Source organism: Lepeophtheirus salmonis, chromosome 6, assembly GCF_016086655.4.
Source record: "Lepeophtheirus salmonis chromosome 6, UVic_Lsal_1.4, whole genome shotgun sequence".
Lineage (NCBI taxonomy): Eukaryota > Metazoa > Arthropoda > Copepoda > Siphonostomatoida > Caligidae > Lepeophtheirus > Lepeophtheirus salmonis.
This window is the reverse complement of record NC_052136.2, coordinates 31,046,802-31,190,980: the sequence shown is the minus strand read 5'-3', so window position 1 is coordinate 31,190,980 and position 144,179 is coordinate 31,046,802. Positions and strand designations below refer to the sequence as shown.

The following is a 144,179-nucleotide window of genomic DNA, read 5'->3' as shown; positions in this document are numbered from 1 at the left end:
TTGGAAGACAGTTTTAGACAATTATTTCCCCCCTCTAACGGGAATAAAAAATTATCATACATTTACCTTCATATCTGCTTTTTTTGGAGCTTTACATGTTAAAAAATGGTCCGATAGTACAGTAACTATTCCTATAAAGATATTAAAACATGGAATTCTGTACTCTGATTAGCCATTATCTAGTCCTGAAGAATATATTTTAACAAAAATAAATTAACAAAAGAAAGGATGAAATATCTAATGAAGAATGTCGTTTCTTTGGTTTATTATAATGAAAAAAAAAAACCTTTCTTAAAGTATATAAAAACGAATCGAACTTATCTAACACAAAGTTAGTTAATATTCCTTCTTTTCAGATAACGATTCTGTGTTTTCAATCAATTATATCTTTACCAACAAATTATTTGGTACAAGTTACTTCATATATCTGGTCATTTTCCGTTGATTCATTTTTAAAATTTTAATTTTCTTATTTTCTATTATAGACACATATGTAATGTTGGTATCACGAATACATATTTAGCTACATCTTTTGATTCGGATCGATAACTTCGAGATGTGTTTAAATATCGAGGAATAAAAAAGAATGCTTTTTATATGATAGATGTAATTTGCACAGTAAACATTTGGAAAAAGAGATAAAAAATGTGGACATTGCACACATTGCATAAAAACATTATAAAAACTCGTGCAAGAAATTTATTTTTACAAAATACAAGTAATAATCTCTACAAGGAATTAGAAGATAATTTTTGTTTGTCTTTTTTTTGTTGTCTACCTCTTGTATTTATAATAATTGTTTATGGATAAGAAGCCATTATGAAAGTAAATTTTTATATTTTGTATAATTAATTATCGTTGTTAACAAACCAAATATTGATTTTGTTTTAATATTAAATTTATGAATAATTTTGTTTTAATGTTAATATATTATCTATATTGAGATGTACATAAATAATTTTATTCTGCATTTAAGTCTGTAAAAACATAAAAGTTGGGGAAAATTTGAACTAATAATTGTCATTTCTTACATTCAATTCCATAATATTTAAAATTGTAAATCGAAACCAAACGTGAGAACTATTTACTTTTAAAATAGAGTCGAAATACTTTATAAACTAATTGATAATAGAAAAATAATTATATCTTTCAAGCTAACAGCTAAATCAATTTAATTGGGAATGTAGTATAATGTATAATAATAAATATCGTGTTATTTACACTAAAAGTACATCTTAATCTATAAGACTGATAACTTTTTATTTCCAATTATAAGACTATCTACTTTGAATGTTCCCAATCCTACAGCAATGTGATCCTCCCATTTAATTAATATATACTACAATTATATGATACTATTTTAATTAATAGTCTGGATGTTGTAAGTAAGTAAATTTATATAACAAAAAAGTAAGACATTAAACCATATTAAATATCCATTATTCATTTGTAAGATATGTAGAGAAAAAAAAATCATTTTCTGAGTTTCCAAATTTGATATTAGGCGAAATGCATACCTCATTAGGATCCCGTTATTTAAGTTAAACACAATTCATCAAACATTACAAAAAGAAAAAATTTCAACTATTAATTTATAAATAACCAATGAAACACAAAAATTATTTAAGAATTGAACTCGAAAACCTAAATTATATTTTAGAAGTAAGTAATGGCCATACATAAATACAATAGCATGTTTTGAAAAACTACAGATTATAAATTATATATTTTTTAAATTCAATAGGATTATTTTCAAATCGCGGGTCAAAACACTTTGTTTTATTGGAGTTCTGATATTCTTACAACATTTATCAGCGATAAAATAAGAATATTAGTATGTCATAGTCCTGGAAGAGAGAATAAATACGGATTGCATTAGATATTTTCTTCTTGTATCTCAGGAAATTATTTTAAGTCAAAATCATAGGATCCTGGTAGATACAGTCGTATGCAAATATTATTAGTTTAAATAATTAAGGCTACTTGAAAACTAATGTTATTCAAGTGGACACTCCTTGAGTACTTGTCAAAAGCTGAATAGAATTCAGCAGAAGTGGGGAAAAGTCCTTATAATGTCAGTCCAAGTCTTTGAATATTTTGATCATAATTTTTCAGAAAACATTTCAAGTCCATAATTATACTATGAGGTCAATAGAGTTGAGGCTTTTTGTGAGTTCCGTATAGGTTAGCTTTTGAGTCGGCAGTCTTAGTTAGCTATAGATTCCATGTCAAGACTAGAGTCTTTAACTGTGAGATCAAGTTGTGTTGCAAGTCTTCAAAATATGGACTCAAGTCCAACCAGAGAACCGAGTGCCCCTCTGGTATTTAATTAATTCACAACATAATGAAAAGACACAAATTAACAAGATTAAACCATGGATTTGAGTTTTGGTCGAGATGGATTTTTTTTCTTGTTATTAGTTCTGAAGCTTTTTTTAATTCCTCTCACTTACAGAAGCGCCGCATATTAAATATGGGAGTACCAACTACCATAGCTTAATTTTTATTTAATGGTATATTTTAATAATAATTAACCTCGAATATCGGGTCGTACAATAGAATAATTGAAATATTTTTTAATAAAAATTGTAAAGCAATAAACAACGATTATTAAAAATGTCCTTTAGACATGTTCCATTTTTTTTTTTTTTTCAAACCTTTTAATATCTAACTTTTTCCTGTTCTCCTTCTTCTATAGAAACTAAATATACTAGTCATCAAGATTTTGGACTGCAGCTATGCCTGCTATATGGGCCTTGAAAATTTGTTGTTGGGGGCTCTAAAAAAAGGATAAAAAAAGGTTAAAAGAACGTGATTATTTGTATTCTTTTGACTATAGCTTCCCAATGGCTTATCGTATAGCGTTGATATGGGTATCAAATTAAAGCCAATAAACCCTGCTTATTGCATGTGAATTTTTTTTTGTATGCATATACGTCAAGATAATCATAACTTAGGAGAATACATAAAAAGACAGCGGGAAAAATAGAAAAATTATAAAAAACAAGCAATTTTTTTAGTATTTGGGGTATAATTTACCCATGGGCACAAATAAAGGTTGCATAACATATTTATACAAATTAAACATATCAATGCTATACTAAAACCCATTGCGAAGCTATAGACAAAAGAAGACAAATAATCACGTTTTTTAGCTTTTTTTAAAGCCACCAAAAATAAATATTCAAGGGTCATGCGAGAGGCATAGCCGGGGTTCAAAATCCAAATGACTGGTAATAATTTTGTTTTGATAGACCTTGGAGAATGGAAAAAAGTTAAATATGAAAAGGTTTCAAAAAAAGTTAAAATTTGAACAGGTCTACTGTCCTTGGTTTATTTTTAGAGAAAAAAATCATATTATATTTATTGTGCCCATCACACATATCATAAATGTACTTTGAAAACGACTTCTCTTCTGGGCAATAAAGTTCCCTTGTAATAGTTAAGGCACTGCCATTTATGTCCTTTCTCCACCATTCTTTTATTCATCCCATTTATTTTTCTTTTGAAGGGGGATATTATTTTTCTATTTACGTATGTATGTCAGAAAAGTTTGGGTAAAATTAATTTACTGTTATCAATTCTAAAAATAGAATAAATTAAACGTTTGACAATATCTTATTTATTTTTTAAATGAATTATTCAAGATAGGACCAAAACTTTGTAAATCTACAAGGAAAATATATGGATACTCAATATAAATTTAGGTTAATTTGACAATAAATTAAAGGTTCGGCAACTTCTATTTTTGCCTCTAAAAGTGCAAAATGTCAATTTTTCATTGTATTTTCCCCACTGTGTCTAGTTCTATAAAGATTCAAAGTTCAACGGTACACACAATTAATATATACATATAAAATATTTACTAGGGTCGACAATAAGACAAAACTTGCTTATATTATATAGAAGATAACACCCCAGATTAATTTAATAGAAGTACAAGATTAGACCATCATGTAATCTGGCTTGCTAGAACTTTCAATTTGATGTATCGTAGCGACTGCCTGTAAGACAGGCTGATTTTTACCGAACATGCAACCAATCATATTTTATGATGTCACAATTGCTAGAATTTTCAATTTGATTTATCGTACTAACTTCTTGGAAAGGCAGACAGATTTTGACAAAATACGCAATCAATCATGTTCTATAACGTCTCGACGAAAAAACGTTGTGGAAGTCAAACATCAGTCGTACACACGCTATGATATAACCTTGTATTTCTATTAACCTTGGTAACACCCAACACGCCCTTAGTATTAATTTTTGTTTTCATTAGCACACTCACACGTAGTTACTCGTAACTCGTAGATGGCATCTCTCCAGAAGGAACAACTTGAGAAAATAAAAACATTGTTCAGGTTGTCAATCATAACAAAACTCGTAACCTAAATTAAAAAAAGAACCAAACGTATGAATATATGTACTTGAGCTGCCCAGTGAAGAAGAAAATTACTGAAGAATTTGAAGTCTCATGGTAACCGAATCATCTTCTTTTCGGATAATAGGCAATGGACTGTCCATAGATCCCGTACGATCCTGAACGACAGATACCTGACCACAGGGAGAATTAATGCTCTCCACATCTTTAGAACATAGTTATCATGACCCTTATGTACATTGGAGCAACGGCATGTGCCATGCCCTCCCCCCTCTTATCTTCTTTGAGTGGAAGGAGAGGGTGGGTGTTGACAGGTTCTGTGAAATCCTATGGTACCTTGTATAAAATCTGAGGATAATAGTGTCAAGTTCCTCTTTGAAAAAAACACAGTCCCCTCTCACAAGGCCTGCAAGACCCAAAACTTGTTTAAAGATTTAAATATACTATTTCGACATATCCCCACATCTGACTCTCTAACTCTCCGTATATGAATTCTATGGATTATATCTTTTAGAGGGAGTTAGAAAGGAAGATCGCTGCCAATTCAAACAACAGCATCGACTCCTTGAATGCCTCCATCATCAAGTACTGGAACAAAGTACTCCCTGGCTCATCAAATCATATTTAAAAAATTCCTAAGCTTTTATTATTAGCATTTTATTCTAGAGGAGAGAATGTCTAAGGAAGGTTAATAGAAATAGAAGGTTAGACCATCATGTAATCGGGCTTGCTATAATTTTCAATCCAATGTATTGTACCGACTGCTGAACAAGACAGGCAGATTTTGACAAAACACGCAACTACTCATAGACTATGACGTCACTATTGCTAGTATTTTCAATTTAATGCAATTGTACCAATTGTTTGGAAAGAAAAACAGATTTTGACAAAACACGCAACTACTCATATACTATGATGTCAAAATTAAAAATGTGATGAAAATCAAACCTCAGTTGTACACGTCTTATGGTTTAACCTTGTTTCTATTAATTTTGGTCTAAATATTGAGTGAGTTGAGACGAGTGAGTGTGCTCATCCAAAACGGAGAGTAACATCAAGGATATGATGGGCAGCTATTTTCTATTATATTAAAGCAAACATTTATGTTCATCGATACCAAATAACTCTGAACAATGCCGAGTACTTATGCTCGTAATTCATAACTCTACTTGTCTTTTCAAGAAGGACTTACAATTATAACTCTGCAACAAATCCTTAGGGTTACACTCCGTCTTTTATGAGTACACACGAATGTACAAACATGTATCAGGCAACGAAGAAACTTTCTATTCTTATTGGAACTGGAAGGGTAGTAGCAAATAAGATCCCCCGAATATTTCACTGATAGACCACCCTAATCAGGGACTTTGATGGTGAATGCTGAATACCTTGCAGCGGTCCGAATAAAAATAGCTTTCAGTTCTTCCTTTCTGACTGGTTTGACTTCAATAAATATCCCAGCTATTTTACTTTTACAGCTCGAGAGAGCAAACTCCAAGGCACGTGTCTTTGTTGGAACATTACCGACATTTGATGTGACTCGAAATAATAGCAGAGGAATAACAAACTTATCCCATAGTTCAGATATGTTAAGGGAAATAAATTTCTTCATAATGCAAAGTGCAGGGCAGTCAGCAAAAACTTGTATGCCTGTATTAAATAATTTTCAACAATTTTTGCAAGGAGCATTAAAAAATAGACATCCTGTTGAGATTTGAAACTGCGCAGTAAAACTTTTGCATCGATATTTTTCACATTTGAGCTCTTAATTATCTTTTTCCTTGATATCGCTAGGTTTCAAACTTTTAACACCTTGTTACATATTTCTTCAGCATCTTCCTCAAAATTTAATTTAATTCGAAGACATTAAATGCCATGGAATGGCCATTAGATGAAATTATGTGGCATTCGTGAGTGGGTAAAAAAAATTACCACAGTTGAACATTGAGTTGTTGCCTAAATCGTGAATCGAAACAATATTATTTGTTAAAGCCAACCATTCCAATTTTCTGGGTTCTACAAGGTTTTTAAAATAAAATTTTCTACTGCAGTTTTGTCTCACTACGTCAATGGTCAAGGACGATGAAATGACGATGTTCCTTTCCATAAATCCTTTTAATTGCTGCTAAAGAGGGAGGAAATTTCTCCAGATGATTGTTTATGAAATATGTTCCAAGCATAAGCTAAGTGTAACACAGATTTGATGAGATATTGGATCGCCACTCAACGTTTGGATGTCACGTAAGATCAATTAAAACTCTTGGTATATTTTAGGAATTATTCTGGCGAGTAGAGATTGTCCTCCTCCGATGAGAGATTTGGGTCTTTTGATTGAAGGTAAATAAAGTCTATGAAACAATCGATTGTGCCAGCTAGGTTACATTCCGATTGCTTTCTCGGCCAGCTGATACTACATGTGGTCCTACATTGAGCCAAAAAAAAAAATATTTATATATACTTAATTATTACAACACCACCTCACCAATTAAAGGAACATCTAAAAAAACCACGAGTTTTAATATTAAAACAACGAGTTCAATGTACCTCCTGGAGCCCTCATCTGAGCACAAGATCGTTCAATAGGATTTCAAGCATAACTATAAACTACAAATTTTCAACAAAGTTTTAAGTGTAGGCTGATAATAAATTATGATCCTATATTAGCGACTTCTATAATAGCCTAGTGACTTAACCATACTACACAAGTGACAACCAGAATGTTTCTCAAAAGAAGAAAAAAAGCAAGCAGAAAATTAGATGATAACTTAATTTTTATTTTGAAACAAGGTTCTCCTTTTGTTAGAGCATATGCGACGGATACAATCAACACCTTTAGAATAGATGACATAGTTGACGCAAATAATAAAAAAGTTGAACTGGAAAAGAACTTCGGTCTTCGGATTTAAGATCTGGAAAGAATATTTGGTCCTCCAACAATAGGGGTTAAGTTAATAATGGTTGATGGAAAAAGACTGGTAAAAAAGAGGACATATTGAATTTATTTCATGAGTACTTTCAAAATATTATCTAACTGAACGAAAAAAATATTCCCATGTCCAAGGAGACACAAGAGCGCAATCCTTTCAAAAGACAATATTCTAAATTATATTGAGAAGCACGGTTGTCTTCCAAGAGCGTTGACTAAGGGAATATTTTCCTCTATTCAAAAAAAAAAAAAAAAAAAGTAATGGAACGGACCTCAGTCATTGGACATATAAAATTATTGTGAGAGTTTTAGACAAACAAATAAAGCCAGTTTTAAATATGAAGTGCAGACCAGAGCAAAACTTATGTCGGCAATTCAATCAGTAAATGGGCTTAAAATGTAGGATAATGTTATAGCTGTTGATTTTCAAAAGCATTTCACTCTACTAGTTACGTGTTTATCATGAAGACCGGAAATAAAATCTTACCTAAGAAATTTTATAATCCGACCAGGGCTTTACTTTATAATAGAGCTTCAAAAATATCTATGGTTAGTAAATACCGAAAAGGTGCCCGGTTTATTCTTTGCTATTGGTTGCAGCTATTGAAGAATTCAGAAGATTATAAAAGTAAATATGGCGGATTTAGTATTCAACGAAGAACGACGTAGCTTAATGGACAACGTGTTTGGGAGAAATTATTCTCGAGAACTCAATGTCCTTAGGTTCTCATGCCTCTCTTTCTAATTAAGGAAATATATTTAATGTAACTCGACTTAAAAATCAATAGCTTTGTGAGTTGGAGTCATTTAATACTATATGATTTACAAATACTTAATCAGTGCAACTCCATCTGGACAATTAAAGGAAAATTAGAATTTTTCTTAACTTAGTATCCATGATGTTAAAGGTAACGATCCTTTCTCCTAAGGGAAAATATTCTTTTTTTGTGCAAAGAAAAACAGCAAAACACAATCCGCTGATGGCTAGCCTTACAAAAATGGATTCATCCAAATAAGACTTTTCTGAAGCAATTATGGTATGCAGCTTATGAACAATCTTGGAGGATCAGCCTAACAAATCTTTTGCACGTTTTAGAGTGGACACCAGTCACATTTTAAACCTAGCAATTTGAAATCTCCAAGTTGCTGTGGAAAAAAATAATCTTCACAGGGTCTGCTTTATATTTGGATCACCTGTCGCAATGATGGCCGAAACTTCGCTAAAGCTGGTTAATAAAAATACGTTTTTGTCAGCAAAAAAAGAAACGCCATCAGAGAACTGCATCAAATTTGTAGAGTTAGAATGAATAATAAATACAGTCTTCTATTACTAAGACTTAATTAATTTTGCATTTCTTAAGAGTACACTCATGACGTACAGTCTATTTAAGAGTATATTACCAAATGGACTACGTCACTTGATTTTACATCTATAAGGACGTGCACACACAAAAAAAAAGCCTCCATTAGTCAACTTTCAAGTAAATTGAAGATTGTCGTCAAAGTAATTTATAATATTTTGACAATTGAATTAGGCTAGTAAATACTAAAAGAGATTCTTTAAATATTTATTTGACGGCATATATTTTTTCTTTACGAAAATGATTGATGGATTCAAAAGTCACTACAAAAAAATGTTTATTAAAAGGAGACATCTAAAATAGTAATTATTATTCAATAGTCACAGGGCTGGAATCCCTATAGAAAAACACTAAAAGTTTTTTTTTATGTATCTACACATATGTACAAAAATTAAGCGAGTAGAAAAAAACTATTTACACATTCCTAATAAGTACGCCAAGTGCTACTAGAATAGAATAAAGAATTGAAAAGATTTTTTGTTGCCTTGTGTTAATAACTAAGTATTTTTGGAATTTTCATTTTTTTTCTTCATTCAGCGTTCATCATTCAACCATTATTTCCGTTCCGTCCCGCGTTCCAATCATAAGTTAACACCATATGCACTCTACAACAGTCAATCCCAGCTTCCACTTTCATAGTGTCAAGGAGGCCTCATTTGAGAACTAGATTTCAATATTTTTTAACACAATAATTCGGTTAATATTAGGTTTCAAACGAGCAACAAGTGACTAAAATCAGTTCATGCATTTTTGAGATGCTGGACAAAAGGCAATGTTTAACGGATTTGATTCACGCTCAGCACAGCAACAAGGCAAGAAAAACTAGACCGTCGACTAGTCGAGAAACTACAGGAACGACCACTACCTCGCCTACGTAGTCAATGAGGCTCCACTACTCAACCAGACTAAGATCCCAGAATTATCGTGGAGGTTGGGGCCTTAGTCAGACGGGAAGAGGATGCCCCCATATTGGTTCCCGAAAGCCCTGCAAATCAGGGTCCCGGAGTACCGGGTCTTCCCCTGACTGAAGTCTAATTGCACAGAGGATAAATATGTGTTTCAGCAGGACTATACTGCGACCCTCACAACACACGAGAACATAATTTATTATTTTTTGTGGCCAAATTGCATAACATTCACGGCCAAATGATGAGCCTTGGCTCCATGATTCAGAATTATTGAATTGGTCAAGTTCATATGTTCTCTTAAGCGTTCGTCTTTGCTCTACATGCCCTTTCAATCATATAAAAAAATATAGACACATTGATTTCTTGAACTTTTTGAAAGTCCTAATTGATAATAAAAATATATATAAAAAAATAATTTATATTTTGAATATGATTATTTTTTTTAAATTGATGAATATTTGGTATCAGTAATTACTTATAAAGGCTGATTTTAAAACAAATAGCAAGGGAGTCCAAATCAGTTGAAAGGTTACAAAAGAATTTTTACTTTAGCAACTATTAGCTGTATTACCCAGCATTGCCTACAGTTATTAGGCGTTGACAAACATACGAAATTTGCTTAAATAAAATAGAAAATAACCCCCTGAGAAATCTTCAGTGTTGCTCTCAATCTTTCATGTGCATACTCACACGTAGTTACTCAATAACTGGATGTTCACTCCTCAAGAATAATAATAACAGCTTTAGAGAAGAAAAAAATATTAGTTATTTTTATGATGATAATCAATAAATAACTTATTAATTTTACTTAATATTTTGTAGGAACTGTATTCCAAATAAATTAAGAAATATTTAATCTTTCGAATGCTGGAATGTTTTTTATCAATTGTTATTACTTTAAATTTTCATCTTTACTAGAGTAGGTTTGCTCGACGTTGCCCGGGACATTAAGAAATTCTTATTAATTAAGAATTCTTCTGCTTAATATGAAACAAAAAATAAAGACCGTTAAATTAAAAAAAAAATATTCTCATGTAGGTTATAAGAGTTCTCATTAATTTTAATTTCTTAATGCCCCAGGCAACGCGGGGCAATATATTAAATGTGAATGTCTGTGTTTATCCTTCAATCACAGCCTAACAACTGGATGGATTTTCCTGAATTTTTTAACGTACGTTCTTCAGGTTCCGGATTCTGCTAACATTTTTTTGGTTCCTCGGGCCATGGCGGCCTTAAAATAGCCTTTTTTTAGCCATTCGCCAGGACAATTTGAGGGCTGGGGTGTATTTTGGATATTATAAGGGTTCTTTGATGCTCAGGGAGCGGCTGTAGAAGAATTTAACCTGTATCAGGGGACAAACAGCCCGCAACCTGTAGGCGGGAGTGTATTATAAAATATTAAAAGGGTTCCTTGGTGCCTAGAAACAAGGTGGTAGTATAATTTAAACTGCAGTTTGGTCAATATTTTATTCAGTAAAACCTTAGGGTTGGGGTGTATTTTTGATGTTAGAAGGGTTTTTTTGATCTCAGGGGTGGCAGTTGAAGAATTTAACCTAACTCAAGTACCAGAAACCCACAATCCGTGGGGAGAGGGTTATTTTATCATATTAGAAGGGTTCTTGCTGCTTAGAAACTTAGCGGCGGTAGAGTTTAAACTGTATTTTGGTCCAGTGCTTCGCCTCTACAGTCTGAGAGCAAGCGTGTCTTTTGGGATATTAATAGGTTTCCTTGATGCCCAAGGAAACAGTTACTATACTGTGAGTTCGGCGTCCGACCAAGAATTACTTCCTCATCGCGTGAATTTAAGTGCCTATATAATACCTCAGACATTAAGAAATTAATATATTTATAATTATAAATATATTAATAACAATGATAGACACTCATATCTTGTTCTATACATTAAATGTGTTTTATTATGTGTGTGTGTGTCTGTGATTCATATCGAAACCAATGAATTATTTATTTTTTTAAATAAATAATAGATATATTTGTTTGTATTACAGATATAAAGTTAATATGATAAAATATAGTTATTTTATTTAGTCATCACAATTACTAATTAGTGTCCTAATCCTAACAAAATATTCATTACCAGGATCGTTTATTTAAAAACAGAATATATTTATTGGTTTGACCGTAATCCTGGGCACACAGCCATAATCAATCGTTTTTATAAATATGTAAGATAACAGTGTTTATCATTGCCATTAAGTAATATTCAATGCTGGTGTTATTTTATGTTGATATTTTGTTAGAGCAGGTTTACCCGGAGTTGCCCGGGACATGAATGAATTAAAATTCATAAAGAACTCTTCTGTTTAATATTTTTTTTTCTTTTTCCCATTATTTTAATTATATTTTATAATAAAATACAAAAAGTTAAATATAGACAAAATATGTAAATCTAAATAAGTTGTTACAGATCACACATATATCGCGTATAATTTTTTTTTTTTTTAACTACATATAGAAACATTTTTTTAATTTTTTTGAAACAAAACAATCTTAAAAAGAAAACGAAAAAAGGGAGGCAAGAAAAATCAACACAACAACCTATAGTACATAATAACAAATAAAAAAATAACATCTGACAAAATAGTAAAAAATACCTAATTAAAAATACAATCACAACACGCATGATAAAAAGGGAAATTCTTTACCGAGAAGGCTATATTTTAGTGAAGTTTAATGTTTTCATAATTGGACCTTGCAATCCTGTTTTGCAATGGATTTGAATCCAATCCAAATAAAAAGAATTTCACAGGTGAGGAATGCTTAGAATTTGGAACTATAGTCATACACTTTTATGAAAGACTTCTCCAATAATAGCCTACCTTTCATAAGCAGTCTTAGTTTTATCATTGAGAAGGTTCGGAGAACAATAAAAAATATGGATCCATCTTGTTCACAATATGGACAACACACAAGAAGCCTATTTTTACGTAAAAATACGGATCTGTAGGAAGTGCCATACCAATCAATATCTTCCTAAGACATCTTACTTTAGACGCATAAACTTCAATTTAAAAATAAAGGCGCGGTCTCCTTAAGATTAACTAGAATAAAAATTGTGAATGCAAGGAATCTGAATATTTTTATTGAACAGGGACCCATATATCTGTAAAGCGATACGAAGGAGGGGGTCAATCGCTATAAAGCTTGAGAAGAGCCTACAAGCATTTTCCCCTGTTTGGTCATGTATAACTTTTACACGCATTCATTTCCTAATTGTAATAATGAAAAATAACATAGAAGAATTCAAGACTATTACTTGTATGTTGTAAACTGAGCATTCATTATTCATAAGAGTAATGTTTCTAAGTATGTAAATATTTTTGACTATTTCTTCTTTGATGTACGCATGTATTGTACAATGTACATGCGCATTACATATATTTGTACCTAAATGAATAATAGAATAGATCTGACTCTTGAATAAGACAAAAACACAAACACAATGTGGATTAAGTACCAATGGCTTCATACAAAGGAAAAGCCGCATACTTCTTCATACCTGCAATGAATCTAAACATGGATCTTTGCATCTTCGAAATATCTTTGAAAAAATAGAATGTGAGTCTTTCCTTTTTTTCAATGGACCTTTTTTTTAAGCAAAAAACAAAATAATATTTTATATTCTCAAATTCCTTTTTAATAAACCTTTATACATATTCATTTAATGACCTTTTTAGGGCATTTAAAAAAATGTATTCTCAATACATGTAATTAAACAAGTTTTTTCTCATCAAATTTCCCGATATACATCCTATTTTTCTGGCTCACATAATGTATCACCCTCCCTCTAGGACAGGACTTCTCAACCTTTTTTTTTTAGTGATGTACCACTTGTAAAATATATATTTTAGTCAAGTATCCCCTTACCAGACCAAATTATTTTAAGATTCAGTGACAGGGGCGTCCGCTGGATTATATTTTGGAGGGTGGGGGCTTGGTTTTGGATTTTCTTCGGAAAATATATCCAAAAATTAAATTTTTTATGGAAAATTTCAAAAAATTAATTTTACCTCAAAAAAAAAATTCAAAAATCCTTATTACTATTTTTAAAAAAATCAAAAGCTAATACTTATTTTCAAAAAGTGAAACAATAGAGCAAAAAAATTTCAAAAATTAAGTTTTTTGAAAAAAAAATCCAAAATTATTTTTTAGTAAAGCAGGAAACTTCTTTTATTTGGGGGGGGGCTACAGCCCCTCTAGCCTACCTCCTGAGGACGTTATGTACCACTTGTAAAGATCTCAAGTACCCCTGGAGTTCCTCCAAGTACCCCAAGGGGTATGCGTACCCCCATTTGAGAACCACTGCTCTAGGAGATTATAAATTCAATTTTGGCCCAATTTCGTAGAGAGAACATGTGGATAGTATGTAGTTAGACATACCTACGTGCTCATTTTCAAAGTGTTGATGTGTTGCATGTCTAATGCTTATATTTCAAAAGACACATTAATTACAGGAGACTGATTTACTTTGTCTATTCTTATGAAGATAATTCTTCATTTTTGTGTTTGTATAGTTATTGTGAGTACCATTCCAGGGCATAAAATATGGAGAGAAAAAAGGGATTAAACTGTATAGCTTAAGATAGAACGAACAATGTCCTTGGACTGTAGGATTGCGAAGCTATTATTAACATAAATTTTTATGAGAACATTTACTATGTATCTTCAGGTCAGGAAAAGGAGTAAAATAATATTTGGTGAACAAAAGGGCAATTTCTATTTTTATTGATACTGTTATGAGTATTTGGCCTATTTATAAAAGCAAGCATGTGCATTGTGCATTTAACTTTCATCATCTTATCATCATTTTCTTTATTTGTATGTATGTAGAGGCAATATATCTTTTCTAATATCATTAAAAAATATGTGGGATTAGTTGAGTTAAGAGGTTAAATTCGGGGAGGCAGCGTAGATAATGATATAGTCCACCCTCCTTGCCTAAAAAAAATAGTGTTGCAATAAAACTGCTTTTAATAATTATCATTTGGTATTTGTTTCGCCATTTGGTGTAAAGCTTTGGTCTATGCCAAGGTTAATAGAAATACGAAGTTATACCTTTAGGCATCAACGAATAATGTTTGACTTCCACTACGCTTTTAATATTGACGTCATAGTCTATAAGTGGTTGCGTGTTTTGTCAAAATCTGTTTAACTTGCCTACCAGTCGGTAAGATACATTAAATTGAAAACTCTAGCAGTCGCTACGTCATAGACTATGAGTGATTGCGTGTTTTGTCATAATCTACCGATCTTGCCTAGCTTGTTAGTTAGAGTAGATCCCTTTTTTTCTAAGGCAACAGTTGGCATTTTTTTTATGATAAATCATTTTCTGTTAGCTTCCCCGATGATTAAGCAACTTTTTGTCCCTCCTTAAAGGAAATTTACGTTGTAAAGTTTAGTCATATGGGGGAATTCTTGGAGGCCAGATAGTTAGTTAGCAATAGAGATGGGATTTATGTAAGAATACGAGTAGAAACTTGTAGCAAAACTTGTTGTATTACTGATTGATCTTTTTTAATATCAGCTGTCCGTCATTTAATTTTGTTGGGGGGAAATGAATAACTCCTATAAATAGAAGACATCTCTATATTTAAAATAGGATTAGTGTAGGAAAATATTTTAATTATATTAAATTCATATATATTTATTTTATTATATATTTCAAAACAATTTATACCAAAGATAGGAGAGAATGCTTACTTCAGAGGGAGAAGTTAAGGACACATCGACCTATCAAATAATGAATAAAAAAGAAGAAAGAGGACACATTTTTGAAAGAGCGCGATATGATTGAGGGATCTAAATTTATCTTAGTATATAATAAACAGCTCCCTCTTTGGGCATAAATAAAAATAATTTATAAATAAGTTTAATCTTATATTTAAAAAAAAAAAGAATGTACTCAGTACAACGCACTTCTATGTTTTTCACTTGAAGTAGATTTGAATACAGAGCAAGTCCAGAAACATTGTACTCCACTTAATTGAAATTAATAATGAAATATATTTCCATGGCAAAAAATTTCTAATGAAACGAAAAAGTAAATAATTTAACTGTATTTATTCGTAGTTTCTTAAATACGAAACTAAGACTTCCTAATGAGACCATTCAGGAATCTATTCTTGACGTTGTATAGTTTTTTTACCGTGTTATTGGGAAGATTTAAAGAAATAGCTAATTATATAGTTAAGTCTGATTATTAAGATAGCTGTATCTACCTATATTTAGTTTTTAGTTTTGTCAGATATGATCGTAGATATTACAAGTCATTAAGAAATGGGTAATTAATAGCTTCCCCCACAGCTAATACACCTCGTAATTGAGACAATTTAGGAGGGGAATTGTTCTTGCCTTTATTTAGTTTTCTTGAAGTTTATGAGCCATTCATGATTCTGAAGTACTACAAAAGTAATATTTATTTAGTACGGAAAGTTACAAAATCTATGATGAGCATGTCTTTGCATGAAGAAACTTGTGTTAGACAAACTACTTATCTTTTATGGTCTTACATCATACCGGGTGTCTGGAAAGTCCTGACTGATTTCTAACTTCCAACTTCATTAAGATCTACAAGGACTAAAAGTAGAGATACAGAGAAATGTTTTTAATAAAAAAACTTCGCTTGGTTATAATCTATAATATGTTTTTTTAACAATTTGGCCTTTAGTTTCCATAACAGCCACAACACAGGGACGGAAGGAGGATCAGGTGTTCTTGATGTAGGTGGGGTCCATCTTGGCCCAGGCCTTGGTGATACTGGCCTTGAGAGCTTTGGTACTGCTGTGGCGTTTTTTGCAGGCCTGCATCTCAATATGTGCCCAGATGCTGAAATCCAAGGGGTTCAGGTCGGGGGAGGAGGGGGGCCAGAAGTCTTTAGGCCAGAATTCCACATTCTCCTTCAGCTACTTCTGGGTGTTCTTGGCTGTGTGTGCGGGTGCCCCATCCTGCTGGTAACACGCCCTCTTGCCAGGATACTCCTTCCTGATCCATGGGGCCACCTTGGTCTTGAGCACCTTGATGTAGATGCTCCGAGGTGAGCCTGTAGCCCTCTCGGAAGAAGACTGGAGGCATGGCTTTACCATCTGAGTCAACAACTCCAAGTATCATGATTCTGGCTGGGTGCTTGGTCATGGACACATATTTCTCAGATCCCACATAACACATTAAGGCTAATGTAGCGATCATTTTTGCGGTTGAAGACTGGATCCACTGTAAAAGTTTTCTCATCGGAAAAAATGAGAATTATGTCCCTATTGCTTTTCATGTTGTTCAAAACCTTCTTGCATCGGATGTATCTAGCCTCCATATTGGCCATGGACACGGGTGGTACGGACCAAAGACTTGCCCCCAATGTCCTTGACAATGTTGGCAGCAGTAGTCTTACCCATGTTGTTCTTCTTGGCAATTGTTCTGATGCTCAGAAGAGGGTTTATCTTGATCTGGGCCCTGATCTTCTTCTTAGTGGCCTTGGTGGCCTTTAAGACAGGTCTCCTACTTCGAGGCTTGTCTTCAAGGCCTTCCCCTTGTCCAACCTCCTTTTGATCCTGCCAATGGTGCTGGCGGACATGCTGGTGGCCTCAGAGATCTCCTTGTGGCTGATTCCTGCACGAAGCAGAGCAGCTACTTCATGTTTTTTAGCCTCCATGTCAAAAACAATTATGAATTTCGAAATGTTATTGAAACAAAACTTGTTAATCTGAAAACGGTCTTTAACTTTTATTTATGCAACATTTACGTAAACAGTCTCTGAAATCTCGAAAAAAAGCCATCGAAGGTACCGGTCAAGACTTTCGGGACACCTGGTACTTCTTGATATTTTTAACTGATGTATAATCATGTTATATTAAAAGATAAATACTTACATTTACAATTTAAAAAAATCAGACTTCCATTTTATAGTTCGTAAATATTTAATACTTTTTATTGATAGGCTTAATTGCAATTAGCTATGGATGGCTCTCAATCTACTGAAAATTATATCTACATCACAGTTTCCAATTGATGTGCTCCGGTAAATTGAGTCTTGAACACTTGATAAGTCTTGCAAATAATCAAAAGTAAAATTTTCATATAGGAATTCGGTCAATTTCGTATGATAAAATCACTTTTCAGTTTTTGAGTTATATTTTATTTTTCAAATTTGTCACTGAATCTACGTTGATGCTCACTCTTCCTTCGTATTTGGTAAAAAGTATCTAAGGATAAAGGGGGAAAAGGGAAAAATTATCACTTTGTATTTATAAAAGTTTATGTCTCTAGATACTTTTGTACACAAAAAATTAAATCAATGTTTCTTTTCTTTTTGAAACCCGAGGTTTCGAGAAGAAGACACAAAAAAAGAGTGTCGTTTATACTAACCTATCTTAGGATTATTATTTTTTGTGTGTTAGGGAATTGTTCACAGCTTAATCAGAACTTATTTAAGTTCAACCAATTAATATGCAGAGCATATACAGTTGAGTACCTTTAAACAAAATACTGCAATGACAACTCAAATTAATTATATAATGTATATTTAATGAATTGCCGAAAAACATATGAAATTTATATTTTTATTCAAAAAAAGTCGAAAATATCAAAACCAATAAAAAACCAAAAAACCAACTTTTATAATAATATATAAATTTATACATATATTTACTTGAATATTTACCCATTCTTCTTTATAAATTTCAATTAATTTATTTTCATACTTGGGGGATTGGGCGATTTATGATTCACTAATGGAAAAAACACTTAGAAATTCTTGAGGTTTTGGGGAAATAAATATGTTTATTCTAAAGCAATGTAAGGTATAGTTTATTTTTGTAGTTGCTTATAACAAAACCGTATGGCATATGATGATTGTAAATGTAGTATGTAAGAACCACGAAATATCTAGTCGTAATTATCTTATTACGTATATTCTATGAGTAAATAAAGAGTATCTATAATAGGTTCATCAATGATCCAAAAATTTATTGAATAAATCAAGAATTTTATATAATTATGGTTTATATCAGTTAATATTAAAAAAAAACACATTTATTAAAATTAGTAGTTTTCAAAAGAGCAGGAGATTTATACTCGAGACTTGCAACGTACACTTTTTGAAGAATGGACAGTATCAAAGCCTCACAACTCAACTTTGACTGGAAAGGCATTTTATTTTTATTTCGCCTTATACTGGAACTGAAATCGATGAAAATATTCAATAACCTTGACTTGTAGTCAAAAACTTGAGATTCAATTTGAACTTGCAATATAATTATAATTTTTTTACTATGTTTTTCCTTGTTTTTACACTTACAATTATTTCAATTCATCTTGAAAAGTTGACTTTTTTATTTTTAAAAAGTTTGGGAAAAAGTATCATGCAAATACAAATTTATTTTCAAAGGCTTTTTTTTCATCCCCTCTCGTTCTCTTTATCATCTGTCTACTGCTAATATAAACTTTAAGTTTGTCCACCAAATACAAAGGCAGTGTATTATTGTGGCCTTTGTTCCAGGTGTGAAAGTCTAAAAGCCCAAAAAAATACTAATAAAAAAATGTTTAAATTTTAGACTATGATTGAAATTATAATTTTTCTTCTAAGATTTTTCATTTGTTTTTACATTTTACACTTATTGTGACGTGACTGATTAATATCTATGATGACGTCATTAAGCAAAGATTGTTGCTCTATGGGACAGTTTTTGTATCCGATTCAGTCTGGTCCGGATGTTAAAATTTTGGGACCAATACATCCCTATCCATAAATCAACTTCTCAATAGTCATTCCTCTCCTTTTTTTTACCCCACAAATTTAAGCGACTAATTGAGTTGTTTAATTTCACAAAAACCCTCAAACTATTTTGGAGCGTACAAAATTTTTAACTTGTTTCTAAATACATTCACGAAACATTCAATCATGTATTTATATTGATCATTTAGATTAGGACAATTTGTTTTACAACTTTTTTGAATTAGGATAACAACCATCACAGAAAGTTGTGATGTCGTAAAGAAATATCCTACGCAAAATTTAATTTTTAAATAATATCCTCTTAAGGTCGCATATCTAGATCAAAGTTTGAATAGAGGAAACATTTTATATTTATTAAATAAAGATTAATTATAGCTTTATTATTTATTTAATTTTGTTCCTGGCAAGAAAATTGAAATTTTGCATACGTTATTGTGATACTACGTGACAATTTGTCTGCACTAGTCGTTATCATAACTTGAAAAAGTGGAAAGACAAATCGTCCTAAAGAAACCATTATTTTTATTTAAGTTGTTAAACATTTTTTATATATAAGTTTATCTTTTTGACAATTAAAAACATGCTTACATGCCACTTGAACTCAAAGACACCAAAATAACAGGAACGGAGTCAAAGAAACAAAAACTGCCGTGATTGGAGGCTACAGAATCAGAATCATAAAGACTATTCACATTTTCGACTAAAAATGGTAAATTATTGTGTATTTTCTCTTTGCTTTTGTCCATTTATGAGGAGTGCTGAAACAATAAGAGATTTTATCCTTCAAATGCCATCTAGCTGAAACTGATTGCACTTATACATAAAATGTGATCTACACATTACTAAAGCCATTTATTGTGAAAATAATAGAATCATTTTTTCTACACCTTTAGTAGTTTTGATAGGTATCAGTAAAAAAAAATGGCATCGATCAATAAAGTATTTATTTCCACAATGGATGAAAAGGCAGAGGTTCCTTCTTGAGATTACAAACTTCTTGAACCTAGGCAGGTTTTTACCTGAAGACTCAAGTTGGAACTCTAAGAGTTTGGAGGTAAACAAGACTCTTTTCAATGCCGCACTGTAATGAAAAAGTTAATCTGGTTGGCAGATTAACTTTTTGACTTCCACTCCATATACTTATTTTTGTGGAGTGCAGTTGAGGGAAACACCAATATATACTTCTGCAATACATAATCCGAACGGATGTCCAGAATCAAGAGGAATTCCAGAAGGAATTCCAAAGGAGACAGTCATCAAGACCTGCTCCTGTTTCAAAAGACGAGTCTAGGCCGTCAAAGATGGTTATATTGAATAATAATTATAAAAATTTGATTCAGCTTTCATTTGGCATTTTTTTAAATTATATCTGATGATTAGTGTCGGAGAAAATTCATTTATAATACAATTCGTTTTGGATGTTAAATAGAGGGCCTGTCCTGTATCTAGAAACTATGATAACTACAGTCTATTTATAAAAAGGGGCTTCCTTTCTATCTAACATAATCAATTTTCTAATCCAATCAAAACTAAGAAAAAGTCATTTTAACGTTGAAAAAGGTTTGTGAATGTCTATTTCTTTATTTGATATGTAGAAAGGAAGATTAAGCATACTAAAAAAAGATATCAAGATACATATAACCAAGATTTCTATTCTTTATATACTGCTATTATTATAAATCAAGAAAGTTTTGATCCTCTTGGTAAAATTTTGTATACATATTATGTATTTTTATGATATTAAGTTTTAACTCTGCGGTGCTTCTATTTATTTATTTATTCATGGAGAAGGAAATATGAAATTTTTTCTTCTAGATTGCAAATCAAAAAACAAATATTTTTATATTGGTTATGGTCTAATACAGGGATTCAAAAACCTTTTTTTAGTCATGTACCACTTGTAAAATATTTATTTAACCCAAATACCCCCTTACCTGCACAAATCATTTTTAGCTTCAGTGACAGGGGCGTCCGCAGAATTATATTTTGGAGGGGGGCTAGTTTTTGGATTTTATTCAAAAAAATCCAAAATATGACAAAATATTTAATTTTTTTTTCCAAATATCCATAGTTATTCTCAAAAAAATAATTTTTTTAAAAAAAAGCCAAAAATCTTTGTTTATTCACAAAAATTAAGTTTTTTTGATAAGAAATTTCAAAATCTACAGTTCACAAAAACTAAAATTTCAAAAAAAAAAAAATCCAAATTTCAAAAAAAAAAATTCAAACATTAATTTTTCTATTAAAAACAAAAATTCCTTAATTAGGGGGACTACAGCCCCTCCTTTCCACCTCCTGCGGACGCCCCTGAGTTATGAACCACTTTTAAAGTATTATTTCAAAATAGCAAGTACCCCTTGGAGTGCCTCCAAGTACCCCAAGGGGTATGCTTACTCCCATTTGAGAATTATTTGTCTAGTATATATAGAAAGTGGGCCTCAATAATTTTAGCATAATTAAATTATTGGAACTACCTGTAGAGACATTCTTCCTTATGTCAACAATATTGTGAGAGCGTTGTGTCGGAATAAATATTGCAATGTGAACAGCATCCCCCATTACAAATTTTGAGCAGGTTTAGTCTCCCTTTTTACCTGAATTTAACCCTTTTTACCCTGGAATGCAGTGTATGGTTGAGGAAGAGGACAGTTTTCTGGCTCAGCATGGATCCGCATTTTGGAAGATATTGTGCATAGGTCCTCACCTTTACTACATCATGCAACCTTTCCTCCAAAAAGAAACATAAAAAAGGCCCAAAATCATATGGGCCTTAGCCAAATAAGTCAATCGTACCAACTGATATTTATCTATCAAGCACTCCCAGACTATCACTGTCATAATATTCCTTTACCATTTTTAAAATGAATTACGTATTTGTATATATATACATTTCATAATATTAAAAACCTATATAGTATTTTATTTGATATTGTATTACAATATTTCTTCGTAATATTTAATGAAAAACGTAGATTGACATTTTTTTTTACATCATAGGCAAAATATATTCATAAAAATAAAAAGATAATTAATTTATATCTATATATATATGATAAGGCATCAACAAGGAATTGCTTTTATGTTCTTTTGGAAATGGAGTATAAGTAAAGTACCTATTACTCTGTTTATCTATTAAACAGAATATATTATGAAATAGCCACGACGTGTCAAGTCAAAGGGAGGGAATTAACAGCTTACACCAAAATACATAGAGTATTTTTGTGTTTGCAAGGTATGTCAGTGATGAAGCATCTCCGCCAAGTTGTTTTAAACAAAGGCAAGTGCATTGAATAAGATATTGGTCAATTTGAAGACAATATTAAACCTGTAAATACATATTCCAATCCAATACCATAATCTGTGAGGGATTTAATTTTTTCATGCCACTCTAATGCTGGACCACCCTGTACATTTCCTATCTACAAACCTATAATGAATGGACAAAAAGTTTCAAAGCAAGCCCAGATGAAAAAGGAGAGACAATGCAGTTGTGAAGATATGAGATATCCAAGGCTTAATTAATACAAATTGATTATTCCTACACACTCTAATCCAGGTAAAGTAAGATTGATCTCTAAAAGTTCAACAATTGTATACGTTTCATTTTACAGTTAGCTAAGTAATCTATAAAGGTGTATGTTCTTACAATATTTCAAATATTACATTTTCATACTAGAGCCAAGATTATTTTAAAGTAGTTATGAAATACACATACTTAGACGAAGGAGTACTCTACATATACAAAGAACATGTACTCTTTTCCTTCTTTCTTTTCCATTTTTCTATTGGTGTAATAATGATGACATCAAAGAGAAAATTGAATAAAAACATGCTTGTAATGGTTGGCTTAAGTAATTAAAAAAACTTTTTTCATTAATTATTATTTTACTCACATTAATTGAATAGAGTAATCATACAAAAAAATTAACTTTTAAAAAATTAATTACAAAAATGTTGTAAAATTCCCGTTTTGCCTCATGTTACCCCTGTATTTCATAAGTTACTTTTTGAACAGCTTGAAAGGGTTCCTCTAATGGAATACCAAATGGATTTTCGTGAGGGGAATGGCTGCTCCGAAAATAACCCCATCCTCCGGACCCTCATACATGTAGCAACCAAAATGAACAAAAAGGGAAGGGTCTTTTTTCATTTTTCAATGGACATTTGACTCTGTGTCTCACGAGTCACTTATAAAGGCCTGGGAGAGACTGTGGCTCCCTTCTTAACTGTGATGACAATATCTTAAACATGTATATAAAAATGCTATATATCAAACATGTAAATTTTAATGAAGGTATCTTGCAAGGCTATTCTCTGTCAGGATACCTTTTTAATTTCGTCCTTGATTGGTGCCTGGCTAACACAAACTACACATACATAAAAGACTTTAAACCTTATATACTTGGACAGGAAGTAATTATCGAACTTTTATTTGCAGACGTCCTTGTCCTAGTTGTGGAGGGCATGGCAAGCCTTCAATAGATAACAGCCATGTTCTTTGGTTAATGTTGGGAAATTGTCTTGAATGCCAACCTCAAAAACTACAAATTCGCCTATATTGACCAAGACACTAAAGCTGATAAATACTTTGTCGACTTAGGTTCGCAGCTTGTCATAGATATCAAGAAATTAACTCTTATACCCGCTACAGATACCTACAAATATTTGGGTATCCATTTCACTCCGTTAAGCATCAATTTTTCAAACATCTATTACAGGATGAAGGAGGAGATAAGTAACCTTCAGTTGAGCAAAATTTGTTCACAAATATATAGGACTAATTGGTAATCTCCTTCCAAGATTCCTCTAACTTTTGCACGCTACAGATTTAAAGATATCAAAGCACCTTCCTGTTTCCATGACATTGAAAGAGTGGGTGAGGCTGTTCTACGACATGCCAAAGGAGTTCTGCCATTTTAAAGTCTATAATAGGAGAGGGATAAAATACTTTTTGGTTTACAGTGGAACTCTAGCAAACGATGGAGGTCGAGCTCTTCGGGACAGTTCATACAAGCTACTTAATGAAATATGCAAATTTAGTAACAAAACACTATAAATAAGCATACTCAAGTTGAGTGCTTGTCATGCAATTCTACCGACCAAACGCCCCATCTGTATAAAAAGGGTTTTTTATACAAAAATCGATACGCAAGAGTTGTAGTCAAGTCAGCAAGAGCCATTTTAACTCTTATTTCCTGCTGACTAGAAACATGAACCTTAGTAATACAGAATTTTCCTTGTGATACCTATCATGCCCGGGTTGGTGGTAACTAAAGTACAGCGAAATACAAATCTTTCATAATCTGGAGGAGCGGCTAAGAAATTGCAAATATAGCAATAACTGAGCTGTAAATTTTCCCAAAAATCCTTGCAGAGAATATTAAAAAATAAACAAGCCTAAGATATTTGAAATTCGACAATAAATCTTTTTCCATCCTTGATTTTAGATATAGAACTCGTGATAAATCCACTGTCCCATAATTTACCCACCTTTTCTTCAGAGTTGGAGGAAAAATTCAGTCTTAAGAGTCTTAAATATCGATACTCCTTTTGAAAGCAATCGGCTTCTTTAAGCCCTTCAAATAACATCAATTTACCTTTTTATTGTTAATCATTTAAACAGTTTTTTATTCATTTTTCTTGAATTAGTTTAATAAAACTACCATCTGCCTTGTTAATTGGTTTTCCCAATATAATTCCAATATTTGAGTGATATCGTCTACATAGATATCGATGATATGTTTTGATATTGTAAAATCTACTCCCAAACACGAAAAAAAATAATAAATTGTAATTACCTATATCTTTAAGCCCAACAGCGAATAGTATCGAAGCTGAAGGATAACCCTGGTGACAACTATTTCTTTAAATAGTTCCATCAATTTCCAAATCACCTTTTACAATAGTTGACGTACCATTGAATAGAAGAGCTCTAATTGTGTTGAAATATTTTTGGAGGAATTCTAAAAATATATCACTACAATATGGTATCAAAGGCCTTGCAAAAGTCAACTGCAATTATTGGATCAAACTTATTTTGAACAATTTCATAGATTTTATAGTTTTATTGAACACATTTCATTTGTCCTTTTACGTCTTATTTTCGTATCTTAACCAGGTATGGAACAACCCTATCAATGTACCGAGTGAAAATTTTGCCATCAATACCCTCTGGTCCACAATGCTTTCCTTTCTTTCTTTGTTCTACAAGGTTGCATATCAAGGGCCTATTATCTATTAAGTCTAGTCTATCTACAATTCCATGTTACAGTCAACTAGCTTTAATTATTTAAGATATATGTACATTGTGGGGAATTAAATTGGGAACATTTATCCCTATCAACTTTGATACGCATATTCTCATAAACAAAAAAAGTTAAGCAAATAATTCTTTTTGAAAGAGATTAACTGTGGATACAAAAAATTTAACACACAGCATAGTTGAGAAGTGAAAGGTCAGATGATGAGGAGGCCGCCATATTTCGTTTTTCCAAACTCCTGCCAAGTTTTTCTTGCACCTACTTTGGACCTATGAGATTCTGTGAGACATTTCTGAACATCTCAAGAGCCTTTACAGCTGCTCACATAGTCTTAGAATCGATATGTAGCTCCTTAGCGAGGATTCGCATGCCTATCGGTGGTTTTGTTTCAATTTTCGCTAATAAACCGGTTAGGAACTCATCTTTGCGTATTTTGTTGTGGCTACCACTAACAGGCTGCTTCCTTTTAAAGTCTTCTCCACTCTCTTTAAGCTTGTTGATAGTAGCCACAAGCTTCTTGGAGAAAAGAAAGATATGGGAGGGGTAATCAAGGTGATGTTTCCTCTCAACACTGAAATAAGACTAGTGTGAGACAGGCAATGAAAGTTCTTCTCGTTTTTTCACCTTTCAACTTTTGAGTTTCAAGGTAGCTTTCAAACAAGAGTATGATACACTTATCTACAACTTAACTGTGATGTTACATAGAGTTTTTATTAAGAAATCCGTGTATTCACCTTTTACCTATATTTATTAGTGAATAGAAGTCTTTTCATTCATTATAGTATGAGATTATGTTGCATAAATATAAATAAGCATTTTAGGACAAAATTAGTAATGCTGCCCAAAAAACAGTTAAACATTCCGACAATCAAAAAGTCATAAAAACATTCACTCGCTCAATAATATAAAACATAAAAATCAATCCATTGGTCTTCCTACGGGCAATTGTTTTTTAAAGTAGTTCTATATTTGACAATGGCAATAGTATGGTTCCAGGAATCCCCATCCACCCTTGGTATTTTCAATGCAATTTCTTGCCAATAAGGGATTTGTCACTCAAATGAGCAAAATGTATTGCCCGACTTTATGCACTTTTTAGTCTTTGCTTTGTAGGTAAGCGGATAAAATTGTTGCCTTTAAGGTATTAAGGTTTTTCCCCCTCCATATTTAGAAAATCAAATTCAATTAAAAAGACACTTTAGGACCCTCGATCCCACGCATGCAAAGTAGTATTAAAGGATTATCCACAGTCTTTACAGGGAACGTAGTAAACAATACAGTCTGTGGAAATCTGGAATCCAGACGTGCATTTTTTCCTTGTAGAACTCCATACACAAAGAATTCCCTATCCTGTTAGCCCAAGAATCTAACAGTTTCAATTTTCTGCTGAAATTTTGACATATTTTGTACGATATATCAGAATATGATGGCGAAATTATCATCTTCAAGTGCTAGGGCCCTGAATGTAAGTGATGGCATGCAGATTTTGTATGGGAAAACCGATATTTGTCATTATTTAGCATGGAGTTTGTGGTGGGGGTCAAGTCATGAACAGTCATTATATTATCAGTTATTGTTTCTATTTTTAAAACCCTAGGATTTTTTATACTCTTGAAAAAATATGTTTTCAAATTATCAAATGTACATAGATATAATCATCTTTAAGGTAAGACGATGGAGCAAGCTGCATAAGGCTCCAACGTAGTCTATATTAAAACTACACTTTATTATTCCTTTACACGATCATTTTGTATGACATATAGTTATACATAATATAGCTAACATAGTAACAATATTATATCTACTAGTATGAACTACATCAATATATAACAATAGGTTCATAAAATTCTTACGAATGCACCGTAACAAACTCAAAAATAGCAATAAAGAAGAGGATATTATTAAATAAAATCTCTTTATATGTACCATCATACAAATAATTATTATTTTCAATAGCTTTTAAAAACTGACAAGTCTTATTATTTTACTTAACACCATTTTTTATATATTTAAAAGTATCTTATATCAATACATAACCCAAATTAACAGAGCAATATCTTTATTTCAAGATTTAAGTCTTAGAAAAATGAAATATTTCTGGGCACTTAAACAAACACTGGATAACTGGAGGGATTTAATTTTTAGATTAATCAAAGGGGGAAAAAAATAAAATATTTTTTTTTGTCAAAGAGTTTAAATTACTTGAACTTCTTTATATTTATATAAATAACATATAATTTCAACTTGCTTGTAAATATCCTTAAACCTATTTCACATCGTTCACTGATCAGAGTAGTTCTGTTCACACATCTTGGCTCTCCATATTTTTGTTATGATTTATTATTCATGTATGTATACTTATTTCTCTCAAAACATGATTCCACATAAACCATTTTCTATAAAATATTCAACTTAAAATTGAATACAAATGGAGGCCAGGGAAAAAAGGCCTGAAATCCCTGTTTAGAGTTGAAAATGAAGTTTTTCCCATTCGTATATTTTTCTCTAAAATATTCCTCCAATATTTAAAAATAAACATCCCTCCAGCAGGCATGGGGAGGTCTATCCAGAACGATAAAGTAAAGTTTTGATAGTCTGATTGGCTTTGGTCAATCAAGCTATCAAACATTTTACTGCCTTTTTAGCTGAAATGTCCAATTAAGGCCATTAAAAATGAAGAAAAAAAAGTAGATGTTCCATGTATAGCTAGAGTATTCTTCCATTAAACTAAAAACTTGCATTACTTTAAACATGACAATGCTTGAATAATTTTTATTTTCCATAATCAAAGTATCAATCATACAATTTTCTCTACACTCAAATGTATTTTTGGGGCGTCAACATAAAATTAATTAATTGAGAAAATACTAATTATTTTTATCATACCAGACACATTTGAGTCAATTGTAGACTTTGACTTCAAATTTATAGGATGAATTAAGATCTCCAAAAATTTATCAATATTTAAGATTCTTTATTTGATTTTAAAGGACTTCTATTGACCCCCCCATTTAACCTTTCAAATAAAATCTATAAGTATCTTTTTTTTTTTTTATTTGTCGATCAACTTTAAGTGCAATTTGCGGCTTCTCTAAAGGGTCAATCATTTCTTCAAGCTCAAAACTTAGAACTAGATTGTGTTACAGATGTAAAATTTCATTTTTGAGTTTACTAATAAAAGTTTACTTGACATATCAAGTGTATTCCAATCGGATGGAAAAAAAGTTTAAGTTTTCCATTGAATTAACCATAACTAAAGATGGAATTAGTGTAAAGAAAAAACTAAGTATAGTGATTCGAAAAGGAAAAACGGTTGAACGTGTCCTCTTTTTTTTCTTTTTTCATTATTTAATCAGTCATGGGTTATTCCATCTCCTCCTAAAGAAGAATTTATCCCCATCTTTGGTTTTAATTAATTTGTAAATGGACAATAAAATAACTATAAAAGGGCGTGCTTGACTTTATTTTGCCAATAAAATTAACATTGTAAGGATTATTGGGTTTAGATCAAATATGCACCGTTTTGTTAGATAAAATTTTTTCCATTTGGAATGTAATTTCGTAATTCCACGATTGATGAAATCTTCGTCCCTATTGGTAAAACACTCATTTTCACAAGCTTCCCTTAAGGCCAGTTTTGTATTATTCAGAAAACTTTGGAAATGCTTAAAAAGGTCTTTCCAGGTCTGGTCTAATTCGTGTGCAATAGAACCTCCCATCAAAGCTCTCCGAGCTTCTGTCACGTCGTTAAACGATGTATGTGGCCTGGTCTTGTTTTGATTAAATACAACACCTTTCTATTGGCCAATTCTGGCTGCTTCTGGTCGATTATCTGTTTCAATCTGGTAGACAGTATAAATACAAAATGAGTTTTTTTCAAGATGGGAGCAACTAATGGTCGATGATTCCTTTCCAATCCCACCAAATACAAAGCATAACCTTCTTGGGGGTTAATCCCGGCTTGGTAATAGCTTTGAGACGCTTCACCGTGTTTTGACTACGATTTGTGTCTGCTATTGTTGTCTTATGTGATCCAATTTCCATTGTCAGTCACCACTCGCATCAAAAATGGATCCATTTTGTTACGTGTCAGCAAAGAGTCCTAGTCTTCCATTCGACCCAAAAGGTTATTTTGCATCAAATCGTGTGGCACCCATACATACATAGAGCTTCTTTTCAAGACCAGCCTTACAAAAATGGTTCCAAACGGACTTTTGTCGATTTTTACTTAGATTTAGGAACGCTGTAACACACAACTGACTTCACCAAACACAAAACTGTAAATGAACTTTTTTAAATTGCAGGCTAAACCTTTAAGGATAATTTAAGTTTTTTTTATGCACGTGAGATATAGCACATCAAAGACATCTAGCGAAAAACGTTCAGAACTTTTTTCTAATATATGAATTTAAATATAATTAGGATACTTTCCCTACGCTAATGCTATTTTAAGTGTAGAAGTTTCTCCTTTTTATAGCAGTAATTCATTTTCTCCCTCCAAAATCATAGAACAGGGAGTTGATAAGAGCAAGGGTCTTATTTCAGGTGTATCCTGTCTTGCTTCCGCCTTCTCTTTGCGTACTTACAAAAAAACATCTCTACCCATAACATGATGGGGCTCTTCCAACGGGCGTGGAAGTGACACTTTCCCATGAAAATATACAAATCTACCAGTCGGAATAAAAGGGATATCAATGGAACCTTTGATATTACGTGATCAAATTTTAGAATGTTTTGTATAAAATTTACATTATTTAATCACGGAAAGAAAATGTTCATAAAAAAGGTTTTCCAAAAAGTTTACATAACATACATTTTCAAAGTTTTTTTCCAAAAGTAAACTCCTTAGAGAAAAATCGTAGACCGGACCCTGTCTAACCGAGGATCCCTTTTTTTCCATCCGAAGCCTAACTTTAAAAAAGAAAAGTAAATATTTGAGAAAATATATGTAATATATGTTGAGTGCTGGATTCAATTTTGACTCATGATAAATTCATTAACAACCCTGGTCTTAATACGCATAGATAGGGATATGATTTTTATAGGGTGTAAAGAGAATGGAGCAGCAAGACTTATTGTTCAACTGAACTATAAATTGGTAAACATTAGCTGCCTGTTAATTATTTATTTAATTTCATTAGTGCTATGAAACTATATTTAAATATATATATATATATGTTGCTCCTCCCCCTCCCCGTTCTCCTTTTCTAGCTCTGAGTTGCAAAACATTGGGCGGACAGTTGACTTGTATTATTATGGAATATTTAGATAACCAACACAAATTAAGGAAAATTGGCTTATTAGAGATCCTTATAATACAGATTAGCAAAGGGCCACTGGACCCCAGATTTCAACAATTGACCGCCCCTTGAGTTTCCAAATACTTATTTGTACTTGATTTCAACTACAATTTTCAATTTTGATATTAATGTATCCACCATACATTTGTAGAGTTTCCAATTTTTGCATAATATTCACCACTAGTAGAAAATGTCAACCTCTACCTGACATATATATTTATATGATATGTACAAATTGTTGTTATTTTATACAATGAATAAATTATAACTAGAAAATGGTATGACGCACTTTAAATAATTCATAATTCAATTTTGATGACAAATAACATTTGCTTTGATTAGATCTCCATTGTATGCTTGTTATAGTAAATTGGTAACTAATAAATTTATGAGAAAATTTATCAGTTGATAAGTACTTTGTTGTACATTACATCATCAAAATCCCCAAAGTTTCCTTTCTACAATAAATAAGGCATACTAATTGGTCAAAATGAAATGATAGTATATGGTAATAGCTAGTAATTAAAATGGATGTTGTTATAACTGAAGATAAATAGGTTCAAACATCTAGTGGTGTAGATAGTGGAAGGTCTATAATATAATACAGGGTGCGCAAGCTATTTGTGAAGAAAAGTTATTATAGTTATTTTTTTTTTTTCAAACGCAATTTTCTTTGTAACCAGTAATCAGATAAAAAAATAAAGCCAGAATTATGAAAACTTGATGAATTCTGATTTATAATTATTCAATAAAATCACACACAGCCTCAATTCAGTCTCTATATGAGGCTGAAATCCAGGCCATTGCCACAGGGCCCCTTAAGAAATTCTGAAAATCCTTCTTGATCCGTCTGATAAGCTCATCTTTGGTGTTGCAGGGGTTTAGTTTTTCGTTTGATCGCCCCCACAAAAAAAAAATGCATCAGACTCAGATCTGGCGATTTTGAAGGCCAAAAGTCCAGCAAAATGAAGTCTTCTAAATAGTCTTGGAGCCATCTAACCTTGCCTCAAAAACGAAGCATCAAACGTCTAACCTTGCAAACGACGTTTGGAGTTCCAGAGTTCGAGGAATTGTTATGACGTCGCTTCTGGATTGGATTACAAGGAGACGTCTGTCTCATTTCCAAATATTTGGGACAACAAACTCGTTAATTGATTTTTTTTTTCAAGTGGTGAAATGTTTGCTCAAGCCATCTAACAAAAAAAAAAAAAAAAAACAGCTACCTAATTGCCTGCGTTTGCCCAAGAGAGTGCATTAAGTGGCTTGCACACCCTGTATTTTATAGCCTCTGAACCTCAAAGTTAAAAAGAGCAAATAATTTGATTCATATTCATCAAATATCTCTCTTATATCATCGATATGTTAAATTATATGACCTACTTAAATGATTAAAACAGATAAAAAGTTCAAAATATAAAGTCAGACATTTTCCTTTGTTAGTAACAATTATTTTCAGTTGATATCACAGTGGTGTTTCCCATTTTTATGGGATTTCCATGTTAAAATACAAATTTATACTGTAAAAGTAGCTCCAATTTAGTCTTTTTGCAACTCAGTGGGAATGATGTGTTGAGAGGTGTCGTCTTTTATGTAACGTGAACACACTCTTTAGAGTCCAATTTTGTAAAACGAATTTATAAATGTTCGATAAACTCCTATTTATTTGGTTTAAATTCAAGATTTATTTATGAAAATTGTTCATTTTGTTCAAAGGGCTAAGGAGTAATATAATTTTCATACTCCTCCATGAAGTTAGAGCTTTTATGGGCAATAATAATTATAGGAGGTACCCCCCATCACGTTTCATTTTTCACATTGCATACTTCCATACTTATAAAAAAAAGGCAGGAAGAAAAGTGTCCCCGATTTCCCTGGAAACAAATGACGAAAAGTATGTAATTAATTTAAGGTTGTATATTTTAGGTGTATAATATCCTGGCTATTTAAAAAAATCCAGGAACAATATATCCATTCAATGCATTACATGTTGGGATAATTACTTCCAATTTATTTTTTTTTAGTCATTAGATGGATTGACCAATTAATATTATTGACATTGCATAGATTTGCCTTAAATTGCTTCAAAGTAATTCGCTATTTGTTAGGTGATTAATTGGCTTTATATTGGTTTATTTTTAAATTCTTCATTTTAATATATCTATCTAGGTTGACGAAAATACATCACACCTCCTGGTACTAAGGGATTTAATTCATGGCAAAATAACAACACAAAATAAGTCAGAAATTTATAATTATAAAAGAGTATATGAAGAAGTTATTTTGAGCAGAATATTAAAGATAGTCCTTTTCGTGAAATTTCATGCTTGCAAAAAAGTCAATAAAATGACTTATTGGATAAATTGTAATAACTTCATTATTAATGGCCCCAAAGGCTCACGTAAAGAAATGAAGAGAACGGAGATTAGTTCTTCTTTTTTCTAAATAGGAACTCTGTTGCAATAGAACAGGGGTCGGCAACATATGGCACGCGGAGGTATATTCACTCGTACTGGCAAATTAGAACATATTCCTGTAGTTAGTGTATGTCTATTACCATTATTGTTCATAGTGGCACACTCATTGATAAGAAATGTTGAAGTTGGCACTCCCTGTCTCAAAGGTTGCCTTCTCTGCAATAGAACATACAAAAAACTTAGAAAGTATATTATTTGAAAGTGCTATATTGTACAGGGAGCGGGGATGAAATTGTCGCCAAAATATTTTCCTACAAAAAACAACACAAAATATACATTTTTTTAACTTTTTTATTGAAAATCAAAACTATGACGAGCATATAGGTATAGAGTAGCCATTCATTCCATATAATCACCGTTGGCAACAATAACGGCCTCAATACGGCCTCTGAACCGACCGCAGGCTCTTTTGACCATCTCATTGTCCATGTTGCCGAATACCTCCTTAATGGAGTCCATCAGGCTGGCCTTGGCAGGGTGCTGAGTCCTGTTGACACACCCAGGGCCTTTCTCCGGCCACCCCTTAAACCTTCATGGACCTGGTAGAGTCATCCTCAACCATCTTCTTCACCTTGTCGACAAAGTCGGTGTCCCTGACCTTCCTGTCGGCGCCCTTCTCCTTTGGGTCCCTCCTAATGGTGGCATCAACATCCCAGGTGTCCTCTATCTTCTTACGGATACGCTGAACAGTCCGTAAATTCACTCCTAAGGTTGAAGCAACCGTTGAATTGGAGATTTCACCTCCATTATTAACCAATGCCATGACTACGGCGGAGCTCGAAATCTCCTCGTTCCACTTATAGCTCTTTATCTCCTCATATGATGACGGCATGATGCTAACTGAACTACGTATCGTTTGCTGACGAGAATAGCTTTCCTATTTGGTGACTGGTTTTTTATTTGATAATATCGTCTTCAAGTTATCAAGGTTTAAATTAGGCGACAATTTGATCCCCGCTCCCTGTATTATCCTTAAATTTCCTGAATTTAAAATCCCTACCATATATGTTTATATATTAAATAAGGAGTCCACTTTCCTGCAAGAAACAACAAAAAACGTTGGATGTCTTACATGACCAATTACCCTGTCCATGTTTTGATACAAGATTAACTTTTCTATACCTACTAGATTAATACTATTAACTGTTTGATTGATTTATTTCGTAGAATCACCGGACTGTTAAAATCCCGAGAAAAAAGACAAGTGACAATGCTGGGCAGTAATATTTATTCATTTTGTATGTAAATAATGTTGTATACAATGCAGTATAATATTTTGGATATCTGAAGAAGAAATAGCCAGTAGCCAAGTACAATTCGGCTTTGGATATGCATCTATTTATACAAATGAACCTCTTGATATTCGAACTATATTGGATTTTCTTAAGAGGAATTATTTTACTGATGTTGAAGGATCCAATGGGGATGTCATATCTGTCAGTTTGAAAATAAAAGGCATGGCAATTTTTGAAAGTAACAAGAAAAAGCGTTTTAAAATAACAGCAATCAACACGTTCAAGAGAGTTTACCGTAAAAAAGAAAAAGCGTTTTAAAATAACAGCAATCAACACGTTCAAGAGAGTTTACCGTAAAAAACTAAAAGGTTGGATAAGAAAGTTTGTGGAAATCCCCAACGTCTACCCGGAACCCAATCCAGATTATTCTAATGCCGAACAACGGTTCAATTTAAGATATCAAGCGGTTAGATTGCAATACCAGAAATGTTTTCAGTTTTGACATTCAAGGCGAAATTGTACAGGTAAAAGAGTTCCAATCGTAGAGTATATAAAGGGTTTTTCAATAAGAACGCTCACATTTTACGTTGATAGGTTTCGAAAACGACGTCATATTTGTTATTGTTTCTTTGACAGCTGTGCTCAGAAATAATTGTAGTTTCATCATAGAGCAGTAAACATTAAGTTATGAAATAAAATACAAACATACATATATGTGTAGAGAGTTTCAATCATAAAGTTGCTCACATTAATGAAATGCTGTTGTTGTTATCTTTCAAACGAGATATTGCATACATATATCACTTCATAATAAAGAGTAAAAAGAAAGGTTGGAGATTGCAACTTTCAGTAACAACATCATTTGGTAGCCTGCTTATTTTAGAGGGATGTTATTATTTACTTTTTCTTACTCGATGCTCCTTTCATATCATTGCTCAACTTACAACCAATAAGACCACAAAAATATTTTTATCGGCAAAGCAAAGACGCTCTAAAGTAATCCCCTTTATGCTTAGTGTTGTAAATAATATGACCTTGCGTTCTGCTAAAAAAAATTGAGGCTGACAACTGTAATTATGTTTTTGGAGGAGAACTGTTAAACTGGCATAACGTTTCATTAGATTAGCCGCGAGAAGCTTTGAGATTAAGATAATGAACACAAATCTCTCTCCGTATCTTGGAAGGACATCGGCAGGAATTACTCCGTTGTTGATCCTCAATTCTATTTTTACTCTAACAATGACTTACACTTAGGTATAACTCCACAACTAATCCTCAGTGTTCCAATGAGCTAATAGTTACATAAACTTTTAACTGAATACCTTGATCCCAAAAATATAAAAAACTACGAAGAGTTCCATTGATCAATAGGACTCCAGTCAAGATCGCACTAAATTGAGTTGTTCGTTCTAGAATGCTAATTTAGATCGGAATGTTACCTGAATTTCGGCACTGAAGTAATTTGAAATGAATATGAAACTCCAATCAAATCAGATACTCAATCTTGATGATATGGCCGAAACCTTCAATAAAACAAAATCTGTGGTGATACACTTTAGAAAACAGTTCAGTTCAGCGGAGAACTGAAACCTTTCCATACCAAAATTAAATTTGAAGAATTCTACCATTTTAGAACACAACACGGACCTCGGAGATTTTTGGAATTGAAGACCTCTCTAGAATGAATACATTAAAGTAGTAAGTGTAGATAAAAGAGATAAAGTATTGAAGTTAACCTTTCTTTGGGAATATTGCGGTCCAGGATTTCTTCCTTCCATTGAACATTCAATAGCTATTTGTTACTAATTTTATGCACAACTTCCTATTTTTATATTTAAACATGTACACTCAGTTTGTTGACAGTCACATTTGATACTTATTTCGATGTGTGGAAGACTTGAAAATAAATATTGTGAAAAAATATTTGGACATAATATTTTTATTAAAATAAACTAATTGGAATTTAGCTCCTGAGTTTTTATTGGTGCAATTTATGAAGATCAGTTAATTACTTCAATTCCTAATATTTAAAAAAAAAAATTTTTTTATTTGCGCATTCTTTGAATGTTAAAAACTCAATTTATAATAATGCTAGATAAATAAAATAACATCAGATTTGTTGTCACGCAAACATTTTGGATTGGTACAATTTTTTTAAATCCAGTAATTAACCCCGGATTTATTTAGGAAAAACTAACATTGTTAATACCTTTGTGGAATCCCCAATAATTAATTAATTAATCAACAAATCATCCACTATTATAAAATAAGATATGTTGTTTATTAAAATACTATAGTTCTGTTGATTCATTATATAGACAATGTGATATGATTTTCAAAACTGTGTAAATCATCATTTAAATATGTACTATTGCTCATTTATGAAATTGAAACTGTTCTGATATATAATTTATAATGTTTATTCAATAGTCTATTGAAAGATGATAATTCTGTTGTAGCGCTCTATACATCAGTGGTATTGGGAATTTGATCTTGACTACTTTTTTAGAATACTCTATATATACTAATGTGGTCACTTGTTACAATATTAATATTTTTGTACTGGTTTCGTAACCAAAATTAGTATTTCCTTACTTTTTCAACTGAAAAGATAACGGAAAATTGGCATACCTAGTTAGTTAAATATTTATTACTGCTTGCCATACATACATTTGTGCTAATATAGCAGATTCTAAAACCTATTTTACATTAAAATTTTGTTCAATAATATTTTTTTACATTTCATAAATAATAAAAAATATATAAGATATATCAAAGATATATAAGTAGATAAAAAATCGATTTGAAATATACGAATATTTAGTATTTGACACACAGATTCTGAATATTTAATAACAAATTCGTTGTTGTTTTTTTGTTTTTTGTGAAATTTGGTTTTCGTCGATTTTTCATTTTTCGTCTTTTTTTAATTTTCTTTATAGGTTTGAGCCAACTTTTAAATAAAAACAAAAATCACATTAAAATTGAGACAAATTAAAATTCAAAAAATACATGCTAAAAAAGATTGAAGAAATATCTCATCACTAGACGTAAATATTTCAGATGGAACCCAAAGTTTCCAAAGATGCAAAAGTTGTTATTTTTTTTATGATAAAAACATAATTATCTACAAATTTATAAACTTTAGCTTAAAAATACATTGTCAAAAGTATTATTTTTATATAAATAACATCTTTTTTTTTCATTTGTTTTTAAACTAAATAATTATTTTTATGCCAAAAAATTAATTGATTTTAAATTTGGAAGAGTATTTGCGTCAAACAAATATAGTTTATCAGCATACTAATTTGTTTTTATTTCGATTAATGTAAAAATTGCTCAAGAGTGACAAAATATTACAATGAAACTCGTTTTTTATACATAACGCTAGTCATCATATTTTTACTCTTGGATTAATTTGCATCTTTAATTGATTTTTTTAATGAAAATAACCTTATTTGTACGAAATTTTTGCTGTTGTGGTCTAGAAAAAATTATTTTATATACCTACAACTATCAATATGCCTTGATAGCCTAATAAATTTACAAAAATATGTTTCAAGCAACAAATCTTACAAAACTTTTAATATAATAAAAATATTTCAAGGTGTTCTTTTAAAATAATAAAGGGATTTTAATGATTGTGATCAAAAATGAAGATTAAATTATATTTATAAAAAAATGCAATTTTTTGTACTTAGAAAGCATTTTTTACTATCTACAAAAAAATACCTAAATAATTAAAATATTTTATAATTTTGGAAATAACTTTCTAGAAGTTATATTTTATACTTCTGTCTTTTATTTAGATATTTCAAGGCAAAAAGTAACCCTGAATCATGTAGATATTTGAGAAAAAAATATCAAAATAATACTTTATATTCTATTTCTGGATTTTTTTTTAAATCAAATCAAATCCAATTTAATTTTTTTTTTTATTGAATTTTTTTATGTTTTGTACCCTAAGGATTTTTTATTATTCAAAGGTTTGTTGAAACTCTAAGAATGGGGAGGGAATACTCACAAAATTATAATTGATAAGAAGAATCAGCGCATCAAATACAATTGGAATTAGATATAGAAGCTAAAGATGATGAATATCTAAAGCATGACGTCCGTTTAATCTAGCAACATCTGTGATCTTGTCAAATTTTGTGGACTCCCCTCCCAAACCCTCCTGTGGACGTCATTAATATAGGGGTGTTACGAAAATGTCCCTGCAAAAAATTCCCCTTCTTTTATTTAATACAAATAATAAGGTTTTAAAAACTCATTATTGAGTATTTTTAGATTATTTTACTGTAATTTGATTTGAATATCTAGGTACATATATGATGTTTTACCTAATGCCGATCTAAGAGGATTATTTAGTGTGTACTGGTATTATAATAATATTTCTAAGCAAATTTGTGAAATGTGTCCTACAACCACGAAAGAGGATCATGCATAGACCGTGAGATGAATTAAGGGCGAACACATATTTTTAGAGCTCTTTCTGTAGTGATTAAATATGTATTTACATTCATTAAATCAACCCAATTGAAAGCTGAACAGAACCTAAAAACAGTTGAAGAATAACCTTGTAAGCTAAAAAATGGATTGAAAGGAACGCTTATAAGGCTTCCCCATTTTTTTGGAATTGGGATTCTGAAACTGTTGTTGTTATTAATTACACTGTGCAAAAAAATGAAGGTCTTGGAGCGCCCTTAGGCTGAAACCCACACTTAAAATTATTATTTAAGCCGTAAAATCCGAATATGACCATTAAAACTTTCAAAAAATATCGGTTTGGCCTTTAAAGCCTTTTTTAAAAATCAAATCTGTTGAGTATAACTACGATTCTGTACCATATTTTGACATGAAAGACCTATATATGTAAAGAAAAGCTTGATATTTACCGTCTTTGTTTTCGCCGTCTTCATCAGTAACCAAACCAATCCATACCCTATTGTCATAAGTACATGCAGCAAATTGACATAATTATGTTTGAGTGTATGCGCCATCAAAAAATGAATTTTTTATTAAGTGTTGTAAGAAGTTTCATTTTCATAAGATTTTTTTTTAAATTTTTGAAGTATTGCCAGTGTACTTCAGATTTTTAAAAAATCCAATTAGAGGTGATAAGACATTCAAATATTTTATTTTTTACTTTATTTTTAGAATCCACACACTTCAAAATAGTCAAGTGCCAAATTTCAAGAGGTAAGCTCTTTTGCAACTAAAAATATACAAGAAAATAGCGCCACGTAATAAAACATTATAGCGACGATTAAAATTTTTATCCAAAAAGGGACTAAGATAAGTTTCCATGTATATCTCATTAACAACTAAGAATTATGTACTGAAATTTGGCACATATTAGGGTTAGGTTACATGCTCTGCTTGATTTGAAATGGAATGACCAGGAAATTGTACAAGTTTCAATCAAAAAATAAGATAAAGCCCGAAGAACTAAATATTTCATTTATTAAAAGTGTTATGTTTATCTTTTTATAATGTTAATTATTAATTGATTAATGATTAGTATTACCTACCTTTATGGCATATTTGGAAATCCAAGTACTGGCAAATCGTAAACAAATAAGTAACATTGTTAGCCCAAAATTAAATATTTGCATTATTATTTAATAGTTGTTAAAATGACTAGTATTAAAATGAGCGGATGGCTTGCTGATATAAATTAAGAATACTAGGGCATTCTTGACCAATTTGGCACCATAGGAAAGTCAATAACTACCCATACCACGAGTTGGCCCCAAAAAATACGTTTTTAATCGTTTAATTTTTTAATAAGTATTTATATGAATGAAAAATAAATTTGATAAAGATCTGGGACGCGTAAATAAAATTGTTTATAATCAATATTGGAAACTGTAAATCTTTGCAGCTTCAATTTTTTTAGTGTTTACTCCTAGAGAACTGTTAGTGCTCAAGTTGTGCAAAGAATTCACTCTCAAGTTAGCTGTCACAGGTAGTATCACATATCACAAAGACAAAATTGTTCTAATTGTAGACAAAAAACTATTAAATTTATATGTAAAATTAATTATATAACTTCGCAACGGAAAATAAACTCCTCACCTTTTTAATTAGATATAATTTTTTTTAAATGTACTAACTTTTTTGTAATTGCCTAATATGAAAATGTATGAGTATCCCCTGGTCTAAACACTTATTAAAGGAAGTATTTTTATTCAGAAACATTTGTATATCATTTTAAAAATATTTTTCATCTGGAAGAGGTATTCAATGTAACATGACGTACACTTCCCCCTACATTAGGTTCAGTTACTCGGCCTTGTTTCACTCAAGATATAACTTATATACATGGTATATAAAGGACTCTAGGGATTTCATGTTAGTAACAAACCGACTCTCCATCTCAATAAATCCTTAAAACATTTTCATTTTACTCACAAAGATGTAATAATCAAATAATGGAGTGAAATAACACTCCATATTTCTCAAAAATTAACAGAAATATGAACGTATAATGGTAAATTAAAATGGAGCTTAAATTTATCTTCTTAGGAAAGCCTGAAATCATAATCACGAGCCATCATAATTGAGAACTTGAACACAACATGGTAAATATTTATGGAAGTACAATATACTACAACCTCTATTATGAACTTGTAGCCGCAATAATGCTGTATAATCTTTAATGATAAAAAATTCTTAAACTAATTTGTCCAAGCGACTAAGTTTATATTCATGGCATGTTTAAACTAAATAACTATGTATTTAAGAATTGAGATTAATTATGATTACAAATTATAGTTAATACACACATGCAGTCTGTTAAGAGGGATACAAATGAATGGTTCATCAGGCAAGTCAACTTTGTACTTGAAAATACGATTTAACGTTCATCCGGTACACTTCATCAACACAAAGTGTTTTGATCATCCACTATCCTCTTCATCAAATGAAAGTTGAGTCCACTAGACCAGGGGTAAACAAACTATGGTGCACAACGTCAGTTCATCCAGCCCACCGACGTGTTTCGAATTTACTTGATAAAACATTTGGAACACGAAACTTTGTGATTTAATTTGAAATTGAGTATTATGCGTAGAATACAAGGAGATCCTGATTGATGATTGCCTTTAATTTACTAATGGTATACTGTATGTTTCGCGTAATATATGGTCAACCTTCATTTCCTCCATCTCTAGTTGGTTATCCCACAATTACGTATCTTTCCTGGTGATTTTCATATCTTGTTTTCTTCACTCTTCCTTGTGGCTTCTGAAAGAAAAAAAAGTGTCGCCGAGTGCTGCGTTTTCAATTAAGAGTGGGAAGTAAAATACTTTTTTGTCGAAATAACAGACCAAAAAGCTGGTTGATTAATATGCAGCGAAAGTTTTGCAGTTTTGAAAGAGTACAATCTTGGCCGTCACTATGAAATAGTGCTGTGTCGTTCGCGAACAATTCGTTTTTTTGAAAGAATCTTTTTAGTGGACGTACTAAGCCGACTCAGTTGCATGAGTGATAAAGGAATCACTAATCAGTAAAGTTGATAATATTGTAGAGAAAAACGCGTGCAAGGAGAAGGGGGGGGAAAATATAAATGGTATCATTGTTTAAAATACTGATGTGATTATCATCTGCCTGCTTTATTATGATTTTTGAGGGTATAACGAAAGTATTTATTAGCAAAATGTTTAATGAAGATATACTACGTATAATTGACTAAGACATTTTTTATCCGTTACAGTAGATTTGAAAAAATCACACTCCATGAAATTGTAATTCATTATGAACCTTATTCTCAGAATAATAGCTAATGAAACGACAAAGTAGAGTATTTCGAAATATATTTGAAGTTCCAAGTTTAAAGAAGAAGGCTTTAATTAAATATAATCTACATACTAAAAAATATACCATCATACATTTATGTTCAATATACAAAATTAAACAATTGGAATCATATAACTAATAACAATAAATTATATATACAGAATATTGAAATAATAGATTGATCCAAATAATATTTTCTTGTTCTGACAACAGAATCCAGTTAAATATGTCATAACTTTAGGTTGCAAAACACAAGCGAGACGTGGAGTTTAATTAAAAAGATAATCACCCCTCTTCTTCATGTGGAAGTTGCTATATACAATTGTGCACAGGATAGATATATCTCTACTGATGAGATCTAACTAATTATTAATAATAAAGTAAATGTCAAAATCATAAAATTAGACAATAAATATAATAATAAAAAAAATGTTAGAAATAAATCCATCTTAAAGATTTAGCGCAAAAGCTAATTATCTAGTAATGCCCGGCGATATTACTCCGTATTAAGAGCATCAAAAAAGATATTTTCCCCGTTATTTATGCTTATATAACAACATACTATTATCATGAAGGATATACACAATTGCTAATTATAATGCTACACCCAATGTAACTACCCCCGTTGTTGTGACCATTTAAGCAGTTGTTTTTGCCTTTTATGAGTTATCTGAACACCATTTCTTGGAGCCTATCAACCATAGCTAAGCCTTAAGTGATAAAAAAAAGTAATATTTATTGACTATGTAATATTGGAAAACCTAATTATCATACCCAAGTCATTAAGTGAAGAAACTAGTCTCAGACAAACTAGTTGCGAACCATCCAAAGCTACTACCCCCGTTGTTGTGACCATTTAAGCAGTTTTTTTTGCCATTGAATGTGTTGTGTATCATAATTCTTGATATATTTAGCTATAATAGCATCGTATTTTAGGGTTAGATTTAAAAAAAAAAATATTTACTGTTAGATAGTACAAAATTCAGAGTTCCATTTCGAAATTAGTAAATATTTTATACTTTTTACTGATAACTTGATCGTAATTTGATGTGGATGACTCAAAACAATTTTATATGTATTTCTATAAATGACATCAGTACCAACATTCTCCATTAATTTAATGATGGTTCCTTGAGAAGGGATAGGTTTACCCATGTATTTTTCTATAAATTTTTTGAACGTCGAAAGATTTTGGTCAATCTTCCACACTGCAATGAGCTTAAAATTGTTAGGATCCTGGATTGCATAGAACAAAACCTACACGAAAGTAGTTCTAAGATTGGGTGGACTTGTACTTTTTTTCATCTTTTAAGATCACTACCTGGACAGAGTTCGAGCTTGGAATACCTATATAGTCTTAAAGGTAATAAATTTATTTCGGGTAACACCATATGAAAAAAAAACGTAGCAGCACAGGTTTCCATGGACGAAAAGTCTTGTTTGTGCTAAACAAAAGAAAATATATATCCCCAAGTAGGATCCATAACTCTCTAAAATATGGCGGCCTTTCTTTCATATTTCTTCATGACTTGTGGAAATCCCTCAACGCCTACTAGATTGGGAACCTCTGGAGAGAGGATCAATTTTGGAACAGTCATCTATCTAACTTTTTCGAGATAAGTTACTCGGATGAGCCCAACTCTGGACCTAAAAAAGTCTCGAAGGTTCGAACCAGGGGAGTCGACTATGGAGCGGAAACAGCTTGTTCGCACGAACTAATAAATAAAATGGCGTTCGAACGGTACAAATTCGCTTTTGAGAACTTTGTATCAGTTCTAGTACCGGCAGTACCGTTATGCCCTCGGTTATCTTTTTTAACCCCATTTACTATTAGAAAATTAAATCTTACTCCCACGTAGGAGCCTTTTAGCAATTGTTTAACAAGAAGAAAAATAGACTACCTTATCAGGAAGTGCATTGGTATTATTGATAATTATTTTCTATGTTCAGCGGAGAAGTGGCTAGTTTAGCCACTTCTCGTATACTCTCTAGCACACTCGAACTGAGAGCAAAGTATTTCACTGGCAATCAACGTATATGTGTTTTTTTTTGCCAGATGGAGGATGAAACAAGCGACCATTTTCTTTTCGACAGTCCAACAAAAATTTTAACTTTTATCGTCCAAAAAGAGACTACAACATAACATTTTAAATTGGAAAAGAAGAAAATATGATTAACGCGTCATCTCCAAGGCCTAACCACTTTTATACGCAAAGACTTCAACTACGTATATATCCGGTGTATTATCGATAGTTGAGGAGTTGCGTGTTCATTTATGTATATTAAGCTGCGTTACATTTTATGTAAAGTCATTTCGTATATATTATCTTGTATATAATATAATAAAGAAGTAACTCAATAGGTGAAGAAGTGAAGAATTATTCCTAAGTGCAAGAACCTAATCACTGCAATTAATTAAATATCATGATGCAGTCGGTAATTACTGATAATTACAGCTAAGAATCTTTAAAAACTTTAATAAAAAATATTAAGTGGATTTTAAGTTATAAAAATTGATAAGTGAAAATGGTTGGACGAGGTGATGACTTAAGGAAGCAATCACCTAGTAAGAAGGCGCAAGTAACCAGAGCTGTTAATAGCATGAACAGTTTGTGTAAGTCCCTATTAGCACAGAAACCATCTGAAGGTAAATTATTCCTGGATGAAGGAAGGATTCGTCTTCAAAAAGCCTAAAATCATTGGAGGATCATTATCTGGATTGATGGACAAAGATCCAGATCAAACATATGAATACAATACCCAATTGGAGGAATATAATACAAAATATCAAGAGCCGCAGGAGAAGCTTTTAGATACTAAGTCATGAATGATCAGCCAGCTGAACCAACTTTAAATAAACCACCCAAACCTACTAGTAGCATTATCCATATTGACAACTCTTCACTACCTTTTAATTTAACAAAGAATCATAATCCTCATGAATTAGCTGAATGGGTCAAAAGTTTCAAGAGTTACTATGCTCAAAATTCAATTGATAAATTTCCCCTGCATGTTCAACATACTCACTCCTACAAGAGAATTGATGCTAGTCTGAGAGCGAGAATAAGTCCTAATATACAACTACTCCTGTTTTTTCTGAGGTTGAAGATGGATGTGTAACTGCTTTAGAGGATGAATTTCTTCATCTGTACCCTCCATTCCAAAGAAGATTAGATTTTTTTCAATATTCCCAAGGATCTGGACAATCATGGGCCGATTTTGTTGCAAACTTGGAACAAAAAGGAGAATAGGCTAGTCTAACTTAGATTAATGTTGATGATCTCCATGTTTTTTTGTTTCGTTTATGGAACTACAGACAATGAAATAAAAAAAAATTGGGAAGTTTAGAAAATCCCACCAGAAAAGAAGTCAAGCGCACAAATGTCAAAGAATCCTATATCTCATACATCAAATAAGATGAAAAGTAACTTCTTCAGATAGGATAAAAATGTAAGAAAGGTATGTAAGCGATGTGGAAGTACTAGTCATATCAAAGATTGCCCTCGTAGATAATCAATTACATGTTTCTAATGTGGAAAACCAGGACATTTGTCTTCCTTTTGTCTTAATAAAACAAATCCAAATTCAAAATTCAATACGAAATCCAATAGTCGATATACCTCAAGAGTGAACAGTCCAGAACGTTATTCATCATCAAAGATTTATATTAATCAGATCAAAAGATCGATGTCTTTGAAGAGGATGGAATTGAAAGTTGAAATTGAAATTTACTATGATTATATAAGAGAAAATGGATTTCCTTACACTGCCACAAATGAACGGTAGTTCAATGCAAGTAATTATCCTATGAAATGTGAGGGTATTGCTCAACTTGAAGTTACACATTCAAGTGGGAAAAGTATTATGGTTGATGTTATAATTACATCGTCTATGAAAAGAAAGTTTCTCATAGGTATAGATGACTTGAAAAGATTATCAGTCATCACGGAAGTGTTTCCAAATGTTTTAGTGAACAAAGTTCAATACTTAAATAAAGGGATAGATAAATCATGGAAGAATTTAAAGATATATTCAGTCACTCTCTAGACGATAAACCAATGTCTGGACCACCCATGAAAAATGAGTGGGATCACTCTCAACATATAAAAGCGCACAAAACTTTGACGGTACGTCCAATAAACATAAATCAACAAGATAAAGCAAAGGCACTTATCGATAAATTAATTAAAGATGATATTATTGAACGATTTTCTAACCCGACCAAATGGATAAGTCCTACATTTTTTGTCAACAACGAAGGAGGCAAGGGATTCCGATTAGTAGTAGATTACACACGTCTTAACAAATATGTCAAACGTTCAATACATTCATTTCCAACAACTGAAGATATAATGCGGAGTATCAAGCCTGATTCGAAAATTTTTCCTAAACTGGATTGTGTTCATGGCTATTTCCAAATCCCCTTAGAGGAGGAGGGCAATTTACTCCCGCACCTATAGGCTTAAATGCCAGTTCGGATGAATGGTGTTCTCGTTTTGATCCTATAATTGAAAAGGTATGTGATGCTAAGAAGATAGTTGACGATATCTTTATTCAAGCACCTGATGAAGAAACTCTATTTCAAAGGGCACGTCAAACTTTAATAGAATGTAGAAAGAAAAATGTAAAGATTTCTATATAAAAATTTGTTTATGGACCATGTGTTAACTTTGCTGGTTATTCCGTTTGTGGTGAAGGTGTAAAACCAAATGATGACAAGCTCGAGTCTATACGTAAATTTCCAATACCACTAAAATATATCAATTCGGACACTTCGTGTCGGATTTGGCCCACATGACTACTAATTTAAGATCATTGCTGAAGAAAGATAGTAAATTTTTATGGCTAGAAGACCACACAGAGTCTTTTGAACCAGTAAAAAAAGCCTTGCTTAGTTCAAGGCTAATTGCCAGTTATTTTAATCCGAGTTGTCTACTCAATTGTTAATAGATGCTTCACGTTTGAAATGAATAGGATTTATTCTAGTCCAACGAGATAACAACAACTCCTTAAAACTAATTCAATGTGGATCAAGAAGCTTAACTTCAACGGAATCCAGATATTCTACAGTGGAACTTGAGTGTTTGGCGGTGCAATGGGCAGTTGCTCGTTGTAAGTATTACTTATAAGGTTCACCTAAATTTCTTATTCTTAGTGATCATCGTCCACTTGTTGGTTTGTTCAAAAAAGCAATTATGGATGTCCCAAATAAACGCCTACAACGTTTCAGAGAGAAATTAACTGATTACAACTTCGAATTGGAATGGGTTCCAGATAAATCTCATGAGATAGCGGACGCTGGCGGAGTTTCTACTAAGTAAGCCAGATGAACCAATCATTAATTCAGAGGCCAAAAATGCAATGTCACATGTGGCTTCCGACTCTTTGAGTATAGGGGTGTTCACTAGCCTCTAATGGTTGATATATTCAGTGGTATTCCTTTTGTAGCCAAATTAAATTCGTTGTCTACAGATACTATTACAAAAATTCTATTGTCATGGTTTCATTGGTTTGGATTCTCAAAATATATTCGTACTGATGGAGGACCACAGTATAGAAATGAATTTGATAAATTCTGTGAAAAATATATTATTATCCATGAGATAAGTTCACTGCATAATCCTCAAAGTAATGGTTTAGCAGAGCAAGCAGTCAAGTCAGTTAATTCAATCATCAAGAAAACAGATAAGATCAATATAGAAGCAGGATTATTTGCCTGGGGAAATACACCCACGACAGATGGATTTAGTCCGGCACAAATGATGTTCAGCAGAAGACAACGTGGTTATTTGCCAACACTACCTAATGCTTATGAAAAAAATCGATTCAAATTATGTTTATGAGAAACGAAAGAAAACAATAACTACCGAAAATTCAAACGGTGATCCACCAGAGTTCAAGATTGGGAACAATGTATTAGTAGAAAATCCTATTTCCAAAACTTGGGACAATGAAGCCGTGATCAAAGACATCCGAGATCATAGGAGATCATATATATTGATTAAGAACAATCATGAATTGATTCGAAATAGGAAGTTCCTAAGGCTTAACAAATCAGGGATATTGTCTGAGAATCTCAAATCTGGAGAAGAAAACATGGAACATAGAATATTGAGGAGGAGTGACCGGAATAGAAAGAAAACTGTTAAATTTAATATTGATTTCTAAATTATGTATATACATGTTTTTTGAAAAATAATTAATGTCATTTAAAACCTTATCTATATTCTCTTATAATCTTAGGAGGGCATGAGCAGTTGCGTGTTTATTTATGTATATTAAGTTGCGTTACATTTTATGCAAAGTCATTTCGTTTATATTATCTTTATATAATATAATAAAGAAGTAACTCAATAGGTGAAGAAGTGAAGAATTATTCCTAAGTGCAAGAACCCAATCACTGCAATTAATTACATCTTGTATTGATTTAGTTGGATGTTTACGTTTTTTATTTTTGTTATCATATTTATGTTAAATTATGAACTATTTATTGAAATAGATATGCATTGTGGCCCAGAAAAAAATAAGTCATTTAAGGAATGTTGAACGGATAGGTGAACTTTTGCATCAAGTTATCTAGTGAACCGGATTGTATTATCGGATATTACCAAAGATGTTCCAAAATACTATCCACCGGTATGCTTAATTAATAAAAACCAAAAATTAGTCTGGTCACCCTCACAATTTGAAGAATGTTTTGGAAAAGAGCAACTCAACTGTAATGACGTTTTATTAGATTAGCTGTGAGCAGCCATGAGAGGGTTGGAAATGAAGTAAACATAAATTCTACTCCTTATTTAGTAAAAACCATTCCTGGAATTACTTCGAAGTCGGTCCTAAACTCTAGTCTTAGTCAGGGACATATAAAAAGGGGTACTTATTACAGAATTTGACTTTCCTCATTGTCTCTACCATAGTTCGTGTCAGCTATCTATGTCTACTTCTATTCAATCATCCATCCTCATCATCTACTACGGGTTCCGAGACAATAGGAATCCTTAATTCCGTTATTAAAGTGAAGGACATTCGTGTCCTGGGTAGGTCTCTCATCTAAGAACTACATTAATGATCCTTTATTTCAAAGAATTTTAGTCCCAAGTCTTCTCCAAGACTGTCTCAACAATCTACATTCTTGATTCTACAATTTGACAATGTTTTCATTTAATTTAAGTCATTCAAACCCATGGATGGTCTTCCACGTCGTAGTGAAGCATATGAAGCTAAGTCTCACTTTCTCAAGAGGATATCTTTTCCATAGCGCTCTACAGCAAGAAACGAAGGAATTTGTGTGTTTTGACACAAATCTATTTTGAAAATGAAATGAAAGGGATAGTCTGTGTTAACTCTTTAGCCTTGTCGTCATTAATTCTATCATTCAATCCAAGACCCAATGTACTCAATCCATATGCATCTTAATTACTAAGCTGTATGACTGTGATTTGTTGGCCATCAATTATCATAAGCCTTCTTCATCTATTAAAAGATACTATATAGAGGCTCCTTGGCGAATGTGTGGAATTGAATCTAACAAAAGATCGTGTAACTTCGTCACTCCCAGCATTAAAGAACAAATCACGGCGGCACATAACTACATATAGTGATAATGAATAATTAATTGTAAACATTCTTTCAGTTCCATTGCACTCTTAATATATAGTGAGCTTTTTAAGTGATAAGGAGACATAAAAACCGACTATGCATAAGAATTGCTTGAAGCAAACAATTTTTAGGATAAAATGCAGTTCAAAACTTTCTTAGTATGCATTGTTATCTAATGATTTAATTAAACTCAAGTGTCTTAAAACTAATACTTCATTGATATTGAAATATAACTGATAACAAATTTAAGAATATTAATTAAATTTAAAAAGTGGACCACGCGATAATTATCTTTCTCTTGCCATATGTATGTTCTGTTGGCTTCATTGATTAAATTTCTAAATTTAAATTTATTTCTACCAATAAAGTCTTCAAGAAATATTGTTACTTTTCAATGTTCTGAAGCAAGCGACTATGACCAGGAAATGAGATATGTGCTTGTAGAAGAGGATATCCCTGTATTTGAATTTAAAATTCCAGCCAATTTTATCAAGTATTACAAGCTTGGCATACAAAAAGAGCTATCATGTACAATTCTTCTATATAGATAACGACTACATTTTTCCCATACCATATATGTTACTAAAAACTTTAATAAGTACCTTCTCCTCTGTTTTGGTTTTGATATATTGTTCAACTGTTAAGCTATAAAAGTTATTTTTCTTTGAAAATAATCTTTTCATTTTCAATGATATTTAGAATTGTTTCAAACTGTTCAAACTTTGTTTCAAGTATTTAGTAAATCTGTTTTTTCAAATTTTAGTTTTCGTGTCAAAAATAATTGCTACATTTTTACTCATTTCCTAATCTTTCCTACTATAACCACGACTTCCCAGCCATTGTCGTATAGCAAAGAATGGTTACAATATTATTGAATTATTATACACAGTTTTATGAAGGTTGAATGACTTATCAAATATTCAAACTTGAAAAAAAATGATCCAGTCCTGGATCATTTGTCTCCTAAAATGGCATTGCTGTTAATAAAGCCATGAGAGGAGTTGTCAATATAGATCTTTGATATTAATATATATAATTACCATGTCCTCTAAATATTGAAATCATATTAGCCCCTTAATTACAAAATTCATTTCCATGAATCTCATTCAATGTTATGTGGAACGTCAAAGAAAAATTCCTTTGTCATCATCAAGACAAAAAAAAACAGACAACACAAACTGCTTAAATGTATAATTGTGATGAAAATTTCCAAAGTTATCAATACACCAACAACGATAACGTTATACATTCATGGCATATGAAACTTATTTTATGGTGAAATTTGTACGCACAACTTAAATGTGTACTGATGAATGAGGCCACCACACATTTTCGTCAAGGTTATTATCAATAAAATTTAGATAGTGCAATCAATATATGAAACCCAATATTAAGATATAATATTATACTATCTACCTATATTCATAATTCTCATTAGTTATTTTTTACCTTCATTATAGATCCAATATTCAGAGCTGTATTTGAGTTCATCTTTTCAGTGTTCAGGTATAGTATGAGTCATCATGCTTCGGATCTTTCTGGTTCTGAGCCCAAGTTATGATGCTCCGGGTACATGGGAAAATAAAGTCTCGTCTAAGGCAAGAAAAATATTTAACTTAAATGTTTACTGATGAATGAGACCACTACAATTTTCGTCGAGGTTATCATCAATAAAACCTACATAGTAAAATCAATATAAGAAACCAAATATTATGATATATATATTTAATATTATACTCGTATCTACCTATATTCATAATTCCCATGAATTATTTAGCATCTTCATCTAGATCCTCTTCATACTCCATAGAAAAATTTAATTACTCATTCTAAATATACCTAAAGAAAAGAGTAAAGATCCCATTATCAGAGCTGTATTTGAATCCACCTATTCAGCGTTCAGATCATGTCCGAGTCCTCCTGCTCCTGGGTTCTCTGGTTCCGAGTACAATTCCTAATGCGTCGAGTCCCCCGAAAAATATGTAATGTCTGGATCTACCTGCAGTCTCGACTAAGGTACGATATCCTTTTCCAAAAGCTATTCAATAATCTTTGACAACACTAATTTACTTTGTGATCGCGAGGCCATCATAAGAAAAAGGAGTAAAAAAATAATTATGAAAGCTTTGGTAAATAAAAAGAATATATTAAGGCAGGGAGCACTCTCTCTGAGTAAGGTAACAACTGCAAAAATTCCAGGCCTTCTTTTATAATAGCTTTTTGAATATCTCTGGATATTACAAGGGATCCTTGATACTGAGTCTGTGTAAGAGCTTGGTTTATCCCTTCAAACTCATGTTAAGTGAAGAGGTCCAATTTCATATTAGTTATAGTTAGACTTTAAAATATTATAATTGCTCTTCACATGCAATTTTAGAAGTTCTTACTTTGTTGCCGAATCTTTATTATCAAGAATTTTAGACCCCTTAGTCTGGTGGCAAGATAGACTGCTTATTTATTCTAGACTTGATGTATTGATGAAAAAAAAAACATACATTATTCCTACATCTGTCCCATCTTCAATAAGATAAGACAAATAATCTCTGAACACAGAAAAGGTTTAAGTCCAACTAAAGTCAGCCATCTTGTATTACTTAATACTAATTTGGATTAAATGCAGTTCAACCTGACTGAATACCTCAATGGAGTAATCAATGATCCACAATTTTCTTTTATGTATATTTGATATATAATGAATACATTTATCTCTTATAGCTTAAACATTTTTTTATTAAAGTTTAATCTTTCAAAATTTTGATATATTGATTCAATACAGATTTTTTGAATATCAGTTATAATGATTCTGAAAAATAAATCGTAGAAAATTATTTTTATTGAAGGGGGGACTTTTAGTATAGAACTTAATTCAAGTGATTCAGTTCACTAAAAAGATAAACAATTCCCAACACTACTATGAAACAAAACATCCATCAACATAATCAAAGTTTTCTGGAAAGTTACGCTCTAAGAAATATGAGTCTATGAAATGTGTTTTAGAAACTCTAAGAAACTTCTTCTCGAGAAAGTTTTTGTTCTTCTCACGTATTTGCAAGCAAATGGCTTGTTATAAAGAAGCAAAGAGAAGGAAAACTTGTTGCATTTTACAGTTGCTTACCTGATGATGACTTTTCGAAGCTCAAAAACTTTTCAGCTAGTATGGCATCAGTGTTTGGAACAACATCTTCAAAAGTGAATGCTATGAATGCAGCACATCGAGCGTGATTGTCTGATGAACATTTGAAAGTAATTCTCTTGATTTGATGCAGTAATTCTAAGCCAAACATTGATGATATCTTGAAAGCCAAACGTCTGTTTCAAAAATATCACAAAACTTTTTTGCTGAATAGTTTATAAGATTCGTATCTGTGTACACTCTGTCTGATGTAACTATATTTTTGCTAACGTCACTTTTTTGTTAACTTTGTAGTAAATACATATGTTTTTTGTTTATTGCATACTACTCACCCATCATTAACATGGAATTCTATACTTAGTTTTTCGTATTTTTCCCGGCAGCTTTTCCTCTGACTTCCTAGTGACCCCTGCACTAAGCCATTGATCCAATAAACTTTAAATTCATGGTTATATCGATGTATATATTTTTTTTAGCACGAAATAATTATACTTTTTCATTCTCAAAGATAAAGTTAAATTGTAACTTCAAGCCCACAGAGCATGTTAATGTCATGTCGATACAAAAATAAGGGAAACTCTAAAATAAGTAAATTCTTATAGTATAATTTATTGTTGTTTTAAATTTTTAATGCACAAAATAACATGACATAAATAATATGATTATTTTTAATGCCAAGACAAAAAATAAGGCAAAAAATGTATTTTTGATTGAAATAATTTCATATTTTATGATAGGGAGGATTTTGAAGAATGATCGGAGCTGGACGATTGGATCCATTACTCTTCAAACAAATCGATAAACAACAACAAATTAAACAGCCGACTAAAAGAATGGTGATAAGTAAACTTAATATCCCCAAGATAGGAATAAAATTCGTGACGCAATGTCCTGTTAAGCCTTTCAGATTGGGGATTATCCCCGTTTCATCAATCCCGATACTAAAGTCATTTTTATCGCAAACCCTTATAAGAGGAATCCCACAGTCTTCATCCGTCAGGCAAGCATTTCGACTTATTCCTGGCTCATTCCCAGCAGAGGAATATATAAATGAAGCAATGAGAAGGAAAATTAATGCTGAAAACAATAATAAGAAGTATTATTTTACAGATAAAATAGTAAGAAGACTTTGGTCTCCATGAAAGTCACGTAAAAATAGGCCTAACATAATGAGTAGTAAAATAAAAACGCATCAAGGATGTCGAATCTTGTGAATAGAATTTTGTTTTGCAGACTTAATATTAATAAAATAATTAATTGTAATGAAAAACATACACACAGGATATGAAATATGAGAATCAGTTCAAATTACGTTCTTAGTAGGAAAAATAGGAATTGCTTGATTTGTAAGAAAAATTTTACATGCTATGCAATATACACCTTAAAAGAAGAAATTTGAACGATTACATATATATATACACCCACAAAACTTATCAATCATGTATGTATGTGTGACGTATAGATATGAGACAAATTACAATAATACTAATTGAAATGTAGCCTCAAGTGAGTGAATTTTGATACGTAGTTACTTTTGAATTAGGATGACATCACGCTCAGAGTAAAGCTTTATAACAAAGTAACGAACGCGCTTCTTAGCTTAAGGAGATACATGGTCGTGGAGTTATCTTATTCAACTGTAAGATATCACTTTTTATGATATCATAGCTAGATGACATCACTTTAACATTTTTTTGTATTTTCCGTATGTATTTTTTCTTCCATTCACAGAATTTTATTGTTAATTCATTTTGAAGGGTAAATTAATGGAGTTCACGTAGTTAGTTATGGTCGGAAATTGTTGCCACGCCCACAATCTTGTATAAATATTGATGACGTATTTTTCGTTTTGCTAATTTGCTTTAAAGCTTTAGTACAGAGAGACAAACCCACTTTAGGAGACGCACATAGCTTGAAAAAATATTTAAATACAGAATATGTCAAGAAATTGAATTATTGGGATTTGAAGAGGCGGAGTCTTGTTCATGGTTCAATTTCAACTTCATAATTATTTACACTTCGTAGATCATAAATTGGTACCTAAAACCCTGGAACATTGGACCAAATATTATAATTACAGAGCTAATCACTATTTTTTATTGGGAGGCTTGATTAAAGAGACTATGGATGACTCACCAAAAATAGGACCGATAAATACTATAATACTGGAAAAACTATGGGGGCCCCGATAATTACGACATAGAATGCAGAATTATAAGTAAAAAAATATTAACTTACTCATATTATTCTTTGAAATGTATCTGATCAATCACACAAACGAATATTCGTTGAACTGCTCAACTCGGTCTCCCTTCCTCTTCATATACAAAAAGTATATTGAACTAGTTTGTACATTAAAGTATGAATATTATTTTTCGTCCTATTTTGGAGTATGTACGGGAACAGCTGATTTTTAACTAATGTAATATGTTACTATGCAATAATATGCATATATTATTAGATTTGTATTTCTTATTTTCCAAACGTATCCTATGGTCTATGGGATCGGATCTGATTCCTACTGCACTCCCTTAATAACTGTTTATGATTCCCCTTGATGTTGCCATAACAAACTTTTTGATATCAAGAAACATAATACTAGGTCTCTAGAAGCAAGATATAATGATTTTCTGAATATTGAGTGTAAATCATTTTTGTAGCTCGTCAACATAAAAAAAATCTTCAACAACATCAAGAAATTGAGCAATTTATTTTAAAACTTTTAAAACTGGCATATGAATTACAATACTTATATTGGCCCCCATAGGGCCCTCCAAATAAAATTTATTAATGGATCATTGTGACAACCAATTTTGGCTACTTAAAGTACAATTTGCAGCGCCTTCAAAGACATAAAAATAATTACATATTTGTTGATAGAAATGAACGATAATTTGTTGAAGAATACAAATGTAATCCACTCTCAATTTTGATAAAAAGAATCAGATCTGAAATGTGGCTCGACTCGGACTCGAGTTCATATTTTGAAGAAATTTTTTTAGTAAAATTGTACAACATTATGGGTTAAACAAGAGAATTATTATCAAAAAATTATTAATTTTGGCTATAAATTGTTAGTAGTACCGGAATATATATTTTTTTAAATTCTTAAATCCAATCCACCCCTCAAAAAAAAAAAAAAATAATGTAAGATGTTGTTGTAAATCTTAGAGAAATCTCGGGAAAGGGGATCCTAATAAAGAACCCGAAGTAATTAGTATTTTTTCCCCAACTATTCAAACTATTATTCAATACCTAATTATTGGAAATTGTTCACAATTTAACAAGAGCTAAATCAAATTCTACCAATTAACGTTCAGAACACAATAGGAGTAAAAAAAAACAGAAAAATCAACTGCTGAGAAACAAAAAATAAAGAGAAAATTTATATGTTGATGAGGTAATGCCAAACTAATATTGACTTGATAAATAATCAAGGTGACTATATAGAAGGTGTATCGATAAGAAACTTGCAACTCAGTCTGGTTGACGTTAGCTGAAAACTTTTTTATGACGTCACAATGAAGCCAAGTTCAGTGTTACTGACTAGTGTTAAGTGTTAACTCATATTATTCTAAGAATTATGTCTTCTTCTAGAGGTACTAGGCGTATTAGTGCTCTGGCAACCTGTACAAATCCATCAGATGTCCACTATTTTTGTATATTTATTTGAAAATTTATGTTCCAACCTATTTTCCATTAAAAAAAACTTTCAATTATTTTTTTTTTTAAATAATTTTAGTACAGTAATCGTTGGAGGGTAAAAATTTAAACTAATAGTATAGTCTGATGAGAAAATAAAATACTATATTAATACAATTTATTTTATCGAATTTTCTCCTAAATTTGCCTCCTCTGTGACGTCATAAAAACAGCCACTTAAAAAAAACAAAAAAATATCTCATTGACACACCTTATAGATAAATAATACCCTTCTTAATATTACCTGACGTTTATGTCATTTTGGAGGGACAATTATCCTAGTCATAACAAATACGCCTGTTAAATATCACAGACACCGAGGCGTTTAAAATTTTTAAACCATTTCATATTTTTATTAATTTAAAATGTTGCACTCCAGGGCATCTACAATAGCATCAACTCTTGCTATTCCATTAAGGAAATTAGGACATTTAAATTGTAAAAATGATGTATGAAAAGACGTCACCGGGTACACATTATATACACTTGGACTTTTATACCAATACAGTATTTAAAAAAAGGGAGTATATTATATTGGAACTTGTATTCATTGTGTAGTATACATAAATGTATACATTTATTTGACCATGCATTTTTTAATAAAATTTACACCAAAGAAAGGCAATAATTCTTCTTTCATAATTCTTTTATTTTTTTAAATAATGAACAAAAAAGAAGAAAGAGCACACGGATCAAACGTTTTTCCTTTTCAAATTGCAATACTAAGTTTTTTCTAAACACGGACCCCATCTTTACTCATAAGTAAGGGTGATAATTTTGGTAAGAATAGAAAAGCGTGTGAGGAGAAAAGAAGAATTACTTATGGCATCATTGATTAAATAATATACATCTTCTTCTATCAATCATGAACGTTATCATTCCCGCCTTTATTATTCAATATTAATATAATATGAGATGGTGATAGTCGATAGAGGACTGAATAGAATCCCCAAAATGACGTCGCCTTCTGTCTGGATTTATGAAAATGGAGGCCCAGGAATTTGGAAAATACTTACTGGATGAGAAACACATGGTTTGTCGATATAAATGTACCTTTAGTCCCCTGTCTAGAATTACACGCCAATCATTATCCTCATCTCATAACAAGAGTATGGATATTCATCTATAAAATCAATTTGACGATGAATACATCAAGTCAGACTTTAATTTTGATCTCACAACGATGCTTATTGCATGTAATATAACCTTATCCATTGCTAATCATCTACGTTCAAAAAATTTATGGAGAAATACAAGGGTAAACATATCCCTTCCCGAGGAACCATCATTAAATTAATGGAGGATGTTGGTACTGATGTCATATATAGAAATACATATAAAAATGTTTTGAGTCATCCACACCAAATGACGATCAAGTTATCAGTAAAAATTATTTACGAATATCGAAATGGAACTCTGAATTTTGTACTATCTCACAGTAAGTATTCAATTTTTTTTAAATCTAACCATAAAATATGATTCTATTTTAGCTAAACATATCAAGAATTATGATACACAACTCAGTAAAGGGCAAAAACAACTGCTTAAATGGTCATAACAACGGAGGTAGTAGCTTTGGATGGTTTGCAACTAGTTTGTCTGAGACTACTTACTTCGCTTTAAGACTTGGGTATGATAATTAGGTTTTCCAATATTACATAGTCAATAAATATTACTTTTTTATCACTAAAGGCTTAGCTATGGTTGATGGGCTCCAAGAAATGATGTTCAGAAAACTCATAAAAGGCAAAAACAACTGTTTAAATGGTCACAACAACGAGGGTAGTTACATTGGGTGTAGCATTATAATTAACAATTGTGTATATCCATCATGATAATAGTATGTTGTTATATAAGCATACCTAAATAACGGGGAAAAATCTTTTTTGATGCTCTTAATAGGGAGTAATATCGCCGGATATTACTACATAATTAGCTTTTGCTCTAAATCTTTACGATTAATTTATTTATAACATTTTTTTATTAGTATATTTATTGTCTAATTTTATGATTTTGACATTTACTTTATTATTAATAATTAGTTAGATCTCATCGGTAGAGATATATCTATCCTGTGCACAATTGTATATAGCAACTTCCACATGAAGAAGAGGGGTGATTATCTTTTGATTAAACTCCACGTCTCGCTTGTGTATTGCAACCTAAAGTTATGACATATTTAACTGAATTCCGATGTTAGAACAAGAAAAAATTATCTGGATCAATCTATTATTTCAATATTCTGTATTTATAATTTATTATTATTAATAGTTATATGATTTTAATTGTTTAATTTTGTATATTTATCTTAAATGTATGATGGTATATTTTTTTAGTATGTATATTATATTTAATTAGAGCCTTCTTTTTTAAAATTTGAGCTTCAAATATTCTCAAATACTCTACTTTGTCGTTTCATTAGCTATTATTCTGAGAATAAGGTTCATAATGAATTACAATTTCATTGAGTGTGACGTTTTCAAATCTACTGTAACGGATAAAAAACGTCGAAGTCAATTATACGTAGTATATCTTCATTAAACATTTTGCTAATAAATACATTCGTTATACCCTCAAAAATCATAATAAAGCAGGCAGATGATAATCACATCAGTATTTTAAACAATGATACCATATGTCTTTTTTTCCCCCTTCTCCTTGCACGCGTTTTTCTCTACAATATTATCAACTATACTCATAAGTATACTTGCGTGAGTGTGCTCATGAAAATCGGATAGTAATATTTTTTTGGGAGTGAACTTCTAAATTATTTAAACAAAATTTGTATGTTCTTCGATGCCTGATAACTCCAGACAATACCAGTTACTACTGCTAGTTTTCTTATAAGCTAGCATTATGGTCTATGAAACTGTCAAACGTAAACTTGTATACCTATACAGAGGTCGGAAATATACCATTAGATCATATGCAACTCCGCGTTTGATTAAAAAAATATATATTTTCAGATAATAATTATTATCCATATCCCAACTGACCTAGATTGGGAATTGGACTCCACGCAATCGTTTTCCAAAGGCCCAGCAATACCTAAGGGGGATCCTGGTTATACACTATGCCTACTTAACAAACAACGTTATGTGCAAATATCGTCGAAATTGGCTTTATGCTCCTAACTATGAATCTACCTTAAGGCATTTTTGGGCACATTTATAAATTGTACAATGTACATTCGTTTGTAATATTAAAGATACGTTAATTTTGAAAAGACTGAACATAATCAATATATTATTTGAAGAGACATTTTTTTTTTTACTTTTGAATCAATCACATAATTACCGTCAAACAAATTTCGATTATAATAGGGGGTTGGGGGATACAATCAAATTTAATTCAAATTCATTTTATGTATCTCTAATTCATATCTAAAGTTCATAATTTTTTGGTTAGCTAGCCACAAAATAACTCAAATGTAATTTTTCATTCCTAGAGAAAGAATGAAAAACTTCTACATTAAGAATCATTAAGTGATCAATTATCATGAAAAGGAGAAGAATGAATGGTGATTGGTGAGGATGTCAATGTTAAGTTCTTGTACATAAGCTCTATATAAATCTATATTCCGTATGTAAACTACTCTAAATATATCATGATGTATGCAGTAGCACATTGAGAGAAATATGTAGAGCCAAAACTACACATAAAATAAATGAAACATATATTAAATAATATTCGCTAAGAGTTCTTTATTAAGAATAATTACGATAAAAAACAGATATTGAAGAAAAATAGTATTTTTTTAATTTTTAAGAAAGATTTGTGAGTTTAGATATTCATGAATGAGTACTTTTAATTAGTGATGTGTCGGTCTCAGCAAGTGAACATTTGGTGATGTGACTAATTTTTTGTCCGCTAGGGCAAGGAGTACTAGAGAAAAGGAGAGTCCACCTAAATAGCGAATATAGAAGCTCACCCATATGATTAAAAAAAAAGGTTAGGGAGAATAAATAAATAATTTACTAAAGATAAACCAGTGCCTTAGAATAGAAGATTCTGTACATTCTACGGCTGAAAAGTGAGCTGATTCAGTAAACATATATATAAACCCCTAGTTTTAAAGAACAGAAGTCAAAGAATATTTTTTTCTGTGTGGAAATGCCTGTTTGAATGCCGGAATAAGCGTTTTCCAGGCACATATATATATTGTCCAAAAGATTTACACCAAATAAGGCTGGGTTACGTGTTCTGAGGCAGAAAAACTATGAACCCAAAAGCTTGCATGTTTTATGTTCCCTCCCTTCAATAAATCAAAAACGGAATCATTTAAGGCCTGCTGCAATCCCCAGTAAATTTACCTATTCTAAAGAAGCAAAACAAAGAAAAACACTTAATTCCATGAAATTACAAGATCAATTGCTGTTTAGCTCAGATAAATCCTTGGTATCCACCTACAATTTTTTTGAAGTCGCAGAAGCTGGAGAATACTTAATCTTTCCTGACATAGAAGCGGAACGTTGTATACTCCTTGAACACTCCTTTGCCTCTTCAACAGGCACTATATTGACATCATAGGATCCTATAAAATGTATGAATTATTTATATAAATTTAATTTGTATATATGTATTACTAACACTGAATTTTATTTCTAATAGTTGAACCAGTTTCCAAAATGACAGCTACTCAAACTATTAAATTCAAGCCTGATGTACGAAAGTGTTCAAAAAAAAAACTGACGAAATTCATCCTAACTCAGGGAAGTATGTTCATTCATTAGGTAGATTTGACTCAAATTGTGTTTTTGGTCATAGCTATACATACATATGTATATCCATATTGCATATAGGAATGAGGCAATTCATCGTTAAAAAATAATAAAAAAATCGGCCACACTTAAAAATACAAACGATTAACACTGCATTTATACACTGATTTAATTATGGTTTATCTCAGTGCCTAAGAAAAGTAGAGTCTGGTCATTATGCACGCCATCTAAAGAGAAAAATATAAACTAATAATGTAAAACTCTAAGCTTGAACTTTTTTTTCCCAACTACATTCAATTATATGTATTCAAAACCTGATTGAACATTCGTGTGTGCTCATAAAAGCCGGAAAGTAATGAAGAAGTCGACACAGGTTGGTTATCTTACTTCAACTAATCTTTATTAGAGTCCTTCTATGAGATATATTATTTGTATGAACAAGAGGTTCTCCAGTAACATAGAAGATTTGTTGCAGAGTTATAATTGCAAGTTTTTGTAGGACTCAGAGTAGAATTGGGGATCGGCATTGTAGTAATTCTTGTCAATGTCCTTGTCTATTTTCTTCACCCCTCATCCCTTGTCATAGCTGATTGTAGCTGAATTAATAAAAACATTACAGGGGTGTCTGCAGGTGTTCAAGGAGCACTTGCCTTGAACATCTTTCACTTGAACGTGCCTGCCTTGTACGTATTCGCCTTGTGACGCTTTTGCCATGAGGTGGTTTCGCATTGATGCGTTTTCGCCTTGTTCTGGTTTGCCTTGCAACGTTTTCGCCTTCAGACTTTTTTAACTTGGATAATAATAGAGGGAATAATACTTCTTCTTAATATATTCTTTTTTGTTGAATTTCCCAGGTTGTTTTCCAGGTTTGAGAAATTAAAAGCAGAAAGGTAAACGAGCTAAACAACCACAATTCTAAGGAAATTAAGCAAATCACGCAATTGGTCGGCTAATCTTCCTAAAACATCAAGGAATCTTCTCTGTAGGATACTAGAACCGGAAATATCTCTGCTCGGGAATAATTTATAAACTTGTTTCCAACTATATCATTTTCTATCAAAGTTCCTTTCCTTAAGGGATATAGAAGAATAAAATCATTAATTTATATCTTCCTAAGTTCCTTTCAAGTAAAGAAAAGGGCGTCAGACTGTATTGCTGAGTTAAAGTACACGAATTCATTATTTATATTTATAATTGTTTCAAATCATTTATGTGAATATATTATCAGTGAATTGATCATATTTCCCTCCATTATTTGTTATTTTAGTACATCAATTGCAAGTTAGTTGACTATATAAAGTTATTAAAACGTTAACAAACTTGGGATTTTTAAAAACTAATAGGATTTTGTTAGGTTTAGAAGTCTATTTTTGTGAGCTCTATCAAGGGTACCTGATGTAAGTACAGATTTAAATATCTCTTCATGGCATTTTGATAAGAAATAGACTGCATATGAAGGCCAATTATTCTTTGCAACGGACCGTAGCAGTGACATTCTGTGATTCCTTCCCAATGCCTTGAAACTTTTCAATAAAATTGGAAATTATTTTATAGTTGTTAGGTATAGAAATATATTTTAAAGATTCTATTATTGTATAATCCTACCCTTAAACTTATTCCAACAATTATGATCGATAAAATCATCACAAAATACAGTGATAATTAATGTACTATAATATTAAGACTTATTATTAAGAAATAAATAATTAAGTCTGAATAAGCACCATGGTTATAGACTGTAAACTAAGAGTAAAAATAATTCAATTGGGTTTTGAATTCGCTCTTATCCGAGTTCATGGATGAACAAGAAGAAAAACGCCAGTACGAATTTGCACACTACGACTCCGTTGCAATGTATTCCTGAAAGTAATTATACTGTAAGGATTCATGTTAGATATGAGAGAAAGTATTAATAACTTATATCATTAGATATGATCTCCTCCGGCCTCATCCCTCAGTCAACGGACTCACTCTCACTCACGCAGAGGAGAATTGAGGATCGACATCAAAGTCATTCTTCCCTATGTTCATGTTTATTTCAATCTTCCCTACCCCTTGCGGCAGATAATGTAAGCTGATCTAATAAAAAATCATGGCAGCTAAGCTGCTATCCTACAAAATATCCTTCAAATTTTCGTGTTACTATGTTGACGTTTGCTTTTTTTAACATGCCCAAAATACACGCGATATTCATAACTAGTTATGGTATTACTAAATTAAGACCTCTGTTAACATCACGTGTCTATTGTATGATTTTGGAGGAGAAAATGAATTACTACTATAAATAGCAACTACCTATATTAGTGGAGGGATATATTTAGTTATATTTAAATATATATGTATTAGGTTAAATAAAGAGTTCTGAGCGTTTTTCGCATATAATGCATTCATAAAAAGCTTAAAGTTTGCTTAAAAGTTAAGCGTACAATTAATAAAAAGTCAATTTGCAGTTTGATGAAGTCAGTTTTGTGTTTCAGAGCTCCAAAATGGAAGTAAAAAAAGAGAAAATTCGATACATTCTTCAATATCACAATGACCAAGGTGAAAAGGTAGAGGAGGTGTGCAAAAAAATAATTGGGCTGCTTAAGGACCCAATAGAGAATCGAATGCAACAGCAATGTGGTGCTTCCAACAATTATGTTCTGATAATATTAACATTTCAATTATTAAAAAAAAATGTATTTAAATAAGGTCGATTTTGATTGATTTTTGGTCCATTTTGTTTAATATTTAGATATAAATTTTTATAAAATAAGCTGGTTAGGTTACATTAATGTCAATTACGATAATTCTCCATGAAAAAAAAAATTAAACTCTTCAAGCGTTTTTCAACAATAATATATACTAATATGATTAAAAATTTAGATATAAGGGAATTCAAACAAGTTTATAAATGATTCATATATTCAAAATCATTTATTAATTGATATATATATTACCGATTTCATTTCCCCGCCCTTAATAATATTGTAACCTATTGTGACTTATTTTATAAAAATTCCTTAATAAATATTGCAACAAAATAGATCAAAAATTAATCAAAATCGCCTTTTTTTAAATGTATTTTTTTGTAGAATTAAAATTTAAGGTCTATTCTATAATTTCAACTAGGATATAAAGATAAATTGAAAAGAAAAATAATAATATTCACTTCTAAGAGAGGGACTTCATTTTACTCGATAGTTAGGGATTATATATATTTTTCATTGATTATAATCAAGATAAATTAATCAATAATACATTTTTCAAATACTGAATGTCTGTATCATTTTGTTAAATTTACTTTGATTTTCTTCTATATAGATCTTTCACTTCAAAATATGGCACTGAGTCGTAGCTATACTCAAAAAAAAAAAAGGATTTAAAGGCCAAATCTGTAGAGATTGAAAGTTTTAATTGTCATTTTTATGTTCTAAGGCTTTAATAACAATAATAAATGTGGGGTTCAGCCCTCGGAAAAATGTTGTTGCATTGTGTAATAATATTGGACATTACAATTAGACAAGTGAGTTTTTTTATAAATTTTTAAACACATTATCTATATTTCTAATGACATAAATCGTCATATTAATCCCCATCATTCAATTTTTGAATCCTTTATGACTTCTTTAGTTTGCATTCAAATTATAAGTTTTTATTTTTTGAACATTACCATTTAATTCACAGACTAAATTTTTTCCCATGCAATTGAAGGTTCGACTAACTATCAGTAGTATAAACTAACCAAAATAATGCTCTTCATCATATTCAATATCAATAATGATTAGCAAATATAGGTCTTCTGCTATCAGTTTTAAAATATAGTTTCTGAACATATTCTTTTTGTTTTTTTGTTAATTATATATTTTTTTAAATATTACTATGTTATTTTTAATTCCAAAAATATTGCATAACAAAACATACAGAATAAGAAAATGAAGCACTACAGTGACTTTTTTAGACTTTGATCCTATTAATATATTCACTATATCGATGGATTTTCATGAAAGTACTTATAAATAAATCCTCGATCAATGAGGGAAGATGTACTTCTAAATTATCATGTTTTTATCATGTTGCTAGATTTTTAGAAGTATGTAATTTTTGAATCAGTCGAGATCGTAATAAAATATTAGCTATATGTATATTGCTCTAAAAATTAAGACAAAATAAAAATAAAAGCTGTAATCAATGACGCACATAAATGAATACATATATGCGTTATACCAATATTCATAGTTGATCGACAATGAATTATTTTAAGTGTTGATGGTGGATTAATATGCTTTACAATTGTCAAGGCAGAAAATCTATCATTTAGTGTAAATGATTACATAAATAATCGTTTTTATATACAGTTCTGCCATATCGTAAGCAACTAGTGTAATTGGTAGTTTATTTATTTAAGATTGCTGTGGAGATCGTAAATACTCACGAGAGTGATATTCAAATTTGGTGACGAGTAATTTAGTTGTTCAGAAAATGACTTTCGACTCAGTAACTTTTGAAATATATGCAACGAAATTCATATTTTCCAATATGAGTCTACTGGAGTTATCAGATCACTTATAATTTATTATCATTTCATCACATAAGAGTTTCTATGAACTATTTATACATATAATAAGATATATATGAATATGTTTTGCCGATTAAAATATATAGAAAAGATGATCACATTATCTTTTATAGGGTAGGATTGCCTTTTACTTTATTTTTTGAAAAAAAAAGAAAAAAAGAAACTCACAAGAAATAAGGGAATCGGAAACGTGGCTTGAAGTATGTAGAATTACGCTAATAATTCATGCTTAGAAATGGATTCATTAACAGTGATTTATTTTTTTGTTATTTACATTCAATGACACTAATCCATAAAAGAGTGTTCTAAGAATATGAAACCAAATATAATCTACTTTGAAAGGAAATAGCTTAGAGAGTTTTAATGAAGGAGCTGTAGATAAAAGATGATACCTCTCTATCTTCCTTATCAAGTATTTCATTCCAGTAAGGATAATCTCCTGATAAGGAGATATCAAACTCATCAGTTCTTTTAGAAGTATACAATGGTTCTATAGAAGATATACAGCGATGGATGTGTATTTGAACCAATGGATGATGAAGTAAAGGATTCTTAAAGGATATATGTTTAATCTATGATACTTCCATCAAATTATATGAGATCCATTGAGTAAGGCAACAGAACCTCTTCTAAAGAGATGAGATCCCTAAATATCATGTATATCCGAATGTCATAAACAGATATTAATTCAATTGAACTATGAGTGAACGCAGATCCATTATCCCAGATGCTCTACGAAAAAGATCCATCCAAATCATATTTATTGTCTCAGAAGTCTTTGATTTGATGTTAATATTTCTATTCTTACTAAAGTTTAAGGATCGAATTATTTTCACAAAAAAGTGCTGAATCATTTAGTTCCATCACTCCATGATGTAGTTTGAGTGTAAGAGATTTTGAGGCACTTTTTATTCTCTCTTGTTGATATATCATTGATTGTCAGTTATGCATCAAATATGGTCTGCCTGTTTGTAAAAATGAAAGAATTAAGGCATTAATCCGCACAATATGAAGAAAGTTTTTAGATGAGAGTTGCATTGATGTCATGGTGTTTTATTTCATCATCTGTAAAAAATTGCGAGAGGAAGAAAATAAACACAAAGAAATTTTGTTTGGAATTACTTCGATGTTGATCCTCAATTCTACTCCGGAAAAAAAAACAGTTCAGATTGAAAAACTATGCACCCCTTTGGATTGAACATATCGACTAAGAATCTGCCACTTTATTTTACTCCTTAAATGTTATGCTAATATATATTGGATAAGGATGCTTAATTGGAGCTGGTGCCACTCCAAATGTTTTAAGAACTCATTGGCTAAATGCAGCAAAATTATGCTTTATTTTCAACAAAAATAATCACTTAATCAAAAGCAATACATCAAAATATAAAGAATATCAAACAAACTCAGAATCAATGACAGAAACGACATTATTTGTAGCAATATAACCCTTTCATACTTTGTTTTAATTATCAATATTACCTTATTTTTCAGGTCTTACATTATTTTTTCCTTTTCATAATTTTTCCCAAAGACGCAACTTATATATTAGGTGCAGCGATAAAACTTTTCACTTATTAAAACATGAATTATAAACAAGATTTAAAAGGTATTACATAATTTCTTTTAGACTCAATGAGCTGAGTATTATATTCATAACCAAAGTCTTAATAAATATATAAAACGGTAAATTTTTGGAGATAGGCAAGACACCAAAGGAGATTTCCTGTTTACAATATTAAGAAGAAGGCAGTATGGAAAGGAATCGTTGATGGTAGAATATTTGCTGATCTAGAACTTTATTAATAACAACGCTCTCAAAAACTCGCTTAACAACAGTGTTAATTTCGTCAGCTATGAAAAGACAAAATGTAGTCGTCAACAAATACTTTTTACGTGACAATTACTCAACGAAAACAAAACCAATAATTTTTTTTTATATGTTTCGTCAGACAAACATATTATTTCTTAATGAAATATAGACAACACGAAATATGACTAAACAAGACTAGAGGCGTCCGCAGAAGGTGGGCTTGAGGGATTATAGCCACCTGTCCCAATTTAAGAAATTGTTGCTCTTCACTAGAAATTTTTTTGGTCTCGATAAAAAAATTGACTCGAAAATAGGGGTAAATTTTTTGGGAAAACCTATCGATTTTTGAAATTTTTTCAAAAAATTTAATTACTAGTAAATAGCTGTGGAGTTTGGAAATTTTTATAGAAGAAATATAACATTTGAAGATGAATTTTTGAAATTATTTTCCTAAAATTAAATTTTCTATGAATGGCTCTAGATTTTTGAAAGTTTTTTTTCAAAACATTTAAATTTTGAATTTTTTAGTGAATAGCTATGGATTTTTGAAATATTTTTCAAAAAAAAATTAATTTTTTGATTTTTTTTTCAAAAAAATATAATCCTGCGGACGCCCCTGAAGACGGAATTAAACTGGTCAAAAACTTCAGGGATCAAATATTTTCTTCTTGAATAATTAAGTAATATTATTCATACAAGAAATGCCTAGAGATTTATTGAGCTACTAACATATTCATATATTCATACTTGTGTGTTCATAATCACACATCATTGCTCAATATTAGATATTTTTGTAGGAAATTTTAATAGATTTGATGGATGAGCTAAGGCATAACTCGTCATTACGTCCTCATTGAAGAAAACCTTTATTGTGTATATTTTTGAAATTTTTTTTCACATTTATTTGATTAAATTTTAAAATATCTGGTGCAAAGACCATTTTGAGCATATTTTGGATAAAAAATTTACCCTCTATCTTCACCTGGGTTTAACCTTCTTAACTTCCCCATTTAGAGTATGATCGAGAGGGAGGCCAAAGCAGTTTCCAGGCTCAACAAGGATTTCCTGATTGCAGTCGGAATATCGGAAGATGTTGGGCGTACTAACTGCAAGTTAGTGAAATGGTGTCTTCCCCAAGTTTTTTAGATTAAGAGAAAGTGCATAGAATGAAATATTAATTAATTATAATATAATATTATACATGCGACACAGATTCCAACAAAAATTCTAATCTCTGAGTACTTTTTCCTGGGACTCTGAGTCTGGACCTTGTATATTATGAGCTTTCTATTTCTAATCAAATTGATTATCTTTAAGTGAAGGATTTGAGTGGTTTGAATGTAATGGGATTGCTAGTTCAAATTTCCCCCACTCTATTGACGAAGACTAAAATACAAAATAAAATTACTTATTTATATCTCAATAAAAATAATATATTAGAACAAAATTTATTAATAAATTAAGGAATAAATATAAATCAATATTTTGTTTATTATTATTAGAAACTAAATATAAAATTTTACAATTTATTGAAATTTTTTTGTTGTCAGCATTACAACAAAAATAGTGATGGAAAAAAATCACCCGTACAGTTTTTCTTACAAATTATAATTTAATCATCAGAAATGTAGCAAAAAAAGGCGATTACTCTCAAATATTGAATATATTAACTTCTTCATGGATTAAGGAAAACGTAGTAAAATATTTAAATTTACTACTTACTTCCAATGATATTCGTTGTTAAGGGTTGTCCTTTACATTTTTGCAAATGCAAATAATAGTAATAAAATTAATCGATTATGGGGTTCATGAAGGAAATAGGATCTTATGAATTGATAGTCAAATTAAACGTACTTTTTCTATGAATAAATAATGTTAAATCTTTCATACTCTCTGAATAATCAAGGTCTCACAAAATATTTTGTTCTACTCCTTAGACTATAATTAAGTGTGCTTCTTTTTTAATCTAAGATATTAAGTGATAATCAAATAATGTAGATGCTAGTTCTATTCATTGCATCTTTAAAGTATATTTTTTCATATGTATCAAGGAATATCTTATATCAAATTATGTCAGGGCTGGGGAAGTTAGATAATATAATTTTTATTCTGAGATCTATAAAGGAAAATCAAATGTGAAAAGAGTAAAAACTTAAAAATCTATTTTAACTTTCTTACACACAATTATCACATTGAATCTCAAGATTTGGACTTATACTCTGTAATTTAGGATATCAGAGAGATTCTACACAATTTGAGTCTTTATTACAAGTTTCCTATAAATATTTTAGAATAAGATTGAAAAGACTGAGAACGTAAAAAATCAAATTTGCACCTGTTCAGCCTCATCAAACATACCTATATATATTAGATGTTCCTAATATTTTATTCTCAATAATAAAGAGTTTAACCTTATAAACAGAAATAAAATGCGCCTTTCCTATTTTTATTAACGTGTAAGGAATTGATTTAGTTTTTAAAATGGAAGATCATTAGTTGATTAATAGGAATACAATTCAGATTCATTCTTGAGAAAAATCATCTTAGCTTGCTTTTGTCTTGATGAACCACATACGGTACATAGTTTGTCATTCAAAATGAGCACAAATGAAAAGAAGAGGTTAATCTAAAAATAGATAATAATAATTAGCTGAGAGAACAACAAACGTATTTGTAAGATATGTGGAAGAAAAAAAAATCTTTTGAATGTCCAAATTTGCTCTTAAACGAAGTTTATACTTGATTAGGATCCCGTTATGTAAGCTAAAAAGCAATTCATCAAACTTTACAAAATGTTATTTCCAAATATCAATTAACAGGTTTATAATAGTAATAATTATTAATAGAAGACTAATAGTATTAATGAATTTAACGCAGAATGTTATAATTATTAAAAAAGGCTATACATAAATACAGTTTGAATGTTTTGAAAAAATACACATTTTAAATTATAAATTTGATGAAAGTATCTTCAAATCTTGGGTCAAAACCCTATGGGAATTCTGTTATAATTACAAACTATCGGAGATTAAATAAGAAATAACATTATCTCATAATCCTGGAAGAGAAGCTAAGTACAAATTACATTAGACATTTGCTACCTGGATTACAAGATATCATTTCAAGTCAAAATCATTGGATCCTGGAAGATACTGTAGTCGACAAATATTATTAGTTTAAATACTTAACCTAATGTTTGAGTAGTCCCTCCTTGTCGAAAGCTAAATAGTATTCAAGCAAAATGGGGAAAAGTCTTGTAGCATAAGCCGAGCTTCAAGTCTTTGCTCACAAGTCCGTGGTTCCTTTAATAATTTTATTTAGTCCTCAGATTACTTTAGAGCCCGTTTCAAGTCCATAATTATAATATGGGGGGGGGGTCATTCCATGCCAAATCAAATAGGGCATATCACCTAACTTTTATGAATGTGAAACTTTAGTAACATATTTGAAATAAATAGGGTTATCACTGCACCAAAAATCGTGTTGGCTTTTTTATCATGGGTCCCAGGGTGGGATCTCAAAGTTAGGTTACTTTTCTCCGGAAATTTGGTCAATTTTAATTACATTTTTATATCTTAAACTTATTTTATAATTTATATGAAATGAAAAAGAAAACTGAAATAGAGTAATTTATATTATTGATTAGAGGTTAACAAATTTTTAAAAAAATATGAGTGGTTTATAGTTTAACGCTTTTTTATAAAGTTGTACATAACCTTAAAATAGTTTGTTAGAGATACATTTTTTATTTATTTTTGTTGATTTCACATGGAATGTCCCGGGAGGAATAGAGTGTAAGGCAGGCTTTGTTGAGTTCAGTATAAATTACCTATCGATTCCAAGTCAAGTCTCGAGTCTATAATTGTGAAATCAAGTCAAGAGGCAAGTTTTCAAAATATTCACTAAATTCCTGGTTGAGTCGCAAATATCGAGTTTAAGTCCAAAATCCGTAATTCAATGAATTCACAAGATAATGAAAACACGCAAATTCATAAAATTTTAACCCTAGATTTCACTACACTTGGATATTAGATAATAAATAATGTTGTTATGATTATTCATACTTAAAAAAGCGCTTCCTATTGAATGTAGGTGTACCAATTACTAAAAATTCTTTTGACAATGATTCACCTTAATTACAGGGCCTTGCAGATGAATATTTGATATATTTCTCTGATAAGCATTGTAGAACAATTAACAATAAATAGGCGTTGTTGCCTTATTTTTAGGGAAAGCGATCGTATACTCCTTTTTTTGTAATCATCTTAAAATATTTGCAAATTTCTACCAAGAAAGACGGAGAGGTAAAAAAAAAAGAGATGAGTCATGTCTTTTTTTGAATTTACATGTAATATAATGTTTATAGTTTATCAAAAACAAACTGCTAAAAATGTAAAAATTCTTAATACTAATCACATAAATTTCCTGACTTAGTAATATATTCTAATAAAAAAAAATATCAAATGGCTAGACTATATATTCTTTTAGTTATATCCAAGTGTTGGAAGTACAAGTATTTTAAAACTTACTTAATTTGCCAGTATTAATTTCTTTAATTTTATATCAAAATTACATCTTTGTCGTTGCAGGAGATATTCACATAACCGTTCACCTAGTGTTAAGTAATCGCTTTAAGTTGTTTAATCCACAAATTTGTACACTTTAATGACAATCATGTGTTTGATTGATTGTCATTGTAAATGCATATCGAACTGGTAATTGAAAGCTCTTGAATTAGAATGATATACGGTTGCTTTAGGATAAAAATATCATATGAGGTCAAATTTCAACCAGTTATCACTGTTGGGATCATATTCAGCTTATTCTAAGCAATATGTAAACAGAAATTTCTTCAGTCTTACGATCACGGTTTCTATTAATTTAAGAATGTTCTATCTGGTAAATTTCTTAATTACATTTTATAAAGTATTTTTTATATGGAGTTCTATGTTTTTCATTTATAAGCAGTGACAATTCAGTAATTCCGTTGTAGAATTACAGCATCGATGTAAAGTGTTATACATCCATCCTTTTACTCATTCTGGTTTGTTGTATCTATTTTTCTAAATACTGGAATTATCAACAGTCCAAATTGGCAGTATCTATCAAAACTTTATTTGCTTATACTGCCGTTCACTTCATGAAATTTTTCTGGGATAGTGCGTCTTTTAGATTGTGTTCATTTATTAAAAGACATCTCATCTTCAACCCAGTCAAACTATCATTATTTTTATGACTCCATATACTTAATAAACAACCTTTTTTCTACACATCTATTACGATTGACTTTTAAGTTTAAAGCAATAGCGTCAGTATTAGTCTTAATGGTTATATTTCTTCTGATCATGAAGAGTCAGACATAATTCAATCTCGTCGTTATTCTCAAGAAATGTTAGGGGCATAAATTATAAGTATTTGGATGGTTAGTGTGAGCTCTATTAACTACCCACAGTATATCTTGGATGATGATTTGTCAATAGTCTATGCTTATAGTGATGGATTACCTCCGTCTGACTATGACTCTTTCAACAAACAAACAGAGGTACCCACAATAATTGAAGACTCAACAGATACTGAAAGTTTATCCGGATATATCTCCTCAGAAATGCAGACAGATCTTAAATATAAGGACCTTGTGACTCTAAAACCTATTTTGAGTAAAAAAATTAAGGTCATTCGCTATCTTAATTATTAATATACCTTTGTTCAATCATATCCACCAACACCATCAGATTGTTCGCATGATGAGGCCTCAGTTACTCTGGTTTCCAATACCATTAAACAATATGGTCATTTATCATCTGAATCTCTTTCCAACATCCTCTTGCTATTAATTAGGGCCAACACCTTTGTAATTATGAGTGTTTACAAGTGTATCTGTGCTGCTACAAACACTCGTTTCCTGTTACACATGATGTCAAACGTCATAAGAATTCAAAATGGTAGAGGGAACATTTACCTAGTGTAAAAGGGGGATCAATCGTTTTAAATCGTTTACTCCTAATTTATTGTACTTGTATGATCACTCTTTCTGTTCAGATGGGATTGGTGCCCTGAGTTACTGTGACTTCCATAAGCATTATTCAACCCTATTCATGGATACTATAAAGCGACTTTTTGACCATTTCATATCAATCATGGCGTATGGACTTTTGTCACATGCTCGCCACCGTCTACTCTATTGTTAAGGTCTGTGCCGTGATATTTTTATATACTTTATTGGTTTTTATTGTGTTTAAATATAATTATTGTTTATTACTCCAGTTATTTTTCAATATCATTTTTGGTCTGCTATGGCAGTTTTAGCCATTCGTGCACGTTCAACTTCATCCATCTATTTTTATATCAATATATAAATTTCAATTATACTATCTTCAAGTTATGTGTTTTCTCGGGTGTCAAGTAGGAATTTTTATATCATTTAAATTCTATTTTCCTGATTTTTTTTTTTTTCTAAAAGGTATGTGTTATTAGCCGTTCTACTTAGAACATGTGATAATATTATTTTTTTTTTCTTACTTTTGCACGAGCTAACTTATATATTTGACTGTGACGTCAGGAAAATCTTGTTTTTTCTTTTAAAAAGACCAAAGACCCCCATGAAAAAAAAAACAGAACGTTCAATGATACCTAATTTATCGGCATAACTCCCAACTGGTGGTCCAGAAATACATTAAAAAATGTTTTATTTCACCTTTGCAAGAGTTAAGTTATATATTTGACATCAGGAAAATCCTGTGTTTTTTTTGTTTTTTTAAATGCTTATAATTCCAAGGGTGAAATATATGGAAGTTAATTATGAAAAAGCATCAATAAGAACTTAATAATATTCTGTAATTTTCGTTAACAGTTATTAATTTTAAGATTCTGCAATAAAGATAAGGCAAGAAACAGCATAAGAAAAAAATTGTTAATAATATTTAAGCGCACGTCAAAAAGTATTAAATGATGCTCGCCCGTGTAAAGGTAAACAAATGTATTCAATATTTGTAGAAACTTGATTTACTTTTTTTTATAGATAAATGCAAATTAATAACAAAATGAGGGTCATTCATTTGTCAAAGAATTTTTAAAAAAAGCACATATAATAGCATAGTTTATTTTTAAACCTTTAATTGTATACACTGTAATCATTGGCTGGTGATTAATGTCATTTATGACGTTTTTAAATGTTTTTAAATAAAAGCAGTATTCTCTTGATAATTATAGGGCCCATTAGCTCAGTTGGTTAGAGCGTCGTGCTAATAACGCGAAAGTCGCGGGTTCGATCCCCCCCATGGGCCATAATATTTTTTTTTATATTTAAAAAATTAAACATTCTGTAGCGTTACTTGTTTCAAGCCATTTTATTCTCAATTGTTAAAATAATTATGGTCGTATTATTTTTCAAAGCCAATTGACCCCCCTACCCGCAGGTACTTGAGTACTTGAATGGAGATTGAGATGTCGAGAACGTGATTCAAAATAATCCATGAGATGGCGCTGAGTATTAAAACTCTATATAAAATTGAAATACTGAATGCATATATAATAAACAGCATATATTTATCAAGAAAGAGTAGGTATATATCATTGCTAAACCTTAGAGTGGTTTGAAGTTTTATTTTTAGACGTGAATGGGTGTGAATTATCAAAAGTTGTTCTTAGGTATAAAAACATACTTTGCGTAGAAAACATTATTATTTTCAAAAAAGTAATTGAAATCATGATAATAGTATGAGCAAGAATTCAAATACTATAATCAATTTTTAATAAAACTTAGTATAAATTTATAGCTCAGATCATTTCTATCCACATGCCACTAATGTGTCAATCCAAATGCATTTAGGAAGAATGAATGTGTGTATTTCCAACTATTACATTATGTAGAAATACAAAGATACTCTTGAGTCACATTCACAAGGAAATAACAAAGGTAAATGACCCAAACTATTTAGTTTTATTTAAAATTGATTATAATATTTAAATTCTTCTTTTTTTCTGGGTTTATTCTTTGTAGAGCTTTGAGCCTCTGAAGAAGAACTACTTTAAGCAAATTATAATAAAGTTTTGAGCATAATAAATACATTTGAAAATTGCTATTGGAATTTTTTAACATTGATGTTTGAAATATATTCGCATCATTTATCATATCTTCAACACCAAGCGTTCAAAAAGCTTTAAGCTTTAAAAAAAACAATAAAAATATAGCCTTTTTTGTGAGGGCGCTGAGGGATATTTTGGCTGTTGAACAGTTTTAATAATTACTGCCTATGTAAATACCATAGCCTGTAGTTTTTATTTATTTCCTTTATATGAATAGGGCCCTTGTTGTTTCTCCAATCTAGGCATATATATTTTTTTTTATTATTAGCTTGCTCATGCCCAAATGCTTTTCGAACTCTGCTAATATTTTTCCATGGAACTGACACTTTGCAATACATGAAACCCTAGAATCAACTTTTGATAAGTAACAGCCATTAACAAATTAAAAATAAAATAAAATTTTATACCACTCAGCTCAAACGCAATTATTAATTAAATAGTCTGAACACTTTCTTGATAAATATATTATAGTTATTTTATAGGTATTCAGTATTTAAATTTCATATCGGGCTCAAACATACAGCACCATTTCATGAATTTTTTTGATTCACGTTATTCACATATTTCATATCATGGCTATTCTTAGGTATGATAATACCATAGAGGGTGCTTCATATATTTTTCCTTGTTGAAGGAGAGGAAAGTTTTTTCCATAAATTTCAAGATTTAAACAATATCATGTGATTATTTCTATTATTTTATTAAGTATCCACCTACTAAATGTTTCAAACAATCATTTGACAAAATTTCATGAAGCTGACATTAACCATCAATGGGATATTGTATTCAAAAAAGTTTTACTTTTGAATAAAAAAAGTGAAGAAATGAAAGTCAAGGTTTCTGTCAATAAATTCAAATGACTTTGTCGCTGCGGATTAAATTTATGAAGTCAGATTTTATGTTCCTTAGAATTATTGTGATTACTCAGGGATATACACGTTACTACAAAACTGGATTTTGCAAACCCCCGCAAGAAAGTAACGGAGGGTTAACAATAGATATATCAAAAAAGACTATTCCATTCTTGAATGGTATAGATATTTAATGGCCCATGAACTCCGTCTCTCGTTTATGAGCTTTCCCTACATTTTATATTATATATAAAAAATCATAAGATCCAAATGTCTAAAAATGAATAATAAATAGGATCTAACTTCAGATCCATTAAAATTGCATTTTCTAACGTATTTTTTATTGTAGTACAACAATTTAGTAGAACTATTAGATTTGTAAACTAAATTAAGATTTATTGATCTCATAAAATATAAGTAAGTTGTATAAATATTTTATTTAATTCATGCTAAACTTTTGTTTCATTTTTTTTTTTTTTTACATCTTAAATTAATTCTTAACTTTTTATATTCTATGTTTGTATGCATGAGTATTTTATAAATTATGTGTCATTAGTTCTCATTGTTTTAAATAACGTGTGGGAGAGCCATAAATTTGCTCGAGTTTTTGCTCTTTTATATAAATTTATAAAATATTTTTCTGTGTCTACCTCTTATGAGATAATATCAAAAAAAATTGAGAGTTAACGAATAATTATAAAGATTGCAAGATTTCAAAATCTCAGGCAAGCATAAATTCAAAAACTTGAGAACTATGAGGGCAAGCTCATTACACAATTATTGTTATTTATTATTGTTATTTAAGCTGTAGAACACGAAAATGACCATTAAAACTTTCAACCTCGATAGGTTTGGTCTTTCAAGCCTTTTTTTTTCAATAAAGTTTTTATGGTATATCTATGATTGAGTGCCATATTTTGACATAAAAGAACTATATAGTTGAAAAACAAAGCAAATAAAAATTGATATAAACATTTCATCACTTGAAAAATGAGTTATTTATTACTTTATCTTGATTACAATAAATAAATAAATTATTTCAACCCTAAAAAATCGAGTAAAATGAAGGATCTTACTTAGAAGCTAATATACTTTTTATTTTTTCTTCAAGGGCTTTATATATCATAGTTGAAGTTAAACAATCAACTTCATGTACCAATTTAAAAATATTGTGTTTGAAAAAGGTCGATTTTGATTCATTTTTGGTCAATTTAGTTTTTAATTTTTATTACGAATTTTTTTTAAATAAGCTAGTTAGGTTGCGTGAATATAGATTATAATAATATTCCGGAGTAAAAATTGAATCACTTATTAGATTAGAACTAAATATATAACTAATAATTTAGATGAAGGAGATTTTATGAATTAAGAAGACACCTCTTTAGATCTTTTAAACGCTTTCCCAAACATTCAAAATAATACAACACTGTCGTCCTCAACTACTATTAAGAGATTATTTTCTAAAGGTGATTAATTATTTAAGGATAGATGCCAGAGCTTAAAAGAAATTACTTCTTTTAATAGTTAAAACATTGGATCAATAATCATTTTATAGACTTTTTTTTATTTTAAATGTAATTATATATTGTTAAGTTTTATTTATTCTTGTATCATATTGTACTTCATCATGTATATTTCAGGAATTTAATTGCAATCAGAAGATTGCTAAGGAGGGGTTCAATGAAATATTGTGAGAAACTTCTTGGTTATATTAGTCCTGAAGTTATTGAGTCTTCATAAATTATTATATTAACGACAAAAAAAAACAAAATTCAAAATTAGTAATCGTTAGCTTGATATAGTGAACACTACCTAAAGTAGGTTTCATAATTTCATTGTGGATTTTTTGCTTTGATTGATGCAACCAATGGCTTAGCTTAACCATTGATGTGGTAGAGAATAAATTATAATAAAACCATTTATAATGACAAATATCAAAGTTAAAAAGGTTTATACATAATAATTTGGAGATTGAGGATACTTTATGACCGAAAGGAGAGGTTTAATTTTATGACATTTTTTTTTCTCACATATTTTTAGAAGAGAATGTTTTTATGCATAATATGATCAATTTTCAAATTTTACTACATGCTTATTTATGAAAGTGGTAGCTTAGTTTCATTATCTACTGGTTTCGTAATATTAACAGAGCCAATAGCTTAACTAAACCATTGGTTTTGATTAAGAAATACATTCTTATAATAGCCATGAAAAAGAATGAATACTACACATAAATTTGTATAAAATCCCAAGATTTGCCTAGATTTATAAGCATTTAACTTCTAAACACCATTAAATGTGGGATTTTATTAAATAATTTTGTATATGTACGAGGACGTATGCGTGTAATAAATTTTATTTTGAATTATTTTATATATACTACGACAAACTCACTAATCCTCTTACAAATTCCCTTTTTTAATTAGTATTCAATATACGTTCTCCCTTTTTCCGTTTGTGCAGTAACTCGTTTTTTTGTGCATTTTTGAATTTACAACCTATACATTAAAAAAAAAAACTTTTGAGACACTGGGAATCGATCTTCTTTTATGAAAAAATCAGCTTATTACAGAAAAAAAAAACTTGCCCTCTAGAGCCCAGGAATCTGGTCTGATGGGAATGAAACATAGCTTTAGATCATTACAATATGTATGTAATAGGAGAGTTAAATATATTTTACGGCTTTGCTGATAAAGATATCTACAAAAGAGGACCACATTAAATTCATACTCCAGGATCATTTTCTACTTTTTCCAATGACAGAAGAGACAGTTCCAATTCAAAAATTTAGTGTATGAGAGCTTTTGTAGTTTGAATATGTGAGAAAAAAAGTGTCTAAATTTGTCGGAGTCTCAATTTTGATTTCACGTCCATCAATAATTACGGTAGTATTTTGATAATTTTCTTTAAATTGCTGTGGCATAGTAGTCCGAATTTTTTCTGCTGGCAGTCAAAATATCCATTTTTTCTCGATTAAAAAAAAATTCATCAAGCATTGTAGAAAAAATTATTGAAACGGTTATCCTATAAATATTAAACATAGCTGCCAAGAATGTAAACGACATGTTATACTTAAGTTTAATAAAAAAGAGAAGGAGGCGATCAATTAGTGGAAGGCTAATTTTGACTCAAATTGAAACAGTAAAAAATCGAAAAACCACTTTTCTACTCGACAGCATGTTTTAAAGTCTTCGTTTGTCACTAAATTCTTCTTCTGTTTTAATATCCACCAAAGTTCCCTTATTTTTGTAGTGAACCTTGTCCATAGTTGTTGTCATTTCGGAAGTGATGGGAGGGGCGCTGAACTAGCACGATACATTTTTACCATCAAAGTGCGAGAAAAAAAATGGATAAATGAGAAATAAATTCAAATTCGTCAACAGTTTGCGTAGTTCTTGAGGATCTCTGAAATTGTAAAAATACACATTATTGAGAAACGAAATAACAACTTCTAAAATATCAAATGTACCAGTGTCAAATACTCATTATATTTGTTACTGTGTCAAATACACGTACACTTGAGTCAACTTTACTTATTAGTACTTCCAGTTTCTTCTTCCTTTCACATCGTTTCAGGAAACGGCCCTGACGCTCTTTATCACTAAAGGTTCTGGGATTGACATGGGACGTTGGAAATATTGTCGGAAAATAGTAAGGCACCGATATTAAATTGTTCGAAACATACATGACTCCAATAATGAGCCTTCCACATAGTTTCATCCTCATTCACACTTTTAATAGCCTTGATCCAGAGTTCTCTTTGTTCCATATTACGATGTGGGAAACAAAATATTTTTTTTAAGTTAGACCAAGGTATATATAATGAGGTATTTTCTTCTGAAATGTTTTTGATTTGTTATTGAAATTAGCAAGTGGCATCGGACGTCATTGGATTTAAAATGATTGATAACAGATGAACAATTTCAAAATATAATTAATATTTATATTATCGTTATTTACTTTAAAAGTATAGCCTCTACAATTTTCCCAATAATTTCAAAATGAACACTCGGAAGAGAAATGTTTTACCTTCTGCTGTGTCAGTCTGCTACTCCCCTCATAAGAAACTCCAGTGAAGGTTATTCTTACCATAGATTTCCCAAAGCCAAGGACATTCGTGCAAAATTGATCCAAGATTGTCATAGACAAGACCCATTCAATCCCGAAACTGCCAGAGTTTGTTCTAGACATTTTGAAGAAGACTGCTTTCAGAGAAATCTAAAGGCCCAGCTCATGTCTAACTACGGAAGGACTTCTAGTAGCAAGGTTCGGAAAAATTTGAAGATATTCATTTAGAATGCCAAAATAGTCAAAGACAGCGTGTTTATCAAGCAACACAACTATTGAGCCATACAACTGCCTCTGCGCTGTAATATCTATTTCCTGAAAAGAAGCCTCAAGTGGATTCATGGTTCGAAGTCTTCAGTAGTATGAAGCCTTTTGACTCCAAAATAAACTTTTGTGGATTTGCTAAGCATATGAAGGAACAGGAAGAGGCTCTTAAAAAGATGAAAGAGAGAATTAAATGTATCCGGGGAATTGGCAAAGGAAATGAAATTATTCCTTTCCAGCGTGGAATTTTGATTTCGATTGCCTCTTTGGAAAACTCATTCAATGACCTGAATAAAGCATCTAGAATCAAAACGTACTTACTTCTGGGTTAAATCAAGATTGTCTCGAAAACTTTTTCTCGCGCTTCAGGGCCATGGGAGTATCACACGGCCACCCAACTAGTGTTGATTGTATCAATAGACTAAGACTAGTTGTTCTTGGCCAAGCCGATCGACTTCATATTGGATCAACATCAGTTCGAATAGAAAAGGTAGAAACCTCACCAATGGATAACATTCTTGGTTGTTCAATTAAGGAAATAGAACCGGAAAATAAAGAAACGGAAATAGATTAGGAAAAATATGAAGATGCTTCACTTTAATCCGCCGAGTTGGCTATAAATCCGGATCTGGAATTCAAAGCACCGTCAAACTATTCCTCCTCAGCTATGACTGTAGCCTTCAAGGATTGCGTTACATCACTGGATACTTGGCCAAGAAGTTTTCTTCGGAATATCCTGAAATCGGTTTCAAAACTAGAGATGATCCTTATTGTGATTCAGATATGACACCTTGGATATCAGCATTATCCAAAGGAGTACGAACAAAACCTACCAATTCCTTCCTCACTCAGATAAAAAAATTTTATGCAATCTTTGAAGCATATTATGAACAGGAAATATCAAGCCAACCTAATGTTATTGAGACTTTAATATCAATTCTTCAAAGTTCAGCCCCAGATTTCCACCAAGATATTATTAGAAAGTACGCTCCTCTAAAAACATTTATAAGATTTAAGGCCCTGAATATCAGTATAAATTATTAAAAAAATAATGAAATTTGTTGAAAATTAAAGAAATTATCCCATAACATTTAATATTTTTTGTTATAACAAAAACCCTTTAACTCGTAAAACTCTGTATGACTCTCTTTGTTAGGAAATGATATTAATAAAACTACTTTAATTTAACTTGATTTTTTTTTTTTAATTTCCAAAAATTAAAATAACTAATATCCCCAAAAACAACTAAGTATAAATTTATTAAGGAGAAAAAAAAATCATAAATTGGCGATTTACCTATATAAACTTTGATAATCTAGGCTTGGAGATCCTCAGAACTCTCAGTTATCTTCCAATGAAAAAATTACTCGTTCTGCTAAGCAACGGTTGGACTTGTTAAAGTTATATTAACGCTTGTCGCTACTATCGTAAATTATGATAATTATTACATCTACAGATGTATATATAAACCCTTACATCCCATAATTCTTGTAAAACATCAGCCTACTGGTAGTATACTATAATTGATATTTTAAATAAAATGACGTCACAATCTGTGCCGGGCTGTATTTCTGATGGGCATGCTTAAAAAGTTCAGAAGAACATATCTGATTATACATACCTTGGGTTAGACTATCATGTAATCTGGCTTGCTTTAATTTTCAGTCTGATGTATTATACCGACTGCTGGGCAAGACACGCAGATTTTGACAAAACACACAACCACTCATAGTCTATGACGTCAATATTAAAAGCGTAGTGGAAGTCAAACATCAGTCGTACACGCGTTATGGTTAAGGATGATAATTTTGGTAAGAATAGAAAAGCGTGCGAGGAGAAGAGAAGAAATACTTATGGCATCATTGATTAAATAATATACATCTTCTTCTATCAATCAAGAACATTATCATTCCCGCCTTTATTATTCAATATTAATATAATATTAGATAATGATGGTCGATAGAGAACTGAATATAATCCCTAAAATAACGCCTCCTTCTGTCTGGATTTCTGAAAATGGAGGCCCAGAAATTTGGAAAATACTTACCGGATGAGAAATAGATGGTTTGTCAGATTTGTCGATATAAATGTGCCTTTAGTCCCCTGTCAAGAATTACACGCCACTTATTACCCTCATCTCATATCAAGAGTATAGATATTCATCTATAAAATCAAGTTAACGATGAATACATCAAGTCAGACTTTAACTTTGATCTCACAAAGATGCTTATTGCATGTAATATAACCTTATCCATTGCTAATCACCTACGTTCAAAAAATTTATGGATAAATACACGGGTAAACCTATCCCTTCCCGAGGAACCATCATTCAATTAATGGAGGATGTTGGTACTGAGACCATTTATAGAAATACATATAAAAATGTTATGAGTCATCCACACCAAATGACGATCAAGTTATCAGTAATAAGTATAAAATATGGGTAAATAATATGGGTACATCATAGTAATCTTATATTATAGTAGACTAGGATGTACCCGTATTTTATATTTTGTTACGAATTATTTTATTATGCACATACTAAGAGAAACTTGCTAATCCGCAGACGGACGGACAGAGATCTATCTATTATAGACGTTTAATATAGGTATGTTACAAAAGAGGGAGTGCTCCAATCTTTTTTCTCTAACCACGTATTCAGTTGCTGGAACAGCTGATCGATAAAAAGTTTCGTGACCTATAAAACCCTATAAATATGTACATCTTTTAAATTATAAATTTGATAAATTTTCTCAAACACATTACAAAAAATTTACCCTAATAATATTCTAGAGGGTTTAAACTATATTGGCATTCTAAAAATTCAAGAAAAAGTAGCAACATACAACTTCATTTCATGACTTAAAATTACCTCCGAATTGGCTTCGCCGTTTTGGGCAAAAAATGACCCTTCTAATAAATAGAGATTTTTTTTTAATATGAGGAAGCTTGCACATTTTTTTGTTCATTAGTGAAAAAATATAAAAATTGATTAAAAGCATGAGTTTTTATAAGAATTTGAAATTTGTAGGCGCTTATAAATTATGAGATGAGTGTCATATTTGTGTTATGCTCATTCTTTTCCATTCACTGAACCTCGTACAATTTGTATCTAGGGAAGTGTAAGTTTCGTGATTAAAACTACGACAATCCTAAATGTAGAAGGCCATAATTTGAGTGAAATAATAATAACAAACTTTGTGCTTCATATTTAATACACCAGTTCTTAGTACGTGCAATTCAAGGAGAAGACAAATTAAATTTTCTACCATAAATCTCCGAATTTATCAGAGAATTTCGAATTCATATTTTGATTTTTTTCAGACTTTGTAACATACCTATATTATATTATAGTATGTGTATGTATGTATTTCACGTGGATTAGCAAGTTTTTTATAAAACAGGAACATCTGAAGTACGGAACAACTGATGTTGAGCCTTTTTTTTTCTTTTTCTGTTGGATAAAATGTTGTGAAACACAATAAGAATAGCGAGATGTAGTACCTTTAAAGAAAAGGTGACGGAACTTTTGAAAATTTATCAAATTTGGAATTCTCGAAACCTAACCTTTTATAATATTTATTATACTTAATAAAAAAATAATACGAGTAGATATATATTTTTGATAAATCCAGCAATTTAAAAAAGTTGCCCCTCAATTATTGGTTATCTAAATTGAATCTATATATTTACATATAACTACAAAAAATTATGTCAGAAGCTTTAAAAATTGCAAGGAAATACGAAATTTACATATATATTTAACTATAAAAATTTCAATAGTTGTAAAAAAATAAGATAACTATTTGTAAACTAAACAATGACAATAGCAAGCTTACATAACTCGTAAAAATGGTGAACGAACCACACGACTCTTTCCACAATCTGGAGTATCCGTAAATAAATTACAATCTATAACAAGGATTGTAGCATTTGGAGTAGTTATGGTTTCCTTTACTATAGAATCATTGACCATGAGGGATCCTATCCGTTAATAAACAAAAAACCCATAGAATTATGTATCTAATAATTTATTATGAATTTCACCTCCTTCATTTCGAATCGTAATACTGCTGCCTTCCAAATTCTGTAGAGTCGTTTCTTCACCCTCAACTCCTCCCTCCAAACTCTCCAATTCCAGACTACAGGAACATAAATGTTGCTGAATCAATTTGACTTTGAAATCCTCATCTTGTCCCTCTAATGAAGAAGAGAGAGACTCGTTCATCGGTGCAAATAAAGACCAATTCGTATCTATTTATTTATAAAATTAAAATTATAGAAAGGTTATTATTATTTTTTTTTTAAATAAATCAAAATCAATTACTAAAATGGACGGGGGAATCAAAATATTTATGGTACACTTTGTAAAGATCCTTACTTACAAGTTATATATTAGAACATGGGTGCTGAATATAAGGGGATAGATTCGGTTGTATTGTTAGCTTTTCTTCCTTTTTTTAATATAGGAACTTAATGAAAAATATATTACTCTTGTATAAACGATCCCAGAGATGGTAATATTGATTTAACAGTCAAATTATGCTTTTAGAATTTGTAGATCTTTTGAATAGTCACAGTTTTGAAGAAAAAAGTTTTACATTATCTGCCCTAGCTTTCCATTTTAGTTTGTATTGCACTTTTTCAAGGAATAGACGCTTAATGAAAAAATTTCCGAATTTCATAACTTTATTAGACTTTGTGGTACCATTTTAAACCGTTGATTTGACCGACATGCTATCCTATTTCAACTATCACATATCAATATTTGAATTTATTAAGTAAAAAGGATCGTAACTTTTTTACTTCATAGAGAAAAATTATTATCTTCCATAAACGGTCCCGGAGTTGGTTCCAATTGATGAAAGAAGGGGCTTAGATGGCATAAATTATAGTACATAATTAATTTTGGAGTTACTAGCGCTCAAAGAATTTTTAAAATTTCAAATTAGCAAAATACTACTCCATTGTTTTTGTCCATCTCCACAGCTGACTCAATATGAAAAAAGACAAAAATTTATCCATCATCCTCTTGTATGAGCTGGGGGGAAGGGGGAGGAGTACTTGGCCGTGATGCACTCATACAGAATCTGGATGACGTCAAAGTTTGTTCCAATTGTAGTGCACGACCCTGATATATATGAAGAAGAAAAAAAAAGGATTTTTTCTTTTTTTTAGAGACTTTAAAGATTTTTTTTATGTTGGTACGCCACGTTTGTACATTGTACAACATATAGCTATGTAAATATGTATTGTAAAATATGTCGAAGCTAATAATAAATCCTTCCCTCTTAATTAATGATACTGCATTGCAAATATTTTACAAATAAAGGGAAACGCTTATTTGTTTTCTTACTTGATAAATTATTTATTGGTGGATCGAATGGATATTAAAAGTACCTTCAAAATATCAAAAAATTACAATGCAGTTTTTCCTTTTTTTTTTCAGCTCTCCATTTTATATTTTTCTTGTCCTCCCAACTTATTAGTTTTCTAAACACTGACTGCTTGAACTATGACCTATTTCCTACTTCTATGCAAAAAATGGAATATTTTCACTAACGTCACAGGGGCGTCCGTAGGATTTGGGAGGTGTATTTAATTTTTTTGTTTTTAAAAGTTCAAAATCTATAGCTATTCACAGAAAATTTAATTTTTTGGAAAAAAAAATTCCCTAGTTTTGTATAAATTTTTTTCATCCAGACCAAAAAAAAGTTATTGTAAATAAGCATAAATTCGTTACCTTTTTTTTTTAGAGGGGGGAAGACTACAGCCCCTCCAGCCCACTCCCTGGAGACGCCCTTGAGTCACCTATTGCATCATAGTCAAAGACCTCTTGGACACATTTCAATAAATTTTGATGTCACTTCATCTAATAACTATAAAAAAAGACCAATACTTTTGGTTTCATTTCCAGCGGTGACTGAAAAACCCCGCAAATAGGGGGTATTGGGAGGGTCCCTTACTGGTAATTTATATAGAAATGTTATGTTTCAGGTGGAAAATGTCTGAATGGGATATATCGCAGCACCATTTCGAGTAGCCCTTTATTTTATATTCTACGGTCGACCTTCTGTCAGTTGACGTTTTGTCTGGTCGACGTTTTGTGTATTCAACGTTTAGTCTATTCTACGTTTTGTCCTTTCGACGTTTTGACGATCGACGTATTGCCCTCGCACCCATAAATTTGATGACTTTTTCATATTTACATAAAATTTACCCTAATTATGATCTAGAGGGTTTAAACGATAATAGCATTCCAAAAAATTCTAGAAAAAGTCGCAATATAAAGCTTTATTTCATAACTTAAAATGGCCTCCAAATTGGCTTTGACGTTTTGGACAAAAAATGACCCTTTTAATTAATAAAGAATTATTTTTTTAATGTAAGGAAGCTTGAGCATTTTTTTGATTGAGAGCATCAGTTTTTATAAGAATTTGAAATTTATAGGCGCTTATAAATTATGAGATGAGTGTCATGTTTGTGTTAGTTTCATTCTATTTCAATCACTGAACCTCGTACAATTCACATCTACGAGAGTATAGGTTTCGTTTCGTTTTAAACTACGACAGTCCTAAATGTAGAAGGACATAATTTGAGTGAAATAATAATAACAAACTCCGTGCGCCATATTCAATACACCAGTTCTTAGTACATGCAATTCTAGGAGAAGACGGATAGCCAATGGATTTTAATAATTGGAGTATTTATGGGAAGAAACACTCCATACACGAAGTACCCTTTTCGAATTCATATTTTGACTTTTTTCAGACTTCGTAACATACCTATATATACATATTTTTTAGGGGGGGGGCTACAGCCCCTTCACCCCGCCCTCTGTGGACACCCCCATGTGACGCTATAAGAGTACTATTTTTGCACTGTTGGGCAATGATAAGATGCTCTCTTGCTTTTAAGAACATTATTTTTAAGTGGTAATTTTACACAATACATATGGAAATTGACAGTGCTTGTCATTTCCTTAAATTTGGAAGGATCCAATTATATATAGTATTTATAAAGCTTTATGTCTACACAAGCAGGTGTAGTTGACATGGATAGATCTAAATGGGGTTTATGGCACATAGGGATCAAAGCAAAACTCCATATATACAAACATTAAACATATATATTTTGTATGTACAAATAGATTTTTTTTTTATAGAATATGAAAAAAGGGATTTGTAGAACGTCTTACATGTCTTAGTAGGACATTTTTTGTAAGACAATTACAGAAATCCATTTGAAACAAAAAGTTCCTTGGTTTTAACATATACCTGCTAGTGTTGGGTTTAGGTCTAGAAATATCCTAAACCGATCTGAGACCGTTATTTTTTTTAAACACTAGACGTCGTTACTTTATTGTGACAACATATCCTTTCTTGCAAAAATAAACAGAGAAAAAAGGCCCAAAATGAGTTGGTAGTTAGCCAACTCCTCTTCCCAACTAGATAATTATTATTCAACTAGCGGTTGTACCTGGCATTTCCCGGAGTAAGCGTCAAGGAACACACATACTTTGTTTTAATAATATAGAAGAATACTCCCAAACAAATACTTGGAGTTGCTATCCGTTTTTCATGAGCACTCACACGTAGTTACTCAATACTTAGATATTCTCTCCTAAATAATGATAACAGCTCGAGAGAACAAAAAAACATTAACAACAACAGCAAAACTTGCACGCTAAAAATGCTGAAGGGTTTACAGCCAAATATACATGGTCTCCCTTTTCTTTTGTTTAACACTAGATGGACGGAGAGGTCATTTTGACACATTTTCATTTTAGATTTTTGAATAAAGTCTACAAATTTGGTTAAAAATTTATCGAAACTTCTCGACTTTTTTTTAAAATGCTTAACATTATAAGACAAAATTTTGAAAGCAATAACCTCATTAATTAATTGAATATTCTTTGTTCTTCCTCGAAAGACTGAAATGTCAAATTGACCCATTGTAAAGAAACGTATTTCATGCTTTAATATATCTATAAACAAGTAAAAGAAGATTAGTTATTGTTCGCAACAAGTTAATACTGAGCAAAGTACTTATGTGTTTACTTAAATAAATGTAAGATGTTTCAGTAGTATTCTAAATAATATTTTGACAAGATGTCATCGAGGAAAATTAAAACTTTTTGACTCCCTAACAAATTGAAAACTTTTTTGCTTCCACACCAGATGATGATTCTGATGGGGGTCTTTTCGACATGGAGAACGAAGAAGATATTCCTAGAAAATATTCAATGTCTAGCTCTGAAGATGAAGATGAATATAACAACGATTATAAAGAGCGTAAGTAATCATTTTTTTATTTGTATACTTGAAAGTACTGGTGCTTACTTGATGTTTATTGAAGTGTTTTATCTATTATTTTGAACGCTTGATTAACATGGATATACACACATTATCGATGTCTTATAGAGCATGACGAAAGGCCAGACATAATATCTACCAATGTTGAAGAAGATGATATTGCTAACTCAAATGAAGAAAATTTGAAAGCTCCGCATCGGACTCAAGGGTTTGAAATTCCCTTAGAAGTATCCGATACTGTAGGACGATTTCGAACCCAAAATGTTCTCACTAAATCCCCAGGTCCTACTTCATATGCCAAAAGAAATGTCGATTATGGAACAATGAGGAGTACATTTTCATTATTTGTTGATAACTTTATCATTCAAGAGATAATAAGATGTATAGAGGCTGAAGCAAGGATCAAATTGAATAATCCAACTTGGACTGTAAAGAGGAATGAAATATATAAAATGTTTGCAATAACGTATGCTAGAGGTCTTATAGGACAACCACTGTAGAGTGTTTGGTCCAAAATTTTGGGGCCCCCTTTTTTAAAAAAGAGATAGATACAAGGAACTTCTTCAGTTTTTACGTTTTGATTTAAAATCTTCTCAAAGTCAACGAATTCAAACAGATAAGTTTGCCCATTTTTCTAAAATATGGTACAGATTTATAGATAATTGTCAAGCCTGTTATCGTCCTGGAGAGGATATCACAGTCGATGAACAACTATTTCCCACTAAAAGTAGATGTCCGTTTACCCAATACATGGCAAACAAGCCATATAAGTTTGATATTAAATTTGGGCTTGCTGTTGACTCAAAATCACATAATCTTCTCAATGGATTTCCATATTTGGGAAAAAATATTCATCACCCTCTGAATAAAAGTTTGTCGGAGTATGATGTTATGTCCCTTCCTGAATAAGGGACAAAATATCACATGTGATAACTTTTTCACATCAGTAAAACTCGCTGAGTCATTATTGTCAACGAAGACAAGTATAGTATTCCACCATTTTATTATTATTAAAAAAGACAACATGACCCTTACAGTGTATCAAGGAAAACCCTCTAAAAATGTTCTAATTCTAAGCACTGTTTACAAAAACTTAGAAATTACCAATAATAGGAAGAAATAACCTAATTCAGTAGTCTATTTAAATATAAAAAAATCTGGAGTGGATAATATTGATCAAATGGCAAGACAATACACAACAAAAGTTAGTTCCAGACGTTACCCTGTGCATGTATTTTATAACTTGCTGGATTTTGCACTTATAAATAGAGGGATTTCGTATCGTGAAGTAACTGGGTCAAACAAAAGCAGAAGGGAATTTTTAGTGGCTTTAATCGAGGAATTGAGCTCCTAAAATAGAAGTCAAGAAGAATATTTAGAACCAGAAACCAATGAGTTGTCTGGAAATCGGAAAAGAAAAACGTGCCAAATAAGACAATGTAATTTAAATAAAACAAACAATATATGGTATATAAATAAAAAGTACGTATGTGGTAAATGAACGAAAGCTCGTTCTATGTAAAAAATGTTAAATTGTGGACGATATCAAATTGAAATAAACAAATAGATACACTAGTTATCATTCATAACTTATCAAAAAGTTATTAAAAATTATCATAAAAACCCAAAACAAATTTAAGAGAGCCCAATACTGTCAACTCATGATAAATATAATAAAACAATGATAAAGTATAATAAAACAATATGATAAAATCTAATGAAATAAGATGGTAAAATGAAATGATATAATATGGTGGTGAATTAAAGTAGATGTGGATTATTTTTTAAAAGTCTCTTAAAACCTCAAAGTGAAGACGTTCTTCTCACCTCTTCGGGGAGTCTGTTCCATATCCGTATAGTTCAATAAAAAAAAGTTATGTTGGAGGTTATTAGACTTTGCCGATGGCTAAACTCAGTAAAAATCGGAAGACAACCTAGTATTGTACACCTTACTACATACTTTGGGTTTGCTATTACAATGAGTCAGTCTATTAATAACTTTAAACATCATAACCACATCCTAAAGTTTCCTCCTCTTTTCAAGCGATAACAGCCTGACTAAATGTAAACTATTTGTGTGTCATTCTTGTGAATATCCATTCAAACATCCAGAAAAACCTTGTTTTTTTAATATAGATAAATATTGGGAATTATTAAATACAGCTAATTCAAACTCAAATAATCAAAGAATAAACATCGACAACTGACAACAAAATATAGGAATTTTTTTTGACTTCGTGAGGTAACAACGGTAACAGCGCTCATTAAGTCCAAGCTCGTTGTAGACTAGTCTTATAGCAAAATTCGGTCGACACAAAAAAATCGATCTGGAGGGATACCACACAAAAAAAAAGCAAGAAAAAAAAAACTTTTACTAAATTTGTAAAAAATTTATAAAAGGAAATTTCGGTCCACGGTTCAAACCGAAATATTGGTCCAAATCGATCTACACGTTATTAAATTAATCTTATTTATGAAAGTTTCTTCCGGAAAGAAATAGAAAAAAGTCCCCACAAAATCATTTGATAGTCAGGCTATTCTTCAGCTACGGAATTATTATTTAATTATAATTCTTCGGAATTGTTCCCAGCTTTAAAAGAGCCTAATTATATTTCCACCAATCAACGTTCAGAACACTGATGAGGGGAAAAGAAACAGAAAAAACTGACTACTGACAAAAGCAAAACTGTGACTAAACAACTCACATTTAGATTCAGTTTACACACAAAAAAAGAAAAAAAAATACATGTATTTATCAATTCCACAAAAAAAAACTAGAAAGGATTTTAAAAAATATGATAAAATTTGTTATTTACTAGTATTCTTTGTTCATATTGAAGATAATTTTAAGGGCGTATAATATACTCGTATGTAACAACTCAATAAAGTAGCTCAAAGTCGTAAAATAATATTATGTTAATATGTATAATCCAAATAACTTACAACACTTTAATTTGAACTAGAAAAAAAAAAACGTATTAAAGTTTTTGATCCATTTACAATAATTGTTCTATAGCATTCGAAGATGTGAGTCATGTGTTGATGATGTAAAGTACACTGGTGCTGAAGTGTACCGGGGTACTCATGCATTTAAAAATATACTATACTAAATTGAATTAGGAACCGGTACTTGCAGTTCCACTAAGTCATACAAAATTAGCCTACCGATAACGCAACTCCATAATATCTAGACCTAGACCTTGCGTTATCAATGCTTCTGCCTCTTTTTCCCTAATCTGTCTTCTGAACCTTGATTGGTTGAATTCGAATTAACTCTTGTTAAGGTTCTTTAAGCAATTCCCAACAATTATTGAATAAAATTGTATAATTGGAAAGAATTGGTTAACTACTATCAACTGACCTTGGGCCTTCTTTTTTCGTTTTGCTTGGAAGGTTGCGTGATACAGTGAAAGTAACGATGTTTCCTCCAGCCCCAAAACAAAAATTATATCTGGACGCCACTGAATGTAAGTAAATTGCCCTTAACGACATTTTTTTTCATGTAATCATGTACCGGAACCGATACTAAGTGCTGGTATTGTGACAACACTACTTTGTTTTATATTAAATTGTTGTTATTATGTTCAATTGAACATACCGGAACATAAGGAATTGTGATTTGTAGGCAACTATTATTTCAACATTTAGTTTCTGTTTAAGATAATTATCAAATGGTTCATTCATTTATCCACTCATTATGCATTTCCTTTTTATCACAAATCTATTCATACATGCATGAGGGGCCTGAATAAGTAAATATAATAAATATATTTGCAAAGATGCAATCTTCAGGACGGTAGAGGTTGAGTGAGATACTTTAATATTTCATTGGACTCTTGAATAATTATTAGTTCGACTCTACGAGTACTCATGAATCTAAAGGGTTCCTTCAATCTACTCCTGTGTTGCCTCAACAAGAAGCAACATCAGGAGTAAGGCCAATAGCTGAGTTGACAAACCTTATTGTAGCAAGGCCAAAAGTAGTAGCATGAACAGAAGTGCTACATCTTTCTGGGTAGCAACAAGCGTCCCATCCAAAATTAACTTAAAGGAAAAGGGAGGCTGAAAAAAGGGCAGCTAACTGGATCCGAAATGTAGTGACACAAGCAGTAGAAACAACAGCTGTGAGGTATGAAACGTTGAAAAAACTTGGGATGATACAACAGCCACAAGAGCAGAGGTGAGTCCAGCACAGAGCAAAGCAGATAGCAGGGATGAGAAAAAAAACTTTTCGGCACGGGGTTTCCTTCAAGTATGATCCTTCGATCTAGTACAACACACATTCTACAGTGGTTATTAGTGAAATGAACCACCCATGCTAGTTGTGTGGTACTTTGAACCTTAAGGTGATCATCTTATAAAATGCCATTTAAGGAACTATACTATTTCAGGAACGTAGACAATGCAGAAAGGGCGTGATTTCTACCTCATTTTATTTGGATTCGAGTGGCCAATATAATAACCATAATTGTAAAAAATATTATTTGAGGAGCTAAGATATGAAGGAAATAAACACAAGTCCAACTCCGTATCGAGCAAGGATATAGGCAGGAATTACTTCGATGTCAATCCTCAATTCTACTCTGAGTCCAACAAGGACTTACACTTAAAACTCAAAAACAAATACTCTGACTTAGTATTACTCATTTTCTTGCATACACTAGTCATTACTTTGTAATTAGATGTTCTCTCTTCAAGGATATAAAAATAATGATAACACCTTTTTAAAATAAAAACACTGTTCAGCTTGCAAACTATAGAAAGTCTTGCACTCGTGCAATGTCATATTTTTTGACAACTCATGGCCATTCACATATTTGAATTCCCAAAAAAGAGGGCATTTCGCTTAGAAGGGAGGGGATAGGCTTTATATTTTGAAATTAATAAAGGTAAGAAAAGTATTATTGATTCTTGTTTTTGTACATTTGGAAAAGATTTTTTTAGTCCAGATAGATGGTATCTTGTTTTTGTTTTTTTATAAAATATATTTGGTATTTGACATTTTTGCTTTTAAAGGAATATTTTCCTTAATTTAAAACTTATTTTCTACTTAAGTCGACTTTAACATGCACCATTTTGCTTTCATAACACCTGACATTTGATTAATTTATAAAAAAGTCCCTGGATATACAAAGAGGATATGACTTGGGTAAAGAAGACAGGATTACCCTAATTAAGATATGAATCAAGAGTGGATCTAATCAAAAAGAACATATACACATATTTAATAGGCCAGGTAGAAACATACATAAGTATTATGATGTGTATGTCACGCTCCACAGGTCCATGAAGGAAATTCACTACCTCAATAATTCATACCTACAATATTGTACCTAAAGTAAATAATGAATATTATGCGAATTCTCAAATAGTTGAGAGTAATGTCGTAATCACTCAAATATTCCCAACTACTAATTCCTTGTCCATCATTTAACTAAATTGTAAAAAATAAAAATTTAAAAAATCCCTTACCCTCAGTCATTTCTTCAACTTTACCAGATTCTTGAAGTTCCTTCCACATACGAAGAAAGAGACCGACGCCCTTCTGTTCTGCTTCTTGTATTAGTTCATCACTGATCGAAGGTAGCTGAAACCCTCCATCTGACAACTCCATTATAAGAACGAACAATTTACTATAAACCGTATTCTTCTTTTTGATAGAAAAGTTGAATGAATTATGATGTAGAACTTATAAGAACATAAAAATGAGCTTCTTTGTCAATATGACAACAACTACTACTTATAGTACTACTCCAAAACAAGCATCAAACAAGGCAGGAGACACTCTTTTTACATATACTTTTTTATATGTGTTTTCCGCAAAACACGAAGGTAGGAAACATAATGGAATGGAGCAATGACATAATATTTTATTAAGGTGTAGACATACTCCATAACCATTTTTATTATATAATCATCATTAGATACATTCAAATATGTTGTATCAATACCAATGAATGAAGCACAAAATATTATAATATTAATATCCCAAGATAGTAAAAAGTGAAATCTTGAAAGGTTTTGTTGTAATTTCGGTTTTTTTTGAAAAGTTCCGTTCTTTTAGAGATATTTTATCAGTGTCATTTAAATTAAAGTATTATAATACATTTTAAATTATATTAAATTTATAAGCCATTAATAAATAATTATTCATAGTCAATGTTACAAGTGGTGTTCATCAGTATTTATATTTAAAGTATAATTTGCTCTATTCATGGGATAATCAATAGCATTTGGGGTTTACTTGTATTTAAATGATTACAAGAAATAAAAATGAGCGCTTATGGGATGAGTACACACACTCATTATACTTAATATAATAATATATTTGAACTTATTATTCCACTTCATTTAATTATTTAGTTTGTGTGATTCATGCCATTCATCTCTTAAAAGCTTACAGAGAATATAATTAAATGCAATTAGAAAAAACATCAATTGATATTATATGTATGTCTTATTTACAAATAATGTTTGCTTTTGTTCGTGGACTAGCAATTAAATAATTGATTTTGTTTATGAGGCATATCACATATTATATTATTTGACCGGCAGCCTGATAGTTAGTAGGAATATTAAATCATTTATATACCTTTAATTTTCTAAACACAGGTTATATATGTTCCCAGCATAAACCTGCAAAATAAAGGTAAGAAATACAGCAGCAGCTCTGTATATGTAATCCCTACAGTGAATTAATGAAATATCTTCTTCATTATCCCCAATACGAAGGAAAATGTCAAGTTCAATGCAAATATAATATGAAGAACACATCAAAATGGGGCAGGGGCTATTTTTAATCATAGTAATTATAATCTTTGGCGCAAAAGGAGAAAAGGAGTTCACCAGTTATAAAAGTCTGGGCTGTTATAAAGACAATTTGAACTCTCCCGACTTGGAGTACCGCTCATCTCTCTCACTCAGAAAGGGTGGCATCATAGAAGAGTGCATTCAAGACTGTGTCGAGCATTATTATCCTTTTGCTGGTATTCAAAGAGGCAAAGTCTGCTATTGCGGATTACATTACGGAAAATATGGATCCTCCCATGAATGTAGTATTCCATGTGCCGAAAAAGATGAGACTCACTATTACTGTGGTGGTCTATCCTCATCTGTTATTTATTCTACCGGGATAAAAGCATCCAGAGTGTTAACGGATTTATATTTGAACAAATCTAAAACAAATCAATTAATCGTATCATGGGATCCTCCTGAAGATTTAAGCAATGCAATTAAAGGATATGTTATACGGGCTAAAGTTAAGAAATCTTTTGATTCTACTGTAAGTCAAAACTGCATTCTATAATAAATTGAAACTATACAACATTTCATAACTTTTTGCTTTTTTAACCATTTCAACCACAATGTATAAGGCAAGTTTGTTTTGCAATTAGTGAATATAATTAATCAATGTATGTGTAGAGTAAAATGAATAGATTCATTTTATTAAAGATTTTGTATTTATCTATCCGAAGGCATATGCTTTAGGCCCGATGGAACTATCTTTATCAGACACTGCTTCGAGTGCGACCATTTTGGGTCTCTTACCAGGTACTCAATACAACATAAGTGTTGCAGTTCAAAACTCAAGAGATACTGGGCCAAGTATTTCTGGTCTGTTTTGGACAGAAATAGCAAAACCTGAGATTCCGAGTACGCCTATTTTGGTAAGTTCAGAAGACGATAAAAAGAAGGGTGTTCTAAGGGTCAAGATAAAACCACTGGACAAGAACAGATATGGACCTATCAGTAGATATAGGATTATAGTCATTGATGAATCTGAGAAAGTACCTGTTTATCCAGATAGCTTTTCTGATTGGTACACGGCGTCTGCAGAAAATCTAAGATATTGGATCGCAGCTGAATTAGAGCCTAATGTAAGGTTTTGATAGTATATCATGATATCCATAAAAAGTAATATTAATAATATTTAATGATTCCAGTACTTTGATGAGAAAGACGAATTTTTGATTGGGGACCAAAAATATTATGGAAAATATTACAATTATGGACCTTTGAATACGTCGTTAGAAAATAGTGATTATCACGTAACCCTAGGGGTTGTATCAACACATAATGATGTGACGAAAACTAGTTATGCTAGAGTAACACATGATCAGCATTCAGTAGAAAATATTGTTGTATTTTCATTCGACTCAAATGAGGGGCTTGAAAGCAAAAATTCTGGTCCATCCCTTGTTGTGAGTTTATCTATTGCAGTCATCGTTTTTGGTATAGTGTTAGGAATCATCATTGGGGTCTATGCTTATCTCCGATGTGGGATAACTCTTATTAAAAGTAATAATAATAAATGTGACGCCCAAGAATTAACTCCACGGAAATCAACAACGGAGGTCCCTGAGGTGGAAGAAATCGGACTATCATTTACAAATCCAATGGTCTCTAACGGGTATAAAAGTATTTTATGAAAAGAGTTTGCTTCTTTCAAAAATATGTTTTAACTACCAATTTACAGAAATGACCAGGATGAAACAGATTCCCCTGCCTCTTCGGCATCTCAAATGGAAGCTATCAGAAGACAAGTATGGTTAATTCCTAGAGCATCCTTAGAATTGAGCCATGAAGTTATTGGCCGAGGAAAATACGGCTCTGTTGTAAATGGGCACATTTTGAAGATTCCCACTTATTCAAATCAATCCCATGAATCTGATTTTAAAGTTAATGTTCAGGTGGCATCAAGTGTTGAAAGTAGAAAATCTTTAAGTAGAGATCTTGAACTGGTTGTAAGGTACGGAAGTCATATGAACGTCCTTAATCTCCTAGGGCTCTCTGATGGAGATGAGCTCATGAATAAAACATTATTTATTGTGTTTGAAAAAACAACACAGAGCTTAAAACGCATTTTGGTTGACAGCAGGGCTCTGCTTCATTATCCAGTGTACGCAGAAAAAAATAATCGATTCACAACACTCCAAGAAAATAATGTAATGGATGTCTTGATAGGAGTTGCACGCGGAATGCAGCACTTAGTAAAAAATAAGGTATGACCATGATACATTCAATCTGGTTTATTAGCATATCATGTATATGTTTATATCTTTTAGATTCTACACAAAAAACTTTGTGCAAGGAATATATTTCTAAGTCCAGAGAACGTACCTAAAATATCTGGGATTGGTGTAGCTGAATATTCAGAGCCAGGGTTTGAAAATGATTATACGCGTTGGTTTGCACAGGAAGCATTTAAAAGCAATAAGTATGTGCCTAAGTGCGATGTTTGGTCGTTTGCCGTTCTGATGTGGGAAGTTGTAACTATTGGTAATAATATTTATCTCTTAATTATGATCATTCCCATTTCATTTTTTTCTAAATAGGAGGAACTCCATACGCAGACTTAAAAACTGGAGTAATCCCGAATAGGGTTCAAAGAGGCATGCGTGTAGCCCAAACAAATTATATGTCAGATGACATTTACCAAACGATGCTACAATGTTGGCAATTGGATCTTGACGAAAGACCGTCCTTCTCAGAACTTGAGGAAATACTAAATAAATACTCACAACAACAAGAGACGCTTGTAAGTTTTTCATGAATCAACTAACTAAAACATTTGTATATATTCTTATTGATTTGCAGAAGCACATTACGTTCGAAAACTACGTCGGATTCCAATATGAAATGTACGTTCCAGAATTGGAAGTGAAGTCTGTTGCACCTCCAAATTCACAATATGTATAACATGTCCCCGGAAGTTGTTTTTTGAACCATCTTTATTTGCATATTATGTATTGTACCTACATCTAATGTAAAAATCTAGGTTTTTTATATTATATCTTAAATTTCGACTACCTTTTTTTTATTATTTTATGTATAATACCTTTATCTATAAAAATTCGTAGAATCCGCCTTTGGAAACTTTTGTCAAAAAAATAATGTGATAATTTCGAAAGTGATATGATTAATTACAAGTATAAAGATATAATAAGTGAATTTGTTGTTATTGTTTTAGCTCATTACTTGATAAATAAATAACTATAGCATGTAGTATATATTATCTAAACCAATCTAAGACTTTTACACACACGATAAACTTCTATCAAACCCTTTAAAAGCCATTGTTTTAACTATAACTCCATAAATTATTTGTAATGAGACTGAGGACATATGGAAATGACATAATATATAAGTTATGTAGATACTTAAACCAAGGTTTTCAATTTAAATAAAATGTAATTCAATTTTTTTTAACAATGAAGAAAAAATATATCAATGAACTCAAGTCGACTTGAGAGTTGAAAACAATCAAAAAATGAAAATATACTCTTAGATTAATAGAAACTCACTCACTGAAAAGTGAAAACCATTTACCTAGCTTAATACATACTATAAAATTGTAATACACAAATGTGTAATTTGAGACTATATTATTATGAACAATGCTATACTTTGAATTATGGGAAACAAGGAGAGAAAAAAAAGAAACTGAATTTAACTACAAAACAGTGTAACAACATAAAATAATTATATATTTGATCCATGATCTTAAAAGTCTTTTAAATTAATTCGAACAATATTAAAAGTTTTTTCGTTTTGTGTTTTTCATCTACGTAACAATTTACAAAGCACCTTTGTTTCTAATAAGGAAACAACAAAACACTCAATCAATTAAAATCCCTACCAAGTCGTATCATAGCCTTTCCAGTTTGAATGAGGAGTAACATACACTCTAACTCCTTCGAAAATTGTTGAAACAATACCTTTATACGCCATACGAGGAACCCCGGACTTGAAGTCATCCATGATACCAAGTACTTTGGCTATTCGTTTAAAATCATTTTTCGTCTTGTACAAAACTCTAACGGATTTCTTATTAAGGAAATCAATGCGATTTTTGATGTCCATGATATCTAGAATAGGAGATAAATCGATGGTTTCGGCAAGAGTCTTATCATAATTGGACTTTAAGAGCCCCTTCATATCCCTTCGTGTAAATGGAACAAAGTCTAAATTTAACTGAATGTATTTTAAATGCTTGTCGAAGAAAAGTCCATTGGAAACACCGATTTTTCCAAAGGTTTTAGTACGAGATATTTCTGGTCGTATGCACGATCTACCTTTTCTCTGATCTGGATGCCTCATCCAGTCGTCCCAATAGGATCGAGGCCATTTCATCATTAGCTCTTTAGTCCAAAGATCTCGGGTGATCATCCAACCGAGTCCCCCAAAGAAGTCAGTACGATAAAGTAAATTTGGCTTAGTCTTGTCGATTATCTTTTCTTTGCCATTGTCATTCCAAGCGGACACACACCATAGGGTCGGGTCAGAACGAAGAATAGGAAGAGTAGCTTCGAAATATTCAAAGAAGTCTGGAGAAATCTCAAGATCGTCCTCAACTGTAAAAAAAAATATTTCGTATATTAGTATGTAGATGTATCACTATATAAATCCTTTTGCCTCACCAATAATGACTTGATCGGCCTTGTACTCATTAAATGTAAAATTGAGAGCCCATCCATAATGTCTAGCAATTTTAAAGTAGCCTTTAAACTTGGCTTCTTTTTTAGGTATATTTTGGATTTCTGACTGATCTGGTTGCTTAATGAATGTCAGTGCATCTCCGTATTCTTTAATGGTATTGGCTGTTGCCTCATGGCCACAGTCTTGTGACACAATTATGGGGAATTTATTGACGTTCTTTCGATATTTCAAAAGGAGGTTGATAGATCGAGACACGGAGACTCGGTTGCAAGCAAATAGTAGAATAGGAATGACATTACTCCATGAATGCATAAGCGTAACTTTATCCGAGGTTGAGGAATGTACTCCTAGAATAAAAAAAGAAAAGGTTTTATTTAAGAAAATCATTAATGGAATAAAATAATGACTCATGGACTACTTTTAAGGCCTTTTAGTCGTTTTACTATGTCACTTGTTTCATTTTTGACTAAATCAATTCTTTGAAAAAGTGATTCCACTTGATTATTGAAATAATTTTGAATCGAATAGTCATCTTGGCCTTGAGAGGTAAACCCATCGAGTTTGAAGGAATTAAAATAGTACAGACAGATGAAGAACCAGAAGGAAATTAGAGTTCCGCTGAATAACAGAAAAAGGTTGCTGGTCCTCATTCCGTTCACTGGACTCCTGGTACCTCGCAAGTACCAACGATACCTCCGGAAGGGGGGAAAATCAATGCAGATCTTTCTTGTGTGACGTATACAAAAACACTGTTTTTAAAGGTAAATTGCGAGGTTGTGATGACTTGGAACAATTATTCCGTGAACTCAATACCATATAATATTTATTCAGCCACTTCAATTAAGGAATACGTATGATAAACGACTGTGCTTCGTATAATTACTGAATTATTTATGCCTCCTCAATCAAATAACATAATGTATATTTGTTCTAACGTCATAAGAAATATTTTTATATATTTTCATTGAATTCGACTCTTTACTTCACTATCTAGATGAGATGAAGCTACTAATTTTAATACAAAAACTTTTAAAGATATAAGATACACAAATTGACTAAATTTTATTACTCAAGGTATGTGTATATTTAATATTAAAATTAATCATTTGTGACTCAAAGTGTATATTAATAATTTCATTGGTACACGTAGTTCTTTCGAATTTTGTGAATTATGATCAAGCTGTAAACTGATAAAAATATGTATTTCATTAAATAAAAAAGAATCAGTATTTTAAGAAACAGTAAAATTTGAAAATGAAGTATGCTTTTATTTTCTTATTGGGGTAGTCCGGCTACGATAGAGCCCTCAATTCCACAATGATCACTTCCTTTAAGTATTTTAAAAGTTCCATTATCTCCCCAATCAGTATTCCAAGAATTAGCAACGAGCCAGTAAGGAGTTCCATTCTCTACTCCCCAACCCAAAATTCGAATTGCATGTCCTCCAAGAAGAGATCCTTTGACGTGTCTATAAACTCCACTTTTGTAGTTAAGGAAATCTGAATATACAGAAAATGCAGCTTCAACTGGTCCATTATTCATGATTTCTAATTGAATTTGCTTAGGATCACTCTTTACAGAGTAAGATGAACGACCAAAGGACTTATCTTTTTCATATGGTAGAGAATAATCCTCGTTTTCACAAAATGTATGGCATTTGGGAGTTCTTCCACCTCCTGAGCATGGTGGTCTGGTTCCATTTGCATGATGCTCACAGGGTGCAATAGCATAAGGTTGACAGCCTTTGTGAGAACCATAAAGACCTCCACTTACTAGACCTTTTTTCTTCCAAAAAGACCATGCAGCTCCTGGAAACCCTCCATTACATCCAAACCCACAACTGTAGCAACAGGATAATAGATTCTCGGCAGATACATTAACGATCTTATTGGAGTGAATACAAAGGCGATCTGACATGGCTTCTACGGCACCAAAAGCCCAACATGATCCACAACTACCCTGATCGCGGATAAGACTTATAGTTGGGCAATGGGGCCATTTCTGCCTGGAATCAAAGTTCTCTGGAATTTGTTCAGTTCCTAATAAGGTGGGTAGAGCCGGAGGTAAGTAATCCTTATGATTTGGCAAGACTCCCATTAAGCCACGGATGTAGCTAGTAGAGATTTCCTCATCAAAGTTGCTCCCTGCCCTCCATGTCTTTGAGTCCTTGTTAATGGAATCGATGTAGTCTTTTGAGAGTATTCCATTAGAGACTGCACCTCTCGAGTAGGCAGCTCCAGCATAAACTGTTAATAAGAATGCAAACTTCAGAATCATTGCTAGTCATGAACTGATCTGATTTCTTAAAAGTTGAAATAATGAAATCGTTTACTAAGATAATAATATTTCCTGTCTTATATCAGTGTGAGTCTCATCACTGACGCCCCTTCAAGCACAAATTTCTCAGCATTTTGTGAGAAATGGAAAACACATGAAAACCGGTTCAAATCTAATCAACACATAAAAAGACAAAATGCTCTAATGATATGTACGTCGACAATGCTCATAAGTTATAACATAATAGGTTGAACGCATCCGATACTGTAATAGAAAAATTCTTTATTTATATAAACTTATATAATATATACATACATAATAGAGATTTACACACAAATTTAGGAAATATTTTATACAAAAATACAACATATTCGTTGAAAAAAAATAATAATAATCAAATGCATTATAAATACAAATTGGTGTTTAAGCATGGATTACTTAAGATGTTAAGTAATCCATGGTAAAAGTATGACTATAGAATTAACAATCACTTCAGGAACTTGGGATTTACAATCAGCGGCAACCTACGAATACATCTGATCATCACAATAACATGGATTACTATAAACAAGCAATCAAGAAGGGTTAAATGGCAGTTAACATATAGAAAAATAAACATGAAAAGTGCATAAGTAAATTAATGGAAAGTTTTTTAATACATTAGTAACAATAAATGGCCTCGTGATTCTATCACTCTTGCCTTAAATACTGGTTTCATCATGAAAACTCAACAACTTATCATTCTTCATGGGTTTTTCATCTTCATCACTTAAAAGAGACTTAAGAGATAAACAATCATAGCAATTTCCTTCTTTGAGATATCGTCGAATATCATGAGTGAAATACTGAGCAAATTCTCCGAAAATAAGCGAATCCATATTTCGTAAGATATGATAAAGCAACTTCCAATCCGAAGCAGTTAGAAAATCTACAATAAGATCAACGTCTACATCCAATTTATCTCTATTGGGACTGAGACGAAGTTTCCGCTTGATAATCATTCGTCTGGATCGGATTGAAAGAAGAAGAATTAGTTTCCAAATGATGTCTAACACGGTTAACGTTGCAAGAAACCCAAACCAAAACCATAGAAACACGTATATTTTCTCATTGATTATATTTATTGGTAATAAACACTGAGCATCGTGTTTCTGAAGGGATCCAGATGGACCATATTTCAAAAATGTACATTTAGTCATTCTAGGAAACACTCTTGACATAGGATCTACTCTTCTTTCCGGATTAATATCCAAAAAACTAGCTGCTCTAATTCCATATTTTGAAAACTCATATCCCAAAAAAACAATCTGTGAAAAAAGATTTGACCAATCACATTAAATAAATAAATGAAATTGGCAGTCATTATCTTCAAATACCAAGAGTTATGTAGACCATGAGTGCTAATGAGATATTTTGAGAGTTCTTGTTCCTTCGAACTTCTATCATCTGAGCTCAAGACCCATTGATTCATTCCAGCAATGATGAGCCTTATTTTCCCTCCTTCGAAGGACTTAAAGATCAAGTGAGGAGCATAAAACATAAGTCCTTGAAGAAAGAGTACAAAGGGAACCCATTGATAGTAGGATTTGTAAGAGACAAAGTCTGTTTGATCATCGTAGGGCCCGACTCCTGTCTCAACGATATGTCGACCTTACAGAAAGAAATCAAAGAGTCAATAAAAGTATGTAAAAATAATTTAAGTGAATACAGCCATTCTTACCTTTGGTGGAATCATCGTCCACATAATGTTTTGGAACAGAGAAAGTACCCATAATGTAGCAATAATTGTTTATAACATTATCAGGTATAGGGCCATTATGCAAGCAATCAATCAGATTCTCTTTTCCGGCAATCCACTCGGTGCATGTAACCATGAGACACATGACAAGTACGATAATACAAGTAGCACGGTAATGAAGTCGATTTATTTCACCCTCTGGAGATGGTTCTGTGATTTTATTTCTTCGAAAAATGGGTACATGTTCTCCGAGTGTGGCAAATACGCCAACGATCCCAGCCATAATTAATTAGTCACACTCAAATGATGATGATATTAGTACAACTATAAGGAAATGATCCCTGAGCAAAGGAGGAAATAGGACAGAAGAGGCCAAAGAAGTCCCTTACTCTTTTAATTTTTATTACCCCCAGAACAGAGCGTTGCCCAAATATTTGCGAAAAAACAACAAAGAGCCACTGAATCTTCCCTCTGTTACTTATTTATATTCTTGAACACATGTAGCTGTTAGGATATGTTTTTCATTAGCAAAAGTCTACCTGCCTGTTTCGTGATTTTTGTTCTTTCTGTACTTTTACTAGATGTACTTCATATGTACGTATATTCATTTGTATCAGTACGTATATACTTTTTATCAAATAATTCCGAAGAAGACGTTGATCCTGCTCACATAAGAGGAAGCTAGGAATAGCTTGCAAATAAGAATATGGGCAGATTTATAGGTTCGTGGCCTTCTGGGTATGAACAAAGAATACGCATTTTAATATGTGGCGTCAAAATACACAATAATATGTATAATAAATATATTTCTGTGTAAATACATTGTACATTTGTTTACAAGCTTATGACTCAAGCTCTTAATGCCTAACTATTAACTAAATGACAATTAATTAAGGGATATTTCTATGAATGTGAATATATGGAGTAGGCAGCATGATTCTTCATTGCTCGGCGCCTATTTCTTCAAATTCCTCTTTCAATCAAATAAGAGGGATTTTTTTAATCAATCAGATCTTAGATAGTACAAATTGTAAAAGTTTAATTGTCCAAAATGTAATTATCCTTACAACTTATTCAATTATAAGTACAGTAATGATAATATTTGGTATCTTATAATGAAAGTTACCCCTTTGTATGATATATAAAATGTACGTATAATAAATCCACATGAAATGATGGCATCAGTCGATATCCTTTTATTTTGACTAATTATATATTTTAACATAAAAGTCTAAAGATTATAGCATCACTAACTTAACAAAAAAAATCTCAGGAATTTCAAGCATGACAATATCCTCAATTCAAAATCCCAATCGGCTTGAAGAAGAATAAAATATGTATAGACTATACATGATTCAAAATATAAAAACTTTTAAAAAGTGATTATGACTTCACCATGATAATATTTATGTGAATTGAACATATTAGGAAGATATCTTTTAGGTACCTTTACCAATAATGAATTTATTATCCTACCAATTGAATCCTTTTTTTATTTTCAAGATATTTAAAATTTAATTACTAAAAGATGTGTATATCTATCCCTTGCTTATTATTAAGATCGATGAAAATAGATTTATGAATTGATGAGTTTTCCAAATACCAGTTTCTGTAGCATATTATTGTTTTAAAATAATTAATATACGAATACTACAAAATAAATCAAATTTTCTAGCCTAAAAATAGTATATAAACAACAATGATTTCCGAATATATTTATCAGTTTCAACCAATACAATGAAGACTTTAGTACTCTTTACCATCATCGGATTTGTCTCTTCTACTCCAGATCTTCTCGCAGACTATGAGTGTGAACCTTCAGATACTGGATACATCGTTCCAGACCCGATCCAATGCGATCGCTACGCAACTTGCTCCAAAGACGGTGAAAAAGTAATCATTCTATGTCAAGATGGCCTTGCCTTCCACGACCGAAGAGGAATTTGTGTTCCTCTGAACGAAGCTGAGTGTACAGATCGTCGAGCATTACAAGAACCCAACACTGAGCAAGGTAGCCTATGTCGTCGTTTAAATGGAAACTTTCCTTATGTTAAGAATGAAGATATCGAGGACGACACCAATGAATGTACACATTTCTTCCGATGCGTCAATGGAGTTGCATCAAAGAGTTATTGTCCTGCTGGAACAACCTTTGATTTTGATTTGTTACAATGTATTCATACAGAAAGATCCACAAGAGAGGAGTGTAAAGCCAGTACAACCCTCAACTTCAAATGTCCTGAGGTGAAATTTCCATTTAGTAAGAAACATAGTCCACTTTTGATGCGCTTTGGTGCGCATGATCGTCTTGCACATCCCGAAGATTGCTCCAAGTTTTATGTCTGTCTCCCCAACGGACAGCCCATATTATCTAGTTGTCCACCACCAGATGTGTTTAATTCAAAAACAGGATTTTGCGAAAGATACGATACCGTTGAGAATTGTGAAGAGTTCTATATAGGAACATATGATCTTTCCGACATTAAGATTAACAAAATTTCATTGAACGAAAGCTTTTAAATAATTAGATACATTCATACTCAAATACATACATACTTTTACTTATAGCAAGATTTTGCAAATACATTTTACATTAATATTACCTTTCGTACCTGATTTAATGGAATATTAATACATCATTTATACCTATAAATGACACCCCTGAATGTAAATGATAAACACTCAATAGGAAAAATAAATTTATAACAATTTCTTTCATTAAAAAAAATGTATTTTAAGGCTAAACATTTACTTAATAAAGAATAAATAAAACAAAAGCTTACAGAATAATTACGTGTAATTTTTTTTAAAAAGCTCTGATATTAGTTTGTGACATCCTAGTTTTTCTTAAATTAAGGTCATAAAATATAAATTAACAATTAAGAGTTTGGAACTTTTGGGGAAAAAAATTATATGAAGGAAGAAGAAAAAAAGAACAAACACTTAAAATGCTAAATTTAATGACCAAATGATAATGTTAACTTGAAAAAAAAAAAAAAAAAAAAAATGTATATAAGGTCTAATACTGTCCATTGAGAAATTTTGTCAGAGTAATGGATAATTATATAGTGGTGCATTGAGGAAGAATAGAGAGACATGACAGAAAGAAGTTAATTCCTTCATAATTCATCTTGAAATTTATGGATATTTTGTAGATGTTCTCCATAGTCAGTTACTTCTGACCCTACAAATAAATCATGATGCTTTATTATCTCTTCAAAAGTAAGTATTCCGTCGTGATCATCATCAGAGCCAGCAATTAAATGCTCCGTTTCTTCTTCAGCAATTTCTTCATTCGAAGGAATGATCCAACTTGAAATTTCTTCCCTATCCATATATCCATTACCATCATCATCTAACTCATCATCGAAGCGATCTTTTTCTTCCTTGAGTCTCTCTTTATCAAAGTCTTTTCCACGTGACCCAATATATTCCTGAAAGTCAAGTTTTCCATCTCTATTTGTATCCCTTTCGTCTAAAATTTGTTGTATAACATGAGGTGACATGGTTGGATCTTCTTCAGGATGACTAAAGGACAAGAATTCTTCAGATGACAACTTCCCATTATGATCCTTGTCCGCTGCGTTAAACAAATATTTATCTTCATACATTAGAGCCAATTCCTCTACATCCAATTCCTCATCGTTGAGTGTATCAGGTTCAAAGTCAGACATACCAAACTCTTCCTTTAAATATTCATGCCAAGTCACAAAGCCATCTTTATTAAAATCTGCTTCATTTAACCTCTCATTAGACTCTTCCAAACTCAAGGATTTAAAAGAGCGGAGAATCCAAGAGTGAAGCTCAGTGTCCTCAATCCTACGATTGCCATTTCGATCCATTCTTCGAAGGAGTATAGCAAGTCGTGCTTTAGCTTCTTCCGGACTTAGATTTTGGAATTCATCTGCTTCCTTAGTAGAGCCAAGAATGGCCTCATGATCAAAGCTATGATCCTCTCCATGTTTGCGAGGAATGAAAGCTCCATCTTCTTCTCTTTCCAGACTTCGAGGATGTTTGGAGGCCACAGAGAGTGTTCCCACAATAAGGAAGAATAAAATGAGCAACTCCTTCATGCCGACTATGCCAAGAGTAGATATAAATTAATTATTTGAAGAAAGATTATTTAATTAAAACTATTATTTCTACTAGACTTCTACATATATATACTTGATCCAGCCACTCAATCTTACTCCATAATAGCTAATACTAGTCAATAGTCATAGTATTCATTAATCCTTAATTTAATATATAGCTACCCACTCCTCACTAAACAACAGACTAAAAAAATCTTTGATACAAGAAAATAAAAAAGAAGGGAAAGTCCAACACTCTTGCTTTGAATATGATATTGTTGTATTGTACATATAACATATACATTTATAAATTATAGAAACGACATGAAAACCCAATTCAATCTGTTTGCTTTACAAATATGAAATAGGCTAGACATTTGGCTATTAAACCCAAATCTTGTACTCTTTTCTAATTAGGATTTAATTCGCATGGCATAGTCTCATTTAGTAAAACTTGAACACAAATGATTTTGTTGAATGAAAATTAATATTTTGGCTATATATTTATTATCGATCCTAATCAATATATTATGTGATCGATAAAGAGGATTTATTTGTAGATACATAATTATTTCAGCTACTCAAGGTTCATTTTGCAATCGAAGAATGAAGGAGATGCAGTCATAGAATGTATTTTGCATTTTTAATAGTACACTTTTGAATAAAAGATTTAACATTAACTATTATATTATACAAACAACTTTTATCTTTTAGAATCATTCCTAAACCAGCATAAAAAGATTTTTCTAAGCCTTTATCGAGATGTATTCACAATTACTACCTTAGATATATTTTCTAATGATTACATCTGCTTATTATATTTATAAAGGGATAGTTATTTTAGTAAACACATTGATAATCATTTTTCGTTCGATTTACATCTTGAAAATAGCATTAATTCAATTAATAATTATGGAAGCATCATATTTCATTCGTGTACTTATGAACTAATTATATCATTCATATAATATGTGTATAAAAAATATACTTGATAATTAAATCTGTAGCTAGACATTTAACAATCTAAAATGACGATTTGCATTAATTGAGTCACTTGAACCAGGGACCACTCAAGGAATACTATGAAAGGAAAGGAAAATATCGCGCTTATACGAAGAGGCTGACACTATCTATTCCTGTAAGTACATAAATGACTGAAAAAGGACTAGTATGATTTTTAAACATTGGTTTATAAATTCATCCGACCTGTAACAATGTATCATGCAGGTACCATTCAAACTATTTATTGATGTAAATCATACAACCGTTTTAGAAGTTTGACTTTTCTTTCCGTAGAATTTTTTGTTAGAGTATTAACTATGCTTGTGATATATATCCGGGAATTTAAAATACTATTCATTTCTGTTGTTGAAGATCCTGGAAAAAAGCTTTATAATTAGGAGATTTTCCATAATAGTCTTAAACTACCTACAATTTGCATGTCATATTGATCAAATTTTAAAGATAAGATTTGAGAAATTATAATTTTTTCGGCTTTGTATAGATGGACTTGAACGAGGTGTCAAATAAGGAAACAATTTATGTTTAAGTAGTATCAATTTGGATATTTTCTTCATTACTTTACACCTTCGTACATTCACTTTACTATTGTTAGCTTAAACATCACAGATTGATAATTCGAGAAGAATTCAGTTTTAATTTATTCTTTTTTGCACTCAATATTCATGGTTTACTCCTTGACACGTAGTGATGAATGATTAACTTTAGGAGAGTTCTAAGAAGTCTTAACTCCGCAATAACTGATTTCTTACATTTGAGGATTTTGTGCTTATTATGATTCAAAAAGGCATTTCATAATACAGTGGAATGAATATTAAAAGCTTATAACGCTTTAAGTAATACAGACTAAAGATTATTATTCGTTTATGTCAAGATATGTATTTACTGAAAATGCGTGCACTCTCCATGTATATAGTACTCCCTAATTGAGCCTATATCATAATAAATAATTCACTTAATTAATTATTATAATAAAATAAATGTGTTTGGCCTCCTGACCAGATGTCTTCGTTCTATAATTACAAGAATATTGTCTATTTCCCATTGTTGCGGCGATTAGGTTATGAATGGAACTACCAGAGTTCGCCCTCATCATAAAAACAAATAGTAGACTAAGTCTAAAAACTGGCTGCGTGTCTGGAGGAACATGTGGCAGCTTCTACTTTTAAGCTATCCAGAATGAGAACTACTAAATCCTATCTTCCATGCCTTGAGTGTCCACTCTTTGCCAAGAGTCCTTTAGATCGATCTAATGCTTGCTTGGCAAGATACTTAGAGAAAAATTATTTTTTTGTGTCATTTTCTCTCCTCTAAACAAGGTTAATTATAAATCAAAGAACCTCTTGATTTTGAGATGCAGAATTGTTGAGGTTTGAAGACTATAATATCAAAAGTCCTTAAAAATATATTGTCTATTCGTCCGTTCCAAACTTATACACGTATATTTACAAAATTTCGATAGATGTGGTAACCTGGCTGCCTTAATATATCATAATTATATATTATATTATGTAATATAAGTTTATAATCATAAACGGCGCCACAATAAAATTGTCATATCCAAGGCTAATAGAAATACACTAACCTTGGTCATACCTACTTTTATAGGTTTTTCTAAAAAATTAAAAAAAAATAGTTTTTCAAAAAAGTTCTCCGGTAAAATACACATACGATTGGGTAAACTTTTAGAATTTTGTCTATCAAGTAGCAATTTTTTTTTTAAATTGATCGACTGATGAGTACACTGTATAAGTTGGCCCCCACATCATACTTTCTCTTTCTATCTTGAAATTGGAGACAACGACAGAAGATAGTTGAAAATCAAGCGTAGGAATGCGAAGTGAAGCGGAAGGATCTCGACTTTTCCGAGTTGTTCGATTAGTTAGCACTTCGAAGGGTCACGGTAACAAATGGAAGGTCTCATTGTGTGAGAGAAGTTGTGAATTTGGCTCTTATAGAGTATTTGGAGCAGGGGGGCGAGTTCTCTCAGAGCCATCCGTTGCGGTTGACTGAGGGATGAGGCCGGAGGAGATTATATCTAAATATGTAAGGCATTACGACTTTTTCGTATATCTGCTATGAATCACGACAGTAGAATTAATTTCAGGAATACTTTGCACGGGAGTCGTAGGCATCAATTAGGAATTGAATTCACTCTTATCCGAGTTTATTAATTTCCATGAAGAAAAAAGCCAGTACGAATTTGCACACTACGACTCCCGTGCAAAGTATTCCTGAAATTAATTCTACTGTCGTGATTCATAGCAGATATACGAAAAAGTCGTAATGGCTTACATAATTAGATATAATCTCCTCCGGCGTCATCCCTCTCAGTCAACCGCAACGAATGGTTTTGAGATAACTCCCCCCCCCTGCTCCAAATACTCTATAAGAGCCAAATTCACAACTTCTCCCACACAATGAGACCTTCCATTTGTTTCCGTGACCCTTCGAAATTGCTAATTAACCGAACATCTCTGAAAAGTCGAGATCCTTCCGCTTCACTTCGCGTTCCTACGCTTGATTTTCAACTATCCTCTGTCGTTGTCTCCAATTTCGAGATAGAAAGAGAAAGTATGATGTGGGGGCCAACTTATACAGGATTTAAATTCGACTTTTAAAAATTTGTCTTTAAAACAAATTAATGTTAGTCAACTTCAGGAAATCTCCGGTAAATTACGGGTATGATCCTGTAAACTTTAGGACTTTGTTTATTAAATAGTAGAATTTAAAAAAAAATACATCGACTGACAGACATTTTTGGACTTGCAAAATTGTGTTCACAACGACTGATAAGCTAAATATGAAATGTACGAAGAGAGGTCATCTATAAAAAACCTTAATTAGAAAGTGTGAAGTCATACTATAACGAAATGTGTTCGTATGTTAATTTTTTTAAAATTATAATTGAAAATTGTTATTACACACTGTATTTTACATATTTATGTGAAAGACAATAATATAATTATTAATTTATAATTTGAGATATAACCTTTTTATTTAATGAAAGGTTCCGTTATAATATAATAAGTGAAATAAACCATAGTACTCCCTGAATAAATGTAGGCTATAGGAGGAGGCATCTAACTATATAAACATAAAATTCAAAAGAACAAATGACGTCATCTTTTGAGGATGTATGAGAAGAATATTCAATTTTTTTGCTAAGGAAAATTGCATAACTCAGTGTTTATCCAAGAAGTAGAAGTATTTTTGGTGTTAACGAAATTCTATACTCAATATACATCGCATGAACTTATTTAAAGGTCTTGATCAAGTTATTTTTGATTTTTTGTAACCTACCTACATTATGGGAAAAGTCGTTTTGGCCTCTCCGGACACAGTCCCGAATAAAAATGATTGGGTGGACAAGTACCTTGTTATTCCAGAATTATCTCACTCTGAAGATCCCTTTCCTTTAGTAGAGAAAGTCTATGAATCCGAAAAAGATGTGGATTTGACCCAAGAGGACATTATTTACTTCGTGGCTAGTTTTTGTGGCACTAAAGATATTATTATTTATTAATTAACATTATACCGATTTTTATTAATGATTCAAGTTTTAAAATATTACTTTGTTTAAAATGAACCATTTTCTACTTTATACAGAAAATAATTTTTATTTCCTACGATCCAGAAAAATTCATCTTATTTTCAAACATTTCATTAATTTTAATTTATCATTAATTTAAATATAATGCTATTTTGATATTTACATAAAGAGAGTGAATGGGATGTGCAAATGAAGCGTCCAATGCAGAATTTTTATGATCGCCAGCTCCTAAATGACCTCTCTGAGAGCTCTTTGAAGAGTCTACCTTATAAAAAAATCAAGTATGTGGTATTTGATGTGGATGGACTATTATTAGATACAGAGAATATTTATACTCTGGCTCAACAAGAGATCCTGAATCCCTTTGGCGTAAAGTTTACTAACGAAGCCAAATGTCTTATGATGGGCCAAAAGCCATTAGATGGAGCAAATACTCTGATTGAGCACTACAACTTAGAGAACAAGTTGGATCCCAAGGATTTTCTGAAGCAACGCTATGAATTATGTGATAAGCTTTTTCCCGATTGCAAACTTTTACCTGGAGTAGAAAAACTACTTAAACATCTGAAAAGTCACTCCATTCCAGCTGCAGTAGCAACTGGAAGTGAGGCTCAACACTTTAAGCTCAAAACTCAAAGCCATTCCAAGCTCTTTGAGGATTCCTTTCGCCATATCATTACGAGTGATCTAGTTAAAAAATCAAAACCCCATCCCGAAATATTTTTATTAGCTGCTTCTCGATTCAAGGGATACTCAACCGAGGAGAATGATCAGGTCTTGGTTTTTGAAGATTCACCATTAGGTATTCAAGCTGCTAGTGCTGCTGGATTTCACTCAGTTCTTATAGAAACAGAGTACAATTTGGATTCTAAAATTAAATCCACCCAAAGACTCCCATCACTGTGTGAATTTAAGCCTGAACTATGGGGTCTTCCACCTTATGAATGATTATTTATTATAATTTCATTAATTACTATGATTTAAAGGATATAATATAATATATGTGCATGTTTATAGATCATTTTTATGTTCTACAACCATATTATGTATATTTCATTATTAACGTTGTATATCCGTCTACTTTCAGCTTACAATTATGGCACAACCTAAAACAGATATCGTGAATACTTTAGTGCAAACAGTGAAACAGGACGTGGAGATTCTGGAGAAAAGTGGGCAGTGGATTTTTTCATCCTATTCTCCTGCAAAAGAATGTGCATCCATTCCTGGAATTGGACTTGATGATATTAGTCCGGAGGAAATGCGTTTTGAGGCCTATACTGCAAAATACAACAATACACTCCCTGCTTTTGAACAAAGCGTTCAAGGTCTTGTTCAAGCATACGCAAACATTAGAAGACAACTTCTAAATCCAACTCCAAGCTTGAAAGAAGCTCTACGGAAGATATACAAGGATGAATCAAGTACTGTTGGTACTAAAAGTGTGTTTGGAGGAAGTAACACTTTTGGACAACAATCCTCGGGTCTATTCGGTGCTTCCTCCAACAATAGTAATAACAATGCTGGTAGTGGGAGTAGTTTATTTGGAGGAAATTCATTTAGCTCATCTTCTCAAGGCTTCGGAAATCAGTCCAACATTCCTTCTAAATCAATTTTTGGGGGTAGTGTGAGTAGTATGACTCAAAATTCATCAAGCATATTTGGTGGTGGTGGTGGTGGTACTGCTTCGCCACAACAAGCTCAGCAAGGGGGTTCAATATTTGGTGGTGGACCTCCTCAACCACAACAAGTCAACTCTGTATTTGGAGCCCCCGCCTCTGTTGGTTCATCATCGAACCCTTTTGCATCATTTCAACAGAAGCCGTCTCAACAGCAATCATCAAGTATCTTTGGAACTCAACAATCGTCTCCACAAACGAACGTATTTGGGTCAGTGCAGCCGCAGCAGCAACAAGTACAACAACCCCAGGGCGGTATTTTTAGCCAACAACCTGAACAAAATCCTGTTGGAGGGATTTTTGCTCCCAGTAGCTCTAACAATAATAATAATAACTCCAGCATATTTAAAAATGACGCGACGTCATTAAATATGGGAGCAGTATCCTCAGAGGCCGAAGGCATGAACGATGAAACAATTGAAGAGTTTCAAACACCTGAATCTTTAGCTTCAAGAACAATTCCAAATACTACCACATCTAATCCTGTACCAAATAATAATAATAATAATAGTAGTAATATATTTCAAACACCTCAAGAATTGCCTAAGAGTGAAGTTAAAACGGGATTGTTTGGGCAAATAATTCGTAAAGCTGAGGATCCTAGTCTTTATTCTAAAATTGAAATATTAACTAGGGAAGAGTTGGAAATATTTAAGACCAAAAATTTCGTTCTTGGGAAAATTCCAGAGATCCCTCCACCAAGAGAGCTTTGTACTTAAAAGACTTATTCGTCGTTTGCTCTTTGATTTTAGGTCCTACCTCTTTTTTAAATTTAAATTTAATAATATAAATCATAAAAATGTTGAAAGAAATATATTTAATTTTTTTTTATTGTATTTCAACTTGATTAGATGATAATTGATTGTAGTAAATGTTAGTATATAATATGCTACATTTGTTATAGTGATCTTGAAATGAATGATTTCATTCAAGTTTTACGAAATTATAGGCCATGTAATCATTTGTAGTTTTTGTCCATTTACCTTCCTCTTCTTCCCATGGGTTTAGGCTAACGAGTTTTAAGTGATATACGAGAGTAATATACTCCTTTGGTAAGCCATCATATTTTTTAACCTTTCGTGTTGCAGAACTTGGAAGTATCTATGAACATAGAAGGAAAAATATAATAATGAAATAACTAGTGTTGGATTCGAGTATTACTCGAACTCGATCATTTTTAACTCGCCCGAAATAATTGAAAAACTCGAAATATTGGAGCACAGATTTATCTCATCTTAAGTTGTTTTTACATTTTTATTGAGTACTTCTTTAAAAAGATGGTTGTGAGATTTTTTGGCAGGAAATTTTTTTAAAGTCTATTTAGTGCCTAATTTTTTGACTACCATATTGAGGTAGTTAAACCAACTTCATCGTTGAACTTTGATTTTATCCATTTTTATTTGTCTCATCCCTTTACTCGAATTCAAAAACTTAAACTCGACTCAACATTCAATAACTCGAACATAATAGTTACAACTCGATTTCAGCATTAGAAATAATTTTCATTTTAACGATATCTTAGCCAATGTTTTTACCTTCGTTGGACAGGTGTCGAAATCATATGAGGATAAATTAGCTTCAGCTTTCCCATTGTGGAAATCCAAGTTCATCATTTCACTGTCATATGTCCAAGAACCGAAAGGTACTTCGCAGTTTATTGTTTTGTTATGTATCGGGGAAAGTTTTTTAAAGCAGCGATGATTTATTTTTACGTTTATGATGAAGACAACTTTTCCATCTGGAAATATCACGACAGGATATTTTTTACTATAACTATCCCCATCATTTCTGAAATAAGAATTTTTTTTTATATTTGCATTGAACGCTATGAAAAGTGTTGAAGAGATATATATGAAGCTCACCCAAGGAAGGGTAAAATATCTGGCTTCCATACCAAATTGTGGGGTAAACTCAAACTTTCAATATCCTTAAAATTATCCCACTTAAGTCTCTCATCATACCAAGTAATTTCATACCAAACATATCCAGAAACTCTTCCAAAGTTGTTTAAATGGAGACATATCGGGTTGAACCCGAATGTTACATTTCCGATGTTACCTCCTTTGTTGTTTGGCATTACCGAGGCATCATAGTTTTCAAATATTATTTTCTTTAATGTTTGAGTGTAATTTGGAGGCTTACCACTCATCACTGTGTTAACAGCATAAATAAATGAAAGTACTTCTATCCACATCTATAAGCATAAATTGTTATGATTAATATTTAATTACTGTCTCTGTTTGTTAAGATTAGGATCCTATTGATATGGATATTTTGAAGTCAATGCTGATTATTTTAGAGGGGAAAAAAATAATAGTTTTTACCCCTCAAATTCACCTTTGATAAGTGAATTTAAGGGCTACTGGGTTATCATTGATACCCCAGTAGCCAGTAGCAATAATAATGGGGAGGAGGGGTGTTAAGATGAAATTCAATTTTAGCCCTATTCTAACTTTTTTTCACCAAAGATATGTGCTGATTAGAAAGTTGTGCTAAAATTGAAAAAGATACATTAACCCACCCCCTACCTACAAGCTATCATGGAAACTTTGATCACAACATAATTCACCTCATTATCATTTAACAAAAAAAAAAAAAAAAAAAAAAAAAATCCTACGGACACCACTGATATTCGGGAGGGCAATCTTCCTAGAACCACCTAAATTGCATACAATATTATCGTTAAATATATCTGAAAACACTATAATAGAAAAGAGATGGATTCAGAATTAAACACATACGTACATATGATCTATTTTTATTTAGTTTTGATTTAAAAAATAGCGTAAACGTATAGATTACAATATCAATTCCTTTTATTTTAGGACCTTATATTTTTGGGATAAAATCTTGGGACAACGGACTTAATTTACATATAAAGGAATGAAATACAATATTGATCTTACTTTAGGAAGTTAAGTTAAGTTGTTGTCTATAGATTCCGGTTGTTTGACTAATTCTTTTGAGTAGTTTACTTGCTCTTTTATACATGGGGTAGGCCAATTATTATTATACTTAAGGAAACTTGTCGTCATATAATTCAATAAACTAGTCCTTCGTAGACATACATGTTGAGGACAAGTTGTAGCTTGTACAAGTAAATGGTATAAGTTGCAAGGGTACAGGGTAGGATTAGACATGTTACAACAGATGGGAACATGTAAAAACTGCCATTGCCTATATTCAAGCATCTATTTTACTTTTTATATCAGTTTGTCAGGATAAAGTAAATACTTATAATTACATATATAAGGTAAATAAATAAAACATTTACAGAAATAAAACATAGTTAATAATGAAAGTTTAAAAAAATATTTTTTTTTACTATTTACTGTGATTGATAATTAAACTATAAGATGAAATTACACAAAAAACAAAACATAATTAAATATAATATATTTACTATATATAGTAAATATAATTTATAATGGGGTGTAACAAGTCCCCTCCGTGTTGGAATCAGAATAAATTATGTGAACTGAATATTGGAACTAATAACATATTACAAGCATATTAATTAAATGAACATCATCATACTAGACTATGATATTGAATAAACTAAAATTAAAATAACACGTTTTATAATAGAAATATTTCTCAACAAAACCTTACCTAGAATGTTTACCTTTTGTGTCAAAATTTTTAAGGTCGAAATTCTTTATAACTGTAAGTATTAGGGAAACAGAGTTTTATGTTGATTTGATAAACAAAGGAAGAAATTTGATTATATAAGAATAGGTGGTTAGATAACTTTGCCTTTTAAAGTTATTGGCAGTGTAACATGTCTCCTCCGTAACAAGTATCCTCACTCTCCCCTACTTATTTTGTGGGACATTATGGAGTACAAATGCCCATGATTAAAATAATCTTATATACATAATAAATAAGTAATTTTGATAAATCAAAATGAAATGATTGCATCAATTAATAGTTGGTAATTAAAATACTTGATGTTGTAATTAAATAAGGTGTTATGAAACGTACAAATTGTGACTCACCATTAATTGGTCGATGATTACTAATAGCGAAAAATAATATTTGGGGAAAGGAGGCCATATGCCCCCTCCCAATAATTATGGTCATGATTTATAGATGGGAATAGTAGTGGGACAGATAATGTTGAGTGGAAAATATAATAATATTCAATAACTGGAAAAAATGAAATGTCTTTTTAATAAAAGTCATAAAAAATATTTAAACACAAATTTTAAAAGTTTTTAGCCCCCCCAAGAAAAATTCTAGCAACGGCCCTGGAAAGAATTAACGGCATAGTAACATAGCTGTAAGGGATAATATATAATTTTAAAAATAAGTGCTTTAAATGTCATTGGTATTGAGAGGGATGATTAACAAACACATTTGTTCAAATGTATAATTGTGTCAATAAAGATTGTATACTCTATACAGATGAAAATTGAGATGAACTAAAGTTCATCATTCACTGTCGAGTTTGTATTCAACATATATATTTACAATATTGTCTAGTCTTCAGAAACATTATTAATGTGGTTAAAGTCTTTTTAAGTCAATTTTGAGAATTTAATATATGTAAATAAGTTTTGAGATGTTCTTTTATAAATATTACGTAAAAGTCTAGATTTTTATTAGTTGTCTACGTGAATTAAATTCTATAATATTATAGAATAGAGTTGAAATAGTGACATACATCGTGTATATAAAATGGGGTGTCCGAGGGGGGGCTGGAAGTTGGTTGTTTCCCCTCCCCCCTTCCCAAATCAAGGAATTTTGAAAAATTATTTACTTATTTTTTTTATATGGAAGAAGAAGTGATGATGAGAAAACATGTGAAAATTTTTTTAGGGATTTATTTTCTTCATTCGATCAAATTATGCTGTGGAACCCAATTCTACTCTTAATTCAACAAAGAATTACAATTATAACTCCGTAACAAATACTCCGTCTTTTACGAGTACACACGAATGTTCAATCAGGGTTGCAATATAATTGAATCTATTTAGAAAAATTTGTTCTCTACTTAGCCAAGGGAAAGAAAATTTATTCTTCAAATTACCAATTCCAAAATAAACAGGCCTGCTAAGAAATTCACACGATTTACATCACCATTCATAACACTAATAAGGGTTAAGAGTAGTAAAAAAATAAATAGCCGACAAAAATACAAAATATATCTTCATACCATTGTGTTCCAGATGATGTAGAAAATTGTTAAAACATCTCCTTCCACCTTCTAACAATATTTATTCATCCCTACAGTCATGATTATATGTGTTCAATTTTTTTTTGATCAAATATATTTTCGAAGACGGATTTTGAATATATTATTTTGATATCAATAAGAAACTTAATCGTATCATTTAATAAATGTTCGTATTTTCCACAGGACCGAGAAGTACAAAAAAGTACAGAAATGTCTGAGCTAACCTCATCCAATTTCTTAACTAGCAAAAAAATCTTTTATATATAAAAAAAACAAAACACCATTTAATTCCTAAGCTAAACACAAAAAATACGGGGGCATATTCATACATACGTTGGAATGTATAACCGAGCCCTTGCACATAATATAATTGTTTAGTCCTACTCTAGAGTATCGGTTTTTCTAACTGGAGAACGTACCCTCCTTAGGGTGTGTGTGTGTGCGGAGGTCAGAGTTCTTTAGGGAAGGCGCAAAACCAAAAATATTATAAATCTTCTTTATTATTAAAGCAAAGTTTGTAGGTCTGTTTTATTTTTGTATCTATAGCTCAATGCGTCATATCGAAAAAGAAATGGGGAGTATAATGTACAATTATTAAAAAATAATGACTATAGTTGTGTTTTAGCAACGAGCGTGTGCAGCTAAAGCTCAACGTGTCATATAAAAAATAAAATAAAAGGTGAGTATCTGTATTATGTCGTTAAACCTAACTAACTTTAGTGAGCAATTTTTGTTGTATTTGATAAGTGAAACAATGTCTTTTATTTTATGAATATGTTATAATTATTCTTTTATTCTTGAGGAGATAATATCTCAGTATTGAGTGACTAAGTGTGAGTGTGGTCATGAAAAACGGAGTGTAACATTGAATATTTGGGGCGCACGCAGAATATATATATATATATATATATTTAGGGTGGAGGATTAATTTTTAACCGGACAAAATAAAAAAAATTACCTCGATGCTGAATTTTAAGATTTTTTTTTGTGGGTGCCCCCTGCTCCACCAATACTTAATAAACCAATAAACTCAAAAACTTAATTTTTTACATGGGAGTAAAGCAGAAAAAAAAAATATATTTTTCATACTTTATAATTTATATTTACTCAAGTTTTCCATTAAGGCTATAAATAAGTATCCTAGGCTGCTTCTTAACAAACCTATTCATAACTTCTTCCTTTTCTATCTTAATACTTTTAGTAAAGTTTATCAGGTCAAGTACAGTCCATCATGGTAGCTCTCAGCACAGTTTTGATTCTCCTAAGACCAGAAAAGCTTTTTTCTGCATTATAGCTTGTAACTGGTAGGATGCAGGCAATTCCCAGTAGAGTGCAAATATTTGAAAAGGTATCCCTATCTCACTTGTTCAGAGCAAATAAGAGATGCATTTGCTTATCTATTGAATTTTCCCACCTTATTTTCCACATCTGAAGCTCCACTTTCAAACTTTCGGCAAATCTTATTTGTAGATACCCAACTTTTGGATGAGATCTCAGGGGCGTCCGCAGGATTATATATATATATTTTTTTAGGGAGAGGTGGAATTAAATTTCTAAAATGATATTTCAAATTTTATAAAAAATTGAAATATCCATAACTAATCACAAAAAGTTAAATTTTTGTGTAAATTTTTTTTACCTCTATTCATTTCTTTTTTTTGTGTAAATCTTTTTCAGCAACAGTTCAAAAAGACTCAGTTTGACATCTTTTGATAGCTTGGAGAACCTAGTACTCATTTCTGAAATCACAGTATACAGAAATGGAATAATAATAGTATACGTATAACGTATACTGTTAAACTTGAAGTAAGAGTGTTGATCCTATATTTCTTTAATGAAGTCTTTCTTGGTATACGTTCTTCTCCTCCAACTTTCTCACTGAACTGAAGAATATACGAAGACCACAAATGAAATATTTCATCCATCCCTCTTCTCATCTTTCTAGATCATCCAACACATTATCGATTTTTGACCAGCCAGAGAAAATATCCAGATCTCTCTTTTGCAGTTTCCCTGTAATACCCTTCAACGACTGTAAAATGTTTCCTAGAGATATAAAGTTTTTGATGGGAGCAACTAATCCCTGGGCATGAGGGAGAGTTTATCTATCCTAGTTGTAGGACTCATCCAGTAAAGATTTGAACTTTTCATAGTTTTAATGGGGCATGACACATACCACATTTTATCAAGAAACAAAAAAATTGCTATATGTGTATTTCATATATGAACATTTAAAAAAAATAACTAAATAACTAAAAATAATTGCAACGAAAAAGTTGCACCCAACGTGGGGCTCGAACCCACGACCCTGAGATAGCCCTAGGGCAACCTAAAGTTGCCATATTATGATAATTTCTAGAGTAACCACAGGCTTGCTTGCTACAAATCTTACTACATTTGCTTTTTTTATAATGATTTTAAAATAAGAATTACATATGTTCGTATGTATCTATGTACACTCTTATTTAGAGGAGATTATAAGGTTTAGGGAGGAAAAAAAATGAAGAGAGAATAAGACAAAAGACTTTTGACAATAACATGAAAAATGAGTGAACGACATTTCAACTTGAATATTTTTTCTATTCTAAATCTTATAATCTTTATATGAAGCAGAAAAGTTAGAATTACTTTAAATTTCTTAATGTCCCGGGCAACACCTAGTAAACTTACTTTAGTTTTTTGTTTTATATGAAATAGTGGTTTGTTGGTCTAAAAATTATTTTTTTATACAAATACTATTTAAAGGCCGCCATGTCCTTGAAGGCCAAAATATTGTTACCAGAACCATCTCTTGAGTCTTAAAAATAGCAAAATCCGTTCATTGGTTTGGGTGTGATTCCCGAACAAACAAACACACGCACGTATAATATTAAAGAAGGGAACTTTGTTAAGGAAAAACTAATTTTAGCTATTAAAAAAAGGAAAAAAGGTTGTTGTGTGTGCTCCTTCTTCTTTATTGTTCATAATTTAATAGGTCGTGGTGGTGCTAACTGATTCCTTTGAAGTAAGGATTATAGCTTAGTTTTGGTGTAAATTGTTTAAAAAATTTATAACAATAACATAACATAATTTAAATATATTTATAATATTTTTCCCTCACTATTTTTATGATGAACCGTGGCCCGATCAGTGTGGTTTAGGGGGGAGGGTTTTTAATATTTCGAAAATATAATATCAATTTTGGCTCTGATTTGAAGAAAGAATGATACTTTGGATATTGCTTTATTTTATTAGACTCAATATTTCATGAATTTAAATAAAAAAAACTTGGACGCCCAGGTAATAAAGGAAGCTTCACGGATGGTCATCCTAAGATAACCTTGATGAGCCACAGTTACGCCATAGATATGAAGTTAAATATAAATAATAATATATTCATAAATGTTGTAGAAATGACCACCTTAACCCCAAAATCATAATTATATTAACCATTCTAGAAAATTCTTGATAAGGCCTGAATGGAATAAAAATGGGAGGGAGCAAGCCCCCTTCCCCTGCAATTTCAACATCTTATTCTTCTTTGATTGGTTAACAGTTTATATATTACTAGTAGTAGTACCCGGTAATGCTCGGAGTCATTATGTATCTTTGACAGACAAACTTTTCAATAATAATATCATTTATATTAATAAAGTAAATCTATAACTTCCCTACAAATTATCAGTGTTACTCTCCGTTTTCATGAGAACACTCACGCGTAGTCACTCAATACATATATATTCTCTCCTCTTTGTAATGAAATAATGGCAGTATTTTTTTAGAATAGGTTGGAATTACGCTTCACTTATCCCCGGTACAATACCAAGAAACAAAAAAAGTAGAAGTGGGGTGCAACTCTCAGAGAAAGTAAGAGTCGCGCCTTCACTTCTTTTTATGAAGTATTGTTCATTTTTCTATTCTTCTCCCGTGGGTGATTCCACGTCAAGTGTACAGACCCTCACGGCGTGACTATTACCGATTTGGATGATTTTAGGTGAGCTGGCTTTTCTATATGAAATAAAAGAGTGTGTGAAATATTAGGGTTCTGTGACTCCCCTGGACCGTTCTAGGCCCGCTCAAAGTTGGGCCTGATGCGTTGGACCTGGGTTGTTTAGAAGGCCATAATTCTGCTCATAGTGGCTCAATTTTAACACAATTTACGTCAAAAGATGCACAAGAAAACAAACTTTAACTTATATTCAATTATAATCTTATTTTAATCAAAAATAAAAGTTTGGGGCTCTGGCACAGCCTTCAAAATGGCGCCCCCGCCAAGCAGCAAACCTGATTTTCTTTTAATTTTCGTAGAGCATGTATCAGTATGTGTTTTCAAACATATCTCAAATTCAGAGTGGGATCTTAATGGGATCACTTCCAACAAGAGGATTATTTAGAGTATACAGAGCTGTTTTTATAGCATATTGGTATTATTTTTCTATATTTAAACTCGTATTATAAATAATATACATATTTTCTGTTGATTAATAAAATAAAATAGTATTCTTATTTAAGTATAATATAATTGAAAATTTATATATTTTATAAAATAACACTATGATATTGATAAAGTCAATAATTTAGTATTCATAACAAAGAAATTACGTACTCAAAGTACTTTAAATTCCCACACAGTTTTATAGCGCATTAAATAATTGAAACATTGAAATGTATTATTGTACATTAATTGATGCGTGCATTTTGAAGAAAACTATTAAGTCAGACAGATTCTAAAATTGAAATAACCAGGTGATAAAATGGCATTTGCAAATAAAAAGGATTTTCGTAATTATTGTGCAGATCCAATAAAAACACACAAAAAGAAGTATTACGGAACAGATCTTCGGGATGTTTCAAAGCCCCATTTAGTGCAGTTTTCTTCTTTATTAAAGGCATGTGATATACTTTGCACTGGATGCAGGAAAACACTCAATAAAACAGATTCTCCTATATCACCAACAGAAACAGAAATCAGTGTTTCTCCAATAGCAACAGAAATTGATTTCATATTTACTGAGGATGAAATTTTGGAGCAAAATATTGAAATGGAGACTTTAAATCAGTAACTGACTCTTTTAGAGAAAAGTCCATTTGACCAACGAAAAGCTGATAAATCAAAAACCTATGCTTTATCAAAGCGAGAGAAAGTACAGGAATCCGTAAAAAGACTTAGTCATTGGTTCTCTTGAAGAAAATAGATCGAATGTTTCATTATGTGAGGAATACTGCATGCCTGAAGTGATTAAAGGCCTAAAAGAAAACTATTAAGTTTCAAATAATAAACAGAAAATTCAGACTTTAACAATTTTCGCCAAGACGAGGAACATCAGATTAATGATGCAGAATTTCATTTGCTCACAACGAATGGCAGTTCAGGCAAAGAAATTACTCGAGGAAAGAGGCATGTTGTCATATCCTAATCTAAAGGAGGGCAAGCCACTGGCACCTGATTTAATAAACAAAGTGGTCGAATTTTATCGTTCTGATGATTCAAGTAGAGTGTTACCTGGTAAAAAAGATTATGTTGTAATACGAGAGCCTACTGGCAAGAAATACATACAAAAGCGATTAATTCTGAACAATTTAAGTGAACTTTATTAGAGATTTAAAGATACAAGCCCAAATTTGAGCATTGGATTTTCAAAATTCGCTTCCCTTTGACCAGAAGAATGTGTTCTTGCTGGTACTAGTGGTACACACTCTGTATGTGTTTGCACTTTTCATCAAAACATTAAACTTATGATCGTAGGATTGAGAATGGCCGAAATAACAACTTACCAAACGTACTGTCATGTTATCGTATCTATTGTATGCAACCCTGCATCACCTTCGTGCTACTGTCGTACTTGTGATTCTTGCAAAAGTACTGAAGATCATGAAAATATATTACTCAACAAATTTGAAGACAACAACATCGACGGGGTACAATTTCAACAGTGGGTATTCACGGATAGATGTGAATTAACTTCTATAGTACTTCCAATACAAGATTTTGTGGAGCGTTTCCTTGAAAAAACAGTCAAGCTAGCAAAACACGACTTATTGCAAAGACCCAAGGCAACTTCTTAACAAAGAAGAAATTACGGAGGAAGAAGTTGTGAAGTTTTTGAAAGGTTGCATTAAATATACACATAGATCGGTCAGAGTAAAATTGTACTCCACAAAAAGAAGGGATGGCAAACTTCTTTGCCCCCATCAGTGAACCGGCCGATAGATTAAATGAATGCCCGTTATACACGGTACATAAAAATAAACTATCTTTCCGGTGTATTGGTAAAATTAAACTTTACAGAAAACGTTTAGAAGTCATACTTTTTTAATTTTATATATTAATTAAATTTTTTTAGTGGTTCTGGTAAAAATATAATTTGCCCTTCAAGGCTATAGCGGGCTTTAAATAGTACTGGGAGGATAATGAATGAAAGAAATGAAGAAATTTTCAAAAAAAATTATTAATTTTCTTAACTTTAGAGACAGAGTGGATTAGAGCAGAAAAAATATTCAAGGTGAATTGTCGTTCGCTCCCTTTCATATTATTGTCGAAATTCCTTTGTCTTATTCTCTCTTGATTTCCCTCCCTCAAAAACCTTATAATCTCCTTTAAAAGAGTGTGCAAAGATATATACCAACATGCAGCAAAAATAATTCTTAAAATTGTATGGTCTTTATTTTTGTTTTGTAATAAATTGTTGTTTTTGTCATGCAATATTTGCAAAAATGAGGCAGTTATTGAGAATTATAACTTTTGACGATATTATTCTCCATAACTTTATTGTTTAAGTGTGAATAATATCTTTGTAGGTTTATGTTTATTTTTAAAATACCAAAGAAAGCTATCCTACTACTATTTTTTTTTTTGCAATTTTCTTAACGAATTTCGATTTGGTAATTTTTTGACAAAAATAAAACATGGATTTCTTATCTAGACAATTTTTTTGGATGTATATATCATATAATTAATAACATAATATAAAAAAAAATCCTAATAATACATATATTACAATGTTCATCCGCACCAAATGGGTCTAAACATTGAGAATAAATGCTTATTGACCATTGTCAACATTGTTCTCCAGCTCCCTCCTTGGCCAAGCAACGCCGGGCAAACTTTTGCTAGTAGCTTATATTATGGAAAAGTATTGATATGTTTAAATTAAAAAAAGATCTTTTTAAAAATATGCATTTCCAAGGATTTTTGTTGAATTAATAGGTGATCCCATTTTTTAGGGGGAGGGATGTACTAGCAAGTAGGCAACGTTTTTATGATATTGTTTACGATTTCAATGTCAATATCATGAGTTCATGCCCCGTAACAAATTATAATAACTAATATCACTGGATAATATAACACCACGCTTTGTACAAATTCAAATAAAATATTAAATAATTATTAATTATGTTTGAAATATTAAAATTATCTAATCCTCGTGAATGGATCCCTTTATTGTTTTGATCCTGGTACCTCATTCCCAGGGAAGGAGTCCATTCCCCTCTCGTATGAGTTAAATAAGATAAATTCATTTTTTGGCTTGAATTCATTTGAACAAAATTCCCCCTCTAATTGTTCCCTTGTTTTATATATATATATATATGCATCTTGAAAAAGAAACAGGTATATATATAATATATACATTCATGTAATGGTGAAATTTTTTAGCATTTAAAAAACAGAAACCTAAAATCAACATAGTTGCTCAGCCAATTTGAATAGTGTTTTGGAGGAGAGTAGCTTATCTGTCATGACGTATCCTTAGATCAGCTACAAACAGTGATGGGAGGGGAAGAAGGAAATAAACAAGAAAATATGCAAAAATTAGTCCAATGACGATCCTCAATGCTACGCTTATCCCAACAAGGACTTACAATTATAACAAGACAATTTAAAGTAACAAAACTTGTTGAGGTTTGAAGATTAGAAAAAGACAAAGTTTTTAGAAATATACCTATCATAGAGATCAAATACATAGAGTGTGACATATTGAGCATTAGTAAGGGATTTTTTTTTTTGACAGCTGACCGAAGAAACATATAGGGCTTTCCGCTATAACAATTTTATCAAAATAAAGGCATAATTTGTTACATCGTTACTATACTTGTAAGATATATATATATATATAGTCCCACTTTAAACATGAAGACTTGTGTGCCCTATAACTTTACCTCCAAAGCGGCATCTTTCGCAAAAATATCGGTTTTTAGAAAAATAATTAGGCATTTCAATCTATTAATGGTCATCTCCTGAATCAAACCATCCATTCACACGAACTAAATCTATTTCAAAATGTTATGGAGTGATAAAATTTTATCGTTTTGGGAAAATGTGAAAGTCAGAGTATTCAAGGGAACAAAGTTTGGAGCATACTCACGAATCTTATTCTATTTAAGAATAAATAATTATTGACTTTTGAGTTGAATTATAGACGGAATAATCTTACAAATCCATCATTAACCTTTTGAGTGGCTAAATAAAATTATATTTCAAATTGGAATAAAATATTAATATAATGCATAAAATAAAATAGTATTACTTATTAAATATGGGTGAAAAAATCTAAGTAATGCAGAATAATACATTGGATAGATAGAAAATATTTGAATTGTGAGTGTTTTGGATATCAAGTCTTACTTTGCAATTAGGCTTACAAGTATTGTTTTGAGCAATTGAAACTTTTCATAGTTATTGTATTTTTAAAAAAAGGGTGGGGGGGGGGGTAATATCTCCTTGGTTACAGCGTGGTTATTTTACGTGAATGCGACTTTTGTTTTCAAGCATACATAAAAAATCCTCGTGATTTGACATTAACTCGAGCTCAAAGACTCGAAACTAGACTCAGACTTGTAAAAATGACTCGTGAAAACCACTCTGACCTTCAATGGGGACATTATTTTATACTTTATACATGATTTGCGTATTTCTACTTCAAAACATAGTATAAATTCAATTTAAGAATTGAAAATAGGGAAGAATCCATCATCTGTATTTTTATCGTTTTTAGACCATTGCTATCCCTTTGTGACTTGGAATCTGTGGATAGGGAAACAAGATGACTTTATTCAATACGTTGAATTATCATTCAAGAAATATTTTATGCTATTTTACTACAATCGTTACTATCACAGCACTCTCCATAAATATAATTCACAGTTACTTAAGAAGCGTGCCAAGGAACAGTAAAGCTTATGATAATAATCGTTCTTCATATTATATTGTCTAGACTCTATACCACATTCTACGATTGAATTCCAATCTTTCCCTTTCCAATGAGATGACAAAGGTCCCCATTTAATTTCTTAGGAGGGATCAGAAAACACATTAATCATACCAGTGTGAAACCATAAGTGAAAAAACAACAACGATAGCTACATAGGTAAGAGAGGAAATAATGAGGTCAAAATCACATGAATTGAGTATAGGGAAAACAAAAATTGGGGATTTGGGAGAGGATAAAAGGACGACAATTTAAGGTATGAAAGAGAATGGGAACAACAACACAACAGTGCATGTTGCATTTCAATCTGTGGTACAAAGCATAAGATGTAGTCCTTAGTAGGGTATTCACGACGACAACATTGAAAGTTCCATCGTTCATTAATTCTTTGAAACATAAATTTAAAAAAATAAAGTAAAATGCCATTAATTTCAATTACAGATACAGTTAGACATTATATATATATTTTTTCTGTTAAAATGTAGACAACATGAAAGAAAGTAATAAAAAAAAAAAAATCTTGATATCATGGATAAAAACTATGTAGATACGATATTATACATCCTACATATGAAAAAAAAAATTATTTTTTTTTGATCCCACTCATTCTCTTATTTGGTCATAAAGAGGTGTTTCAAGTATTTTAAAGCGGATCTTATTGAGTAATCAGTTTTTTTCTGCAACTCTCGGGTCATATTTTAATGTTTGAATAGCAATAACAATGTTTATTTACTTTACATGTCGTTACCCTTTTTAGAAGCAGGCAACTTTTCAACCGAAAAGAAACAGAGATACAAATGCCCCAAATCAGTTGGTATTCAGCCAATTCTTCTCAACTACGGAATAATTATTCAATGATTGGTAACAACTTAAAAGGAGCTAATTTTAATTCAACCAATCAAGTACAGAACATTGATTAGGAGTATACAATTTGAAATATCGACAGCTAACAGCAAAATACTCTTTATATTTTTGTTTTAGCGGTTTATCACCGTGTTTACACTGTTTATTTTTTTAATTATGAATTTTTCTAATATTATCAGGGGTGATTAACTGAGGGGAGCCTGGCAACCACTTTTTTTTTTTTTTTTTTTTTTTTGAGAATTTACAATTATGATCTATCCCATATTATAATTTCCAAAAAATTAGGAACACCAACCTTTTTCTTTAGGACAAACATGTCCTCTTTTTACATCCTGAAAATCAACTTAACCCATAAAAAATCGGACATTTCATGAATTTATAAAAAAGTCCCCTGAACGCTCTTGACAGGATGTAAAAAAAAGGACATGCCCTGGCAAATGAAGATGTCTAGTCACGCAACATATAACAGTAAAATAAAATCTTTTTTTTTTTTTAATTATGTACAGTTAATTGCCCTTCAACTTTCATAAACGTTGTGCAGAGCCTGATTATGTCACTTCTTAGTGTTTTAAACGCTTATTGCTCCACTTTAATTAGTTCTTATTAAGCTATAAGTAGTTCCTTCATCATGACTAGCTTCTTGAAATAATCAAAAATACACAGTATTTTCCTTTCAGCTTTTTTTATGAGTTGACTTGTATGATTAAAAGTAGCTAAGTCTAGATATTATGAAATCAAAAAGGGCATTACATTGGATTCATATTTTTATATTTATTTATATAATACAATGACTTTCGTTTTAAATTTGTGTCATTCCATACTCAGTCATTGGTTATTATATTGATAAAATTGACTATTCAATTTATATAATAGTTAATAACTAACATCTAAATAATAATTAATTATTATAGATTTTTTTTAATGGTCTACATTGAACACTAAAAATGAGATTGCAGTCTTCTATTCCGATTGTACCTACAAAAAATCAAAGTTTATATATTTTTTTAGGCTTTACAATATGATTTACACTGATAAAGCAAAGACGAAAGCTTGGGAGATCTATTTTGTGACAGTGGTTGAGGGGCAATTTTTGAAGGCTCTTATAGAACATGAAAGTTTTTAGTTATATATCTTAACTGGAATATATCAATTTAACCATTTAACAATTATGAATCATAGGGCCAAGGCTTTTGATATGTATAGCCGTGAATGTTAACAAATGGGTTACTAAAATTAATGAATTCTGCTCTTTTGTATTGTGAGGGCCAGAGTATAGTCCTGCTGGAACGCATAGTTCCCTGTTGTGCAGTTGGACTTCACCCAGGGCACCACCACTTCCTTGACAACGTCCTGGTACTCCTTGGTCCCGATTCAGGAACCAATATGGGAGCATCCTCTTCCTGTCTCATGCCAAGATTTCCAGCATCATCACGGAGCCTGGGGACTTATTCTGGTTAACCGGTGGAACTTCTCGACCACGTAAGCGAGGTAGCTGTTGTTCCTAGAGTTTCTCGACTAGTCCACAGCCCAGTTTTTCTTGTCCTGTTCCTGTGTCAGGTGCTAATCAAATAAGCTATACTTTGTCTTTTGTCCTCCATCTCGACAATGAAGGAACCGATTTTTGTCAGTTGTAGCTCATTTGAACGCTAATATTGACCGAGATTATTGTGTTAAAGAATCTTGAAGCCTAGTTCTCGAATGCAGTCTCCCTAACACTATCAAAGAGGAAAAAACAACATTGTTTAGGTTTGTAACAACGAAAAAAAAAATTATTAGGATTTTAGGCCTAAATATATGTACTCTCTTTTTTTTCTTCTTTATAATGAGCTTTATCTATCTACGCCCGCTTAAAAATGATATTTCCCCATACAAATAGACAGATATACATATGCAGACAAATTTTATTTTCTTAATATATATTTTTCAAACTTTTGAGTCTGTTTGTCTTTGTATTTTCACCTGTACAATACCTATAAATTATAGATTCAAAGCAATGACTTTTGTTCATTTTGATAACGCCACCATTCAGACAACTAATTCTTCGCATTTTTAGAAAACATTTGGCTTCAAACTCCTTAGTTTGTAATTTACAATATTTTTGGATACTTACTCTTATATACATTATACTGTATGTTAGATAGGCACATATATCATGTATTATATATAAACTTCAAAGCATGACACATATATTCATTTTTCAACTCTTTATATTAGTTAAATAACGCATTATGATATAATGTTTTTTCTAGGTTGAATAATCATTGAAGAATTTCACTTTTATTTATATACAGCTCAGCGTTACCTCGCTAACACAAAAAAATATACAGGGTATTTGTTATCAGCTGTCGATGATTCTACTTTTTTTCTCCAAATCAGTGTTCTGAACATTAATAGGCTCAGTTAGAATTGGATCCTTTTATGTTTTTAACAATTTTCAACAACTATTAAATTATAATTTTATATTTGTGAAGAATTAGCTAACAATTACCAACTGATTTTAAGCCATTATTGTATAGCGTTTGTATATGAAAGGTTGCATGATATACATTGTAGTTATATTGATGGAATATCAAGATCATCAATTTCATTTGTTAAATACATAAAAACCTTTTAAACAAAGACTTGTATAGTAGCAGTCTTTGTCCTCTTTTCATTATTAAACTCAAACGCCATTAATATTAAAATATAAGTGTGGGGAATTAGTGTTTATTTTCGGACTGAAAATCTTAGACCGATCTAGGACCAGTATTGCGACGTTACATCAAAAGTGTATACTATAATCAGGGGTTTGAAGTTGATTGGTTGGATTGCAATTATCTTTTGTTGAGCTTTGAATAATTTCTAACAATGATAGAATAATAGTTCTAAAGTTGGGAAGTATTGGTCAGCTACCAACTGACTTTGGGCCTTTAAATCTTTTCTATTAGGAAAATGAGAGGTTGTGAGATACAATAAAGGTAACGACGTGTTATCCTTTCTTTAAAGATCAAACTAATATGGTTCTTTATGTCTAGATCGGACACTTAGGAAAATTCAGTTTAGATCAGTGCACGAAATATCAATCTAGACTAATATTATTTGCTAATTGTTGAAGAAATCATGTGGCTATATAAATTATGAACATTGTTACAATTACGTCATATCATATGAAGTTTAAAGTGTTTCATATGTGTACAAATCATATAACTGGGATGGGACGAACATTGGTGTTTAGGTGCACGATTTAAAACCAATTAAATTTCAGTTCATTATCTAAAACTGCCATCTTGACCGAACGGTCTCAAACAGAGTCTCAACACTAGAATGAAAGTAATGTCCATTTTATTATTCAATGAATGAGACAAAGAAATTTTATTAAAAGTAGGGAACTCTTTTGAAGTGAAAATACAAAAAAACGAAGAAAACGTTGCGTACAGACAAAGTAAAATTAACTATTTATCTATGTTATTGTGTGCTTATTATTTAATATCTCTGACTCATAATGCATGAAAAGCGAATATATATATGTATATCTGTCGTATATAAGAATCAAGGATGAATTCATTTAAAACAGATCAATCCATTTCCGGACATTATTTGCTTAATAGACTGAATCATTATATATCCAATGTATGCTAATAAATGCGTTGTCTGTCTAGAAAAGTGTTGTGTCGAATGGATAAATTATGAACTTTGTTAAACATGACTTGAGTCTTTGATTTTTTAAAAAGTGGAGTGCATATAGGGTTCTATGTAAACATTCTTTAGCGTTCCCGTTTTATTTTTGTTGACACCCTGAAAAATGTTTTTTTAATTATCTACAAGTTTTTATTTTTATTGGGTGATAAGCCTTAAATATTGAGTAACTAAGTTTGATTATACTCATGAAAAATGGAGGGTAACACTGAGGATTTGTTGGGGGGACTTGTCTTTTTTATTAATCCATCAAAGTTTGTCTGTTTCTCGGCACTTAACTACTCTAGGTGATGCAGGCTACTACCGTTTGTTGAGTAATATTTCTATTGTTTTTGAAGATTTGGCTAACTAACAAATGATTTTGTGCCTTTTTCTTTCTGTTTTTTTCCGGAGGTCTCGTCGTAATCGTCATGCTAAAAACATTCTTTGAGCAATACATTTCGTTTAGTCATAGGAGACGAAATTAAGAATGTAATAGTTATTCTCTTCTTAACTTGATAAGAACCAGCTGTTTTCCCCCTAATTATTTAATGATTGAGTCTTGTTGCTGTGCTTCCAGTGTCTCCCAATCCTATTAATCAATTTCCACCCCCTTAATGATAATGATTTTAACGAACCTCTTGATCATGGACTGTTATCCTATTTTAAGCCTTTTTTCTTTCTTTTTAGGAGGACAATTGGGAGCAGCAATAAATATTGTCAGGTAATATATGAATATAATTAAGGTTGTCTGTAAACTAATACCTAAAATCAAACAAAAATCCAATTTTTCCCCATCACAAACTAACTATGTAATTGTTTTATTTTAAATAATGAATTATAATGATTGTAACTACATACATATTATATACATTGCTTTTGTACAAAATATATATCTTGATATTTTAGAAAGAAAGTCACTTTGTCAATTTTTAAGATAATTGTCCCTTGATTTCCTCACTTTACCTATCTACTTAGGTAAAACAAATTAAGAAGGAATATAGTTTCTTATCCAAAGAAACGCTCTATAATAGTTGACAGATTATCAAAGGTAGAGTTTTCCTGTGTACTAGGTCTCTTTTCCTTTAGTCGTTCCAGCCTTCTTTTTTGGAGCTCCTGCTGTTGTTTCTTCTTTTGCATTTGGTAAAAGGCCCTTTTTGCTGCTTCTTTTTTACGCATCTCTTCCATAGCCTCCGGTGAGGGACGCTGTAAACGCGGATGTTGCCTGTGAGGACCAGGAGGTCTTTGTCGGAAACGGGTATAAGGTTGTCTAATTTGAGGGGTTGGTTGTGATGGTGGTTGTCTGAGGGGGAAGTTGGGCTGACGGATTTGAGGATTGGGCCTACTGATTTGTGGAGTGGGTTGTTGAATTTGTCGGTTAGGTTGTTGAAGTTTTCGATTGGGTTGACTGATTTGTGGAGTGGGTTGTTGAATTTGTCGGTTAGGTTGTTGAAGTTTTCGATTAGGTTGACTGATTTGTGGAGTGGGTTGTTGAATTTGTCGGTTAGGTTGTTGAAGTTTTCGATTGGGTTGACTGATTTGTGGAGTGGGTTGTTGAATTTGTCGGTTAGGTTGTTGAAGTTTTCGATTGGGTTGACTGATTTGTGGAGTGGGTTGTTGAATTTGTCGATTAGGTACTTGAAGTATTCGATTAGGTTGATTGATTGGTGGAATAGGTTGTTGAATTTGGGGATTGGGTTGACTGGTTCCTGGATTGGGCTGACTTATTTGTAGATTGGGTTGTCGTATTTGAGGACCTGATGATTGTTGAATTTGTCGATTGGGTTGATTGATTTGTGGACCTGAGTGTTGTCTGATTTGTGGAGTGTGCTGTTGAGTTTGTCGATTAGGTTGACGGATCTGTGGACTTGATGGTTCTCGGATTTGTGGAATAGGCTGTCGGATTTGAGGACGTAATGGTAGTTGTATTTGTGGAGTGGGTCTGCGGATCTGAGGGATTAGTGGCTTTCCTAAAGAAGGTTGTTTAGAGCTATTTTGGGGAAGTGGTGGTCCACTTTGAGGTGTGGATTCTTTAAGTAACGTCGTTTTTTCACCGACGACTGGACGACTTGGCTGACGTACAAAAAAAGTAGACTCAGGTAAACGAGTACTGACAATGATACGTTGAGATGATTGAGTGGTTGAATCTGTGGTTGTCTGAGTCGTCTTTTCAGTGTTATTTTGAGAACTTACAAAACTTTCATGATGAACGATATTGAAGGGTAATTTAACTCCTCGAGACACAACACAACATCGAACCATTCCGAATCCGCAGGACTCTCCGAAAGTAAAGTCCAAGTTCTCATCTTCGCACTCATTTGAAGCTACGCAAGTGCAGTGTCGTCTCTGAGGCAAGGAAGATGATTTCCCTAGGGATGGACCAATGAATTGGGAGACATCTCGTTTGTATATACGTGAATTCCTGTTCAGATCTTCTGGGACATTCAAATATTTGTCAGAACAACACTGCTTTGTTGGAAATGAACACTTAATATCCGGATTGATAGAGGGTGAAGGACAATCCTCATAGAATGGACGGCAACTGCAGGACTGGGAAACTAGTACACCCTGAGTAGTGAATAATTTGGTTGATCCCAAAGAGGGAAAAAGGAGAATCAAGGATATGATCAACATGATGATCAGTTGAAGAAATAAATGAGACTAAGTATGTTCTGAGTGTTTTCATTATTAATACTTTTATTATTTTTATTATTATTATTTTCTAAGGGAAAAACCTGGTGTACGCCAAGGAAAAGGAAAATTTAACTATTTTTCCGATTCAACCAAAGAACGTTTGGTTTGCGCACCATGATTTTTCTTTCTTGGCGGTTCTTTTGAAATATAAAAAAGTAGACGTTATGGGTACAATGGACGTCTATATAGTCGGTAAATTAGTTTGTGTTATATAGAAAATATGTTCCAGTAGAATAAAACTATTTATGTACAGCGAACATAATATATATCCTTTTATGACTCCTCATAATTAATTTATTATCGACATATTTTGTAGCTATTCATTTGGAACAATCATATATTATATGTAGAAGGAAAATGGATTTGGTATTCCATCGTTTCACCCCAATATATTTAAGATACCTACGTCCTATATGGGTATTTCATCATATTGAGTCGTTGAGGATATTGGCTAATGAATATCCTACTTTCAGGTAAAAAAACAACAACAAAAAACAAGGTATCTAACAGCCTTAGTCAGGATTCTTCCGTAATTCAGATGAATCATACGTACTTGTTGCTTACACATTTTCTTTTTTCTTCTTCACGTTTTCACTGGAATAATACCTACTATGTAAAGAAGAGGACAGTGAGTGAAAAGTAGGTCACTACTTCCTTTGAGCCACAACATTCTTCTTTACCTACTTTATTATCATTGATAAATGAAATTGCGTTCGTTGTTGTCTCAATGAAGGTACATCTTTGAAGGTATACGTCATAGTTTTACTCACAAAAGATCAGTATTCAGGTTGGACTCAAAAGAATACAAGGGCATCCGCAGAGGGTGGGCTGGAGGTACTGTAGACCCCCCAACCCCCATTTAAATTTTTTTTCCTTTTTAATAGAAAATTTTTTGAAAAAATTTTATTTCTGTGAATAGCTATGGATTTTTGATTTTTTTTTTTTCAAAACTTTATTATTTGAAATTCAATTTTTGAAATTTTTTCCAGAAAAAATCAATATTTGAAATATAATTATTCAATTTTTTTTTCCAAAAAATTTAATTTTCTTGAAATAGCTATGGATTTTTGAATTTTTTTTTCAAAAAATTTAACTTTCTTTCAATAGTTATGGATTTTTGATTTTTTTTTCAAAAAATTAAACTATTTGCAAATATGTGTGGATTTTTGATTATTTTTCCCAAAAAATTTAATCTTTCAAATTTTTTTCCTAAAATACCAAAAATAAAGCCCCCCCCCCCTAGAAAAAAAAATTATAAAAATATAATCTTGTGGACGCCCCTGTGATATCGTATAGTATAAATATGTTGCGTACAAGTTGCAAGCATAATTGAGAGAACATTTTTTTAAATCAAGAAATAAGATGGACTAGAGATGAAGATAATATGGAATTGTTGATATATTAATGATGTTATTTTTGACTCCTTGAATTAAAATTACTCAACCAAAAGTATTATGTTCAAATACACAAAGTTATATTTCTCGTAAAAATGCGTAATTCAATAAAATCAAATCATAGCATCAATTACTGATATTTTAAGGGGGGGATGGTTTTTTGATTTAAAAAAAAAAAAAAATTTTGTTTTTTAAAATTCACAGCTATTCTCAAAAAATTTCAAAACTCCATAGCTATTCTCAAAAAATTCAAAATTCCACAGCTGTTAACAAAAAACTACGTTTTCTTGGAAATATTAATTTCAAAAATTAAATTTTACATTTTCTGGAAAAAAACAAAAATTCCTTATTTTTTTTTTTTTTTTTGATAGAACGGGGTTTGGACCAGGATCTCAACCAGGTAGGTAATTAATAAGCCTGTATTATCCTAAAAGATCCGATATCCGAAACTTTCAGATACTATAGATACTCAGACTTTTACGGATCATAAATGTTTGTAGTATTCCTTAATACTCAATCCTAGTTCGGAAAAATTGGATAACTACCAGCTGATTTTGGGGCTTTTCTGTTTTTTAAAGTCCAATTGGCATACATTTATTTATATTTCTGAAAAAGAAAAAAACAACAACATTCGAACTGAATATAAGTAACACAATCCCTACACATATCTGTTATGGATTAAAGAAAACACAATAATAACAAAAACGTCAACACTTTTTTCATAATTCTTTTATACTAGCACCTGAAAGTCCGAATTAATGACAATTGTCGGATAAATTTGATGAATATTGGAGTTCTTTCTCGATTATACCTTCCAATTTTGTTGGTATGGGGTTCTTATTACATCTGCAAGAATATATTATAACCTGCATTTTAATGATGATGTCCCCTACCTTAAAAGCCCTGGGAAGATTCGGATCAGTGGCCAATACTCAATTAGTTTTTGATGTTGAGACTTGTAGTTTTTTTCTTAATATTACTTCACACATTCTTGCCAAAGGACTCATCCTATTACACTTCTAGAATGTATGTGCTGACGTTTCAATTTTCTCACTACAAAATGTGCAATTCAAACTCTCATCCTCGTTATTCGACTTATTCGTATAAATTGATGAGCCTAGAGTCGGAGACCTAGTCTGTCCAAACGTTTGGTTATCAGCTTTTCCGCTGAGGTTTCTCCCCGACCTAATAGTTCCGTTCTTATTCTTTTATTTTTATTGACTCCAGAGCTATGAAACAAGGAGTTGGTGGCCCAAAAAGCCTAGTTCCTTTGTACTTTGGCATCAGTAATCGGTAAAAACGTATCTTTTAATGCGAAAAATATTTTGTTTATGTCCAAACTTCGTGTAAAATACTCCTAACATTCGAGACAATTATACGTCTAAATTTGGTTTCATATCTGAAAATTTGGATAATCGAAGTCTTCTCCAATATTTACGTCTAAAGATCCAAACTGTCCTAGATCTGAAAAAATGTGGATCCCTCCTATCTGTAGTTATAAAGGGAACAAATTACAACTTGTACAATTTGCAGAGCTATACAAGTTACAACTTGTACACAATATATATATATATTGTGTGTATAATTAAGCAATGCCTACTAAAACAATAAATAACAATAGTTAAAAAATGAAACGATACTAAATATGTATATGTAGTATAAATTGGAGATCCCTCGATATCATACCAATTCCATCATATTTCTTGAAGACCATCTTTTGGGATTCACCGTTATACAAATATTTTTAAATTTCCCTTGCTCCCTCAGATAGAATACATATTCTGCTCTTATGTGGAAAAGAGAGTAGGGCTACCTTCTGGGATATAATATACTTAGTGATATTAAGATCTGATCGCGAAGCAATTCAATGCAATATGTAATCTTTGGCACAAATTTTATAACATAGTTAATGATACTTTTGAAATAATATCGAGTTTTATGATGACCATTTTTTAACCAACTTGCACCGTGAATAACGCAGTATTGATGATAATTATCAATAAACAATAGTTGAAAATAATTATATTTTCTTAAAATATAAAGGATTTAATAATTGAACTTAATACTTCAGTTTCAAAAGCACATTAATGATTGGACTCGATTCTTATTAAACTGGGACTTCATATTCTACTCTGACTCAAAGTTAATAGAATCAGACTTGAAACTTCATTTTTAATAATTTTAACTATTATTAGTTCAGTGTCATATTTATACTTTTATCATGTCTTTACCTTTATTGTATCTCGCAACCTTTCATCCAAACAGAAACTGAGATAAAGGCCTAAAATCAGTTGTTAGCTATTAGCTAATTTTCCCCAGCTATGTAATTATGATTTAATAACTATTGTTGGGAATTGTTCATTCCTGAACAAGAGCTAATTCTAATTCAACCAATCAATGTTTTTCAGAACACGGATAAAGAGAAAAGAAAAAATTGACAGCTGACAACAAGTGTTCACTTTTGTGTTATTGAAGTAATGCCGCGTCATATGATCGAGTTTTAATCTACAAATGATAAAGTAATCAATATAGTTGGGAACCAGCGACACTTGCAATGTATTTAATGTACTAAATTTTGACATAGAGACAAATATTTTTATTTTATTAATGGCTAATTTCAACATATAACTTTGTTTAATAATTTTTACCTCATTTTGCCATTTGAAATTTTTTCCACAGAAAGATCATTTTTGAGTAAAAATGACTAAAATTTTCTCGATTTAGATGAGGGGGTGAAGCTCATATAATCCCCCCTCGGACGGTCCTCTATAGTCAATATGATTTTAACAGGATGTGAATTTCTATTAAGTCATATATTTCTAAGGAATTAGGTAAATGTTAATCATATTTAGAAAAGATGATTGTCAAAAGTGAGACCTTCAAGTATGACTCAATGACTTTACTGGATCTATCTCATTCTTATCTACTATAATATATATATATATTACTGTTAAAAAAAAAAAAATTCAATTTGTAACTTTAAAACTATTTCCTATTGAAGAACAAATTCAAAAATTTAATTTCATTCCCCTTCTTCTGCGAGAGGGATACACAAAAATCATATGCGATAACCTTAATACAATGTTGATTCTTATCATATTAACATATTTATGCATTTGCTTTTATGATATACTTCAAATTATGTATCAGAAGATAACTTGCCTTGAAAAAGATGGGTTCGTATTTAAATCTATCGTGGACTCCTAAAGATTAAAAAATATAACACCCATGATCATGTCTATGATAGCCAGTATGAAATTAAAGAAAATATCATAAATGAATCATAAGTAAGGGTTCAAAATTAATCTACGATAATTATTTGAAAGTGTTAAAACATTTTTAGAAGAATAACAAGGTTCTCAACCACTAGGATATGTCTCGAACTGTTCGGATTTTTAGTGTCTGTTTGGTTTGCTAGAGTGGAATTAAAGCATTTTAGTTTTATAGCCTATACCTTCAAATTGAGAACTGTCAAATAAAAGAAGATAAGAAATCTTCTTTTTCCATCTTGTGAACACAACCTATTTAATTATAGCCAGCTAAATTTAGACATAAATAGAGGGGGGGAGGGAGGTGAATGGCTAGATGAATACCGTTCTAAGAGATTCAAGGAGTATTGTTCATTTTTTTCCGTTCAAGGACTCCAAAGTTAATGGAAAAAATGCACAGCGCTCATTTTCCATTCAATATTTAATTCTGGATATGATAGGCTTGCAAAATACACAACTATGACTACGTCATAGAGATAGCTATTGGTAATGTAGAATGAAGTATATGAAGCATATGGGACCTCAAACTATAAAACTTTGCCAATTTTATTGATTTTTTTTTCTAGTGGGAAGAAGGAAAAATTGTTGGATTTTGGGTCTACAACCGAACCAAAGATTCGGTTCCGCTTCTAAATTTTTCTCGAAACCGTAAGAGAACCAAATAATCAAATTTTCCGGCTCATTACCTTAACAATGGTAAGAACCGTACTTTTGTAGTAAATATCTCAAAAACTCGGGGTTTAGCCGAAAGAACCGCGAATATTTCTGGATCTTTTAAATGAGATCCAAAAACCTCAAAGAAAATAAATAAAGAATCGTTAAGACCTGAATTCGAGTCCTAGGACACAAAATCCATCACTAAGGGGGGTAGGCTCAAAATCTTGCGCTCGAGCCTGTCTTTTAAGTTAGTATTAGTTTGAATGTTTCAAGTCACAGTGTTGAGAACTCTCTTAATATATGATTTTCCAAGTCATGAACCTTTTTTATTACACAATAAAACTACTTTAAATGAATTCAAGCATACAATGAAGGCAGTTCTGCTAAAAATAATACATCACTTAAATGAAGCATAAATTAATAATATTCTCACTGATTTCGAAAAGGTACATAAAAATTCTTCTAGTGGATAAATATTATCAAGCATTTCATTTCATTAAAATATATTCTCTAATGTGTGTAGGATGGCATTTGCTAAAATTTGTACTTTTTATTAGCCAATTTTACTAATACATAAACAAATTGAGTAGTATGTAAAAACTCATTTTTTATTTGAATATGGATAATGAAAAATTAATCTAAATGAAAAACATTACTTTCAATAATAATTGTGCCTAATATTAGTAATATTATGTATTTTTCTAAAGAGTAATTTTCGTAAATACTGCAAAAAAAAAAAAAAAAAAATAATAATAATACAATTACCTTTCGTGATAAGGGGGATATGTTAATAAATTATTTTAAAGAGCTGTTCCAATTTTGAAATTTATTAAACTTGATTTTTTTTGTGACAAATTGTTGTTATACCCCGGGATGTAAACCAATAATCCCAGTTATGATAAATAAAAAAAAACGAAGAATATGCTACCTTCTCCTTAGTTTCCATCCAATTTCAAGGAGAGAGAGAGAGAAAAGGATAAATGTCATAAAAAAGTTAGGAACTATTAAACTTATTCTTTAAATACCAAGAAACCTCCAATACTGAATTCCTTCATTTTTATAATATAATCTCTGGACCATTAGAAATGCTATATATAATACATAAGATTTACGTCAACTTAGCTTTTTTTTAAAAAACTGTTTCTGTAATAAATGAAGTTTAATTCGAACTTATTTCTAATAAAAATTATGTCATTATATTCTTACATTGATCTAACAACTTGGAATAACGAATTCAAATAATATAAACACTATTCCCCAAGGAAGAATGAAGAATCATCTCATTTTCCTCAAGAAAAATGTTACTTCAAAGGAATCTTCCCTCATTGAAGTAGGTATGGCTCGCCCGTAACATTTTTAGGTCAATAATACCCAGGATTATGGGTTGGACTCAGAACTACTTTTTTGTTTTTCCTCTCTCTATTTTGTAGATCGTTTTAGCTTTCAAGAAATGAATAAATCAGCATGAGTTTATTGCATGATAGTTTCGAGGCTCGCATTCTGAAATAAACGTGGAATTTTATAAAGGGGAACATCTTATTTTCTTACAAAAAAAAAAAAAAATTAATGGAGAAGGAATACAGGAGACTAGTATTAGTTACCCTTGTAACTTTGAAAGACTGCATTTAAGTTATTTATGAGTATTTTTTAATATATTTTCCTTACATAGGGTATTGTATAAATCATTTTCTTAATATTAGGTATATTTATCTAATAAAAATCCATCAGTATAGCGAAGAAATCAATAATATATAAAGAATAAGTGGATATCATTTACAAAATATGAAATGCTCTAACAATAATATTTTAATTTGTCATTTAGAGTTCAATGTAATTATCAAGCTAACATATCCAATGTATAATGTCTTGAATAAACCTATTTTGCCTTGTTGTATTAACTTTTATCTCTAGAGATATACGGGCATATTTGTATATTTTAGTAATACTAAGGAAAACAATTTTTCTAAAGCATCCCCACTTTCATATTGCTTGCAATAGTTTG

At 31.4% G+C, this 144,179-nt stretch overlaps 10 protein-coding genes and 3 long non-coding RNA genes across 20 annotated transcripts; 5 read left to right on the top strand and 8 right to left on the bottom strand.

The window, feature by feature from the left end:
* Nucleotides 1-42,613: 42,613 nt before the first annotated feature.
* On the bottom strand, nt 42,614-55,522 carry LOC121119883 (uncharacterized). Of its 4 annotated transcripts, XR_011780570.1 has the most exons (7): nt 55,364-55,521; nt 53,108-54,202; nt 51,881-52,061; nt 51,740-51,831; nt 51,442-51,669; nt 43,168-43,307; nt 43,089-43,103 (listed from the first exon to the last, which is right to left on the bottom strand). It is a non-coding gene; the product is annotated as an uncharacterized lncRNA (long non-coding RNA). The 4 variants fall into 4 exon arrangements; XR_011780571.1 differs by having other exon boundaries at nt 42,614-43,103; nt 43,168-48,475; nt 51,881-54,202; nt 55,364-55,503; XR_005864873.2 differs by having other exon boundaries at nt 42,661-43,103; nt 51,881-54,202; nt 55,364-55,522.
* Nucleotides 55,523-55,735: 213 nt separating this feature from the next.
* LOC139905647 (uncharacterized) lies at nt 55,736-59,137 on the top strand. The gene is made up of 3 exons (XR_011780573.1): nt 55,736-58,265; nt 58,318-58,457; nt 58,520-59,137. It is a non-coding gene; the product is annotated as an uncharacterized lncRNA (long non-coding RNA).
* A 20,372-nt stretch (nt 59,138-79,509) lies between these two features.
* Nucleotides 79,510-81,257, bottom strand: LOC121120931 (uncharacterized). The gene is made up of 2 exons (XR_005865271.1): nt 80,325-81,257; nt 79,510-80,260 (listed from the first exon to the last, which is right to left on the bottom strand). It is a non-coding gene; the product is annotated as an uncharacterized lncRNA (long non-coding RNA).
* Nucleotides 81,258-84,846: 3,589 nt separating this feature from the next.
* LOC121120475 (uncharacterized) lies at nt 84,847-95,267 on the bottom strand. Its single transcript, XM_040715361.2, has 3 exons — nt 94,975-95,267; nt 85,235-85,441; nt 84,847-85,171 (listed from the first exon to the last, which is right to left on the bottom strand). The coding sequence occupies exons 1-3, from the start codon at nt 95,114-95,116 to the stop codon at nt 85,023-85,025; spliced, it is 498 nt and encodes a 165-aa protein (XP_040571295.1). The 5' UTR covers nt 95,117-95,267; the 3' UTR covers nt 84,847-85,022.
* A 235-nt stretch (nt 95,268-95,502) lies between these two features.
* On the top strand, nt 95,503-99,523 carry Wsck (tyrosine-protein kinase Wsck). The gene is made up of 8 exons (XM_040715982.2): nt 95,503-95,596; nt 96,115-96,784; nt 96,978-97,379; nt 97,446-97,912; nt 97,979-98,504; nt 98,568-98,781; nt 98,838-99,040; nt 99,100-99,523. The coding sequence occupies exons 2-8, from the start codon at nt 96,281-96,283 to the stop codon at nt 99,199-99,201; spliced, it is 2,418 nt and encodes an 805-aa protein (XP_040571916.1). The 5' UTR covers nt 95,503-95,596; nt 96,115-96,280; the 3' UTR covers nt 99,202-99,523.
* Nucleotides 99,524-99,673: 150 nt separating this feature from the next.
* Nucleotides 99,674-101,993, bottom strand: Mgat1 (alpha-1,3-mannosyl-glycoprotein 2-beta-N-acetylglucosaminyltransferase). 2 transcript variants are annotated; one of them, XM_040715983.2, is made up of 3 exons: nt 101,360-101,993; nt 100,923-101,288; nt 99,674-100,856 (listed from the first exon to the last, which is right to left on the bottom strand). In XM_040715983.2, exons 1-3 carry the CDS (start codon nt 101,589-101,591, stop codon nt 100,138-100,140), a joined length of 1,317 nt encoding a protein of 438 aa, XP_040571917.1. In that variant the 5' UTR covers nt 101,592-101,993; the 3' UTR covers nt 99,674-100,137. The 2 variants fall into 2 exon arrangements, with proteins under 2 accessions (XP_040571917.1, XP_040571918.1); XM_040715984.2 differs by having other exon boundaries at nt 101,528-101,775.
* Nucleotides 101,994-102,124: 131 nt separating this feature from the next.
* On the bottom strand, nt 102,125-103,481 carry CtsB (Cathepsin B). The gene has a single exon (XM_040715986.2). The coding sequence runs from the start codon at nt 103,216-103,218 to the stop codon at nt 102,217-102,219; it is 1,002 nt and encodes a 333-aa protein (XP_040571920.1). The 5' UTR covers nt 103,219-103,481; the 3' UTR covers nt 102,125-102,216.
* Nucleotides 103,481-105,239, bottom strand: LOC121121105 (innexin inx2-like). Its single transcript, XM_040715985.2, is given in 3 exon segments — nt 103,481-104,537; nt 104,540-104,868; nt 104,939-105,239. Coding segments are annotated over 3 exon segments (1,248 nt in total). The 3' UTR covers nt 103,481-103,919.
* Nucleotides 105,240-105,498: 259 nt separating this feature from the next.
* Nucleotides 105,499-107,746, top strand: LOC121121109 (protein obstructor-E). 2 transcript variants are annotated; one of them, XM_040715989.2, is made up of 2 exons: nt 105,499-105,550; nt 106,680-107,746. In XM_040715989.2, exons 1-2 carry the CDS (start codon nt 105,538-105,540, stop codon nt 107,474-107,476), a joined length of 810 nt encoding a protein of 269 aa, XP_040571923.1. In that variant the 5' UTR covers nt 105,499-105,537; the 3' UTR covers nt 107,477-107,746. The 2 variants fall into 2 exon arrangements, with proteins under 2 accessions (XP_040571923.1, XP_040571922.1); XM_040715988.2 differs by lacking the exon at nt 105,499-105,550 and adding an exon at nt 105,554-105,678.
* LOC121121108 (reticulocalbin-2) lies at nt 107,666-109,029 on the bottom strand. Its single transcript, XM_040715987.2, has one exon. The coding sequence runs from the start codon at nt 109,027-109,029 to the stop codon at nt 108,076-108,078; it is 954 nt and encodes a 317-aa protein (XP_040571921.1). The 3' UTR covers nt 107,666-108,075.
* Nucleotides 109,030-113,313: 4,284 nt separating this feature from the next.
* Nucleotides 113,314-114,689, top strand: LOC121121101 (uncharacterized). The gene is made up of 2 exons (XM_040715980.1): nt 113,314-113,558; nt 113,766-114,689. Exons 1-2 carry the CDS (start codon nt 113,360-113,362, stop codon nt 114,548-114,550), a joined length of 984 nt encoding a protein of 327 aa, XP_040571914.1. The 5' UTR covers nt 113,314-113,359; the 3' UTR covers nt 114,551-114,689.
* Nucleotides 114,690-114,698: 9 nt separating this feature from the next.
* LOC121121100 (uncharacterized) lies at nt 114,699-116,109 on the top strand. The gene has a single exon (XM_040715979.2). It carries the CDS (start codon nt 114,699-114,701, stop codon nt 115,998-116,000), a length of 1,302 nt encoding a protein of 433 aa, XP_040571913.1. The 3' UTR covers nt 116,001-116,109.
* Nucleotides 116,098-118,971, bottom strand: LOC121121102 (acetylcholine receptor subunit beta-like 1). Of its 3 annotated transcripts, none has more exons than XM_071889100.1 (4): nt 118,894-118,971; nt 117,144-117,475; nt 116,817-117,069; nt 116,098-116,382 (listed from the first exon to the last, which is right to left on the bottom strand). In XM_071889100.1, exons 2-4 carry the CDS (start codon nt 117,473-117,475, stop codon nt 116,206-116,208), a joined length of 762 nt encoding a protein of 253 aa, XP_071745201.1. In that variant the 5' UTR covers nt 118,894-118,971; the 3' UTR covers nt 116,098-116,205. The 3 variants fall into 3 exon arrangements, with proteins under 3 accessions (XP_071745201.1, XP_040571915.1, XP_071745200.1); XM_040715981.2 differs by lacking the exon at nt 118,894-118,971 and adding an exon at nt 118,685-118,814; XM_071889099.1 differs by lacking the exon at nt 118,894-118,971 and adding an exon at nt 118,188-118,429.
* Between the last annotated feature and the right edge of the window lie 25,208 nt (nt 118,972-144,179).

Excerpts from the sequence above, each read along its gene's own strand:
- LOC121120475 (XM_040715361.2), bottom strand. The coding sequence starts at position 95,116 with ATGGAGTTGTCAGATGGAGGGTTTCAGCTACCTTCGATCAGTGATGAA. Across the intron at positions 85,442-94,974 it reads AGTTGAAGAAATGACTGAGG|ATACGAATTGGTCTTTATTT; the intron begins GTAAGGGATTTT and ends ATAAATAAATAG. Across the intron at positions 85,172-85,234 it reads TACGATTCGAAATGAAGGAG|GATCCCTCATGGTCAATGAT; the intron begins GTGAAATTCATA and ends ATTAACGGATAG.
- Wsck (XM_040715982.2), top strand. The coding sequence starts at position 96,281 with ATGGGGCAGGGGCTATTTTTAATCATAGTAATTATAATCTTTGGCGCA. Across the intron at positions 97,913-97,978 it reads AATCCAATGGTCTCTAACGG|AAATGACCAGGATGAAACAG; the intron begins GTATAAAAGTAT and ends ACCAATTTACAG. Across the intron at positions 99,041-99,099 it reads CACAACAACAAGAGACGCTT|AAGCACATTACGTTCGAAAA; the intron begins GTAAGTTTTTCA and ends ATTGATTTGCAG.
- LOC121121102 (XM_071889100.1), bottom strand. The coding sequence starts at position 117,475 with ATGTGGATAGAAGTACTTTCATTTATTTATGCTGTTAACACAGTGATG. Across the intron at positions 117,070-117,143 it reads GATATTTTACCCTTCCTTGG|AAATGATGGGGATAGTTATA; the intron begins GTGAGCTTCATA and ends TTCTTATTTCAG. Across the intron at positions 116,383-116,816 it reads TCGACACCTGTCCAACGAAG|ATACTTCCAAGTTCTGCAAC; the intron begins GTAAAAACATTG and ends CTATGTTCATAG.
- LOC121121108 (XM_040715987.2), bottom strand. The coding sequence starts at position 109,029 with ATGAAGGAGTTGCTCATTTTATTCTTCCTTATTGTGGGAACACTCTCT.
- Mgat1 (XM_040715983.2), bottom strand. The coding sequence starts at position 101,591 with ATGAGGACCAGCAACCTTTTTCTGTTATTCAGCGGAACTCTAATTTCC. Across the intron at positions 101,289-101,359 it reads ACGACTAAAAGGCCTTAAAA|GAGTACATTCCTCAACCTCG; the intron begins GTAGTCCATGAG and ends TTTTTATTCTAG. Across the intron at positions 100,857-100,922 it reads GGCCGATCAAGTCATTATTG|TTGAGGACGATCTTGAGATT; the intron begins GTGAGGCAAAAG and ends TTTTTTTTACAG.
- LOC121121101 (XM_040715980.1), top strand. The coding sequence starts at position 113,360 with ATGGGAAAAGTCGTTTTGGCCTCTCCGGACACAGTCCCGAATAAAAAT. Across the intron at positions 113,559-113,765 it reads TAGTTTTTGTGGCACTAAAG|ATAAAGAGAGTGAATGGGAT; the intron begins ATATTATTATTT and ends TTTGATATTTAC.
- CtsB (XM_040715986.2), bottom strand. The coding sequence starts at position 103,218 with ATGATTCTGAAGTTTGCATTCTTATTAACAGTTTATGCTGGAGCTGCC.
- LOC121121100 (XM_040715979.2), top strand. The coding sequence starts at position 114,699 with ATGGCACAACCTAAAACAGATATCGTGAATACTTTAGTGCAAACAGTG.